Source organism: Coregonus clupeaformis, unplaced genomic scaffold, assembly GCF_020615455.1.
Source record: "Coregonus clupeaformis isolate EN_2021a unplaced genomic scaffold, ASM2061545v1 scaf0143, whole genome shotgun sequence".
Lineage (NCBI taxonomy): Eukaryota > Metazoa > Chordata > Actinopteri > Salmoniformes > Salmonidae > Coregonus > Coregonus clupeaformis.
The window spans coordinates 400,668-544,846 of record NW_025533598.1 but is presented as its reverse complement, the minus strand read 5'-3'; the positions used below and the strand labels follow the sequence as shown (position 1 = coordinate 544,846).

General features: G+C 45.8%; 2 protein-coding genes across 2 annotated transcripts in view; both read left to right on the top strand.

Annotated features, from left to right (window-relative positions):
- Positions 1-43,691: 43,691 nt before the first annotated feature.
- On the top strand, positions 43,692-106,418 carry tmem135 (transmembrane protein 135). The gene is made up of 14 exons (XM_045213706.1): positions 43,692-43,902; positions 68,110-68,237; positions 68,545-68,637; positions 81,481-81,514; positions 82,379-82,444; positions 87,578-87,666; positions 88,288-88,455; positions 88,999-89,068; positions 101,780-101,947; positions 103,031-103,094; positions 104,623-104,699; positions 104,812-104,910; positions 105,522-105,589; positions 106,018-106,418. Exons 1-14 carry the CDS (start codon positions 43,765-43,767, stop codon positions 106,148-106,150), a joined length of 1,395 nt encoding a protein of 464 aa, XP_045069641.1. The 5' UTR covers positions 43,692-43,764; the 3' UTR covers positions 106,151-106,418.
- A 32,673-nt stretch (positions 106,419-139,091) lies between these two features.
- Positions 139,092-144,179, top strand: part of LOC121541374 (metabotropic glutamate receptor 5) — a gene marked incomplete at its 5' end in the record, with an annotated part of 126,997 nt that continues 121,909 nt past the window's right edge. Inside the window, 3 exons of the mRNA XM_041850354.2 lie at positions 139,092-139,289; positions 139,886-140,019; positions 140,740-141,013. Coding sequence (XP_041706288.2) covers positions 139,092-139,289; positions 139,886-140,019; positions 140,740-141,013 — 606 coding nt within the window. The remainder of the gene's footprint in view (positions 139,290-139,885; positions 140,020-140,739; positions 141,014-144,179) is intronic.

The following is a 144,179-nucleotide window of genomic DNA, read 5'->3' as shown; positions in this document are numbered from 1 at the left end:
TTTAGATGAGGTCATATTGATTAACGATGTTGAGGTCATATTGATTAATGATGTTGAGGTCATATTGATTAATGATGAGGTCAAATTGATTAATGATGTTGAGGTCATATTGATTAATGATGTTGAGGTCATATTGATTAATGATGATGAGGTCATTGTCACGGTTTCGGCCGAGGCTGCCTCTCTCCCTTGTTCGGGCAGGCTTCGGCGTTCGTTGTCTCCGGAATACTAGCTGCCACCGTTGTATGTTTCATGTTCGTTTGCTTTTGTCTGAGTGTTGTCACACCTGTTTTCATTTAGTGTCATTAGTGTCCTATTTAGTTCCCGTTGTGTTTGTCAGGTGTTGTGTATTATTGATTGTGTCAGACGTGTTTTCGCTCGGTTGAGCTTCTCTCCACTGCGCTGGAGTTTACGCACCTGTTTGTGCGCTGTTTTGTTGCTTTTTCGCCTTCGTGCGTATTTCGCCTTCGGGCAAGTGTTGTCCGTTTGCCGTGTTTCGGCTTAATACAAGTCTGTTGGATTATCCGTCTGCGTCCTGCGTTTGATTCCGCCACTGCACCTACAGCACGCCTTGACAGTCATATTGATTAATGATGAGGTCATATTGATTAATGATGTTGAGGACATATTGATTAATGATGAGGTCATACAATGAGCACTGTCAAATACTGCACTCACTTGCCATTACAATGAGCACTGTAAATGAGTGAATCTGTGTCGTGTGTAATGAAAACCTGCCATCCACACTGGAGCATTTCGCTGCACCCACTATAAGATCTGCTAAACAGTATGAAACAGTATGTAAGTGGCTCTGGATAAGAGCGTCTGCTAAATGACTTCTATTGGAAGATGTAGTACCCTATGAGACTGCACAGGTGCTTCAAAAACTACAAAGGAAGGGGTACCTTTACCCTCTCAGAACTAAACTTCAAGATTAGCACATGGAAGTATGGTCCACTTGATAAACTGGACAGACAGCTTGAAAATAAATTCTGCTAGGACATGTGGTTTGTTAAGACTTCTTCCCTTGATGATAGATGAAGTAATCCCAGATGAAGATCCACACTGGAGATCACTTCTAGAGACATCGTTGAGATGTCTTTTGCCTATAAGCTGACAGAGGGCCATGTTGGCCTGCTACAAATGAAAAGACAAGACCATATTTCAATAATAATGTCCTTTCAATAATTGTTTCTGGACAAAATAATCAAGCCAAAGCAACACTTTCTCCTACATTACCCACAGTACCTAAGGCTTTTGGGGCCACTGCGGCCACGTTGGTGCATGCGTTTTGAGACTAAACACCTTTACTTATTTTGCTCAATGCGTGTTGTGAACAACTTCATAAACCCATGACAGACTCTATCTATGAGACATCAATACCATCAAGCTTACAAGCAATCGACCTCTGGGTTTTTGAAAAGATGAAATCCATTACCCATGCTGTTGATATAAGCTTTATCTCGGGATGATATTGGTAAGTTATCCAAGATGGCGAAGTAGTGCAGTCCTGTTTCTGTCGTGTGTCTGTAAATAGCCTGTAAATACCCTGTTTTTTTGTATTTTTCGTACATATTTCCCTATCAGACTTTTCATCCTTCTACAAAATATACTTTCCTGCAACCCGCCTCACTCAATGTGGAACGGATTCTATTATTGACTTACCTTTTATCTAGAATCTAGAATCTCCAGTTGAAACTAGCTAGCCAGCTAACTAGCTACTTTCTATTAGCCACAGCTAGCGGTGTTTCACCCAGATCATTGGATTTTTTCCGCGGGATTAATTTTAATCACTGGACATTGATCACCGGATATTCGGCCAGTCTGCACAGTGCGTTATCGACCCAGAACATATCAGTTTTTCTGCCGGAATCACTGATTCACTGGACCTTTAACTCCGGATTCATCGCTACCAGCTGGCTACAACAACAACAAAACGGACGCTGTGGTCTGGCTAATCATCCCGAGCTAGGCCCATCTCCCGGCTATCTACCTCTCTATCAACCGGACGGGACCACCTAGTGTTGACACGGAGCCCCGCCGATCCTACACGACTGGTCTGCCGGCGAAATCGTCTGATGTGGTTACGAGCGTTAACCACGAAGATTCCATCCATCTGCTAGCCCTGGCCCGTTAGCACACGTTATCCGTGGCCTCTTACTCACTAAACTGAACTAGCTACTGAACTAGCTACTTGCTATTAGCCACAGCTAGCGGTGTTGCACCCAGAATATTGGATTTTTTTCCGCGGGATTAATTTTTTAATCACTGGACATTGATCACCGGATATTCGGCCAGTCTGCACAGCTGCGTTATCGACCCAGAACATATCAGTTTTTCCGCCGGAATCACTGAATTCACTGGACCTTTAACTCCGGATTCATCGCTACCAGCTGGCTACAACAAAACGGACGTAGCACACGCTAGCCGTGGCCTCTTACTCACTAGCGCTTCACCACCGGACCTTATGATAACTCAGCTATACAGCTGATATCTGCTGGACTGTTCCTTTTTACGGTACTACATCCTGTTTATGTTTAGCCTCAGCCCAAACATGGTTAGTTTATTGTTGTTTCGGTTATTTCTAATTGTACTATATCACTGTAGACCCCCCAGCCTAGCTAAACCTGCCTTAGTTAGCTCCTTTGTCCCTCCGCCCATACACTCAGAGACCGACTCAATTGATGCCTCTAGAGATACTATCTCTTTCATTGTTACCCAACGCTTAGGTTTTCCTCCACTTTACTCATATCCTTCCATATCCTTGTCTGTACATAATGCCCTGAATCTTTTCTATAACACCCGGAAATCTGCCCCCCTTTATTCTATGTACCCAACGCACTAGAAGACCAGTTCTTAAAGCCTTTAGCCGTATCCTTATTCTAGTCCTCCTCTGTTCCTCTGGTGATGTAGAGGCTAACCCAGGGCCTGTAGCCCCCAGTATCACTCCTACTCCCCAGGAGCTATCATTTGATGACTTCTGTAATCGCAAAAGTCTTGGTTTCTTGCACATAAATATCAGAAGTCTACTTCCTAAGTTTGAGTTATTCACTGCGTTAGCACACTCTGCCAACCCTGATGTTCTAGCAGTGTCTGAATCCTGGCTCAGGAAGGCCACAAAAATTCTGAAATTTCCATCCCCAACTATAACATTTTCCGTCTAGATAGAACTGCCAAAGGGGGTGGAGTTGCAATCTACTGTAGAGATAGCCTGCAGAGCTCTATCATACTATCCAGGTCTGTGCCCAAACAGTTTGAGCTTCTACTTCTAAAAATCCACCTTTCCAGAAATAAGTCTCTCACTGTTGCCGCTTGCTCCAGACCCCCTCAGCCCCCCAGCTGTGCCCTGGACACCATATGTGAATTGATTGCCCCCATTTATCCTCTGAGTTTGTACTGCTTGGTGACCTAAATTGGGATATGCTTAATACCCCAGCCATCCTACAATCCAAGCAAGATGCCCTCAACCTCACGCAAATTATCAACGAACCTACCAGGTACAACCCTAAATCCTTAAACATGGGTACCCTCATAGATATCATCCTGACTAACATACCCTCTAAATACACCTCAGCTGTCTTCAACCAGGATCTCAGCGATCACTGCCTTATTGCCTGCGTCCGTAGCGGGTCTGCGGTCAAACGACCACCCCTCATCACTGTCAAACGCTCCCTAAAACACTTTAGCGAGGAGGCCTTCCTAATTGACCTGGCCCAGGTATCCTGGATGGATATAGATCTCATTCTGTCAGTAGAGGATGCCTGGTTGTTCCTTAAAAGTAATTTCCTCTCAATCTTAAATAAACATGCCCCATTCAAAAATACAGAACTAAGAACCGATATAGCCCCTGGTTCTCCTCAGACTTGACTGCCCTTGACCAGCACAAAAACATCCTGTGGCGTACAGCATTAGCATCAAATAGCCCCCGCGATATGCAACTTTTCAGGGAAGTTAGGAACCAATATACACAAGCAGTCAGGAAAGCAAAGGCTAACTTTTTCAAACAGAAATTTGCATCCTGTAGCACTAACTCCAAAAAGTTTTGGGACACTGTAAAGTCCATGGAGAATAAGAGCACTTCCTCCCAGCTGCCCACTGCACTGAGGCTAGGAAACACTATCACCACCGATAAATCTACAATAATCGAGAATTTCAACAAGCATTTTGCTACAGCTGGCCATGCTTTCCATCTGGCTACCACTAACCCGGCCACCAACTCTGCACCCTCTGCTGCAACTTGCCCATGCCCCCCCGCTTCTCCTTCACACAAATTCAGACAGCTGATGTTTTGAAAGCGCTGCAAAATCTGGACCCCTACAAATCAGCTGGGCTAGACAATCTGGACCCTTTCTTTCTAAAACTAGCCGCCGAAATTGTCGCAACCCCTATTACTAGTCTGTTCAACCTCTCTTTCATAACGTCTGAGATCCCCAGAGATTGGAAAGCTGCCGCGGTCATCCCCCCTCTTCAAAGGGGGTGACACTCTAGATCCAAACTGCTACAGACCTATATCCATCCTGCCCTGCCTTTCGAAAGTATTCGAAAGCCAAGTTAACAAACAGATCACCGACCATTTCGAATACCACCGTACCTTCTCCGCTATGCAATCCGGTTTCCGAGCTGGTCACGGGTGCACTTCAGCCACGCTCAAGGTCCTAAACGATATTATAACCACGATTGATAATAGACAGTACTGTGCAGCCGTCTTCATCGACCTGGCCAAGGCTTTCGACTCTGTCAACCACCGCATTCTTATTGGCAGACTAAATAGCCTTGGTTTCTCAAATGACTGCCTCGCCTGGTTCACCAACTACTTCTCAGATAGAGTTCAGTGTGTCAAATCGGAGGGCCTGTTGTCTGGACCTATGGCAGTCTCTATGGGGGTGCCACAGGGTTCAATTCTTGGGCCGACACTTTTCTCCGTGTATATCAATGATGTCGCTCTTGCTGCTGGTGACTCTCAGATCCACCTCTACGCAGACGACACCATTTTGTATACATCTGGCCCTTCATTGGACACTGTGTTAACAAACCTCCAAACGAGCTTCAATGCCATACAACAATCCTTCAGTAGCCTTCAACTGCTCTTAAACACTAGTAAAACTAAATGCATGCTTTTCAATCGAACGCTGCTAGCACCCGCCCACCCGACTAGAATCACCACTCTCGACGGGTCTGACCTAGAGTATGTGGACAACTACAAATATCTAGGTGTCTGGTTAGACTGTAAACTCAACTTCCAGACTCACATAAAGAATCTCCAATCCAAAGTTAAATCTAGAATCGGCTTCCCTATTTCGCAACAAAGCCTCCTTCACTCATGCTGCCAAACATGCCCTCGTAAAACTGACTATCCTACCGATCCTTGACTTCGGCGATGTCATTTACAAAATAGCCTCCAACACTCTACTCAGCAAATTGGATGTAGTCTATCACAGTGCCATCCGTTTTGTCTCCAAAGCCCCATACACTACCCACCACTGTGACCTGTACGCTCTTGTTGGCTGGTCCTCACTACATGTTCGTCGTCAAACCCACTGGCTCCAGGCCATCTATAAATCACTGCTAGGCAAATCCCTGCCTTATCTTAGCTCATTGGTCACCATAGCAGCACCCACCCGTAGTCTGCGCTCCAGCAGGTATATCTCACTGGTCATTCCCAAAGCCAACACCTCCTTTGGCCGCCATTCCTTCCAGTTCTCTGCTGCCAATGACTGGAACGAATTGCAAAAATCTCTGAAGCTGGAGACTCTTATCTCCCTCAATAACTTTAAGCATCAGTTGTCAGAGCACCTTACCGATCACTGCACCTGTACACAGCCCATCTGAAATTAGCCCACCCAACTACCTCATCCCTATATTGTTATTTATTTTGCTCTTTTGCACCCCAGTATCTATATTTGCACATCATCTCTTGCACATCTAGCATTCCAGTGTTAATACTATTGTAATTATTCTGCACTATGGCCTATTTATTGCCTTACCTCCATAACTTGCTACATTTGCACACACTGTATATATATTTTCTGTTGTATTTCTGACTTTATGTTTTTTTTACCCCATATGTAACTCTGTGTTGTTTTTATTGCACTACTTTGCTTTATCTTGGCCAGGTCGCAGTTGTAAATGAGAACCTGTTCTCAACTGGCTTACCTGGTTAAATAAAGGTGAAATAAAAAAATAAAAAAAATAAAAAAAGTTCCTGCTGTCCGGTGGACTGTCTGACACAGCCCCTTCACATCAATGCACATTTCAGAAAGTTGGTGGCACCACTTATCAACAGAAGATGTACTAGGTATGTGGTGCTAGGAATGCATCATGGATCCTGTTCGGCTGAATTGATAACATCTTCTTACAAAACATCAGTGGTGTAAAGTACTTAAGTAAAAATACTTTTAAAGTACTACTTAAGTAGTTTTTTTTGGGGTATCTGTACTTTACTTTACTATTTATATTTTTGAAAACTTTTACTTTTACTTCACTACATTCCTAAAGAAAATAATGTACTTTTTACTCCATACACCTAAAAGTACTCGTTACATTTAGAATGCTCAAGCAGGACAGAATTCTGGCACCTATCAATATAACGCGTTGTCATGCCTACTGCCTCTGATCTGGCGGACTCACGAAACACAAATGCTGTGTTTGTAAATGATGTCTGAGTGTTGGAGTGTGCCCCTGTCTGTCCGTAATTAAAAATAATACGAAAATCGTGCCGTCTGGTTTGCTTACTATAAGGAATTGGATGTATAGTATTTACTTTTTACTTTGAGAATTGAGTACTTTTTCTACCACTGTACTTAAGTACATTTTAAACCAGATACTTTTAGACTTTTACTCAAGTAGTATTTTACTGGGTAACTTTCACTTTTACTTGAGTCATTTTCTGTTAAGGTATCTTTACTTTTACCCAAGTATGACAATTGAGTACTTTTTTCCACCACTGTCATTATAGTGGGCCTGAGGGAGGGCCTGGCTTGCTGACATTTGGTAGATGTGTTTCATAACACTCGTTTGCTACAACAAGTGGCAACTTTGTTTCAAAGTTTCATCACAGAACGCCCAGTCTTTAGTCAACACAACATTCTAAACCTAGCTAGTTTTATCTCTGATCTAGGTCAGGGACGGTCAGCTCCGGTCCTCGGGGGGCTTGATTGGTGACACAATTTTTGCCCCAGCTAACACATGACTCCAATAATCAACGAATCATGGTCTTCAGTGTAGAATGCAATTAGTTTAATCAGGTGTGATAGTTAGGGCTGGGGGAAAAAAGTGTGACACCAATCAGGACTGGAGTAGGCCAATCCTGATCTAAGTCTACATTCCCGAGTGGCGCAGTGGTCTAAGGCAGTAGCTGTGCCACTAGAGATCCTGGTTAGAATCCAGGCTCTGTCGTAGCCGGCCGTGACCGGGAGACCCATGGGGCGGCGCACAATTGGTCCAGGGTAGGGGAGGGAATGGCCGGCAGGGATGTTGGTAGAGCAGGGTTGTGGGTTTGTTTCCCACGGGGGGCCAGTATGAAAAAAAAAATATATATATATATAATAATAATGTAAGCACTCACTAACTGTAAGTCGCTCTGGATAAGAGCGTCTGCTAAATGACTAATATGTACATCTGTGCTGGAGTCCTTCCAGAATCACATAGTAATGCATGTGGTTTGCTCTGTTGTCAGACTTGGTGGTTCCCTGGAAGTGTGAAAACCTACAGAGTACTGAGAATTGTTGTTGAAAGAGGTGGGCCTACAACCAAACATATTAATAATTTAAATAAGGGACGTTTGTGTGGGCAACAATACACTTCTGTGAGAAACAATCCTTTTTTGAATTTTTCTATTTAGCATATAGTCATCATTATTGTACTTTTGGAATGGTTTTAGAATGATTTTGTAAACTGTTCTCTTTTCCTGGATATCTATGCTCTTGATGGTTTACACTTCAAATTAGGTGGGTAGATATACAGAAAGATGGAGGGACTACCCTGGTGAAAATACAGTACAAAACAAGTCGATCCGATTACACAGAAAAGGTCAAATAGTTTTATTAGGAAGATAAAGAAGAATACAAGGTATTCTCTGTAACCTTCCTCAAGATAACAAGAGCAGAGTGAGTGTAAGGGAAATATTCACATAAAGTAGTGAACTGATATCACCCAGACCAAGGAAAAATGCACACAAAAAATAAAAACGTTCAAAGATATGACCAAATTGAGTATTGTTCCTAATTGGGATCCAAATTGTAGTCATGGAAAGTATTAACCTGCTAGGCTGAGAAAAAAAACAATTAATTCAGATCAGACAGTCACTGGAGGAAAAAAGGAATCAAGTCTCAACTCCCTTCCATACCCACAGTACTGCCAGGAATCGGAGTTGACCCCTACACTAAGTCTGAATTTGTCCTGCTAGGTGACCTAAACTGGGACTTGTTTATACCACCTGACCAAGACTTAAAAACAATGTGACTCCCTAAATCTCTCTCAGATTATTACCAATCCCACAAGGTATGACTCCAAACACCCAGAAAAGGCTACTCTCCTTGATGTTATCCTCACAAATAATCCTGATAGGTATCAGTCTGGTGTTTTCTGTAATGACCTTAGTGATCACTGTTTTACGGCCTGTGTTCGTAATGGCTGCCGAAGATGCTTTGACCTTCTTTTTTTATATTTTCAGTGGTGTTGTTAACAAACACGCCCCCGTAAAAAAAATGAGAATTAAAAACAGGTTCAGCCCCTGGTTCGACCGTGATCTGGCAGAGTTACTCCACCTCAAGAATTCCATTTGGCGAAAGGCTCGGCACACGCTTACTCAGGCTGACTGGCTCTCGTTCAGGCAAATGAGAAATAAGTGCACTCAGACTATATATATTTTTTTGGGGGGGTAGATCAGCTTTAATATTGCAGATAGATTGTAACTTCCATCAATGTAATTGTCTGCATCACTTCCAATCCCCCACATGTTTGGGGGTGTTTTTCTGCTAAGGGGACAGGACAACTTCACCGCATCAAAGGGACGATGGACGGGGCCATGTACCGTCAAATCTTGGGTGAGAAACCTCCTTCCCTCAGCCAGGGCATTGAAAATGGGTCGTGGATGGGTATTCCAGCATGACAATGACCCAAAACACACGGCCAAGGCAACAAAGGAGTGGCTCAAGAAGAAGCACATTAAGGTCCTGGAGTGGCCTAGCCAGTCTCCAGATCTCAACCCCATAGAAAATCTTTGGAGGGAGTTGAAAGTCCGTGTTGCCCAGCGACAGCCCCAAAACATCACTGCTCTAGAGGAGATCTGCATGGAGGAATGGGCCAAAATACCAGCAACAGTGTGTGAAAACCTTGTGAAGACTTACAGAAAACGTTTGACCTGTGTCATTGCCAACAAAGGGTATATAACAAAGTATTGAGAAACTTTTGTTATTGACCAAATACTTATTTTCCACCATAATTTGCAAATAAATTCATTAAAAATCCTACAATGTGATTTTCTGGAGAAAAAAATTCTCATTTTGTCTGTCATAGTTGACGTGTACCTATGATGAAAATTACAGGCCTCTCTCATATTTTTAAGTGGGAGAACAGCACAATTGGTGGCTGACTAAATACTTTTTTTCCCCACTGTATGTGCTTTCTTGAGCAGGGGAACCTTGTGGGCGCTGCAGGATTTCAGTCCTTCACGGCGTAGTGTGTTACCAATTGTTTTCTTGGTGACTATGGTCCCAGCTGCCTTGAGATCATTGACAAGATCCTCCCGTGTAGTTCTGGGCTGATTCCTCACCGTTCTCATGATCATTGCAACTCCACAAGGTGAGATCTTGCATGGAGCCCCAGGCCGAGGGAGATTGACAGTTATGTCGTGTTTCTTCCATTTGCGAATAATCGCACCAACTGTTGTCACCTTCTCACCAAGCTGCTTGGCGATGGTCTTGTAGCCCATTCCAGCCTTGTATAGGTCAGTGGGCAAACATACAAAATCCGCAGGGGATCAAATACTTTTTTCCCTCACTGTATATATATACATACATATCCTTTAAAAATATATATATTTCCCTTTATTACTTTCCAACCCCACCACCCCTTCCCTAATTGGAGTAAACTAGTGAACAACAATGCTTAAGCCTCTACTTCCAGTTTATACTTACTATATACATTTTATGGACACAGTCAATAATGATATTTTGTTTGTTTTTACTCCTGAACTTCCTCCGATCATTTTCATGATGTCCATCCGGTTTGCTTCTATATGCCATATCTTTCTAACTGTGCTCTTTCACAAAAGCTCCCAACCTATAACCTATATACTTATTATGGACACAGTATGCTTTACATTAGTTATTTTGTTGTTGTTAGTTGTTGTTAGTTGTTATTAGTCCCATCCTTCAGCTCCATTCAACACCTCCCATCTATCTCTTAACACCATCCATATTGGATTTCTATTTGCCATATATTTTTCAACTGTACTGTGATGTTTTACAAGAGTTCTGAACCTTTCTATTCTCATTGTTTCTACAGTTTGTGAATTGAAAATAAACATTTTTGCTAAAAGTATTATTATATTATTGATCGATTGACTATGACTTTTCAGATCACCCAGTAGTGCTATCTGCAGGGTTAGCTCCAGGTAAATATTGCATGTATATTAACCAGTTTCATTAAATTCTTTTTGGTAGCATTCCTATGTTGAAGATTAAAAAATAATTTTGTGCATTTTTCCCCATATTCCATCCAGTTTGCTTTATTTTTATACTATATTACACATGATCTTTCTTGAATAAGTTTCTCCATTTCTTTTTGTTTTTCCTCTAATTTATTCTGAGCCTCTATGTTACAGTTTTTATTGCTATCCATCTGTTCTGTTAGACCTTCCATTTCCTTTGTTAGTGTGGACTCTTTTGACCTAAATTGCTTTTGTTTTCGTGATGAGTGCTGATTTGCATGGCCTCTAAAGGCACATTTAAACGTGTCCCATACAATAAGGGGATTCGCTGTACCTATGTTATGTCGGAAAAAAATCAGTTATAAATTCCTCTGTCATAGTTAAAAACAAGTTATCATCCAATAGGCTTTGATTAAATGTCCAATATCCTCGCCCACGTGGAAATTCAGTAAGAGTAATGTATATGCTAATTAAATGATGGTCCGACCACATTCTGTTCCTTTTCAACACTTTTTAAACTTTTGGTGCCAACGAAAATGACATAAGAAAGAAGTCAAGACGACTAGCTTGATTGAGTCTCCGCCATGTATATCTCACTAGATCAGGATATTTAAGCCTCCATATATATACTAGTTCTAATGTATCCATGACATTCACAATTTCCTTAAGAGCATGTGGGTGATTGTTTGTGGTGTGATTTCCTTTTCGGTCCATTGAGCTATTTAAAACAGTATTATAATCTCCCACCATAATAATAGAGTCTTGAATTGCTTGCAGGGTTGATAATTTATTATATATATATTGTCAAAGAAGTGTGGATCATCATTATTTGGTCCGTAAAGGGTAATGAGCCATATCTGTTTATAGTCCAATAACACATTTAAAATAAGCCATCTACATAAATATGGCTCATTAACCCCTTTTGAGTTTCTTAGCCCATGGTAGAAGTATATTTGCCCCCCCACCCCCCCCCCCCACCACCCCATTCCTTTTCCCACGCAAATTCATCTAGAATTGTTGAATGGGTTTCCTGTAAACGGACTGGCTCTTGTTCAGGCAAATTAGAAATAAGTGCACTCAGGCTATCCGGAAGGCCAAAATTAGTTACTTTAAGGAGCAGTTCTCTCTCTGTGGGTCTAACCCCAGAAGTTCTGGGACCCTCACTGTCCCGTAATGTTGATGATGTGGTTGTTACTGACAAGGAGCACATGGCTGAGCCACCATTTCATTAAGTCAGGATTCCTATTTGACTCAGCCACGCCTCCTTGCCCGTCCAACATTTCCTCATCTCCCAGCCCTTCTAATGCGACTAGCCCCTCCCTCTTTTTCCCCTGCCCCACAACAAAGTTTCTCCCTGCAGGCGGTCACTGAGTCTGAGGTGTTAAAGGAGATCCTTAAACTTGACCCCCAAAAAACATCTGGGTCAGATGGTTTAGACCAGGGGTGTCAAACTCATTTTAGCTCAGGGGCCACATGGAGGAAAATCTATTCCCAAGTGGGCCGGACCGGAAAAATCATGGTATATATAACTTAAAAACAACAACTTCAGATTGTTTTCTTTGTTTTAATACGATCAACATACAACATAAAGCTGGAGCCTGAGGACAGTGTGTCCAAAATAGTACAAGCACAACATCACTATTTATCATAAAACACGTCAAGTTTATTTGAAAATTCTAAAGAAAAAGAACACACAAACACACAATGCCTCAGTGATTAACAGAACTGTTTCACAGATCACAGAACTATATCAGGGTGTCATTTCTCAGGCAGAAATGTAGATAAAAATAATGAAATCCTGTTCCCCAAACAAGTGCAAGAACCACAGAGTCAAGAATAGGTTAAATATACAAATAAAATAAAATCAATTAAAAACAATAGCACATCAACATAAAAACATATAAACATAAATCTGAAAGCGTTGCTCAAACTCCCGTAACAGTCCAGTTATTTTATCTTTGAACCGCTTCATGTCTGCCACATGTTGGGTCGCGCACACATTTTTCAGACAGGGGAAGTGAGCTGCATCACCACCGGCAAGTTGCGTCTCCCACAATGACAGCTTCAACTTGAAAGAACGTATGCTGTCATAATACTGCGTGGCAACTTTGTTGCGCCCTTGCAGCTGTTTGTTCAAGTTATTCAGGTGCTCTGTAACATCCACCATAAATGCAAGGTCCGGCATCCATTCTGCGGAATGAAATTCTAACACTGGTTTGCCCTTTTCTTCCATGAACTGTTCAATTTCTTCTCGTAAATCAAATCTTTAATGACTTGCAACACAAAGCCTCCTGGTGCAAAATACAGTGAAAAGTCAAAAAATCACGTCCTCCATTTGCAGATTGCACTTTCTCTCTGAACTTTGTCACAACGCCTGCTTTTTTCCCGATCATTGAGGGCGCACCATCTGTAGCCAGGCTGACAGCGCGGGACCAGTCCACTCCGACCCTGTCCAGCGCGCCGACGAGTGCGGTAAACATATCAGCTGCTGTCGTTGTATCTGTCATCGGCACCAACTCCACGAACTCCTCGGTGACGGTCAATGTGTCATCAACTCCGCGGATGAAAAAATGGCCAGTTGTGCAACATCTGTAATGTCCGTGCTTTCATCAATTGCAACCGAAACGCAATAAATGACTTTACTTTTGCTTCAACTGGCTGTCCAAATCCACTGAAAGATTGGAAATCCTGTCTGCAACTGTGTTTCTTGTCAGGCTGATATTTGCAAAAGCCTGCCGCTTTTCAGGGCACACAATCTCCGCTGCCTTCATCATGCATGTTTTTACAAATTCACCCTCACTAAATGGTTTTGAAGCCACTGCAATTTCATTAGCAATGAGGTAGCTAGCTTTCACTGCAGCGTCACTGATGTCTCGGCTGTGAGTAAACACAGACTGCTGTTTCTTCAGACCCGCCAACAGTTCATTTACCTTCTCTCATCTCCGCTGTCCTTGAAAGTTGTCATATTTGTCGGCATGAAGACTCACATAGTGGCGACGAAGGTTATATTCTTTCAGCACTGCAACATGCTCTGAACACACCAAACATACAGCTTTCCCATTCAATTCCGTGATTAAATAGGATGACCATTTTCTTGGAACACTCTGCACTCTGCGTCCACTTTTCTCTTTTTTGACAGAGACATATTGGGGCAATGAGGGTGCCAAAGCACATAATGTTAAAAGTAGAAGCCGTAATAAATATTGCGGGCAAAACAAAGTAGCTCATTGGCTGCACGTGCTTGACCTACTTGCTCTGCCCCGGTATAAACAGTTTGCTTGCTTAACACAATTGCTATTGCGCCATCCAGTGGACGCAATTGGAACAGCAGTTTATTTTATTGAAAAATTGCAGCGCATTTTTATACTTTTTATTTTTTTTATTTTTTTTATTTTTTATTTTTTTTTCAAAAAATCATCTCGCGGGCCGGATTAAACACGTTTGACACCCCTGGTTTAGACCCTTTCTTCTTTAAGGTTGCAGCCCCTATCATCACCAAGCCTGTCTCTGACCTTTTTAACCTGTCTCTCCTCTCTGGGGAGGTTCCCATTGCTTGGAAGGCAGCCACGGTGCGTCCTTTATTTAAAGGGGGAGATCAAGCTGATCCTAACTGTTATAGGCCCATTTCTATTTTGCCCTGTTTATCAAAAGTGTTGGAAAAACTTGTCAAAAGTGTCTCTGTTATGCAATCTGGTTTCCGCTCAGATTATGGATGTGTCACTGTAACTTTAAAGGTCCTAAATGATGTCACTGCTGGCCCCTCCCCGGATTTTGTGTTAAACGCTCTACCACAAAGCTTTCTTAGTGTCCAACAAGTACTTGGGAGTATGCTAGAGGGTACGCTGTCCTTCTCTCAGCACATATCCAAGCTGCAGGCTGAGGTTAAATCTAGACTTGGTTTCCTCTATCGTAATCACTCCTCTTTCACCCCAGCTGCCAAACTAACCCTGATTCAGATGACCATCCTACCCATGCTAGATTACAGAGATGTAATTTATAGATCGGCAGGTAAGGGTGCTCTCGAGCGGCTAGATGTTCTTTACCATTCGGCCATCAGATTTGCCACCAATGGTCCTTATAGGACACATCACTGCACTCTATACTCCTCTGTAAACTGGTCATCTCTGTATACCCGTCACAACACCCACCTGCTTATTTCTAAAACCCTCTTAGGCCTCACTCCCCCCTATCTGAGATACCTACTGCAGCCCTCATCCTCCACATACAACACCCGTTCTGCCAGTCACATTCTGTTAAAGGTCCCCAAAACACACACATCCCTGGGTCGCTCCTCTTTCCAGTTCTCTGCAGCTAGCGACTGGAACGAGCTGCAAAAAACACTCCAACTGGACAGTTTTATCTCCATGTCTTCATTCAAAGACTCAATCATGGTCACTCTTACTGCCAGTTGTGGCTGCTTCGCATGATGTATTGTTGTCTCTACCTTCTTGCCCTTTGTGCTGTTGTCTGTTGCCCAATAATGTTGGTACCATGTTTTGTGCTGCTAACATGTTGTGTTGCTACCATGTTGTGTTGCTACCATGTTGTGTTGCTACCATGTGTCAACGATGTAGTGATGGTGTGGTGGGGAATCAGGCGCAGAAGCAGAGGTACAGTCCAACAAGACTTTACTATGCAAAATAATCCACAAGCGGCAGGAGGCCAAACAGACGCGCACAGGCGTCAACACACGATCGCACGAAAACACAGTGCGCAAAACTCTCCTAAACCAGAGGAGGACACTACTAATACTGGCGTACTGGAAAAATAACACAGCTACGCAACCATCTGACAAGCGACAATTACACACAACACTATACACACAAACAGGGAACTAAATAGGGTGCATAATGAGACCTAACACAAAACAGGTGTGGCTAACAGACAAAACTAATCAAACAGGAAACACAGAACATAGAACGGTGGCAGCTAGAATTCGGAGCCGACGAACGCCGAAGCCTGCCCGAACAAGGGAGAGAGGCAGCCTCGGCGAAACCGTGACAGTACCCCCTTGACGCGCGGCTCCAGACGCGCGCCGACCTCCGGCCTTGGGGACGACCCGGGAGGCCGCGGCGCAGGGCGCGTCGGATACCCCCGATGGAATTCCGTCGAGGAGCGACGGGTCCAAAATGTCTCTCCTCGGCACCCAGCACCGCTCCTCCGGACCGTACCCCTCCCACTCCACTAGATACTGAAGACCCCCCTCCGACGTCTAGAATCCAAGATGGATCTCACGGTGTGCGCCGGTGCCCCTCGATGTCCAACGGGGCGGAGGGGTCTCCAAGATCTCATGTTCTTGGAGTGGGCCCGCTACCACCGGCCTGAGAAGGGACACATGGAACGAGGGATTAATACACTTATACTCCACTGGTAACTGTAATCTATAACATACCTCGTTCAACCTTCTCAGGACTTTAAATGGCCCTACAAACCGCCGACCCAGTTTCCGACAGGGCAGGCGGAGGGGCAGGTTTCTGGTAGAGAGCCAGACGCGATCTCCAGGTGCGTACACAGGCCCCTCACTGCGGTGTAGGTCGGCGCTCGTCTTCTGTCGACGTATGGCACGCTGCAGATGGACGTGTGCAGCGTTCCACGTCTCCTCCGAGCGCCGCACCCACTCATCCACAGCGGGGCCTCGATCTGGCTCTCATGCCATGGTGCCAGAACCGGCTGGTACCCTAAAACACACTGAAAAGGGGTTAGTTGGGTGGAGGAGTGGCGGAGAGAGTTCTGTGCCATCTCGGCCCAGGGCACATATCTCGCCCACTCCCCCGGCCGGTCCCGGCAGTATGTTCTGAGAAACCTGCCCACATCCTGGTTTACGCGTTCCACCTGCCCATTACTCTCCGGGTGGTAACCCGAGGTGAGGCTCACCGAGACCCCCAACCGCTCCATAAAAGCTCTCCAGACTCTGGAGGTGAATTGGGGACCCCGGTCAGCCACAATGTCCTCGGGCACCCCGTAGTGCCGGAACGCATGAGTGAATAGTGCTTCGGCGGTCTGTAGGGCAGTAGGAAGACCCGGCATGGGGAGCAAACGACAGGCCTTAGAGAACCGGTCCACAACGACCAGGAGTGTAGTATTCCCTTGAGAGAGGGGAAGGTCAGTTATAAAATCCACCGAGAGGTGGGACCATGGTCGTTGTGGAACGGGCAGGGCAGTAACTTACCCCTAGGCAGATGTCTAGGCGCCTTACACTGGGCGCACACCGAGCAGGAGGAAACATAAACCCTCACATCCCTGGCCAACGTGGGCCACCAATATTTGGCACTAAGACAGTGCACTGTCCGGCCGATACCCGGATGTCCAGAGGAGGGTGACGTGTGAGCCCAATAGATCAATCGATCCCGACACTCGAGCGGAACATACTTCCGACCCTCCGGGCATTGTGGTGGACTAGGGTCGGTGCGTAATGCCCGCTCGAGCTCAGAATCGAGCTCCCACACCACCGGTGCCACTAGACACGACTCCGGCAGTATGGGAGTGGGCTCCACGGACCTCTCCTCCCCGTCATACCGCCGAGACAGCGCATCTGCCTTACCGTTTTGTGACCCAGGGATGTAGGTGATCTTAAAAGAGAAGCGGGTCAAAAACATACTCCATCTAGCCTGTCGAGGGTTCAGCCTCCTCGCTGCCCGGATGTACTCCAGGTTACGGTGGTCCGTCAAAATGAGGAAAGGGTGTTGAGCCCCCCTCAAGCCAGTGCCTCCACACCTTAAGGGCCTGTACCACAGCTAACAGCTCCCTGTCCCCCTACGTCATAATTTCGCTCCGCCGGGCTGAGCTTCTTGGAATAGAAGGCACAGGGGCGGAGTTTCGGTGGCACGCCTGACCGTTGTGAAAGCACGGCGCCAATACCGGCCTCAGACGCGTCCACCTCTACCTGAAATGGTAAAGAGGGATCCGGATGCGCCAGCACCGGAGCCGAGGTGAACAGGTCCTTCAGCTTCTCAAACGCCCTGTCCGCCTCGACTGACCACTGCAGACGCACCGGGCCCCCCTTTAAGAGAGACGTGATGGGAGCTGCCACTTGCCCAAAACCCCGGATAAACCTCCGGTAGTAATTCGCAAACCCCAAAAACTGCTGCACCTCTTTCACAGTGGTTGGTGTTTGCCAATTACCTGCGGCTGACACTCGGTCTACCTCCATCTTCACCCCTGACGCAGACAACTGATACCCCAAAAAGGAAATCGACTCCTGGAAAAACAGACACTTCTCTGCCTTCACATACAGGTCGTGCTCCACCAGCCTCCGCAACACCCTGCGCACCAGGGCCACATGCTCGACACGGGTAGGTGAGTACACGAGAATGTCATCTATGTACACCACGACTCCCTGTCCCTGCATGTCCCTGAAGATCTCATCCACGAATGATTGGAAAACTGACGGAGCATTCATCAACCCGTATGGCATGACTAGATACTCGTAATGGCCCGAGGTGGTACTAAAGGCTGTTTTCCATTCATCATCCTTCCTGATGCGCACCAAGTTGTACGCGCTCCTGAGATCTAATTTCGTGAAGAAACGCGCCCCATGCAACGACTCAGTCATGGTCGCAATCAGCGGGGAGTGGATAACTATACTTCACCGTAATCTGATTGAGACCACGGTAATCGATGCACGGACGCAAACCACCATCCTTCTTCTTCACGAAAAAGAAACTCGAGGACGCGGGGGAAGTGGACGGCCGTATGTATCCTTGTCTCAGTGATTCGTCTATGTAAACCTCCATAGCTTTCTTCTCCTCCTGAGACAGAGGATACACATGACTCCGTGGGAGCGCAGCTCCTGCCTGAAGGTCTATCGCACAATCCCCCTGCCTATGGGGTGGCAACCGCGTCGCCCTCGCCTTACTAAACGCAATAGCCAAATCCCCATACTCAGGTGGAATGTGCAATGCGGGCACCTGGTTTGGACTCTCCACCGAGGTAGCCCCTATGGAAACGCCAAACATCTACCCACACACTGAGCAGACCACTCCATCAGAGCCCTCTCCTGCCACGAAATAACGGGGTTATGGGTACTTAACCAGGGCATGCCCAGCACCACCGGATACGCAGGAGAGTCAATCAGAAACAGTTGAATTATCTCCTGATGACTCCCCTGCGCACACATCCTAAGTGGCGCCGTGACCTCCCTGATTAAGCCCGTACCCAACGGACGACTATCTAGGGCGTGAACGGGAAAAGGAACATCAACAGGGAGAAGGGGAAACCCTAACTCTAAACAAAACTTCTTATCAATAAAATTCCCAGCCGCGCCTGAATCTACCAGCGCCTTATACTGGGAATGAGGTGCCACCTGCGGAAAACGCACAGGCATACAAAAATGGGCAACAGTGAGCTCTGGGTGAGTGGGGCGCCTACTCACCTGGAGGGAATCCCCAGTGCGGGACCTGTCGTCATCTCCCCGAGGAGGCCATCCCCAGCACCTAGCCGCGGTGTGTCCTCCCCCGACCACAGTTGGTGCAGTGGATGGACCCCCTCACCTGCCGACTCCTCCTACCTCTAGCGCCAGCGCCCCGAGCTCCATAGGACACGGCTCGGATGCGCTGGAGGGTGAAATGGACGGACCCCCCTCAGGACGTCCGCGGGAGGCCAACAGGTTATCTTACCTGATTGACATGTCGACCAGCTGGTCGAAAGAGAGACTGGTGTCCCTACAGGCCAGCTCCCTACGGACGTCCTCTCTTAGGCTACATCGATATATATCTACGAGGGCCCGCTCATTCCACCCTGCATCAGCCGCTAGAGTCACGGAATTCAAGCGCGAATTCCTGAGCACTCCTCCTCCCCTGCCGGAGGAAGACCAGACGCTCCCCCGCCGCTTTCCCCTCCGGGGGATGGTCGAACACCGCCCTAAAGCGGCGGGAGAACTCGTCGTAGGTGATACTCGCGGCGTCGATCTTCCTCCACTCCGCGTTGGCCCATTCCAACGCCTTCCCGGACAGGCAGGATCAGGGCAGACACGCTCTCATGCCCCGAGGGTGCCGGGTGTACGGTGGCCAGGTACAACTCCACCTGGAGGAGGAATCCCTGACACCCAGCCGCGGTTCCGTCGTAGGCCCTCGGGAGAGCGAGTCGGATCCCTCGGTGTTCTGGCGCTGGAATGGGCAGGCTGGCCGATGGTGCTGGCTGGGCTGGCGGTGAGGAAGGGTGTTGGAGGTGCGCCCCAGCCTCGGAGCGTGGTGATTACCTCCTGCAGGGCGGTTCCCATCTGGAGGATCTGTTCCTGTTGCTCCCGAACCTGGACCTCCAGTCTCGTCGGCGCTGCTTCGGCTCCCGCTGATTCCATGTTAAAGGTGTGTAATTCTGTCAACGATGTAGTGATGGTGTGGTGGGGAATCAGGCGCAGAAGCAGAGGTACAGTCCAACAAGACTTTACTATGCAAAATAATCCACAAGCGGCAGGAGGCCAAACAGACGCGCACAGGCGTCAACACACGATCGCACGAAAACACAGTGCGCAAAACTCTCCTAAACCAGAGGAGGACACTACTAATACTGGCGTACTGGAAAAATAACACAGCTACGCAACCATCTGACAAGCGACAATTACACACAACACTATACACACAAACAGGGAACTAAATAGGGTGCATAATGAGACCTAACACAAAACAGGTGTGGCTAACAGACAAAACTAATCAAACAGGAAACACAGAACATAGAACGGTGGCAGCTAGAATTCCGGAGACGACGAACGCCGAAGCCTGCCCGAACAAGGGAGAGAGGCAGCCTCGGCCGAAACCGTGACACCATGTTGTTGTCATGTGGTGTTGCTACCATGTTGTGTTGCTACCATGTTGTTGTCATGTGGTGTTGCTACCATGTTGTGTTGCTACCATGTTGTGTTGCTACCATGTTGTTGTCATGTGGTGTTGCTACCATGTTGTTGCCATGTTGTGCTGCTACCATGTTGTGTTGCTGCCATCGCGTGATGTGTTGTTGTCTCTACCTTCTTTCCCTACGGACCTGTAGGAGGTTGATAATGAAATGGTGTAATTTTTTTATTATATAATGGTGGATGTTTAAGATGTAATGGGAGTAATGAGATAGGTTGGAGTATGATTAGAATTTAGTGGAATAAGAAAGGTTCATGTTTATAAATGAATGTTTCAAAAGTTGATAAAGTTGATAAAGTGAATGGTAGTGTACTAAGCGTGCTAGCTTGACTTCCGGGTTTGGCCGGTGTAGGCCGTCATTGTAAATAAGAATTTGTTCTTAACTGACTTGCCTAGTTAAATAACGGTTAAATAAAGGTTAAATAAAGGTTAAATAAAGGTTAAATAAAGGTTAAATAAAGGTTAAATAAAAATAAATACAAAAATAAAAACTTGGACAGAGCAGCCAGTTCAAAGCAACCAGGGCAGAGCAACCAGGGCAGAGCAGCCAGCGCAGAGCAGCCAGAACAGAGCAGCCAGGGCAGAGCAGCCAGGGCAGAGCAGCCAGGGCAGAGCGGCCAGGGCAGAGCAGCCAGGGCAGAGCAGCCAGGGCAGAGCAGCCAGGGCAGAGCAGCCAGAACAGAGCAGCCAGTTCAAAACAGCCAGGACAGAGCAACCAGGGCAGAGCGGCCAGGGCAGAGCAGCCAGTGCAGAGCAGCCAGGGCAGAGCAGCCAGGCAGGAGGCAGATGTCCTGTTGAAGCACACGTCCTTCCGAGACGAGGAAAAAGTGGGGGCTAGTAGGTGCTGAAAAAACACCTTTTGAGAGATGGCCACATTAGGTGTCAACCACTGACTGTGTCATTGAGATAGGTGTTAGCCACAATGAGTTAGCAGAAAAGAAGATTGATGGTATGAAAGATCCTGCTCCTCTGTAGCTCAGCTGGTAGAGCACGGCGCTTGTAGTGGGTAGTGGGTAGCCAAGGTAGTGGGTTCAATCCCCGGGACCACCCATACACAAAAAATGTATGCATGCATTACTGTAAGTCGCTTTGGATAAAAGCGTCTGCTAAATGGCATATTTTTTTTATTTTTTTATTTCACCTTTATTTAACCAGGTAAGCCAGTTGAGAACAGGTTCTCATTTACAACTGCGACCTGGCCAAGATAAAGCAAAGTAGTGCAATAAAAAACAACACAGAGTTACATATGGGGTAAAAAACATAAAGTCAGAAATACAACAGAAAAAATATATACAGTGTGTGCAAATGTAGCAAGTTATGGAGGTAAGGCAATAAATAGGCTATAGTGCAGAATAATTACAATAGTATTAACACTGGAATGCTAGATGTGCAAGAGATGATGTGCAAATAGAGATACTGGGGTGCAAAAGAGCAAAATAAATAACAATATAGGGATGAGGTAGTTGGGTGGGCTAATTTCAGATGGGCTGTGTACAGGTGCAGTGATCGGTAAGGTGCTCTGACAACTGATGCTTAAAGTTAGTGAGGGAGATAAGAGTCTTCAGCTTCAGAGATTTTTGCAGTTCGTTCCAGTCATTGGCAGCAGAGAACTGGAAGGAATGGCGGCCAAAGGAGGTGTTGGCTTTGGGAATGACCAGTGAGATATACCTGCTGGAGCGCAGACTACGGGTGGGTGCTGCTATGGTGACCAATGAGCTAAGATAAGGCGGGGATTTGCCTAGCAGTGATTTATAGATGGCCTGGAGCCAGTGGGTTTGACGACGAACATGTAGTGAGGACCAGCCAACAAGAGCGTACAGGTCACAGTGGTGGGTAGTGTATGGGGCTTTGGAGACAAAACGGATGGCACTGTGATAGACTACATCCAATTTGCTGAGTAGAGTGTTGGAGGCTATTTTGTAAATGACATCGCCGAAGTCAAGGATCGGTAGGATAGTCAGTTTTACGAGGGCATGTTTGGCAGCATGAGTGAAGGAGGCTTTGTTGCGAAATAGGAAGCCGATTCTAGATTTAACTTTGGATTGGAGATTCTTTATGTGAGTCTGGAAGTTGAGTTTACAGTCTAACCAGACACCTAGGTATTTGTAGTTGTCCACATACTCTAGGTCAGACCCGTCGAGAGTGGTGATTCTAGTCGGGTGGGCGGGTGCCAGCAGCGTTCGATTGAAAAGCATGCATTTAGTTTTACTAGTGTCTAAGAGCAGTTGGAGGCTACTGAAGGATTGTTGTATGGCATTGAAGCTCGTTTGGAGGTTTGTTAACACAGTGTCCAATGAAGGGCCAGATGTATACAAAATGGTGTCGTCTGCGTAGAGGTGGATCTGAGAGTCACCAGCAGCAAGAGCGACATCATTGATATACACAGAGAAAAGTGTCGGCCCAAGAATTGAACCCTGTGGCACCCCCATAGAGACTGCCATAGGTCCAGACAACAGGCCCTCCGATTTGACACACTGAACTCTATCTGAGAAGTAGTTGGTGAACCAGGCGAGGCAGTCATTTGAGAAACCAAGGCTATTTAGTCTGCCAATAAGAATGCGGTGGTTGACAGAGTCGAAAGCCTTGGCCAGGTCGATGAAGACGGCTGCACAGTACTGTCTATTATCAATCGCGGTTATAATATCGTTTAGGACCTTGAGCGTGGCTGAAGTGCACCCATGACCAGCTCGAAACCGGATTGCATAGCGGAGAAGGTACGGTGGTATTCGAAATGGTCGATGATCTGTTTGTTAACTTGGCTTTCGAATACTTTCGAAAGGCAGGGCAGGATGGATATAGGTCTGTAGCAATTTGGATCTAGAGTGTCACCCCCTTTGAAGAGGGGGATGACCGCGGCAGCTTTCCAATCTCTGGGGATCTCAGACGTTATGAAAGAGAGGTTGAACAGACTAGTAATAGGGGTAGCGACAATTTCGCGGCTAGTTTTAGAAAGAAAGGGTCCAGATTGTCTAGCCCAGCTGATTTGTAGGGGTCCAGATTTTGCAGCGCTTTCAAAACATCAGCTGTCTGAATTTGTGTGAAGGAGAAGTGGGGGGGCATGGGCAAGTTGCAGCAGAGGGTGCAGAGTTGGTGGCCGGGTTAGTGGTAGCCAGATGGAAAGCATGGCCAGCTGTAGCAAAATGCTTGTTGAAATTCTCGATTATTGTAGATTTATCGGTGGTGATAGTGTTTCCTAGCCTCAGTGCAGTGGGCAGCTGGGAGGAAGTGCTCTTATTCTCCATGGACTTTACAGTGTCCCAAAACTTTTTGGAGTTAGTGCTACAGGATGCAAATTTCTGTTTGAAAAAGTTAGCCTTTGCTTTCCTGACTGCTTGTGTATATTGGTTCCTAACTTCCCTGAAAAGTTGCATATCGCGGGGGCTATTTGATGCTAATGCTGTACGCCACAGGATGTTTTTGTGCTGGTCAAGGGTAGTCAAGTCTGAGGAGAACCAGGGGCTATATCGGTTCTTAGTTCTGTATTTTTTGAATGGGGCATGTTTATTTAAGATTGAGAGGAAATTACTTTTAAGGAACAACCAGGCATCCTCTACTGACGGAATGAGATCTATATCCATCCAGGATACCTGGGCCAGGTCAATTAGGAAGGCCTCCTCGCTAAAGTGTTTTAGGGAGCGTTTGACAGTGATGAGGGGTGGTCGTTTGACCGCGGACCCGTTACGGACGCAGGCAAAAAGGCAGTGATCGCTGAGATCCTGGTTGAAGACAGCTGAGGTGTATTTAGAGGGTATGTTAGTCAGGATGATATCTATGAGGGTACCCATGTTTACGGATTTAGGGTTGTACCTGGTAGGTTCGTTGATAATTTGCGTGAGGTTGAGGGCATCTAGCTTGGATTGTAGGGGCACGGTGCATATTATTAAAGAGGCACGGTTTTTGGATATGGGACGACTCTCTTTGAGCTAGAAGCTAGAAGAACCTGTCGCCTGCTGGAAGAAGATTTTGCTGTAGCTTTTTAGCTTAAAATATATTTTAATTTTAATTTTTATTATACTTCTCCTTATATTTTTGTAACAGTATTTTTATTGGAATTTCACAATTTTCTCCCTAAGAGATACAATAACAAAGATAAAATAAGAATAACAAAGAAAAAAACTATATATATACACATACACACATACATACAGCCGCTTGCGAAACTATTCACCCCCCTTGGCATTTTTCCTATTTTGTTGCCTTACAACCTGGAATTAAAATCGATTTTGGGGGGGTTTGTATCATTTGATTTACACAACATGCCTACACTTTGAAGATACAAAATATTTGTTATTGTGAAAACAAACAAGAAATAAAAACTTAACTATTCACCCCCCAAAGTCAATACTTTGTAGAGCCACCTTTTGCAGCAATTACAGCTGCAAGTCTCTTGGAGTATGTCTCTATAAGCTTTGCACATCTAGCCACTGGGATTTTTGCCCATTCTTCAAGGCAAAACTGCTCCAGCTCCTTCAAGTTGGATGGGTTCCGCTGGTGTACAGCAATCTTTAAGTCATATCACAGATTCTCAATTGGATTGAGGTCTGGGCTTTGACTAGGCCATTCCAAGACATTTAAATGTTTCCCCTTAAATCACTCAAGTGTTGCTTTAGCACTATGCTTAGGGTCTTTGTCCTGCTGGAAGGTTAACCTCCATCCCAGTCTCAAATCTCTGGAAGACTGAAACAGGTTTCCCTCAAGAATTTCCCTGTATTTAGCGCCATCCATCATTCCCCACAGTTTCCCTGTCCCTGCCGATGAAAAACATCCCCACAGCATGGTGGTGGCAGCATCATGCTTCACTGTGGGGATGGTGTTCTCGGGGTGATGAAAGGTGTTGGGTTTGCGCCAGACATAGCGTTTTCCTTGATGGCCAAAAAGCTCAATTTTAGTCTCATCTGACCAGAGTACCTTCTTCCATATGTTTGGGGAGTCTCCCACATGCCTTTTGGAGAACACCAAACGTGTTTGCTTATTTATTTTTTTAAGCAATGGCTTTTTTCTGGCCACTCTTCCATAAAGCCCAGCTCTGTGGAGTGTACGGCTTAAAGTGGTCCTATAGACAGATACTCCAATCTCCGCTGTGGAGCTTTGCAGCTCCTTCAGGGTTATCTTTGGTCTCTTTGTTGCCTCTGATTAATGCCTTCCTTGCCTGGTCCGTGAGTTTTGGTGGGCGGAACTCTCTTGGCAGGTTTGTTGTGGTGCCATATTCTTTCCATTTTTTAAATAATGGATTTAATAATAATAATAATGGTGCTCCGTGGGATGTTCAAAGTTTCGGATATTTTTTTATAACCCAACCATGATCTGTACTTCTCCACAACTTTGTCCCTGACCTGTTTGGAGACCTCCTTGGTCTTCATGGTGCCTCTTGCTTGGTGGTGCCCCTTGCTTAGTGGTGTTGCAGACTCTGGGTCCTTCCAGAACAGGTGTATATATACTGAGATCATGTGACAGATCATGTGACACTTAGATTGCACACAGGTGGACATTATTTAACTAATTATGTAACTTATGCATGCACCACTTTTCCATTAATTATTATTTAGAATTTTTTGAAACAAGTTATTTTTTTCATTTCACTTCACCAATTTGGACTATTTTGTGTATGTCCATTACATGAAATCCAAATAAAAAATCCATTTAAATTACAGGTTGTAATTCAACAAAATAGGAAAAACGCCAAGGGGGATGAATACTTTTGCAAGGCACTGTACACATACACATTAAACGAACATACAGACAGAAATTAAACAGAAAAAGCTGTTTAAATAAAGGAATTAGGTCCAGCACATGGAACGTACAGTGGAATCCTGAGACAAGGAAAAAAACACCATTCTAAGAAAATCATTGCAGCATAATAGCTGATAAATCAGGTTCTAGGTCATTTAAATCAGGTTCCCACACTTTAAATAAGGTTCTAGGTCATTTAAATCAGGTTCCCACACTTTGTAGAACTGATCTGTTTTAGAATGTAATGTACAAGTCAGATATTCCAATGGAACCCATTCAAATAGTATCTTTATGCCAATCTTTAACAGAAGGGACCTGGTCATTAATCCACTGTGAGAGGATGTTTTTCCTCTCTGTGAAGGTAAGGGTGTTGTAAAGCCTTCTCTTACCCACAGAAGTAACATGTCTACTAGGGAGACCTAACAGCAAAGAAACCGGGTCCAATTCTAGGTCGACCCCCTAGGATTTATTCAATTTCTTGAAGAACATTAGACCAGTATCTTTGTGATTTGGAACATGACCATAAACAATGTGTTATGGTGCCTGTATCAGTTATACACTGAGGAGGAGGAGGAGGAGGAGGAGGAGGAGGAGGAGGGACTAAAAGCATGTCTGTGATTTGGGGATATATATGCATTCTGTGTATTATTCTTAATTGGATTGCTCTAGTACGATTACAGATAGATATTTTTTACATATCTCCAAACGTCCTCCCACATCTCCTCGTCAATAGCAACAGACAATTCTTTCTCCCACACTCGCTTCACCCTCTGTGTGTCAACAGTAGAAAAGAAACTTAAAGCATCATAAAACAAACTTAGAGACATTTTCCTTTGTGAGAGAAAAAGCATTCTTTCAATGACAGACACATCAGGGTTGCCAATCAAAGGTGGTGCTGTTCAAAATATAATGTCTTACTTGTAGAAAGCGGAAAAAGTCCTGCTTTGGGAGTCTATATTTCTCAACCATCTGCTCAAATGACAATAAAATCTTATCAGCGAATAAATAATTTAGTCTGCATATGCCCTTATTGAGCCACATGTTAAAGCAAGGATCCCGCAATCCTGGTCCAAAATCGGTGTTGTTAAGAATCAGGGTAAGAGCAGAGGTTAGTTTGGACCTTCCCAAAGAATGTTGAACTGACCTCCATGCTTTGAGTTAAGTGTAATGGGATTATTGCAGTGATCTTTTACAGACTTGAAACTTCTGAAAAATAAAAGATCCTGCAAGGGGTATTTTGAAAAAGAAGTCTCAACGTCTAACCAAATAGATGAGTCATCATTTGTGATCCAGTCAGAAATATAACATAAGTGATAAAACCACTGATAAAACCTAATATTGGGAAGATCCAAGCTGCCCATAGAACCTGGCCATCTTAAGTCTTGGCTTGTGTTTACTCCATATGAAGGAACTTAACCACCCATTTAAATATTGTATTACCTTATTGGAAAGTAAGACTGGGATCATTTGGGTTGGGTAAAGTAGTCTAGGTAAAATATTCATTTTCAAGAGGGATATTCTACCCAATCATGATATCGGAAGAGAATTCCAGCGCTCCAGATCCTGTCTTATTGTATCAAACAAGGGAACAAAATTGGCTTTGTAAATTTGCTGGAATTTAGGAGTTAGGAATATACCCAGATACGTAAAACCTGAGGGAGACCATTTAAAAGGAAAGGGGGGAGAGGTGACTTCCAAGTGGCATAGCCTCTGATTTAGTTACATTCATCTTGTACACTGAGAATTCACTGAATAATTCAATAATATTAACAAGAGATGTAATTGAAGTCTCGGGGCTAGAGATTTATATCAGAACATCATCAGCATACAAACTTATTTTATGATGAACGTCACCAATGAGCAGACCCTGTACAGCAGGCGTTACTCTGATGGCCTCGGCCAGCGGTTCCATAGCGAGTGCAAATAGGAGAGGGGACAAAGGACAGCCCTGTCTGGTACCTCTGTGTGTGGAGAAGCTATTTGACATTAGCCCATTAGTAAGGACAGCAGCCTGAGGGTCATCATATAAAACCTTAACCCATTTTATAATGTTGTCCCCTAGACCAAAGAATAGGTAGGACCCCTCCAGGTCAAATGATTTCTCAGCATCTAAGGAGAGCACAAGACCATCCACAGCATCCCTCCAGGTCAAATGCTTTCTCAGCATGTAGGGAGAGCACAAGACCATCCACAGCATCCCTCCAGGTCAAATGCTCTCTCAGCATGTAGGGAGAGCACAAGACCATCCACAGCACTTCCTTGGTAGGCTTGAATAACATTAAGAAGCCGCCTGACGTTGTTACATGACTTACGGCCCTTAATGAAGCCAGTTTGGTCCCCTTTCACACACAGTGGCAATGAGTCCTCTAGTCGTGTGGCTAGGATTTTAGAAAGCAATTTTCCATCCACATTCAGAAGGGCAATGGGTCTGTACGAGCAACAAGACTCTGGGCATTTTCCCTTTTTGAGAATAAGTGATATGTTGGCTTCCCTCAGCGTTTTGAGGGAGGCGGTCATTTGGAAATGAGTGGTTAAACACATCAAGCGATGGCTCAAGGATCAGGCCATGGGACTCCTTATAGAACTCACTACAAGAGTCCTGGGGCCATTTTATAGACTCTTCATTGGTAATCAGGGCGTTAAGGAGAGACCTCTGTTCTTCTGGAATAGTCGGGAGCTCAATCTTCGAAAATAAGTCCTCCATTAGTTTGGGAGCTCAATCTTAGAAAACAAGTCCTACATTAGTTTGGGAGCTCAATCTTAGAAAACAAGTCCTCCATTAGTTTGGGTGCATCATTTGTCAGTTCTGAGGCATAAAGATTTGCATGACATTTCTTAAATGACTCATTTATCCATTTATTTTCATATAAATTGTTACCATCAGAATCAGTAATAGTAGCAATTGACTGGGAGTCGGCTCTCTTTTTATCTAGGTACGCCAAATCTTTTCCTGATTTATCGCCATGTTCATAAAGCTTTTGCCTGACAAATCTCATTTTCTTTTGAGCGTCCAATGTTAGGAGAGAGTCCAACGTTGGAGGGATGAAAGGTTCTCCAGACATCATCATCCCCAGGACTACATCCCCCAGATCATCATCCCCAGGACTACATCCCCCAGATCATCATCTCCAGGACTACATCCCCCAGATCAACATCCCCAGGACTACATACCCCAGATCATCATCCCCAGGACTACATACCCCAGATCATCATCCCCAGGACTACATACCCCCAGATCATCATCCCCAGGACTACATACCCCAGATCATCATCCCCAGGACTACATACCCCCAGATCATCATCCCCAGGACTACATACCCCAGATCATCATCCCCAGGACTACATCCCCCAGATCATCATCCCCAGGACTACATACCCCAGATCATCATCCCCAGGACTACATACCCCAGATCAACATCCCCAGGACTACATACCCCAGATCATCATCCCCAGGACTACATACCCCAGATCATCATCCCTAGGACTACATACCCCAGATCATCATCCCCAGGACTACATACCCCAGATCATCATCCCCAGGACTACATACCCCAGATCATCATCCCCAGGACTACATACCCCAGATCATCATCCCCATGACTACATACCCCAGATCAACATCCCCAGGACTACATACCCCAGATCATCATCCCCAGGACTACATACCCCAGATCATCATCCCCAGGACTACATACCCCAGATAATCATCCCCATGACTACATACCCCAGATCAACATCCCCAGGACTACATACCCCAGATCATCATCCCCAGGACTACATACCCCAGATCATCATCCCCAGGACTACATACCCCAGATCATCATCCCCAGGACTACATACCCCAGATCATCATCCCCAGGACTACATACCCCAGATCATCATCCCCAGGACTACATACCCCAGATCATCATCCCCAGGACTACATACCCCAGATCATCACAAATAGCTTTAAGCGACCTAGCTTGAGGAGAGGGTGAAGCTATGCCACTGGGAAACTTGTCAATAAGGGGGTTCAACAAACAATTAAAAATCTCCTCCAAACACTGCAGTGTCTGAGTTTAATTCTGAGAAGTCTAGAAATACCTTAGTGAGGAAATCAGGGAGGTGGGCAAGGGGAAAGTAAATATTAATTATGGAAATGTTCTGCCCTTGTAAAGTACCTTTAATTATAACAAAACAACCAAATGTATCTTTCACACAATTCAACACCTTGAGTGGTAGGTTCTTTTTCACAAGAATTGCCACACCTCTCCTTCTGGATGTAAATTATGAGAAAAGCTCTTGACCAAACCCTCCTTGTTGCAATTTCAGATGCTCCTTATCATCAAATGAGTTTCTTGCAACAGAGCAATATCAATGTTTTCTATTTTCAAAAAAAAAGATAGTACCTTTTTCCTTTTAATGGGGTTGTGGCTCCCTCTAACGTTCCACGTACATAAACACAGTCTGTTACCTGCCATTGCACCAACCAATATGCAGACTGAATCCTAAAGATAGGGTGGTACCTTTTCCCCATGTGTTGAACTCTCCCCATTCTCACCGAGCGTAAACTAACTATATGAACCCTGAACCCGAACTATACTACATCCGAAAAAGAAACGTGTAAAGATCCAAAAGGGGGTTTTCACGCTAGCCAACGTGCAAGGGATTTCAACTCTCCAATGTAGACTCATAACCACTCTATAGCCTCATCCTTTATATATATGAAAATGAAAATCAAGAAGATTGAGGCTCTTCCACCTAAAACCAAGCCTAGGCACCAATATAGATTCACACAGATGTCAGTCTGAGCTCTGGTGGGGCAGTTACTTTAGCAAGAAAAATAATAAAAATAAAAATATTACTGAACAAGAGCACTTGAGAACTCACATCACTGCTTCATGATCAGATTTGAATAAAAAAAAGTCATCCAATGCTGCAAAAGCGCAGCGTAAAGTTATTTACCCGAGAGAGTCAATAAACGCAGCAGGGTGTGTAAAGTTTCTTAGGCAATCCGTTGACCATAATCTTCAATGTGGCCGGGTACAGCAGTGCGTAGTCCATCTTCATTCTCTTGAGTCGAACCTTCACCTCATCAAACGCCTTGCGTCTTCGTACAACCGCCGTGGAGTAATCGTTGAAGAATGAGACCCTTGGACCTTGACGTTGAATACTGCATACATGATGCGCTGCTAGTTAATATAATATAATATAATATGCCATTTAGCAGACGCTTTTATCCAAAGCAACTTACAGTCATGTGTGCATACATTTTTACGTATGGGTGGTCCCGGGGATCGAACCCACTACCCTGGCGTTACAAGCGCCATGCTCTACCAATTGAGCTACAGAGGACTTCACAGTTGGTGAAGTTGTGGAACTTTATAACCATTGGCCGTGGGCGCTGTTTGGGACGGGGTATCGGCGCTTGAGAGCGATGGGCTCTATCCAGCTTCACACGTCCAGCCTTAGTATCCATTTGTACGTAGCCAGGAATCCATGCCTCTAAGAATTTAACTGAACGTGTCCCTTCAGTATTTTCTGGATATTGCATCTGCGTCCTCGATTATCCAAGTCATCAAAATTCTAGGAGGAATCCTTAAGGTTACCTCATTGATAGAAGTGGGTTAAAGTAGTTGTTAGAGTTTTTAGACACCGACTGAGGGGAGAGCCAGAAAACGGTTTACAAAGTTGTAAAAGGTAAGAACCCGTTTTTCTTGTTATTAAATACTGTGCTTCTCATAAAATTGTAAAAGGCAACAAAATATTGTATTGGCACCCCAATAAGGGTTTAGTTAAGGGCGCCGGAGGCATCTATCAATTTAATCCACTGGGGATTTTCGCTTATGATTGATGTGTGATATTGATATGTGATTGATTGATTGATCTGGGATTTCTTTATGTCCGTTTATGGAAATTTGAATAAACTTGCGTTATTGTTCTGAAACCCTGTGTCATCAAAGAGTCCTGCTTTATCGTTCTGAAAACCTGTGTCATCAACTAGGCAGGGAGAATGTGGCAAATGTATACATTGGGGAAAAAAGTATTTAGTCAGCCACCAATTGTGCAAGTTCTCCCACTTAAAAAGATGAGAGAGGCCTGTAATTTTCATCATCTTGCTGTCCGGTTTGTCGCCCCCTCGGGCTCGTGCAGTGGAGGAGATCTTTGTGGGCTATACTCAGCCTTGTCTCAGGGTAGTAGGTTGGTGGTCTGTTGATATCCCTCTGGTGGTGTGGGGGCTGTGCTTTGGCAAAGTGGGTGGGGTTATATCCTGCCTGGTTGGACCTGTCCGGGGGTATCGTCGGACGGGGCCACAGTGTCTCCCGACCCCCCCCCTCTGTCTCAGCCTCCAGTATCTATGCTGCAATAGTCTATGTGCCGGGGGGCTAGGGTCAGTCTGTTATATCTGGTGTTATTCTTCTGTCTTATCTGGTGTCCTGTGTGAATTTAAGTATGCTCCCTCCAATTCTCTCTCTCTCCCTCCCATCCCGGAGGACCTGAGCCCTAGGACCAGGCCTCAGGACTACCTGGCCTGATGACTCCTTGCTGTCCCCAGTCCACCTGGTTGTGCTGCTGCACCAGTTTCCACTCTTCTGCCTGCGGCTATGGAACCCTGACCTGTTCACCGGACGTGCTACCTTGTCCCAGACCTGCTGTTTTCAACTCTCTCTCTCTACCACACCTGCTATTTCAACCTCTACATGCCCGGCTATGAAAAGCCAAGTGACATTTACTCCTGATGTATTGACCTGTTGCAACCTCTACAACCACTGTGATTATTATTTGACCCTGCTAGTCATCTATGAATCTTTGAACATCTTGGAGGAAAATCTGGCCTTAATGGCCATGTACTGTTATAATCTCCACCCAGCACAGCCAGAAGAGGACTGGCCACCCCTCAGAGCCTGGTTCCTCTCTAGGTTTCTTCCTAGGTTCTTGCCTTTCTAGGGAGTTTTTCCTAGCCACCGTACTTCTACATCTGCATTGCTTGCTGTTTGGGGTTTTAGGCTGGGTTTCTGTATAGCACTTTGTGACACATGCTGATGTAAATAAAATTTGATTGATTGATGTGAAGAATACATTAACAACTAAATTGAAAAGGACGACATTAAAGAGAAGAACCGGGGAAATATTGAATGCTAAATTTTAAAAAAAATACTGTGGAAATTTGAAGGTTGAACCCTATTTCTCCCTATGAAATAGAGGGAGAAGTGTATAAGGGTTGGCCGTAAGTAAATACATTGAAATTGAAATAAAGTAAATAAATTGAGGCCTGGCTGGGAATGAGGCCTGGCTGGGAATGAGGCCTGGCTGGGAATGAGGCCTGGCTGGGAATGAGGCCTGGCTGGGAATGAGGCCTGGCTGGGAATGAGGCCTGGCGGAATACGATGTACAGAAAAGAGGGAGAGAGAAAATTAAATTAAATTTTAAATATGTACATAAAGGATAAAGGAGTAGCCGAAGATTTCCAGTTTGGGGAGATGAATGGATGATATGAAAACCAAGGGATTATATAATAGAGCATGTTGAAGCTCACCAATCGGGGACCAGGAGATGGGATAGGGTTGGCAAAGGGGGAGGTTTGTTTAATGGTGGTCGGGTGTGAATCGTGGGCAAGGGACCCCTTGGGAAGGAGAATTGTACCTATTGAGTGTATAGAGGAATTCCTTGTTGAGTTGCATAAAGAGACAGGTCACATGGGAGCCAATGTGATGAACCAGATATAGGATAAAGATACAGGAATAGTGACTAAAGTTCTAGATAAGGACACAGTTGAGGTGAATGGTCAGATAGCCAGTGTTGGTCAGTTGAAGAAAATAGTACGATAGATAAAGGCTATCTTTGTGAAAAGTGCAGAAGGCTTGAGATGGTTTCTATGTAAAAAAGGTTTGAAGCTGAGTTTGAAGCAAGGAGGAGGGGCTTAGTTTCCGATTATTCATGATGATGGGAAGTTAGATTAGTTAGATCCCAGTGTATTCTCTGCAGTTGCGGGACCTTAATCCCAAAATACAGAGGGTCAATGAAAATGTATCCCTAAGCAAGTAGGTAAGAACAGCGCCGGAGAAGATGGCTGCCGTTTTACAGCCCTCTAACCAATTGTACTATTATGTGTGTTTTTCCGCGTTATTTGTAATTTATTTTGTACATAATGTTTCTGCCATCGTCTTTTATAACCAAAAAGAGCTTCTGGATATCAGGACAGCGATTACTCACCTCGTACTGGACGAAGATTTTTTCTTCAACGAGGCGGCCGTGAAGGATATCCTACAGACACCCAACAAGGCCCAAATCCCCGTCATTCGCGTGAGGAAGAGACAGAGATTTCGTGGACGTAGGTCGGGGTGCCTTGTAAGGATCCGACGGCGAGCGAGTAAACTGCCTCTTCCATCAATCCTATTAGCCAATATTCAATCATTTGAGAACAAATTGGACAACCTAAGATTACGGTTATCCTACCAACGGGACATTAAAAACTGTAATATCTTATGTTTCACCGAGTCGTGGCTGAACGACGACATGGACAACATAGAGCTAGCGGGCTATACGCTACATCGGCAGGATAGAACGGCTGACTCCGGTAAGACAAGGGGTGGCGGTCTGTGTATATTTGTAAACAACAGCTGGTGCACAAAATCAAATACTAAGGAAGTCTCGAGGTTTTGCTCGCCTGAGGTAGAGTATCTTATGATAAGCTGTAGACCACACTATTTACCAAGAGAGTTTTCATCTATATTTTTCATAGCTGTCTATTTACCACCACAAACCAATGCTGGCATTAAGATTGCACTGACTGAGTTGTATAAGGCCATAAATCAACAGGAAAACGCTCATCCAGATGCAGCGCTCCTAGTGGCCGGGGACTTTAATGCAGGGAAACTTAAATCCGTTCTACCTAATTTCTACCAGCATGTTAAATGTGCAACCAGAGGAAAAAAAACTCTAGACCACCTTTACTCCACACACAGAGACGCATACAAAGCTCTCCCTCGCCCTCCATTTGGCAAATCTGACCATAACTCTATCCTCCTGATTCCTGCTTATAAGCAAAAACTAAAGCAGGAAGCACCAGTGACTCGGTTAATAAAAAAGTGGTCAGATGACGCAGATGCTAAGCTACAGGACTGTTTTGCTAGCACAGACTGGAACATGTTCCGGGATTCTTCAGACAGCATTGAGGAGTACACCACATCAGTCACTGGCCTCATCAATAAGTGCATCGATGATGTCGTCCCCACAGTGACCGTACGTACATACCCCAACCAGAAGCCATGGATTACAGGAAACATCCGCACTGAGCTAAAGGGTAGAGCTGCCGCTTTCAAGGAACGGGACTCTAACCCGGACGCTTATAAGAAATCCCGCTATGCCCTCCGACGAACCATCAAACAGGCAAGAGTCAATACAGGACTAACACTGAATCGTACTACACTGGCTCTGACGCTCGTCGGATGTGGCAGGGCTTGAAAACTACTACAGACTACAAAGGGAAGCACAGCCGCGAGCTGCCCAGTGACACAAGCCTACCAGACGAGCTAAACCACTTCTATGCTCGCTTCGAGGCAAGCAACACTGAAGCATGCATGAGAGCACCAGCTGTTCCGGATGACTATGTGATCACGCTCTCCGTAGCCGATGTGAGTAAGACTTTTAAGCAGGTCGCAGGGCCAGACGGATTACCAGGACGTGTACTCCGAGCATGTGCTGACCAACTGGCAAGTGTCTTCACTGACATTTTCAACATGTCCCTGACTGAGTCTGTAATACCAACATGTTTCAAGCAGACCACCATAGTCCCCGTGCCCAAGGACTCTAAGATAACCTGCCTAAATGACTACCGACCCGTAGCACTGACGTCTGTAGCCATGAAGTGCTCTATTGCACTCCACACTGCCCTTTCCCACCTGGACAAGAGGAACACCTAAGTGAGAATGCTATTCATTGACTACAGCTCAGCATTCAACACCATAGTGCCCTCTAAGCTCATCACTAAGCTAAGGATCCTGGGACTAAACACCTCCCTCTGCAACTGGATCCTGGACTTCCTGACGGGCCGCCCCAGGTGGTAAGGGTAGGTAACAACACATCTGCCACACTGATCCTCAACACGGGGGCCCCTCAGGGGTGCGTGCTCAGTCCCCTCCTGTACTCCCCTGTTCACCCATGACTGCATGGCCAGGCACGACTCCAACACCATCATTAAGTTTGCCGACGACACAACAGTGGTAGGCCTGATCACCGACAACGATGAGACAGCCTATAGGGAGGAGGTCAGAGACCTGGCCGTGTGGTGCCAGGACAACAACCTCTCCCTCAACGTGACCAAGACAAAGGAGATGATTGTGGACTACAGGAAAAAAAAGAGGACTGAGCACGCCCCCCATTCTCATCGACGGGGCTGTAGTGGAACAGGTTGAGAGCTTCAAGTTCCTTGGTGTCCACATCACTAACGAACTATCATGGTCCAAACACATCAAGACAGTCGTGAAGAGGGCACGACAAAGCCTATTCCCCCTCAGGAGACTGAAAAGATTTGGCATGGGTCCTCAGATCCTCAAAAAATTCTACAGCTGCACCATCGAGAGCATCCTGACTGGTTGCATCACCGCCTGGTATGGCAACTGCTTGGCCTCCGACCGCAAGGCACTACAGAGGGTAGTGCGTACGGCCCAGTACATCACTGGGGCCAAGCTTCCTGCCATCCAGGACCTCTATACCAGGCGGTGTCAGAGGAAGGCCCTCAAAAAGACTCCAGCCACCCTAGTCATAGACTGTTCTCTCTGCTACCGCACGGCAAGCGGTACCGGAGTGCCAAGTCTAGGTCCAAAAGACTTCTCAACAGCTTCTACCCCCAAGCCATAAGACTCCCGAACAGCTAGTCATGGCTACCCGGACTATTTGCACTGCCCCCCCACCCCATCCTTTTTTTCAGGTAATGGGGAAAACCATAATGAGGACCGGGCATGTCTCCTGGGATTAAGTAATATACACAATATACACTACCGGTCAAACATTTTAGAACACCTACTCATTCAAGGGTTTTTCTTCATTTTTTACTATTTTCTACATTGTAAAATAATAGTGAAGACTTCAAAACTATGAAATAACACATATGGAATCATGTAGTAACCAAAAAAGTGTTAAACAAATCCAAATATATTATATATTTGAGATTCTTCAAATAGCCACCCTTTGCCTTGATGACAGCTTTGCACACTCTTGTCCATGCTGAGCCATCCTCAGGAGCTCTGTCTCTCTTCAGGTCCAGGTGTCCATGCTGAGACGTCATCAGGAGCTCTGTCTCTCTTCAGGTCCAGGTGTCCATGCTGAGACGTCATCAGGAGCTCTGTCTCTCTTCAGGTCCAGGTGTCCATGCTGAGACGTCATCAGGAGCTCTGCCTCTCTTCAGGTCCAGGTGTCCATGCTGAGACGTCATCAGGAGCTCTGTCTCTCTTCAGGTCCAGGTGTCCATGCTGAGCCATCCTCAGGAGCTCTGTCTCTCTTCAGGTCCAGGTGTCCATGCTGAGACGTCATCAGGAGCTCTGTCTCTCTTCAGGTCCAGGTGTCCATGCTGAGCCATCCTCAGGAGCTCTGTCTCTCTTCAGGTCCAGGTGTCCATGCTGAGCCATCCTCAGGAGCTCTGTCTCTCTTCAGGTCCAGGTGTCCATGCTGAGCCATCCTCAGGAGCTCTGTCTCTCTTCAGGTCCAGGTGTCCATGCTGAGACGTCATCAGGAGCTCTGTCTCTCTTCAGGTCCAGGTGTCCATGCTGAGCCATCATCAGGAGCTCTGTCTCTCTTCAGGTCCAGGTGTCCATACTGAGACGTCATCAGGAGCTCTGTCTCTCTTCAGGTCCAGGTGTCCATACTGAGACATCATCAGGAGCTCTGCCTCTCTTCAGGTCCAGGTGTCCATGCTGAGCCATCCTCAGGAGCTCTGTCTCTCTTCAGGTCCAGGTGTCCATGCTGAGCCATCCTCAGGAGCTCTGCCTCTCTTCAGGTCCAGGTGTCCATGCTGAGACGTCATCAGGAGCTCTGTCTCTCTTCAGGTCCAGGTGTCCATGCTGAGCCATCCTCAGGAGCTCTGCCTCTCTTCAGGTCCAGGTGTCCATGCTGAGCCATCCTCAGGAGCTCTGCCTCTCTTCAGGTCCAGGTGTCCATGCTGAGACGTCATCAGGAGCTCTGCCTCTCTTCAGGTCCAGGTGTCCATGCTGAGCCATCCTCATGAGCTCTGCCTCTCTTCAGGTCCAGGTGTCCATGCTGAGCCATCCTCAGGAGCTCTGTCTCTCTTCAGGTCCAGGTGTCCATGCTGAGTCATCCTCAGGAGCTCTGTCTCTCTTCAGGTCCAGGTGTCCATGCTGAGACGTCATCAGGAGCTCTGTCTCTCTTCAGGTCCAGGTGTCCATGCTGAGCCATCATCAGGAGCTCTGTCTCTCTTCAGGTCCAGGTGTCCATGCTGAGCCATCCTCAGGAGCTCTGTCTCTCTTCAGGTCCAGGTGTCCATGCTGAGCCATCCTCAGGAGCTCTGCCTCTCTTCAGGTCCAGGTGTCCATACTGAGACGTCATCAGGAGCTCTGTCTCTCTTCAGGTCCAGGTGTCCATGCTGAGCCATCATCAGGAGCTCTGTCTCTCTTCAGGTCCAGGTGTCCATGCTGAGCCATCCTCAGGAGCTCTGCCTCTCTTCAGGTCCAGGTGTCCATGCTGAGACGTCATCAGGAGCTCTGTCTCTCTTCAGGTCCAGGTGTCCATGCTGAGCCATCCTCAGGAGCTCTGTCTCTCTTCAGGTCCAGGTGTCCATGCTGAGCCATCATCAGGAGCTCTGTCTCTCTTCAGGTCCAGGTGTCCATGCTGAGCCATCCTCAGGAGCTCTGCCTCTCTTCAGGTCCAGGTGTCCATGCTGAGCCATCCTCAGGAGCTCTGTCTCTCTTCAGGTCCAGGTGTCCATGCTGAGCCATCCTCAGGAGCTCTGTCTCTCTTCAGGTCCAGGTGTCCATGCTGAGACGTCATCAGGAGCTCTGTCTCTCTTCAGGTCCAGGTGTCCATGCTGAGCCATCATCAGGAGCTCTGTCTCTCTTCAGGTCCAGGTGTCCATACTGAGACGTCATCAGGAGCTCTGTCTCTCTTCAGGTCCAGGTGTCCATACTGAGACGTCATCAGGAGCTCTGCCTCTCTTCAGGTCCAGGTGTCCATGCTGAGCCATCCTCAGGAGCTCTGTCTCTCTTCAGGTCCAGGTGTCCATGCTGAGCCATCCTCAGGAGCTCTGCCTCTCTTCAGGTCCAGGTGTCCATACTGAGACGTCATCAGGAGCTCTGTCTCTCTTCAGGTCCAGGTGTCCATGCTGAGCCATCCTCAGGAGCTCTGCCTCTCTTCAGGTCCAGGTGTCCATGCTGAGCCATCCTCAGGAGCTCTGCCTCTCTTCAGGTCCAGGTGTCCATGCTGAGACGTCATCAGGAGCTCTGCCTCTCTTCAGGTCCAGGTGTCCATGCTGAGCCATCCTCATGAGCTCTGCCTCTCTTCATGTCCAGGTGTCCATGCTGAGCCATCCTCAGGAGCTCTGTCTCTCTTCAGGTCCAGGTGTCCATGCTGAGCCATCCTCAGGAGCTCTGTCTCTCTTCCGGTCCAGGTGTCCATGCTGAGACGTCATCAGGAGCTCTGTCTCTCTTCAGGTCCAGGTGTCCATGCTGAGCCATCATCAGGAGCTCTGTCTCTCTTCAGGTCCAGGTGTCCATACTGAGACGTCATCAGGAGCTCTGTCTCTCTTCAGGTCCAGGTGTCCATACTGAGACGTCATCAGGAGCTCTGCCTCTCTTCAGGTCCAGGTGTCCATGCTGAGCCATCCTCAGGAGCTCTGTCTCTCTTCAGGTCCAGGTGTCCATGCTGAGCCATCCTCAGGAGCTCTGCCTCTCTTCAGGTCCAGGTGTCCATACTGAGACGTCATCAGGAGCTCTGTCTCTCTTCAGGTCCAGGTGTCCATGCTGAGCCATCCTCAGGAGCTCTGCCTCTCTTCAGGTCCAGGTGTCCATGCTGAGCCATCCTCAGGAGCTCTGCCTCTCTTCAGGTCCAGGTGTCCATGCTGAGACGTCATCAGGAGCTCTGCCTCTCTTCAGGTCCAGGTGTCCATGCTGAGCCATCCTCATGAGCTCTGCCTCTCTTCAGGTCCAGGTGTCCATGCTGAGCCATCCTCAGGAGCTCTGTCTCTCTTCAGGTCCAGGTGTCCATGCTGAGACGTCATCAGGAGCTCTGTCTCTCTTCAGGTCCAGGTGTCCATGCTGAGCCATCATCAGGAGCTCTGTCTCTCTTCAGGTCCAGGTGTCCATACTGAGACGTCATCAGGAGCTCTGTCTCTCTTCAGGTCCAGGTGTCCATACTGAGACGTCATCAGGAGCTCTGCCTCTCTTCAGGTCCAGGTGTCCATGCTGAGCCATCCTCAGGAGCTCTGTCTCTCTTCAGGTCCAGGTGTCCATGCTGAGCCATCCTCAGGAGCTCTGCCTCTCTTCAGGTCCAGGTGTCCATACTGAGACGTCATCAGGAGCTCTGTCTCTCTTCAGGTCCAGGTGTCCATGCTGAGCCATCCTCAGGAGCTCTGCTTCTCTTCAGGTCCAGGTGTCCATGCTGAGCCATCCTCAGGAGCTCTGCCTCTCTTCAGGTCCAGGTGTCCATGCTGAGACGTCATCAGGAGCTCTGCCTCTCTTCAGGTCCAGGTGTCCATGCTGAGCCATCCTCAGGAGCTCTGCCTCTCTTCAGGTCCAGGTGTCCATACTGAGACGTCATCAGGAGCTCTGTCTCTCTTCAGGTCCAGGTGTCCATGCTGAGCCATCCTCAGGAGCTCTGCCTCTCTTCAGGTCCAGGTGTCCATGCTGAGCCATCCTCAGGAGCTCTGCCTCTCTTCAGGTCCAGGTGTCCATGCTGAGACGTCATCAGGAGCTCTGCCTCTCTTCAGGTCCAGGTGTCCATGCTGAGCCATCCTCATGAGCTCTGCCTCTCTTCAGGTCCAGGTGTCCATGCTGAGCCATCCTCAGGAGCTCTGCCTCTCTTCAGGTCCAGGTCCAGGTCTCGCCCCACTTGCCCAGCACCGACCAGAAAAGAATGAGAGTGTGTTTCCTTTCTCTGGGCCTGCAGTCTCTACAGGGAAGTTAAACTGCTTCTGTCCATCAGTGGCGTTTATGATGAGGGAGGACGATTTTTGTTTTTCATGAGCATGGCCTTATTTCTATTACAGCATGTTGGATGACCGTCATTCATATTCCATTCACCCAGTTCAATATAACAGTGATAGGTTTAGGCTACTACATGATACTTGAATTATCCCTATACCCATCATGAGGTTGCTACAACCTAGCCTATGAATGACAGTTTACAACGTAGGTGCACACAGGCCGAGAGAAAAGATTGAGATGACAGACGACAGTGACACATTCAGTACCGCCGTACAGCAACCTCATGATGGGTATAGAAAATGGTAGTATTATGTAGTAGCCTAAACCTATCGATGTTACATTGAGCAGGGTGAATGGAATATGGATAACAGTCATCCAACAAAGCTGTAATAGAAATAAGGCCGTGCTCATGTAACAGTGCTGCTTCCGTCCCTCTCATCGCCCCAACCTGGGCTCGAACCAGGGACCCTCTGCACACATCGACAACAGTCACCCTTCGAAGCACCGTTACCCGTCGCTCCACAAAAGCCGCGGCCCCCTTGCAGAGCAAAGGGAAACAACTACTTCAAGGTCTCAGAGCGAGTGACGTCACCGATTGAAACGCTACTAGCGCGCACCGCTAACTAGCTAGCCATTTCACACCGGTTACACACACTCTTGCCTGCATCTATCTTATCTAGGGTGTAATCATTAGTCCAACAGTTGCAAACTAGAGTTTCTATTAGACAAATTCAGGTATTTTGAATCCCTGTTTCGTTTGCTTCTGTTTAAGAAAAGTTTTTCAACAGAATCGGCTGAATGAATACACCACTGATCACGCATAAACACAGTTCACTTTCATAGCAGCCACATTGTATTCCTTCTCACCTCTATGCACTCTCCTCCTCTCACCTCTTCCCTTCGTTTGTGGACTTCAATGAACAACACATCAGCTGTATGTGACCAGGCGAAAAAACCTTTCCAAGCCAAACCATGTCATAACCGCTACACACAGCCTACATCATTGTCCCCATATTAGCTAAAGTAACGTCCTAGTCAACAAAGCTAATAGAACTAACTTGTTAGTAAACCCGCTACAATCATGCAGTAACGTTACAGTGTACAGTCAGTGAGCAGTTACACCGGCGGGCCCCGGTGGCAATACATTTGTAAAACCAAAAGCTTACCTTGACTTGGAAGAGTTCCAGTGTTGTGTTGGATAGTCATAGCCAGCTAGCTAACATAGCATCCCTCTGTTTGAGCCGGGTGTTTGGGTAACTATGAGTAAGTGAAACTGAAAGTAAAAAAAAAAAGACAATCTCTCTCTCTATTTCTCTCTTGCTTCTCCTTCATTTTTGAAGAAATTAACTTGTTCACCACTGTTCAACTATTGTCTTTCGCTCTCTTTGAGTCAACTACTCACCACATTTTGTGCACTGCAGTGCTAGCTAGCTGTAGCTTATGCTTTCAGTACTAGATTAATTCTCTGATCCTTTGATTGGGTGGACAACATGTCAGTTCATGCTGCAAGAGCTCTGATAGGTTGGAGTTCATCCTCCGGAAGTTGTCATAATTACTGTGTAAGTCTATGGAAGGGGGTGAGAACCATGAGCCTCCTTGGTTTTGTATTGAAGTCAATGTACCAAGAGGAGAACGGAAGCTAGCTGTCCTCCGGCTACACCATGGTGCTACCCTACAGAGTGCAGTTGAGGCTACTATAGACATTCATTGTAAAACAGCGTGTTTTAATCAATTATTTGGTGACGTGAATATATTTAGTATAGTTTTATCTAAAAAGGATAACTTTTTCAATGTTTTACAATTTTTATTTTAATGAAATTCACTGAGGAGGGTGGTCCTCCCCTTCCTCCTCTGAGGAGCCTCCACTGCTGTCCATAGACCTGCAGTCTCTAAAGGGAAGTTAAACTGCACTCTCTTTTCATAAGGGGTAAAAGGTGAAAGGCAGACCGGCTAGGTGTGATAAACATCAATAAGGAAATGTTCCACTACAAGAGAGACTGATTGGTTGTTGAACTCATAGGACACTATTCCATTAAAACATTTTTTTTTTATCCTCCTTCATTTCGCTGTCTGTAAATTTAAAAGGAGGGGAAACGGGTTTGTTTTGCTGCCAGTTTGGGGTGGGTGAATCGCCACAAGGCACATTCAGCAAGAGGGAACACACAACCACTGAACTGAACTTCCACCTCCACTGCATGCGTGTGATCGACTGTTACCCCCGCCTGGCCTGCCATGACCCTTTGCCTCGATAGCATCGGTGCCGCGCCTCTCCCCACAGTCGGGAGCGCGCCTCTCCCCACAGTCGGGAGCGCGCCTCTCCCCACAGTCGGGAGCGCGCCTCTGTACACCGCTGTCTGTTTCCTCACTGCACCGCACGGCTCGCTACCCGACGGTCCACCGTGCAACCATGGCAGCCCTGAGTAAGATACCGCACAGCTGCTATGAGATCGGGCATACGTGGAACCCCTCCTGTGTCATGTCAACCCTGGAGATCACCGCGGGGGCTCTGGAGGTCTCTTTCAAAATATATGCACCGCTTTACCTGGTGAGTAGCTAGCTCCAAATACACCGACTGGGGATCTGTCCACCCAATGCTAGCTATCCGTGTTGTGCTACAAGGGCCCAAGTTCATGGCTATGGATGGAAGCTAGCTAGCTAGCTAGTTAGCTTAATTAATCGGTCGCATGAATAGCTATGTTGCTAACTACAGTTTATGTTGCCAGTCGTTAGCAATGTGATTTATTTTGACACGTCGTGGCTACAGATTTCACATAATTGCTTTTGCATTACCATGTTAACTTCGCTATTTTGCCAGCGAATCCCAACTAGCTATATTGCAACTTGCCAGCTAGCTAACTAGCTAGCTAGTTGAGTTGAACTTTCGAGTCAGCAATGTTACGCTTTAAGCCAATTAGGTGGCAGAGAGACTTGCTGAACTTGCCCTCCCCGACATCCCTAATAGTCCAGGCAATATGTGAAAATACACACTTGTCCAGTTTGGGGCCCTGGACATTTTCAGAAAGGGAGCCGTTGCAGAAAGGGACACACTCTTTTCACGGTATTTTGCCCGGTGGGCGGTCCTATACGTAACGCTGGGAGTGGGTTTCAAAGTGCAAGGACTGTCTGATGAGTGTCCACTTTCAACCGAGAACCCTCTGCCTGGTTACCAGTCATTTTAGCTAACATTCCACTCCTGTCATTTGCCAAAGTCATTTTCCTGGTCATTTCCCATGTCTTTGGCAAATGACAGGAGTACAAGGAGTGGAATGAAATAGCTGAACAAGCAGGCTAGAACCAGGCTACTCCGCCTGGTACCTCATTCATAAATTAAGCTATGATGGGGTTATAGTTTATAGTTTACAATTGCACTTTCATATTAGTACATCATTTAGCTTTATTTACACTAACGATAGCCAGCTACCAAGTGGCTGGACAAGGTTCCCAAAAGTGAACGATGTGTAACGTCAATGCCGCTATCAAGCTAATCTACTACATTTACATAAATATTCAGACCCTTTACTCAGTACTTTGTTGAAGCACCGTGACGTATAGCGCAGTCCACCGTGACGTATAGCGCAGCCCGCCGTGACGTTTAGCGCAGCCCGCCGTGACGTTTAGCGCAGCCCGCCGTGACGTTTAGCGCAGCCTGCCGTGACGTTTAGCGCAGATCGCCGTGACGTTTAGCGCAGCCTGCCGTGACGTTTAGCGCAGATCGCCGTGACGTTTAGTGCAGCCCGCCGGACGAAATTCTGTAAAAAGTGTCCCATCGCATAAACACCTCCTGGCAACCGTGGCAGCCATTTTTCATTCTGCCATAACCAAATAATGTGTTTCGCTTCATATCTCCTCAACCAAACATGATAACACAGAAAATGTAATGTGCCCAAATGTTTTCAAGGTCAACGAATATAATGATGCATGCACAACATCAAAAACACCCCCTGGCAGAGCGAAAATGTTCAGGACTCTACAAGTGTACCAAATCTCATGCTTTTTTAAACGTGAACATATCACCTAAGATTTGACACATTGCCTGGACTATAATTAAAGTTAAACCCCAGTAGCTAGCTGGAGAATTCAGTTCTGGCTTCCGAGATTAGGACGATGATGATATTTTGCACAGAATTGCGTTAGTGGAAACCAAGTCTGTTTTCAGGGCAGGCCTGGTTGTAGCTAGATATGTTTTTTTTTAACCTTTATTTAACTAGGCAAGTCAGTTAAGAACAAATTCTTATTTACAATGACGGCCTACACCGGCCGCCCAATCACGGCCAGTTGTGATACAGCCTGGAATCGAACCAGGGGGTCTGTAGTGACGCCTCAAGCTGCGCCACTCGGGAGCCCATGTTTGAGTCGGGACAATTTTAGCTAATCCTAACCCTTTTCCTAACCTTAACCTAATTCTCCTAACCTGACACGTTAATTATCTTAACCTGCTGCCTAAGTTCTCCTAACCTGCTACGAAAAGTCACTTATTCTAGTCAAAACCGGCAGACCTGCCCTGAAAACAGTCTTGGTTTCCACTAATGCCATAAAGCATAGTTTGCTATTTACAATGTAGGTCATGTCCATGTGAAAGGACCCATGAGCTCCAACGTGTAGTTCATAGTTGCATGTCAGATTGGGTGTGAAATGAAGGCTAAGAGTCTATATTTTTGAGAAATTAAGGCATATATCCATCCTAAACATTAGGAATAAGCAAAGGCTTTGATTTCTGGTCAAACAGATGGGAAAGGTTCTTAGAAAACATCTACCAGAAAAAGTATTAAAGGGTATTAGAAATACATCAAAACACAATAAAGTTGAAGAACATTATAGTGGAGTAGAGTTCAGTACAGTAAAGAACATTATAGTGGAGTAGAGTTCAGTACAGTAAAGAACATTATAGTAGAGCACACTAGAGTTGAGTACACTATAATGTACTATACTCTACTGAAATATACTTTACTGAAATATACTCTACTGAAATATACTTTACTGAAATATACTCTACTGAAATATACTCTACTGAAATATACTCTACTGAAATATACTCTACTGAAATATACTTTACTGAAATATACTTTACTGAAATATACTCTACTGAAATATACTCTACTGAAATATACTCTACTGTACTGAGCTCAGCTGTACTGAACTCTACTGTGCTGTACTTTGATGTCCAAACTTGTGAAACATAGACGTCTATGATTGGTTCAGATTTGGTCTGGTCCGGAACAACCAAATTTGCTCTTGTTTTGTCAGAGCTCATTCAAATAATAGTCAGTGTGTAATAATACCCAAAATGCAAAGGAGGATATTACATAGTTCTACCTTTGTGTACCTATTCAGGGTACATCACCATGAAGAGAATGACATTCATATCCATTATTATAAGTTTCTGTGTAGTACAGATCAGGGAACCCATGATGAAATTCCGTTACTGCAATTCCGTTACCGGGTGTAAATCCACTTTACTTACTGTAGTTCAATAACCAAAAGTCTATGTGTCATGTCATGGCTGATACAGTTGAATCTTAATTTGGAGCATTATACTATATTTAAGAGTTTTTGGAAAACGTGGACACATAAAAAAAAAAAAACTGAAGGAGATTCTACAGAAATTCTGTTACCAAACTTTGCATCTGCACAGTTCTTCCAGTAAATGTGTTTTTGTAAAATGTTCAGTGTAAATTGTTAAAATTAGTCCTTCTGCGTAGAGTTGTATGGTTTGTTAAACTTTGAAATCAATGGTTTTTTGTTTGGCATACAATTGGGTTACCGTGGAATTGCTCTGTGCTGGATGTCCCTCTTTCTGCATCCAACAACACAGACCAGACGGTGACCAGCTGTCTAAAACAGAAATGCACTACTCCTGCTAGTACATAACACTTTCAGGAGCAAATAGGCCTCGAATTTCCATGTGGCATCGACTTGGCCATCGATGCCCCCTTGTGTGGCTGTAATGGCCCCTAAAACAAATCCATGCCTTGCGGCAGTTTTGCCCTTGGACTGAATATAATAATTATAATTCCCTTCCCCTGGCTGCCAATCGCTGTGCTCTGAAAGCACCTCTCACTCACACAGGCGTAGTTCGTCTCCAAACTGTTCTTGGATGGTTGGGAGAAGTTGCTCTCGGAGGATGTGTTGGTACAGTGAGGGGAAAAAAGTATTTGATCCCCTGCTGATTTTGTACGTTTGCCCACTGACAAAAGACATGGATCAGTCTATAATTTTAATGGTAGGTTTATTTGAACAGTGAGAGACAGAATAACAACAGAAAAAGCGTAGCGGCTCCTAGTTAGGCTAACAGACGGACACATCCTGGATGCAGCGGCTTCTGATCCAACTCCGAGGCACATATTAAAGATGTTAGAACTATCCTCATGTTAGAACTATCCTCATGTTAGAACTATCCTCATGTTAGAACTATCCTCATGTTAGAACTATCCTCATGTTAGAACTATCCTCATGTTAGAACTATCCTCATGTTAGAACTATCCTTATGTTAGAACTAGCCTCATGTTAGAACTATCCTCATGTTAGAACTATCCTCATGTTAGAACTATCCTCATGTTAGAACTATCCTCATGTTAGAACTATCCTCATGTTAGAACTATCCTCATGTTAGAACTATCCTCACGGACTTCTCGTCAGGCTGTGGGTTCGTTACTCATCTTGTTGGCTACGTCAATCTACTATCCCCCCCCCATAGTGCAAAAGTTGACCTAGTCTATTGGTCCGCTTAGTCTATTGGTCAGCTTAGTCTATTGGTCAGCTTAGTCTATTGGTCAGCTTAGTCTATTGGTCCGCTTAGTCTATTGGTCAGCTTAGTCTATTGGTCAGCTTAGTCTATTGGTCAGCTTAGTCTATTGGTCCGCTTAGTCTATTGGTCCGCTTAGTCTATTGGTCAGCTTAGTCTATTGGTCAGCTTAGTCTATTGGTCAGCTTAGTCTATTGGTCAGCTTAGTCTATTGGTCAGCTTACTCTATTGGTCAGCCTAGTCTATTGGTCAGCTTAGTCTATTGGTCAGCTTAGTCTATTGGTCAGCTTAGTCTATTGGTCAGCTTAGTCTATTGGTCAGCTTAGTCTATTGGTCAGCTTAGTCTATTGGTCAGCTTAGTCTATTGGTCAGCTTAGTCTATTGGTCAGCTTAGTCTATTGGTCCGCTTAGTCTATTGGTCCGCTTAGTCTATTGGTCAGCCTAGTCTATTGGTCAGCTTAGTCTATTGGTCAGCCTAGTCTATTGGTCAGCTTAGTCTATTGGTCAGCTTAGTCTATTGGTCCGCTTAGTCTATTGGTCCGCTTAGTCTATTGGTCAGCTTAGTCTATTGGTCAGCTTAGTCTATTGGTCAGCTTAGTCTATTGGTCAGCTTAGTCTATTGGTCAGCTTAGTCTATTGGTCAGCTTAGTCTATTGGTCAGCCTAGTCTATTGGTCAGCCTAGTCTATTGGTCAGCTTAGTCTATTGGTCCGCTTAGTCTATTGGTCAGCGGTCAGCTTAGTCTATTGGTCAGCTTAGTCTATTGGTCAGCTTAGTCTATTGGTCAGCTTAGTCTATTGGTCAGCCTAGTCTATTGGTCCGCTTAGTCTATTGGTCAGCGGTCAGCTTAGTCTATTGGTCAGCTTAGTCTATTGGTCAGCGGTCAGCTTAGTCTATTGGTCAGCTTAGTCTATTGGTCCGCTTAGTCTATTGGTCAGCTTAGTCTATTGGTCCGCTTAGTCTATTGGTCAGCTTAGTCTATTGGTCAGCTTAGTCTATTGGTCAGCTTAGTCTATTGGTCAGCCTAGTCTATTGGTCAGCGGTCAGCTTAGTCTATTGGTCAGCTTAGTCTATTGGTCAGCGGTCAGCTTAGTCTATTGGTCAGCTTAGTCTATTGGTCAGCCTAGTCTATTGGTCAGCTTAGTCTATTGGTCAGCTTAGTCTATTGGTCAGCTTAGTCTATTGGTCAGCTTAGTCTATTGGTCAGCTTAGTCTATTGGTCAGCCTAGTCTATTGGTCCGCTTAGTCTATTGGTCCGCTTAGTCTATTGGTCAGCGGTCAGCTTAGTCTATTGGTCAGCTTAGTCTATTGGTCAGCGGTCAGCTTAGTCTATTGGTCAGCTTAGTCTATTGGTCCGCTTAGTCTATTGGTCAGCTTAGTCTATTGGTCCGCTTAGTCTATTGGTCCGCTTAGTCTATTGGTCAGCTTAGTCTATTGGTCAGCTTAGTCTATTGGTCAGCCTAGTCTATTGGTCAGCCTAGTCTATTGGTCAGCTTAGTCTATTGGTCCGCTTAGTCTATTGGTCAGCTTAGTCTATTGGTCAGCCTAGTCTATTGGTCCGCTTAGTCTATTGGTCAGCTTAGTCTATTGGTCAGCGGTCAGCTTAGTCTATTGGTCAGCTTAGTCTATTGGTCAGCTTAGTCTATTGGTCAGCTTAGTCTATTGGTCAGCTTAGTCTATTGGTCAGCTTAGTCTATTGGTCAGCTTAGTCTATTGGTCAGCTTAGTCTATTGGTCAGCTTAGTCTATTGGTCAGCCTAGTCTATTGGTCAGCTTAGTCTATTGGTCCGCTTAGTCTATTGGTCAGCCTAGTCTATTGGTCAGCTTAGTCTATTGGTCAGCCTAGTCTATTGGTCCGCTTAGTCTATTGGTCCGCTTAGTCTATTGGTCAGCTTAGTCTATTGGTCCGCTTAGTCTATTGGTCAGCTTAGTCTATTGGTCAGCGGTCAGCTTAGTCTATTGGTCAGCTTAGTCTATTGGTCAGCTTAGTCTATTGGTCCGCTTAGTCTATTGGTCAGCTTAGTCTATTGGTCCGCTTAGTCTATTGGTCAGCTTAGTCTATTGGTCCGCTTAGTCTATTGGTCAGCCTAGTCTATTGGTCCGCTTAGTCTATTGGTCCGCTTAGTCTATTGGTCAGCTTAGTCTATTGGTCCGCTTAGTCTATTGGTCAGCTTAGTCTATTGGTCAGCCTAGTCTATTGGTCCGCTTAGTCTATTGGTCCGCTTAGTCTATTGGTCAGCTTAGTCTATTGGTCCGCTTAGTCTATTGGTCAGCTTAGTCTATTGGTCCGCTTAGTCTATTGGTCCGCTTAGTCTATTGGTCAGCCTAGTCTATTGGTCAGCTTAGTCTATTGGTCCGCTTAGTCTATTGGTCAGCCTAGTCTATTGGTCAGCTTAGTCTATTGGTCCGCTTAGTCTATTGGTCCGCTTAGTCTATTGGTCCGCTTAGTCTATTGGTCCGCTTAGTCTATTGGTCCGCTTAGTCTATTGGTCAGCCTAGTCTATTGGTCAGGTTAGTCTATTGGTCCGCTTAGTCTATTGGTCAGCCTAGTCTATTGGTCAGCTTAGTCTATTGGTCCGCTTAGTCTATTGGTCAGCCTAGTCTATTGGTCAGCTTAGTCTATTGGTCCGCTTAGTCTATTGGTCAGCCTAGTCTATTGGTCAGGTTAGTCTATTGGTCCGCTTAGTCTATTGGTCAGCCTAGTCTATTGGTCAGCTTAGTCTATTGGTCCGCTTAGTCTATTGGTCAGCCTAGTCTATTGGTCAGCTTAGTCTATTGGTCCGCTTAGTCTATTGGTCAGCCTAGTCTATTGGTCAGGTTAGTCTATTGGTCCGCTTAGTCTATTGGTCAGCCTAGTCTATTGGTCAGCTTAGTCTATTGGTCCGCTTAGTCTATTGGTCAGCCTAGTCTATTGGTCAGCTTAGTCTATTGGTCCGCTTAGTCTATTGGTCCGCTTAGTCTATTGGTCCGCTTAGTCTATTGGTCAGCTTAGTCTATTGGTCCGCTTAGTCTATTGGTCCGCTTAGTCTATTGGTCAGCTTAGTCTATTGGTCCGCTTAGTCTATTGGTCAGCCTAGTCTATTGGTCCGCTTAGTCTATTGGTCAGCCTAGTCTATTGGTCAGCCTAGTCTATTGGTCAGGTTAGTCTATTGGTCCGCTTAGTCTATTGGTCAGCCTAGTCTATTGGTCCGCTTAGTCTATTGGTCCGCTTAGTCTATTGGTCCGCTTAGTCTATTGGTCAGCTTAGTCTATTGGTCCGCTTAGTCTATTGGTCAGCCTAGTCTATTGGTCAGCCTAGTCTATTGGTCCGCTTAGTCTATTGGTCAGCCTAGTCTATTGGTCAGCTTAGTCTATTGGTCAGCCTAGTCTATTGGTCAGCCTAGTCTATTGGTCAGCTTAGTCTATTGGTCCGCTTAGTCTATTGGTCAGCTTAGTCTATTGGTCAGCTTAGTCTATTGGTCCGCTTAGTCTATTGGTCAGCTTAGTCTATTGGTCAGCCTAGTCTATTGGTCAGCCTAGTCTATTGGTCAGCTTAGTCTATTGGTCCGCTTAGTCTATTGGTCCGCTTAGTCTATTGGTCCGCTTAGTCTATTGGTCAGCTTAGTCTATTGGTCAGCCTAGTCTATTGGTCAGCTTAGTCTATTGGTCAGCCTAGTCTATTGGTCCGCTTAGTCTATTGGTCCGCTTAGTCTATTGGTCCGCTTAGTCTATTGGTCCGCTTAGTCTATTGGTCAGCTTAGTCTATTGGTCCGCTTAGTCTATTGGTCAGCCTAGTCTATTGGTCAGCGGTCAGCTTAGTCTATTGGTCAGCTTAGTCTATTGGTCAGCGGTCAGCTTAGTCTATTGGTCAGCTTAGTCTATTGGTCAGCTTAGTCTATTGGTCAGCCTAGTCTATTGGTCAGCTTAGTCTATTGGTCAGCTTAGTCTATTGGTCAGCTTAGTCTATTGGTCAGCTTAGTCTATTGGTCAGCCTAGTCTATTGGTCCGCTTAGTCTATTGGTCCGCTTAGTCTATTGGTCAGCGGTCAGCTTAGTCTATTGGTCAGCGGTCAGCTTAGTCTATTGGTCAGCTTAGTCTATTGGTCCGCTTAGTCTATTGGTCCGCTTAGTATATTGGTCCGCTTAGTCTATTGGTCAGCTTAGTCTATTGGTCAGCTTAGTCTATTGGTCAGCCTAGTCTATTGGTCAGCCTAGTCTATTGGTCAGCTTAGTCTATTGGTCCGCTTAGTCTATTGGTCAGCTTAGTCTATTGGTCAGCCTAGTCTATTGGTCCGCTTAGTCTATTGGTCCGCTTAGTCTATTGGTCAGCGGTCAGCTTAGTCTATTGGTCAGCGGTCAGCTTAGTCTATTGGTCAGCTTAGTCTATTGGTCCGCTTAGTCTATTGGTCCGCTTAGTATATTGGTCCGCTTAGTCTATTGGTCAGCTTAGTCTATTGGTCAGCTTAGTCTATTGGTCAGCCTAGTCTATTGGTCAGCCTAGTCTATTGGTCAGCTTAGTCTATTGGTCCGCTTAGTCTATTGGTCAGCTTAGTCTATTGGTCAGCCTAGTCTATTGGTCCGCTTAGTCTATTGGTCAGCTTAGTCTATTGGTCAGCGGTCAGCTTAGTCTATTGGTCAGCTTAGTCTATTGGTCAGCTTAGTCTATTGGTCAGCTTAGTCTATTGGTCAGCTTAGTCTATTGGTCAGCTTAGTCTATTGGTCAGCTTAGTCTATTGGTCAGCTTAGTCTATTGGTCAGCTTAGTCTATTGGTCAGCTTAGTCTATTGGTCAGCCTAGTCTATTGGTCCGCTTAGTCTATTGGTCAGCTTAGTCTATTGGTCAGCCTAGTCTATTGGTCAGCCTAGTCTATTGGTCCGCTTAGTCTATTGGTCAGCTTAGTCTATTGGTCAGCGGTCAGCTTAGTCTATTGGTCAGCTTAGTCTATTGGTCAGCTTAGTCTATTGGTCAGCTTAGTCTATTGGTCAGCTTAGTCTATTGGTCCGCTTAGTCTATTGGTCAGCCTAGTCTATTGGTCAGCTTAGTCTATTGGTCAGCCTAGTCTATTGGTCCGCTTAGTCTATTGGTCAGCTTAGTCTATTGGTCAGCTTAGTCTATTGGTCCGCTTAGTCTATTGGTCAGCTTAGTCTATTGGTCAGCGGTCAGCTTAGTCTATTGGTCAGCTTAGTCTATTGGTCAGCTTAGTCTATTGGTCCGCTTAGTCTATTGGTCAGCTTAGTCTATTGGTCCGCTTAGTCTATTGGTCAGCTTAGTCTATTGGTCCGCTTAGTCTATTGGTCAGCCTAGTCTATTGGTCCGCTTAGTCTATTGGTCCGCTTAGTCTATTGGTCCGCTTAGTCTATTGGTCAGCTTAGTCTATTGGTCCGCTTAGTCTATTGGTCAGCTTAGTCTATTGGTCAGCCTAGTCTATTGGTCCGCTTAGTCTATTGGTCAGCTTAGTCTATTGGTCAGCCTAGTCTATTGGTCCGCTTAGTCTATTGGTCCGCTTAGTCTATTGGTCAGCTTAGTCTATTGGTCCGCTTAGTCTATTGGTCAGCTTAGTGTATTGGTCCGCTTAGTCTATTGGTCCGCTTAGTCTATTGGTCAGCTTAGTCTATTGGTCCGCTTAGTCTATTGGTCCGCTTAGTCTATTGGTCCGCTTAGTCTATTGGTCCGCTTAGTCTATTGGTCCGTTTAGTCTATTGGTCAGCTTAGTCTATTGGTCCGCTTAGTCTATTGGTCCGCTTAGTCTATTGGTCCGCTTAGTCTATTGGTCCGCTTAGTCTATTGGTCCGCTTAGTCTATTGGTCCGCTTAGTCTATTGGTCCGCTTAGTCTATTGGTCCGCTTAGTCTATTGGTCCGCTTAGTCTATTGGTCCGCTTAGTCTATTGGTCAGCTTAGTCTATTGGTCCGCTTAGTCTATTGGTCAGCCTAGTCTATTGGTCCGCTTAGTCTATTGGTCAGCCTAGTCTATTGGTCAGCCTAGTCTATTGGTCCGCTTAGTCTATTGGTCCGCTTAGTCTATTGGTCCGCTTAGTCTATTGGTCAGCTTAGTCTATTGGTCCGCTTAGTCTATTGGTCAGCCTAGTCTATTGGTCAGCCTAGTCTATTGGTCCGCTTAGTCTATTGGTCAGCCTAGTCTATTGGTCAGCTTAGTCTATTGGTCAGCCTAGTCTATTGGTCAGCTTAGTCTATTGGTCAGCTTAGTCTATTGGTCAGCTTAGTCTATTGGTCCGCTTAGTCTATTGGTCCGCTTAGTCTATTGGTCAGCCTAGTCTATTGGTCAGCTTAGTCTATTGGTCCGCTTAGTCTATTGGTCCGCTTAGTCTATTGGTCCGCTTAGTCTATTGGTCAGCTTAGTCTATTGGTCAGCCTAGTCTATTGGTCAGCTTAGTCTATTGGTCAGCCTAGTCTATTGGTCCGCTTAGTCTATTGGTCCGCTTAGTCTATTGGTCCGCTTAGTCTATTGGTCCGCTTAGTCTATTGGTCCGCTTAGTCTATTGGTCAGCTTAGTCTATTGGTCCGCTTAGTCTATTGGTCCGCTTAGTCTATTGGTCAGCCTAGTCTATTGGTCAGCCTAGTCTATTGGTCAGGTTAGTCTATTGGTCCGCTTAGTCTATTGGTCAGCCTAGTCTATTGGTCAGCTTAGTCTTTTGGTCCGCTTAGTCTATTGGTCCGCTTAGTCTATTGGTCCGCTTAGTCTATTGGTCCGCTTAGTCTATTGGTCAGCCTAGTCTATTGGTCAGGTTAGTCTATTGGTCCGCTTAGTCTATTGGTCAGCCTAGTCTATTGGTCAGCTTAGTCTATTGGTCCGCTTAGTCTATTGGTCAGCCTAGTCTATTGGTCAGCTTAGTCTATTGGTCCGCTTTAGTCTATTGGTCCGCTTAGTCTATTGGTCCGCTTTAGTCTATTGGTCCGCTTTAGTCTATTGGTCCGCTTAGTCTATTGGTCCACTTAGTCTATTGGTCCGCTTAGTCTATTGGTCAGCTTAGTCTATTGGTCCGCTTAGTCTATTGGTCAGCCTAGTCTATTGGTCCGCTTAGTCTATTGGTCAGCCTAGTCTATTGGTCAGCCTAGTCTATTGGTCAGGTTAGTCTATTGGTCCGCTTAGTCTATTGGTCAGCCTAGTCTATTGGTCCGCTTAGTCTATTGGTCCGCTTAGTCTATTGGTCCGCTTAGTCTATTGGTCAGCTTAGTCTATTGGTCAGCTTAGTCTATTGGTCAGCCTAGTCTATTGGTCAGCCTAGTCTATTGGTCAGCTTAGTCTATTGGTCAGCTTAGTCTATTGGTCCGCTTAGTCTATTGGTCAGCTTAGTCTATTGGTCAGCTTAGTCTATTGGTCAGCCTAGTCTATTGGTCCGCTTAGTCTATTGGTCAGCGGTCAGCTTAGTCTATTGGTCAGCTTAGTCTATTGGTCAGCGGTCAGCTTAGTCTATTGGTCAGCTTAGTCTATTGGTCCGCTTAGTCTATTGGTCAGCTTAGTCTATTGGTCCGCTTAGTCTATTGGTCCGCTTAGTCTATTGGTCAGCTTAGTCTATTGGTCAGCTTAGTCTATTGGTCAGCGGTCAGCTTAGTCTATTGGTCAGCTTAGTCTATTGGTCAGCTTAGTCTATTGGTCAGCTTAGTCTATTGGTCAGCTTAGTCTATTGGTCAGCTTAGTCTATTGGTCAGCCTAGTCTATTGGTCAGCCTAGTCTATTGGTCAGCTTAGTCTATTGGTCCGCTTAGTCTATTGGTCAGCTTAGTCTATTGGTCAGCCTAGTCTATTGGTCCGCTTAGTCTATTGGTCAGCTTAGTCTATTGGTCAGCGGTCAGCTTAGTCTATTGGTCAGCTTAGTCTATTGGTCAGCTTAGTCTATTGGTCCGCTTAGTCTATTGGTCAGCTTAGTCTATTGGTCCTCTTAGTCTATTGGTCAGCTTAGTCTATTGGTCCGCTTAGTCTATTGGTCAGCTTAGTCTATTGGTCAGCCTAGTCTATTGGTCCGCTTAGTCTATTGGTCAGCTTAGTCTATTGGTCAGCGGTCAGCTTAGTCTATTGGTCAGCTTAGTCTATTGGTCAGCTTAGTCTATTGGTCCGCTTAGTCTATTGGTCAGCTTAGTCTATTGGTCCGCTTAGTCTATTGGTCAGCTTAGTCTATTGGTCAGCCTAGTCTATTGGTCCGCTTAGTCTATTGGTCAGCTTAGTCTATTGGTCAGCGGTCAGCTTAGTCTATTGGTCAGGTTAGTCTATTGGTCAGGTTAGTCTATTGGTCCGCTTAGTCTATTGGTCAGCCTAGTCTATTGGTCCGCTTAGTCTATTGGTCCGCTTAGTCTATTGGTCAGCTTAGTCTATTGGTCAGCTTAGTCTATTGGTCAGCTTAGTCTATTGGTCAGCTTAGTCTATTGGTCAGCTTAGTCTATTGGTCAGCCTAGTCTATTGGTCAGCTTAGTCTATTGGTCCGCTTAGTCTATTGGTCCGCTTAGTCTATTGGTCAGCTTAGTCTATTGGTCAGCCTAGTCTATTGGTCCGCTTAGTCTATTGGTCAGCTTAGTCTATTGGTCAGCTTAGTCTATTGGTCAGCTTAGTCTATTGGTCCGCTTAGTCTATTGGTCAGCCTAGTCTATTGGTCAGCGGTCAGCTTAGTCTATTGGTCAGCTTAGTCTATTGGTCCGCTTAGTCTATTGGTCCGCTTAGTCTATTGGTCCGCTTAGTCTATTGGTCAGCTTAGTCTATTGGTCAGCTTAGTCTATTGGTCAGCTTAGTCTATTGGTCCGCTTAGTCTATTGGTCCGCTTAGTCTATTGGTCAGCTTAGTCTATTGGTCAGCTTAGTCTATTGGTCAGCTTAGTCTATTGGTCCGCTTAGTCTATTGGTCCGCCTAGTCTATTGGTCCGCCTAGTCTATTGGTCCGCTTAGTCTATTGGTCAGCTTGTCCTCCTGTGCGAGAAATAAATATTCCAAATATACTCCGGGACAGTAGTGGGACGCAATAGATCCCAGATGAATACAACCACTGTACATCAAAACAACTTTTAAAAGCAATGAGGCAACAGATAAGAGTTTAATAACATTTAAAAATGTCCTTATTTCTTCACATTATAAGCACAGCAATGAGCACACGGCAGTAGGCTATAAGTGTGAATGTTCCAAAATGCAATTAGCAGTTCTCAACAGTGCACTGCAGACTATCAGCTACACTTTGACATGACAGACTGTAGCCAATACCATAGACTATCACCTACACTGACATGACAGACTGTAGCCAATACCATAGACTATCACCTACACTGACATGACAGACTGTAGCCAATACCATAGACTATCACCTACACTTTGACATGACAGACTGTAGCCAATACCATAGACTATCACCTAGACTGACATGACAGACTGTAGCCAATACCATAGACTATCACCTAGACTGACATGACAGACTGTAGCCAATACCATAGACTATCACCTACACTTTGACATGACAGACTGTAGTCAATACCATAGACTATCACCTACACTTTGACATGACAGACTGTAGCCAATACCATAGACTATCACCTACACTTTGACATGACAGACTGTAGCCAATACCATAGACTATCACCTAGACTGACATGACAGACTGTAGCCAATATCATAGACTATCACCTAGACTGACATGACAGACTGTAGTCAATACCATAGACTATCACCTACACTTTGACATGACAGACTGTAGCCAATACCATAGACTATCACCTACACTTTGACATGACAGACTGTAGCCAATACCATAGACTATCACCTACACTTTGACATGACAGACTGTAGTCAATACCATAGACTATCACCTACACTTTGACATGACAGACTGTAGCCAATACCATAGACTATCACCTACACTTTGACATGACAGACTGTAGTCAATACCATAGACTATCACCTACACTTTGACATGACAGACTGTAGTCAATACCATAGACTATCACCTACACTTTGACATGACAGACTGTAGTCAATACCATAGACTATCACCTAGACTGACATGACAGACTGTAGCCAATACCATAGACTATCACCTAGACTGACATGACAGACTGTAGCCAATACCATAGACTATCACCTACACTTTGACATGACAGACTGTAGCCAATACCATAGACTATCACCTAGACTGACATGACAGACTGTAGCCAATACCATAGACTATCACCTACACTTTGACATGACAGACTGTAGTCAATACCATAGACTATCACCTACACTTTGACATGACAGACTGTAGTCAATACCATAGACTATCACCTACACTTTGACATGACAGACTGTAGCCAATACCATAGACTATCACCTACACTTTGACATGACAGACTGTAGCCAATACCATAGACTATCACCTAGACTGACATGACAGACTGTAGCCAATACCATAGACTATCACCTAGACTGACATGACAGACTGTAGCCAATACCATAGACTATCACCTACACTTTGACATGACAGACTGTAGTCAATACCATAGACTATCACCTAGACTGACATGACAGACTGTAGTCAATACCATAGACTATCACCTACACTTTGACATGACAGACTGGAGCCAATACCATAGACTATCACCTACACTTTGACATGACAGACTGTAGTCAATACCATAGACTATCACCTACACTTTGACATGACAGACTGTAGTCAATACCATAGACTATCACCTACACTTTGACATGACAGACTGTAGCCAATACCATAGACTATCACCTACACTTTGACATGACAGACTGTAGTCAATACCATAGACTATCACCTAGACTGACATGACAGACTGTAGCCAATACCATAGACTATCACCTACACTTTGACGTGACAGACTGTAGCCAATACCATAGACTATCACCTAGACTGACATGACAGACTGTAGCCAATACCATAGACTATCACCTACACTTTGACATGACAGACTGTAGTCAATACCATAGACTATCACCTAGACTGACATGAGACTGTAGTCAATACCATAGACTATCACCTAGACTTTGACATGACAGACTGTAGTCAATACCATAGACTATCACCTAGACTTTGACATGACAGACTGTAGTCAATACCATAGACTATCACCTAGACTTTGACATGACAGACTGTAGCCAATACCATAGACTATCACCTACACTTTGACATGACAGACTGTAGCCAATACCATAGACTATAACCTACACTTTGACATGACAGACTGTAGTCAATACCATAGACTATCACCTAGACTGACATGACAGACTGTAGTCAATACCATAGACTATCACCTACACTTTGACATGACAGACTGTAGTCAATACCATAGACTATCACCTAGACTGACATGACAGACTGTAGTCAATACCATAGACTATCACCTACACTTTGACATGACAGACTGTAGCCAATACCATAGACTATCACCTACACTTTGACATGACAGACTGTAGCCAATACCATAGACTATCACCTAGACTGACATGACAGACTGTAGCCAATACCATAGACTATCACCTACACTTTGACATGACAGACTCTAGTCAATACCATAGACTATCACCTAGACTGACATGACAGACTGTAGTCAATACCATAGACTATCACCTACACTTTGACATGACAGACTGTAGCCAATACCATAGACTATCACCTACACTTTGACATGACAGACTGTAGCCAATACCATAGACTATCACCTAGACTGACATGACAGACTGTAGTCAATACCATAGACTATCACCTAGACTGACATGACAGACTGTAGTCAATACCATAGACTATCACCTACACTTTGACATGACAGACTGTAGTCAATACCATAGACTATCACCTACACTTTGACATGACAGACTGTAGCCAATACCATAGACTATCACCTAGACTGACATGACAGACTGTAGTCAATACCATAGACTATCACCTACACTTTGACATGACAGACTGTAGCCAATACCATAGACTATCACCTAGACTGACATGACAGACTGTAGTCAATACCATAGACTATCACCTACACTTTGACATGACAGACTGTAGCCAATACCATAGACTATCACCTACACTTTGACATGACAGACTGTAGTCAATACCATAGACTATCACCTAGACTGACATGACAGACTTTAGCCAATACCATAGACTATCACCTACACTTTGACATGACAGACTGTAGTCAATACCATAGACTATCACCTACACTTTGACATGACAGACTGTAGCCAATACCATAGACTATCACCTAGACTGACATGACAGACTGTAGCCAATACCATAGACTATCACCTAGACTGACATGACAGACTGTAGCCAATACCATAGACTATCACCTACACTTTGACATGACAGACTGTAGTCAATACCATAGACTATCACCTACACTTTGACATGACAGACTGTAGCCAATACCATAGACTATCACCTACACTTTGACATGACAGACTCTAGCCAATACCATAGACTATCACCTACACTTTGACATGACAGACTGTAGCCAATACCATAGACTATCACCTAGACTTTGACATGACAGACTGTAGCCAATACCATAGACTATCACCTACACTTTGACATGACAGACTGTAGCCAATACCATAGACTATCACCTACACTTTGACATGACAGACTGTAGCCAATACCATAGACTATACCTACACTTTGACATGACAGACTGTAGCCAATACCATAGACTATCACCTACACTTTGACATGACAGACTGTAGCCAATACCATAGACTATCACCTACACTTTGACATGACAGACTGTAGTCAATACCATAGACTATCACCTACACTTTGACATGACAGACTGTAGTCAATACCATAGACTATCACCTAGACTTTGACATGACAGACTGTAGTCAATACCATAGACTATCACCTACACTTTGACATGACAGACTGTAGCCAATACCATAGACTATCACCTACACTTTGACATGACAGACTGTAGCCAATACCATAGACTATCACCTACACTTTGACATGACAGACTGTTGCCAATACCATAGACTATCACCTACACTTTGACATGACAGACTGTAGTCAATACCATAGACTATCACCTAGACTGACATGACAGACTGTAGCCAATACCATAGACTATCACCTACACTTTGACGTGACAGACTGTAGTCAATACCATAGACTATCACCTACACTGACATGACAGACTGTAGCCAATACCATAGACTATCACCTACACTTTGACATGACAGACTGTAGTCAATACCATAGACTATCACCTAGACTGACATGACAGACTGTAGCCAATACCATAGACTATCACCTACACTTTGACATGACAGACTGTAGCCAATACCATAGACTATCACCTACACTTTGACATGACAGACTGTAGTCAATACCATAGACTATCACCTAGACTGACATGACAGACTGTAGCCAATACCATAGACTATCACCTACACTTTGACGTGACAGACTGTAGTCAATACCATAGACTATCACCTACACTGACATGACAGACTGTAGCCAATACCATAGACTATCACCTACACTTTGACATGACAGACTGTAGTCAATACCATAGACTATCACCTAGACTGACATGACAGACTGTAGCCAATACCATAGACTATCACCTACACTTTGACATGACAGACTGTAGTCAATACCATAGACTATCACCTACACTGACATGACAGACTGTAGCCAATACCATAGACTATCACCTACACTTTGACATGACAGACTGTAGCCAATACCATAGACTATCACCTACACTTTGACATGACAGACTGTAGTCAATACCATAGACTATCACCTAGACTGACATGGCAGACTGTAGCCAATACCATAGACTATCACCTACACTTTGACATGACAGACTGTAGTCAATACCATAGACTATCACCTACACTTTGACATGACAGACTGTAGCCAATACCATAGACTATCACCTACACTTTGACATGACAGACTGTAGCCAATACCATAGACTATCACCTAGACTGACATGACAGACTGTAGTCAATACCATAGACTATCACCTAGACTGACATGACAGACTGTAGTCAATACCATAGACTACCACCTACACTTTGACATGTAGGCTAATTATTTATGTACATTTACAAACACTTGTGTTTTTCTTAAGAGAATAGCCACAGTGTTTTGGTTAATGGCCTTGGTGCTCTGGCAGATGGCACCTCTTGAAGGCCAAATGGCCTTGACCCTAAAATCATGAAATTCCAGGCCTGGTAGCAAGTACCCTACAGTAGCAAGTACAGTCGTGGTCAAACGTTTTGAGAATGACACAAGTATTGGTCTTCACAAAGTTTGCTGCTTTAGTGTTTTTAGATATTTTTGTCAGATGTTACAAGCATTCCAAACGTGTCAAAGGCTTTTATTGACAATTACATGAAGTTTATGCAAAGAGTCAATATTTGCAGTGTTGACCCTTCTTTTTCAAGACCTCTGCAATCCGCCCTGGCATGCTGTCAATTAACTTCTGGGCCACATCCTGACTGATGGCAGCCCATTCTTGCATAATCAATGCTTGGAGTTTGTCAGAATTTGTGGGTTTTTGTTTGTCCAGCCACCTCTTGAGGATTGACCACAAGTTCTCAATGGGATTAAGGTCTGGGGAGTTTCCTGGCCATGGACCCAAAATGTCGATGTTTTGTTCCCCGAGCCACTTAGTTATCACTTTTGGCTTATGGCAAGGTGCTCCATCATGCTGGAAAAGGCATTGTTCGTCACCAAACTGTTCTTGGATGGTTGGGAGAAGTTGCTCTCGGAGGATGTGTTGGTACCATTCTTTATTCATGGCTGTGTTCTTAGGCGAAATTACAGTAGCAAGTACACTACAGTAGAAAGTACACTATGGTACACTACAGTAGCAAGTACACTACAGTAAATAATAATAATAATAATATGCCATTTAGCAGACGCTTTTATCCAAAGCGACTTACAGTCGTGCGTGCATACATTTTTGTGTATGGGTGGCACGGGGATCGAACCCACTACCTTGGCGTTACAAGCGCCGTGCTCTACCAGCTGAGCTACAGAGGACCACAGAAAGTAGACTACAGTACACTACAGAAGAAAGTACACTATGGTACACTACAGTAGCAAGTACACTATGGTACACTACAGAAGAAAGTACACTATGGTACACTACAGAAGAAAGTACACTACGGTACACTACAGTAGCAAGTACACTGGTAGAAAGTACACTATGGTACACTACAGTTGAAAGTACACTACAGTAGCAAGTACACTATGGTACACTATAGTAGAAAGTACACTACAGTAGAAAGTACACTACAGTACACTACAGTAGAAAGTACACTACAGTACACTACAGTAGAAAGTACACTACAGTAGAAAGTACACTACAGTACACTACAGTAGAAAGTACACTACAGTACACTACAGTAGAAAGTACACTACAGTAGAAAGTACACTACAGTACACTACAGTAGAAAGTACACTACAGTACACTACAGTAGAAAGTACACTACAGTAGAAAGTACACTACAGTACACTACAGTAGAAAGTACACTACAGTACACTACAGTAGAAAGTACACTACAGTACACTACAGTAGAAAGTACAATATGGTACACTACAGTAGCAAGTACACTACAGTAGCAAGTACACTACAGTACACTACAGTAGAAAGTACACTACAGTACACTACAGTAGAAAGTACACTACAGTACACTACAGTAGAAAGTACACTACAGTAGAAAGTACACTACAGTAGAAAGTACACTACAGTACACTACAGTAGAAAGTACACTACAGTAGAAAGTACACTACAGTACACTACAGTAGAAAGTACACTACAGTAGAAAGTACACTACAGTAGAAAGTACACTACAGTACACTACAGTAGAAAGTACACTACAGTAGAAAGTACACTACAGTACACTACAGTAGAAAGTACACTACAGTAGAAAGTACACTACAGTAGAAAGTACACTACAGTACACTACAGTAGAAAGTACACTACAGTACACTACAGTAGAAAGTACACTACAGTACACTACAGTAGAAAGTACACTACAGTAGAAAGTACACTACAGTACACTACAGTAGAAAGTACACTACAGTACACTACAGTAGAAAGTACACTACAGTACACTACAGTAGAAAGTACAATATGGTACACTACAGTAGCAAGTACACTACAGTAGCAAGTACACTACAGTACACTACAGTAGAAAGTACACTACAGTACACTACAGTAGAAAGTACACTACAGTACACTACAGTAGAAAGTACACTACAGTAGAAAGTACACTACAGTAAGTACACTACAGTAGAAAGTACACTACAGTAGAAAGTACACTACAGTACACTACAGTAGAAAGTACACTACAGTAGAAAGTACACTACAGTAGCAAGTACACTACAGTACACTACAGTAGAACGTACACTACAGTACACTACAGTAGAAAGTACACTACAGTACACTACAGTAGAAAGTACACTACAGTAGAAAGTACACTACAGTACACTACAGTAGAAAGTACACTACAGTAGAAAGTACACTACAGTAGCAAGTACACTACAGTAGCAAGTACACTACAGTACACTACAGTAGAAAGTACACTACAGTACACTACAGTAGAAAGTACACTACAGTACACTACAGTAGAAAGTACACTACAGTAGAAAGTACACTACAGTAGAAAGTACACTACAGTACACTACAGTAGAAAGTACACTACAGTAGAAAGTACACTACAGTACACTACAGTAGAAAGTACACTACAGTAGAAAGTACACTACAGTAGAAAGTACACTACAGTACACTACAGTAGAAAGTACAGTACACTACAGTACTGTATACTACACCACAGGAGCAAGTACACTACAGTACACTACAGTACACTACAGTACAGTATACTACACCACAGGAGAAAGTACACTACAGTTAACTAAGAGGCTTATACTACTAGACACCAGCTGTCATTCAGCCTGTCTGTCTGTCTGTCTGTCTGTCTGTCTGTCTGTCTGTCTGTCTGTCTGTCTGTCTGTCTGTCGTCTCTGCCTCCTCTATCTGTTCTCCCATTCTCTCTAGGAGGCCATCTCTTCCTTGCCCCTCTATCTGTTCTCCCAGTTCTCTCTAGGAGGCCATCTCTTCCTTGCCCCTCTATCTGTTCTCCCGTTCTCTCTAGGAGGCCATCTCTTCCTTGCCCCTCTATCTGTTCTCCCATTCTCTCTAGGAGGCCATCTCTTCCTTGCCCCTCTATCTGTTCTCCCATTCTCTCTAGGAGGCCATCTCTTCCTTGCCCCTCTATCTGTTCTCCCATTCTCTCTAGGAGGCCATCTCTTCCTTGCCCCTCTATCTGTTCTCCCATTCTCTCTAGGAGGCCATCTCTTCCTTGCCCCTCTATCTGTTCTCCCATTCTCTCTAGGAGGCCATCTCTTCCTTGCCCCTCTACCTGTTCTCCCATTCTCTCTAGGAGGCCATCTCTTCCTTGCCCCTCTATCTGTTCTCCCATTCTCTCTAGGAGGCCATCTCTTCCTTGCCCCTCTATCTGTTCTCCCATTCTCTCTAGGAGGCCATCTCTTCCTTGCCCCTCTATCTGTTCTCCCATTCTCTCTAGGAGGCCATCTCTTCCTTGCCCTCTATCTGTTCTCCCATTCTCTCTAGGAGGCCATCTCTTCCTTGCCCCTCTACCTGTTCTCCCATTCTCTCTAGGAGGCCATCTCTTCCTTGCCCCTCTATCTGTTCTCCCATTCTCTCTAGGAGGCCATCTCTTCCTTGCCCCTCTATCTGTTCTCCCATTCTCTCTAGGAGGCCATCTCTTCCTTGCCCCTCTATCTGTTCTCCCATTCTCTCTAGGAGGCCATCTCTTCCTTGCCCCTCTATCTGTTCTCCCATTCTTTCTAGGAGGCCATCTCTTCCTTGCCCCTCTATCTGTTCTCCCATTCTCTCTAGGAGGCCATCTCTTCCTTGCCCCTCTACCTGTTCTCCCGTTCTCTCTAGGAGGCCATCTCTTCCTTGCCCCTCTATCTGTTCTCCCATTCTCTCTAGGAGGCCATCTCTTCCTTGCTCCTCTCTGTTCTCCCATTCTCTCTAGGAGGCCATCTCTTCCTTGCCCCTCTACCTGTTCTCCCATTCTCTCTAGGAGGCCATCTCTTCCTTGCCCCTCTATCTGTTCTCCCATTCTCTCTAGGAGGCCATCTCTTCCTTGCCCCTCTATCTGTTCTCCCATTCTCTCTAGGAGGCCATCTCTTCCTTGCCCCCTCTATCTGTTCTCCCATTCTCTCTAGGAGGCCATCTCTTCCTTGCCCCTCTATCTGTTCTCCCATTCTCTCTAGGAGGCCATCTCTTCCTTGCCCCTCTACCTGTTCTCCCATTCTCTCTAGGAGGCCATCTCTTCCTTGCCCCTCTATCTGTTCTCCCATTCTCTCTAGGAGGCCATCTCTTCCTTGCCCCTCTATCTGTTCTCCCATTCTCTCTAGGAGGCCATCTCTTCCTTGCCCCTCTATCTGTTCTCCCATTCTCTCTAGGAGGCCATCTCTTCCTTGCCCCTCTATCTGTTCTCCCATTCTTTCTAGGAGGCCATCTCTTCCTTGCCCCTCTATCTGTTCTCCCATTCTCTCTAGGAGGCCATCTCTTCCTTGCCCCTCTACCTGTTCTCCCGTTCTCTCTAGGAGGCCATCTCTTCCTTGCCCCTCTATCTGTTCTCCCATTCTCTCTAGGAGGCCATCTCTTCCTTGCTCCTATCTGTTCTCCCATTCTCTCTAGGAGGCCATCTCTTCCTTGCCCCTCTATCTGTTCTCCCATTCTCTCTAGGAGGCCATCTCTTCCTTGCCCCTCTATCTGTTCTCCCATTTTCTCTAGGAGGCCATCTCTTCCTTGCCCCTCTACCTGTTCTCCCATTCTCTCTAGGAGGCCATCTCTTCCTTGCCCCTCTATCTGTTCTCCCATTCTCTCTAGGAGGCCATCTCTTCCTTGCTCCTCTATCTGTTCTGCCATTCTCTCTAGGAGGCCATCTCTTCCTTGCCCCTCTATCTGTTCTCCCATTCTCTCTAGGAGGCCATCTCTTCCTTGGCCCTCTATCTGTTCTCCCATTCTCTCTAGGAGGCCATCTCTTCCTTGCCCCTCTATCTGTTCTCCCATTCTCTCTAGGAGGCCATCTCTTCCTTGGCCCTCTATCTGTTCTCCCATTCTCTCTAGGAGGCCATCTCTTCCTTGCCCCTCTATCTGTTCTCCCATTCTCTCTAGGAGGCCATCTCTTCCTTGCCCCTCTACCTGTTCTCCCATTCTCTCTAGGAGGCCATCTCTTCCTTGCCCCTCTATCTGTTCTCCCATTCTCTCTAGGAGGCCATCTCTTCCTTGCCCCTCTATCTGTTCTCCCATTCTCTCTAGGAGGCCATCTCTTCCTTTGCCCTCTATCTGTTCTCCCATTCTCTCTAGGAGGCCATCTCTTCCTTGCCCCTCTATCTGTTCTCCCATTCTTTCTAGGAGGCCATCTCTTCCTTGCCCCTCTATCTGTTCTCCCATTCTCTCTAGGAGGCCATCTCTTCCCTTGCCCCTCTACCTGTTCTCCCGTTCTCTCTAGGAGGCCATCTCTTCCTTGCCCCTCTATCTGTTCTCCCATTCTCTCTAGGAGGCCATCTCTTCCTTGCTCCTCTCTGTTCTCCCATTCTCTCTAGGAGGCCATCTCTTCCTTTGCCCCTCTATCTGTTCTCCCATTCTCTCTAGGAGGCCATCTCTTCCTTGCCCCTCTATCTGTTCTCCCATTCTCTCTAGGAGGCCATCTCTTCCTTGCCCCTCTACCTGTTCTCCCATTCTCTCTAGGAGGCCATCTCTTCCTTGCCCCTCTATCTGTTCTCCCATTCTCTCTAGGAGGCCATCTCTTCCTTGCCCCTCTATCTGTCCCTCTCTCCTGTTTAGTGTGTGACATTGTAATTATCTGTGGGTCAAGTGTTTTGTCTCAGATGAATGATACTGTGTTCTGACCATGGACAGTAAGGTTAGTTTAGACTGCTCCTACGATTGTTTGCATTTGTGTTACTTTATGTTCACTTCTAGAGCTTATCGTGTGTGTGTGTGTGTGTGTGTGTGTGTGTCTGGCTGTGTGTAGATAGCAGCCATCTTGCGGAGGAGGAAGAAGGAGTATTATCTGAAAAGACTCCTCCCTGAGATCCTCCAGTCTACCTCCTTCCTTACTGCTAATGGAGGACTCTACATTGCCTTCTTCTGCATCCTCAGGTAACACACACACACACACACGCACGCACACACACACACACACACACACACACACACACACACACACACACACACACACACACACACACACACACACACACACACACACACACACACACACACACACACACACACACACTCTCTGACCTTGAGTGGCCTGACCTGATGGCCCATCAGCCAATCAGAAGGCTGGGAACAGTCTCTCCTCTATCCCGGTGGGGTGAAGTCCATAGCGACTAGGTGATACCAGGCAGGGTCAGATAAGAGTCGAGATAAACATTGTTATGTTGTTTGGTGTGTGTGTTAGGAGACTGCTGGGTGGCTTCACCTCCTGGTCTGCTGGGTTCGGAGCAGCTCTACCTGCCTCTTACATCTCTATCCTCATGGAACGCAAGAGCAGGTAACCTCTCTCTCCTCTTTTCTCCTCTCCTCTCCCCTCGTTTCTCCTCTCCTCTCCCCTCTTTTCTCCTCTCCTCTCCCCTCTTTTCTCCTCTCCTCTCCCCTCGTTTCTCCTACCCCTCCCCTCGTTTCTCTTCCCCCTCCCCTCGTTTCTCTTCCCCCTCCCCTCGTTTCTCCTCCCCCTCCCCTCGTTTCTCCTCCCCTCTCCCCTCTTTTCTCCTCCCCTCTCCCCTCGTTTCTCCTCCCCCTCCCCTCGTTTCTCCTCCCCTCCTCGTTTCTCCTCCCCCTCCCTCGTTTCTCCTCCCCCCTCCCCCTCGTTTCTCTTCCCCTCCCCCTTCCCCTCGTTTCTCTTCCCCCTCCCTCGTTTCTCTCTCCCCTCCCTCGTTTCTCCTCCTCCCCTCGTTTCTCCTCCCCCTCCCCTCCCTCGTTTCTCTTCCCCCTCCTCTTTTCTCCTCCTCTCCCCTCTTTTCTCCTCCCCTCTCCTCGTTTCTCCTCCCCTCGTTTCTCCTCCCCCTCCCCTCGTTTCTCTTCCCCCTCCCCTCGTTTCTCTTCCCCCTCCACTCGTTTCTCCTCTCCTCTCCCCTCTTTTCTCCTCCCCTCTCCCTCTCCCTGTTCTCCTCCTCTCCCGTCTCCTCCCCCTCCCCTCGTTTCTCCTCCCCCTCCTCTCGTTTCTCTTCCCCCTCCACTCGTTTCTCCTACCCTCTCCTCTCCCTCTTTTCTCTCTCTTCTCTCCCCCTCTTTTCTCCTCCCTCGCCTCTCCCCCGTTTCTCCTCTCCTTGCTGCTCTTTTCTCCTCCCCTCTTTTCTCCTCACCTCTCCTCTCCCCCCGTTTCTCCTCTCCCCTATTTCCTCCTCCCTTCCCCTCTCCCCTCGTTTCTCCTCCCCTCTCCCCTCGTTTCTCCTCCCTCTCCCCTCGTTTCTCCTCCCTCTCCCCCTCATTTCTCCTCCTCGTTTCTCCTCCCCCCTCCCTCGTTTCTCTTCCCCCTCCACTCATTTCTCCTACCCTCTCCTCTCCCCTCTTTTCTCCTCTCCTCTCCCCTCTTTTCTCCTCCCCTCTCCTCTCCCCCGTTTCTCCTCTCCTCGCCGCTCTTTTCTCCTCCCCTCTCCCCTATTTCCTCCTCCTCCTCCCTGTTTCTCTTCTTCTCTTTCTCCTCCCTCTCTCTCTCCCCTCTTTTCTCCTCTCCCCTCTTTTCTCCCTCCTCTTCCTCTTTTTTTCCTCCCTCTCCCCTCTTTTCCCTCCTCTCTTCTTTTTCCTCTCCTCTCCCCTCTTTCTCCTCCTCCTCCTCTTCTTTTCCCCCTCTTTCCCACTTTCTCTCTCCTCATCTTTCTTTCCTTCTTTTTTCCTCTCTTCCCCTCTTCTTTTCCTCTCTTTTTTTCTCTCTCTCTTTTTCTCTCTTTTTTCACCTCCTCTCTTTCATCTCTCTCCTCTCCCTCGTTTCTCCCTCCCTCTCCCCTCTTCTCCTCTCCTCGTTTCTCCTCTCCTGTTTTCTCCTCTCGTTTCTCCTCTCCCTCGTTTTCTTTTCCTCTCCCCTCTTTTCTCCTCTCCTCTCCCCTCGTTTCCCCTCCCTCTCCCCTCTTCTCCTCCTCCCTCTCCTCTCTTTTCTCCCCTCTTTTTCTCCTCCTCTTCCTCTCCTCTTTTCTCCTCTCCCTTGTTTCTCTTCTCCTCTCCCCTCTTTTCTCCTCCCTTCTCCCCAAGGTTTCTCCTCCCCCTCCCCTCGTTTCTCCTTCCCCTCCTGTTTCTCCTTCCCCCCTCCCCTCGTTTCTCCCCTCGTTTCTCCCCCCTCCCCTCCCCCACTCCCCTCTTCTTCTCCTACCCTCTCCTCTCCCTCTTTTTCTCCTCTCCCCTCGTTTCTCCTCTCCCTCTTTTCTCCTCTCCTCTCCCCTCTTTTCTCCTCTCCTCTTTTCTCCTCCCCTCTCCCCTCTTTTCTCCTCTCCTCCCCCTCTCCTCTCTCCTCTTTCCCCCTCTCCTCTTTTCTCCTCTCCTCTCCCCTCTTTTCTCCTCCCCTCTCCCCTCTTTTCTCCTCCCCTTTCCCCTCTTTTCTCCTCCCCTCTCCCCTCTTTTCTCCTCCCTCTCCCTCTCTTTTCTCCTCTCCCCTCTTTCTCCGTCTCCCTCTTTTCTCCTATCCTCTCCTCTTTTTCTCCTCCCCTCTCCCTCTCTTTCTCCTCTCCTCTCCCTCTTTTCCTCCTCCTCTTTCTCCTCTCCCTCTTTTCTCCTCTCCCTCTTTTCTCCTCTCCCTCTTTCTCTCCCTCTCCCCTCGTTTCTCCTCCTCTCCCCCTCATTTCTCCTCTCCTTTTCTCCTCCTTCTCCCCTCTTTCTCCTCCTCTCCCTCTTTTCTCTTCCCTCTCTCTCCCTCTTTTCTCCTCCTTCTCCCCTCGTTTCTCCTCCCTCGTTTCTCCTCCCTCCTCGTTTTCTCCTACCCTCCCCTCATTTCTCCTCCCCTCCCTCGTTTCTCCTTCCCCCTCCCTCGTTTCTCCTTCCCCCTCCTCTCGTTTCTCCTTCCCCCTCCCCTCGTTTCTCCCCCTCCCCTCTTTTCTCCTCCCCTCTCCTCTCCCCTCTTTTCTCCTACCCTCTTTTCTCCTCTCCCCTCTGTTCTCCTCCCCTCTCCCCTCTTTTCTCCTCCCTTCCCCTCTCCTCTCCCCTCGTTTCTCCTCCCCTCTCCACTCTCCTCGTTTCTCCTCCCTTCTCCCCTCTTTTCTCCTCCCCTCTTTTCTCCTCTCTCCTCGTTTCTCCTCTCCCCTCTTTTCTCCTCCCCTCTCCCCTCTTTTCTCCTCCCCTCTCCCCTCTTTTCTCCTCCCCTCTCCTCTCCCCTCCTCTCCCCTCGATTCTCCTCTCCCCTCTTTTCTCCTCCCCTCACCCCTCGTTTCTCCTCCCTTCTCCCCTCTTTTCTCCTCCCTTCTCCCCTCTTTTCTCCTCCCCTCTCCTCTCCCTCTCTTTTCTCCTCCCCTCTCCTCTCTTTTCTCCTCCCCTCTCCCCTCTTTTCTCCTTCCCTCTTCCTCTCCCCTCTTTTCTCCTCTCCCCTCGTTTCTCCTCTCCTCTCCCCTCTTTTCTCCTCTCCTCTCCCCTCGTTTCTCCTCTCCTCCCCCTCTCCTCTCTCCTCTTTCCCCCTCCTCCCTCCCCCTTTTTTCTCCTCCCCTCTCCTCCCCCTATTTTCTCCTCCCCTCTCCTCTCTTTTCTCCTCCCCTTCTCCCCTCTTTTCTCCCTCCCTCTCCTTCTCCCTCTTTTCTCCTCTCCCTCGTTTTCCTCTCCTGTTTCTCCTCTCCCTCTTTTCTCCATCTCCTCGTTTCTCCTCTCCCCTCTTTCTCCTCTCCCTCGTTTCTCCTCTCCCCTCTTTTCTCCTCACCTCTCCTCTCTTTTCTCCTCCCCTCTCCCCTCTTTTCTCCTTCCCTCTTCCTCTCCCCTCTTTTCTCCTCCCTTCTCCCCTCGTTTCTCCTCCCCTCGTTTCTCCTCCCCCTTCCCTCATTTCTCCTCCCCCTCCCCTCGTTTCTCCTCCCCTCCCCTCGTTTCTCCTTCCCTCCCCTCGTTTCTCCTTCCCCTCCTCTCTTTTCTCTCTCCCTTCTCCCCTCTTTCTCTCCTCCCCTCTCCTCTCCCCTCGTTTCTCCTCCCCTCTCCTCTCTTTTCTCCTCCCCTCTCCTCTCTTTTCTCCTCCCCTCTCCCCTCTTTCTCCTTCCCTCTTCCTCTCCCCTCTTTTCTCCTCTCCCCTTGTTTCTCTTCTCCTCTCCCCTCTTTTCTCCTTCCTTCTCCCCTCGTTTCTCCTCCCCTGTTTCTCCCTCCCCCTCCTCGTTTCTCCTCCCCCTCCTCGTTTCTCCTTCCTCCTCTCCCTCCTTTCTCCCCCCTCCCCTCTTTTCTCCTCCCCTCTCCTCTCCCCTTTTTTCTCCTCTCCTCTCCCCTCTTTTCTCCTCCCCTCTCCCTCTCTTTTCTCCTCCCCTTTCCCCTCTTTTCTCCTCTCCCCTCATTTCTCCTCCCCTCTCCTCTTTCCCCCCTCCTCTTTTCTCCTCCTCCTCTCCCTCTTTTCTCTCTCACTCTCCCCTCTTTTCTCCTCCCTCTTTTCTCACTCCCCCTCGTTTCTCCTCCCTCTCCTTGTTTCTCCTCCCCTCTCACTTCGTTTCTCCTCCCCTCTCCCCTCGTTTCTCCTCTCCTCTCCCCTCGTTTCTCCCCTCGTTTCTCCTCCCTTCTCCCCTCTTTTCTCCTCCCCTCTCCCCTCGTTTCTCCTCCTCTCTTTTCTCCTCCCCTCTCCCCTCTTTTCTCCTTCCCTCTTCCTCTCACCTCTTTTTCTCCTCTCCCCTCTTTTCTCCTCCCTTCTCCCCTCGTTTCTCCTCCCCTCGTTTCTCCTCCCCCTCCCTCGTTTCTCCTCCCCCCTCCCCTCGTTTCTCCTCCCCTCCCCCTCCCTCGTTTCTCCTCCCCCCTCCCTGTTTCTCTTCCCCCTCCCCTCGTTTCTCCTCCCCCTCCTCGTTTCTCCTACCCTCCTCGTTTCTCCTCCCCTCCCCCTCCCCTCCCTCGTTTTTCCACTCCCTGTTTCTCCTACCCTCTTTTCTCCTCTCCCCTCTGTTCTCCTCCCCTCTCCTCTCTTTCTCCTCCTCCCCTCTCCTCTCCCTCTTTTCTCCTCTCCCCTCATTTCTCCTCCCCCTCTCCTCTTTCCCCCTCTCCTTTTCCCTCTCCTCTCCTCTTTTCTCCTCCCTCTCTCCCTCTTTTCTCCTCCCCTCTCCCTCTTTTCTCCTCCCCTCTTTTCCTCCTCCCTCTTTTCTCCTCCCCCTCGTTTCTCCTCCCTCTCCCTCTCGTTTCTCCTCCCCTCTCCCCTCGATTTCTCCTCTCCTCTCTCGTTTCTCCTCTTTCTCCTCCCTTCTCCCCTCTTTTCTCCTCCCCTCTCCCTGTTTTCTCCTCCCCTCTCCCTCTTTTCTCCTCCCTCCTCTCTCTTTCTCCTCCCTCTCCCTCTCTTTCTCCTTCCCTCTTCCTCTCCCCCTCTTTTCTCCTCTCCCCTTGTTTCTCTTCTCCTCTCCCCTCTTTCTCTCCTTCCCTTCTCCCTCGTTTCTCCTCCTCGTTTCTCCTCCCCCCTCCCTGTTTCTCCTCCCCTCGTTTCTCCTTCCTCTCTCCTCGTTTCTCCCCCCTCCCTCTTTTCTCCTCCCCTCTCCTCTCCCTCTTTTCTCCTCTCCCTCTCTTTCTCCTCCCCCTCTCCCCTCTTTTCTCCTCCCCTTTCCTCTCTTTCTCCTCTCCCCTCATTTCTCCTCCCCCTCTCCTCTTTCCCCCTCTCCTCTTTTCTCCTCTCCTCTCCCCTCTTTTCTCCTCCCCTCTCCCCTCTTTTCTCCTCCCCTCTCCTCTCCCTCGTTTCTCCTCCTCTCTCCTCTCTTTTTCTCCTCCCTTCTCCCTCGTTCTTCTCCTCCTCGTTTCTCCTCCCCCTTCCCTCATTTCTCCTCTCCTCCCCCCTCCCCTCGTTTCTCCTCCCCCTCCCCTCGTTTCTCCTTCCCCTCCCCTCGTTTCTCCTTCCCCTCCCCTCTTTTCTCCTCCCTTCTCCCCTCTTTTTCTCCTCCCCTCTCCTCTCCCCTCGTTTCTCCTCCCCTCTCCCCTCTTTTCTCCTCCCCTCTCCTCTCTTTTCTCCTCCCCCTCTCCTCTTTTCTCCTTCCCTCTTCCTCTCCCTCTTTTCTCCTCTCCCCTTGTTTCTCTTCTCCTCTCCCTCTTTTTCTCCTTCCTTCTCCCTCGTTTCTCCTCCCCTCGTTTCTCCTCCCCCTCCCTCGTTTCTCCTCCCCCTCCTCGTTTCTCTTCTCCTGTTTCTCCCCCCTCCCTCTTTTCTCCTCCCCTCTCCCCCCCTCTTTTCTCCTCTCCTCTCCTCTCTTTCTCCTCCCTCTCCCCTCTTTCTCCCTCCCTCTCCCTCTCTTTCTCCTCCTTTCTCTTTTCTCCTCTCCCCTCATTTCTCCTCCCCCTCTCCTCTTTCCCTCTCCTCTTTTCTCCTCTCCTCTCCCTCTTTCTCCTCCCCTCTCCCTCTTTTCCTCCTCCCTCTCTTTCTCCTCCCCTCGTTTCTCCTCCCCTCTCCACCTCGTTTCTCCTCCCTCTCCTCCCTCGTTTCTCCTCTCTCTCTCCTCTTTCTCCCCTCGTTTCTCCTCCCTTCTCCCCTCTTTTCTCCTCCTCTCTTTTCTCCTCCCCTCTTTTCTCCTTCCCTCTTCCTCTCCCCTCTTTTCTCCTCTCCCCCTCTTTTCTCCTCCCTTCTCCCTCGTTTCTCCTCCCCTCGTTTCTCCTCCCTCCCTCCTCGTTTCTCCTCCCCCTCGTTTCTCCTCCCTCCCCCCTCCTCGTTTCTCCTCCCCCCTCCCTCGTTTCTCTTCCCCCTCCCTTCGTTTCTCCTCCCCCCTCCCTGTTTCTCCTACCCCCTCCCCTCGTTTCTCCTCCTCCCCCCTCCCCCTCCCTCGTTTCTCCTCCCCCTCCTCGTTTCTCCTACCCTCTTTTCTCCTCTCCCCTCTGTTCTCCTCCCCTCTCCCCTCTTTTCTCCTCCCTCCCCTCTCCTCTCCCCTCTTTCTCCTCTCCCCTCATTTCTCCTCCCCCTCTCCTCTTTCCCCCTCTCCTCTTTTCTCCTCTCCTCTCCCCTCTTTTCTCCTCCCCTCTCCCCTCTTTTCTCCTCCCCTCTTTTCTCCTCCCCTCTTTTCTCCTCCCCTCTTTTCTCCTCCCCCCTCGTTTCTCCTCCCCTCTCACCTCGTTTCTCCTCCCCTCTCCCCTCGTTTCTCCTCTCCTCTCCCCTCGTTTCTCCCCTCGTTTCTCCTCCCTTCTCCCCTCTTTTCTCCTCCCCTCTCCCCTCGTTTCTCCTCCCCTCTCCCCTCTTTTCTCCTCCCCTCTCCTCTCTTTTCTCCTCCCCTCTCCCCTCTTTTCTCCTTCCTTCTCCCCTCGTTTCTCCTCCCCTCGTTTCTCCTCCCCCTCCCCTCGTTTCTCCTCCCCTCCTCGTTTCTCCTTCCTCTCTCCCTCGTTTCTCCTCCCCTCTCCCTCTTTTCTCCTCCCTCTCCTCTCTTTTCTCCTCCCCTCTCCCCTCTTTTCTCCTTCCCTCTTCCTCTCCCCTCTTTTCTCCTCTCCCCTTGTTTCTCTTCTCCTCTCCCCTCTTTTCTCCTTCCTTCTCCCCTCGTTTCTCCTCCCCTCGTTTCTCCTCCCCCCTCCCCTCGTTTCTCCTCCCCCCTCCCCTCGTTTCTCCTTCCTCTCTCCCCTCGTTTCTCCCCCCTTCCCCTCTTTTCTCCTCCCTCTCCTCTCCCCTTGTTTCTCTTCTCCTCTCCCCTCTTTTCTCCTTCCTTCTCCCTCGTTTCTCCTCCCTCGTTTCTCCTCCCCCTCCCCTCGTTTCTCCTCCCCTCCCCTCGTTTCTCCTTCCTCTCTCCCTGTTTCTCCCCCTCTCCCCTCTTTTCTCCTCCCCTCTCCTCTCCCCTCTTTCTCCTCCCCTCTCCCCTCTTTTCTCCTCCCCTCTCCCCTCTTTTCTCCTCCCCCTTTCCCCTCTTTTCTCCTCTCCCCTCTTTTCTCCTCCCCCTCTCCTCTTTCCCCCTCTCCTCTTTTCTCCTCCCCTCTCCCCTCTTTTCTCCTCTCCTCTCCCCTCTTTTCTCCTCCCCCTCTCCCCTCTTTTCTCCTCCCCCTCTTTTCTCACTCCCCTCTTTTCTCCTCCCTCTTTTCTCCTCCCCCCTCGTTTCTCCTCCCCTCTCACCTCGTTTCTCCTCCCTCTCCCTCGTTTCTCCTCTCTCCTCTCCCTCGTTTCTCCCCTCGTTTCTCCTCCCCCTCCCTCGTTTCTCTTCCCCCTCCTCGTTTCTCCTCCCCTCCCCTTGTTTCTTACCGCTCCCCTCGTTTCTCCTTCCCTCCCCCTCCCCCCTCCTCGTTTCTCCTCCTCTCCTCGTTTCTCCTACCCTCTTTTCTCCTCTCCCTCTGTTCTCCTCCCTCTCCCCTCTTTTCTCCTCCCCTCCCCTCTCCTCTCCCTCTTTTCTCATCTCTCGTTTCTCCTCCCCTCTCCCTGTTTCTCCTCCCCTCTCCCTTTTCTCCTCCCCTCTCCCCTCATTTCTTCCTCTCCTCTCCTCTTTCTCTCTCTTCTCCTCTCCTCTCCTCGTTTCTCCTCCCCTCTCCCCCTCTTTTCTCCTCTCCTCTCCTCTCCTCTCCCTCTCCTCTCCCTCTCCTCTCCTCTCCTCTCCTCTCTCTCCTCTCCTCTCCTCTTCCCCACCCTCTCCTCTCCTCATCCATCCTCTTCTCTCCCCTCTCCCCTCTTTTGTCCTTCCTCTCTCCTCTCCCCTCTTTTCTCCTCCCTTCTCCCTCGTTTCTCCTCCCCCTCTCGTTTCTCCTCCCCCTCCCTCGTTTCTCCTACCCCTCCCTCATTTCTCCTCCCTCCCCTCCCTGTTTCTCCTTCCCCCTCCTCTTTTCCCCCCTTTCTCCCCTCTTTTCTCTACCCTCTTTTCTCCTCTCCCCTCTGTTTCTCCTCCCCTCTCCCTCTTTTATCCTCCTCTCCTCTCCCTCGTTTCTCCTCTCTCCTCTCCCCTCTTTTCTCCTCCACTCTCCTCTCCCCTCGTTTCTCCTCTCTCCTCTCCCCTCTTTTCTCCTCCCCTCTCCCCTCGTTTCTCCTCCCTTCTCCCCTCTTTTCTCCTCCCCTCTTTTCTCCTCTCTCCTCGTTTCTCCACTCCCCTCTTTTCTCCTCCCCTCTTTTCTCCTCCCCTCTCCCCTCTTTTCTCCTCCCCTCTCCCCTCTTTTCTCCTCTCCCCTCGATTCTCCTCTCCCCTCTTTTCTCCTCCCCTCACCCCTCGTTTCTCCTCCCTTCTCCCCTCTTTTCTCCTCCCCTCTCCCCTCTTTTCTCCTCCCCTCTCCTCTCCCCTCGTTTCTCCTCCCCTCTCCTCTCTTTTCTCCTCCCCACTCCCCTCTTTTCTCCTCCCCTCTTTTCTCCTCCCCTCTCCTCTCTTTTCTCCTCCCCTCTCCTCTCTTTTCTCCTCCCCTCTCCCCTCTTTTCTCCTTCCCTCTTCCTCTCCCCTCTTTTCTCCTCTCCCCTTGTTTCTCTTCTCCTCTCCCCTCTTTTCTCCTCCCTTCTCCCCTCGTTTCTCCTCCCCTCGTTTCTCCTCCCCCTCCTTCGTTTCTCCTCCCCCCTCCTCGTTTCTCCTTCCTCTCTCCCCTCGTTTCTCCCCCCCTCCCCTCTTTCTCTCCTCCCTCTCCTCTCCTTTTTTTCTCCTCTCCTCTCCCTCTTTTCTCCTCCCCCTCTCCCCTCTTTTCTCCTCCCTCTCTTTCTCCTCTCCCTCATTTCTCCTCCCCCTCTCCTCTTTCCCCCTCTCCTCTTTTCTCCTCTCCTCTCCCCTCTTTTCTCCTCCCCTCTCCCCTCTTTTCTCCTCCCTCTTTTCTCCTCCCCCTCGTTTCTCCTCCCCTCTCACCTCGTTTTTCCTCCCCTCTCCCCTCGTTTCTCCTCTCCTCTCCCCTCGTTTCTCCCCTCTTTTCTCTTCCCCTCTCCCCTCCCTCTCTCCCCTCTTTTCTCCTCCCCTCTCCCTCGTTTCTCCTCCCCTCTCCTCTCTTTTCTCCTCCCCTCTCCCCTCTTTTCTCCTTCCCTCTTCCTCTCCCCTCTTTTCTCCTCTCCCCTCTTTTCTCCTCCCTTCTCCCCTCGTTTCTCCTCCCCTCGTTTCTCCTCCCCTCTCCCCTCGTTTCTCCTCTCCTCCCCCCTCCCCTCGTTTCTCCTCCCCCTCTCCTCTCCCTCGTTTCTCCTCCCTCCCCCTCCCTCGTTTCTCCTCCCCCTCCCTCGTTTCTCCCTACCCTCTTTTCTCCTCTCCCCTCTGTTCTCCTCCCCTCTCCCCTCTTTTCTCCTCCCCTCTCCTCTCCCCTCTTTTCTCCTCTCCCCTCGATTCTCCTCTCCCCTCTTTTCTCCTCCCCTCACCCCTCGTTTCTCCTCCCTTCTCCCTCTTTTCCTCCTCCCCTCTCCCTCTTTTCTCCTCCCTCTCTCCTCTCCTCGTTTCTCCTCCCCTCTCCTCTCTTCTTCTCCTCCCCTCTCCTCTTTTCTCCCTCCCCTCTTTTCTCCTCCCTCTCTCTCTCTTCTCTCCTCCCTCTCCTCTCTTTCTCCTCCTCCCCTCTCCCCTCTTTTCTCCTTCCCTCTTCCTCTCCCTCTTTTCTCCTCTCCTTGTTTTCTCTTCTCCTCTCCCCTCTTTCTCCTCCTTCTCCCCTCTTTCTCCTCCCTCGTTTCTCCTCCCCCTCCTCGTTTCTCCTCCCCCCTCCCCTCTTTCTCCTTCCTCTCTCCCTCGATTTCTCCCCTCCCCTCTTTTCTCCTCCCTCTCCTCTCCTTTTTCTCCTCTCCTCTCCCTCTCTTTCTCCTCCCCTCTCCCTCTTTTCTCCTCCCCCCTCTTTTCTCCTCTCCCCTCATTTCTCCTCCCCTCTCCTCTTTCCCCCTCTCCTCTTTTCTCCTCTCCTCTCCCTCTCTTTCTCCTCCCCCTCTCCCTCTCTTTCTCCTCCCCTCTTTTCTCCTCCCCCTTCGTTTCTCCTCCCCTCTCACCCCTCGTTTTTCCTCCCTCTCCCCCTCGTTTTCTCCTCTCCTCTCCCTCGTTTCTCCTCTCTTTCTCTTCCCCTCTCCCTCCCTTCTCCCCTCTTTTCTCCTCCCCTCTCCCCTCGTTTCTCCTCCCCTCTCCTCTCTTTTCTCCTCCCCTCTCCCCTCTTTTCTCCTTCCCTCTTCCTCTCCCCTCTTTTCTCCTCTCCCCTCTTTTCTCCTCCCTTCTCCCCTCGTTTCTCCTCCCCTCGTTTCTCCTCCCCTCTCCCCTCGTTTCTCCTCTCCTCCCCTCTCCTCGTTTCTCCTCCCCTCTCCTCTCCCCTCGTTTCTCCTCCCCTCCCCCCTCCCCTCGTTTCTCCTCCCCCTCCCCCTCGTTTCTCCTACCCTCTTTTTCTCCTCTCCCTCTGTTCTCCTCCCTCTCCCTCTTTTCTCCTCCCTCTCCTCTCCCTCTTTTTCTCCTCCCCCCTCTCCTCTTTTCTCCTCCTCGTTTCTCCTCTCCTCCCCCTCTCCTCTCTCCTCTTTCCCCCTCTCCTCTTTTCTCCTCTCCTCTCCCCTCGTTTCCCCTCTTTTTTCTTCCCCTCTCCCTCCTTCTCCCCTCTTTTCTCCTCCCCCTCTCCCTCTCTTTCTCCTCCCTCTCCTCTCTTTTCTCCTCCCCTCTCCCCTCTTTTCTCCTTCCCTCCTTCCTCTTCCCTCTTTTCTCCTCTCCCCTTGTTTCTCTTCTCCTCTCCCCTCGTTTCTCCTTCCTTCTCCCCTCGTTTCTCCTCCCCCTCCCCTCGAGTTTCTCCTTCCCCCTCCCTCGTTTCTCCTTCCCCCTCCCTCGTTTCTCCCCCCCCTCCCTCTTTCTCCCCCCTCCCTCTCCTCTCCCCCTCTTTTCTCCCTCTTTTCTCCTCCCTCTCCTCTCCCTCTTTTCTCCTCTCCCCTCGTTTCTCCCCTCTTTCCTCCTCTCCTCTCTCCTATTTTCTCCTCCCCTCTCCCCTCGTTTCTCCTCTCCTCCCCCTCTCCTCTCTCCTCTTTCCCCCTCTCCTCTTTTCTCCTCTCCTCTCCCCTCTTTTCTCCTCCCCTCTTTTCTCCTCCCCTCTCCTCTCCCCTCTTTTCTCCTCTCCCCTCGTTTCTCCTCTCTTCTCCCCTCTTTTCTCCTCTCCTCTCCCCTCTTTTCTCCTCCCTCTCCCCTCGTTTCTCCTCCCTTCTCCCCTCTTTTCTCCTCCCCTCTCCTCTCCCCTCTTTTCTCCTCTCCCCTCTTTTCTCCTCTCCTCTCCCCTCTTTTCTCCTCTCCTCTCCCCTCGTTTCTCCTCTCCTCTCCCCTCTTTTCTCCTCTCCTCTCGTTTCTCCTCTCCTCTCCCCTCTTTTCTCCTCTCCTCTCCCCTCGTTTCTCCTCTCCTCCCCCTCTCCTCTCTCCTCTTTCCCCTCTCCTCCCCCCTTTTTTCTCCTCCCTCTCCTCCCCTCTCCTCTCTTTTCTCCTCCCTTCTCCCCTCTTTTCTCCCCTCTCCTCTCCCCTCGTTTCTCCTCTCCCCTCATTTCTCCTCTCCCCTCGTTTCTCCTCTCCCCTCTTTTCTCCTCTCCCCTCGTTTCTCCTCTCCCCTCTTTTCTCCTCTCCCCTCGTTTCTCCTCTCCCCTCTTTTCTCCTCCCCCTCTCCCCTCTTTTCTCCTCCCCTCTCCTCTCCCCTCGTTTCTCTCCCCTCTCCCCTCTTTTCTCCTCCCCTCTCCTCTCTTTTTCTCCTCCCCTCTCCCTCTTTTCTCCTTCCCTCTTCCTCTCCCCTCTTTTCTCCTCCTTCTCCTCGTTTCTCCTCCTGTTTCTCCTCCCCCTCCCCCTCATTTCTCCTCTCCTCCCCCTCCCCTCGTTTCTCCTCCCCTCCCTCGTTTCTCCTTCCCCTCCCCTCGTTTCTCCTTCCCTCCCTCGTTTCTCCTTCCCCTCCCCTCGTTTCTCCTTCCCTCCCCTCGTTTCTCCCCCCTCCCTCGTTTCTCCCCCCACTCCCCTCTTTTCTCCTACCCTCTCCCCTCTTTTCTCCTACCCTCTTTTCTCCTCTCCCCTCTTTTCTCCTCTCCTCTTTTCTCCTCTCCCCTCTTTTCTCCTCTCCCCTCTTTTCTCCTCTCCTCTCTTTTATCCTCCCCTCTCCTCTTTTCTCCTCTTCTCTTTTCTCCTCTCCTCTCCTCTTTTCTCCTCCCTCTCCTCTCCCCTCTTTTCTCCTCTCCCCTCTTTTCTCCTCTTGTCTCCTCCCCTCTCCCCTCTTTTCTCCTCTCCTCTCCCCTCTTTTCTCCTCTCCTCTCTTTTCTCCTCTCCCCTCTTTTCTCCTCTCCCCTCTTTTCTCCTCTCCTCTTGTCTCCTCTCCTCTCTCCTCCTCTCTCCTCCCCTGTTTTCTGTCTTCTCTACTCAGGTTTAATCAGCTTTTTAAAATGTCTTTCCTATAGGAGAGGTCTGCTGACGATCTACATGGCCAACCTGGTAAGAGACTCTCTACCTGTTACTACCATGTTGTTACTCTGAGATCATATGATGCGAATGTAGCCAGACGGGCAGACAGACGGGCAGACAGACGGGCAGACGGACGGACAGACAGATGGACAGACAGATGGACGGACAGACGGATGGACGGACAGACGGATGGACATGCAGATGGACAGACAGACGGGCGACCATGCAGATGGACAGACAGACGGGCGACCAGACAGACAGACGGGCGACCAGACAGACAGACGGGCGACCAGACAGACGGGCGACCAGACAGACAGACAGACAGACGGGCGACCAGACAGACAGACGGGCGACCAGACAGACAGACAGACGGGCGACCAGACAGACAGACAGACAGACGGGCGACCAGACAGACAGACAGACAGACGGGCGACCAGACAGACAGACAGACAGACGGCGACCAGACAGACAGACAGACAGGACGGGCGACCAGACAGACAGACGACAGGCAGGCTGACCAGACAGACAGACAGACGGGCGACTAGACAGACAGACAGACAGACAGACAGACGGGCGACCAGACAGACAGACAGACAGACAGACGGGCGACCAGACAGACAGACAGACAGACAGACGGGCGACCAGACAGACAGACAGACAGACAGACGGGCGACCAGACAGACGGGCGACCAGACAGACGGGCGACCAGACAGACGGGCGACCAGACAGACGGGCGACCAGACAGACAGACAGACAGACAGACAGACAGACAGACAGACAGACGGGCGACCAGACAGACAGACAGACGACCAGACAGACAGACGGGCGACCAGACAGACAGACAGACGGACAGACATGTGAATAACCATTGTTTGTGTGTGTTTGGTTTCCTAGGCGACAGAGACCTTGTTCCGTATGGCCGTCACACGAGGCATCGTCAACCCCCTCAAACACGGGGAGGTAGGATGATTGGGGGGATGGAGGGGGGAGGGATGGAGTTTGAGGTTGGAAAGTATGAGGGATGTGTTATTCATTTAATATAATCTCACCCTCCTCTCTCTCTCTGTCTCTCACCCTCCTCTCTCTCTCTGTGTCTCTGTCTCTCACCCTCCTCTCTCTCTCTGTGTCTCTGTCTCTCACCCTCCTCTGTGTCTCTGTCTCTCACCCTCCTCTCTCTCTCTGTGTCTCTGTCTCTCACCCTCCTCTCTGTCTCTGTCTCTGTCTCTCACCCTCCTCTCTCTCTCTCTGTCTCTCTCTCACCCTCCTCTCTCTCTCTGTGTCTCACCCTCCTCTCTCTCTCTGTGTCTCTGTGTCTCACCCTCCTCTCTCTCTCTGTGTCTCTGTCTCTCACCCTCCTCTCTCTCTCTGTGTCTCACCCTCCTCTCTCTCTCTGTGTCTCTGTCTCTCACCCTCCTCTCTCTCTCTGTGTCTCACCCTCCTCTCTCTCTCTGTGTCTCTGTCTCTCCCCCTCCTCTCTCTCCTCTGTGTCTCGTCTCTCACCCTCCTCTCTCTCTCTGTCTCTCTCTCACCCTCCTCTCTCTTTGTCTCTTCTCTCACCCTCCTCTCTCTCTCTCTGTGTCTCTCTCTCTCGCCCTCCTCTCTCTCTCTGTCTCTCGGCCCTCCTCTCTCTCTCTCTGTCTCTTCTCTCACCCCTCCTCTCTCTCTGTGTCTCTGTCTCTCACCCTCCTCTCTGTGTCTCTGTCTCTCATCCTCCTCTCTCTCTCTGTCTCTGTCTCTCACCCTCCTCTCTGTGTCTCTGTCTCTCACCCTCCTCTCTGTGTCTCTGTCTCTCACCCTCCTCTCTCTCTCTGTGTCTGTCTCTCACCCTCCTCTCTCTCTCTGTGTCTCTGTCTCTCACCCTCCTCTCTCTCTCTCTCTGTCTCTCACCCTCCTCTCTCTCTCTGTCTCTGTCTCTCACCCTCCTCTCTGTCTCTGTCTCTCACCCTCCTCTCTCTCTCTCTGTCTCTGTCTCTCACCCTCCTCTCTCTCTCTGTCTCTCACCCTCCTCTCTCTCTGTGTCTCCGTCTCTCACCCTCCTCTCTCTCTCTGTGTCTCCGTCTCTCACCCTCCTCTCTCTCTCTGTCTCTGTCTCTCACCCTCCTCTCTCTGTCTCTGTCTCTCACCCTCCTCTCTCTCTCTCTGTCTCTGTCTCTCACCCTCCTCTCTCTCTCTGTGTCTCTGTCTCTCACCCTCCTCTCTCTCTCTGTCTCTCACCCTCCTCTCTCTCTCTCTGTCTCTGTCTCTCACCCTCCTCTCTCTCTGTGTCTCTGTCTCTCACCCTCCTCTCTCTCTCTGTCTCTCACCCTCCTCTCTCTCTCTGTCTCTCACCCTCCTCTCTCTCTCTCTCTCTCACCCTCCTCTCTCTCTCTGTCTCTGTCTCTCACCCTCCTCTCTCTCTCTGTCTCTGTCTCTCACCCTCCTCTCTCTCTCTGTCTCTGTCTCTCACCCTCCTCTCTCTCTCTCTGTCTGTCTCTCACCCTCCTCTCTCTCTCTGTGTCTCTGTCTCTCATCCTCCTCTCTCTCTCTGTCTCTGTCTCTCACCCTCCTCTCTGTCTCTGTCTCTGTCTCTCACCCTCCTCTCTCTCTCTCTGTCTCTGTCTCTCATCCTCCTCTCTGTCTCTGTCTCTCACCCTCCTCTCTGTCTCTGTCTCTCACCCTCCTCTCTCTCTCTGTGTCTCTGTCTCTCACCCTCCTCTCTGTGTCTCTGTCTCTCACCCTCCTCTCTGTGTCTCTGTCTCTCACCCTCCTCTCTCTCTCTGTGTCTCTGTCTCTCACCCTCCTCTCTCTCTCTGTGTCTCTGTCTCTCTCACCTCCTCTCTCTCTCTCTGTCTCTCACCCTCCTCTCTCTCTCTGTCTCTCACCCTCCTCTCTCTCTCTCTGTCTCTGTCTCTCACCCTCCTCTCTCTCTCTGTCTCTCACCCTCCTCTCTCTCTCTCTGTCTCTCACCCTCCTCTCTCTCTCTGTCTCTGTCTCTCACCCTCCTCTCTCTCTCTCTGTCTCTGTCTCTCACCCTCCTCTCTCTCTCTGTCTCTGTCTCTCACCTCCTCTCTCTCTCTCTGTCTCTGTCTCTCACCCTCCTCTCTCTCTCTGTGTCTCTGTCTCTCACCCTCCTCTCTCTCTCTGTCTCTCACCCTCCTCTCTGTGTTTCTGTCTCTCACCCTCCTCTCTGTGTCTCTGTCTCTCACCCTCCTCTCTCTCTCTTTGTCTCTGTCTCTCACCCTCCTCTCTCTCTCTGTGTCTCTGTCTCTCACCCTCCTCTCTCTCTCTCTCTCTCTCTCACCCCCCTCTCTCTCTCTGTCTCTGTCTCTCACCCCTCTCTCTCTCTCTGTCTCTGTCTCTCACCCTCCCTCTCTCTCTCTCTCTCTCTGTCTCTGTCTCTCTCCCCTCCTCTCTCTCTCTCTCTGTCTCTGTCTCTCACCCTCCTCTCTCTCTCTGTGTCTCTGTCTCTCACCCTCCTCTCTCTCTCTGCCTGTCTCTGTCTCTCACCCTCCTCTCTCTCTGTGTCTCCGTCTCTCACCCTCCTCTCTCTCTCTGTGTCTCCGTCTCTCACCCTCCTCTCTCTCTCTCTGTGTCTGTCTCTCACCCCTCCTCTCTCTCTCTCTGTCTCTGTCTCTCCCTCCTCTCTCTCTGTGTCTCTGTCTCTCACCCTCCTCTCTCTCTCTGTGTCTCACCCTCCTCTCTCTCTCTGTCTCTGTCTCTCACCCTCCTCTCTCTCTCTCTGTCTCTCACCCTCCTCTCTCTCTCTCTGTCTCTGTCTCTCACCCTCCTCTCTCTCTCTGTCTCTGTCTCTCACCCTCCTCTCTCTCTCTCTGTCTCTGTCTCTCACCCTCCTCTCTCTCTCTCTCTCTCTGTCTCTCACCCTCCTCTCTCTCTGTCTCTGTCTCTCTCCCTCCTCTCTCTCTCTGTCTCTGTCTCTCACCCTCCTCTCTCTCTCTCTCTCTCTGTCTCTGTCTCTCACCCTCCTCTCTCTCTCTCTCTCTCTGTCTCTGTCTCTCACCCTCCTCTCTCTCTCTGTGTCTCTGTCTCTCACCCTCCTCTCTCTCTCTGTGTCTCTGTGTCTCACCCTCCTCTCTCTCTCTGTGTCTCTGTCTCTCACCCTCCTCTCTCTCTCTGTGTCTCCGTCTCTCACCCTCCTCTCTCTCTCTGTGTCTCTATCTCTCTCACCCTCCCTCTCTCTCTCTGTGTCTGTCTCTCACCCTCCTCTCTCTCTCTGTGTCTCTGTCTCTCACCCTCCTCTCTCTCTCTGTGTCTCTGTCTCTCACCCTCCTCTCTCTCTCTGTCTCTCACCCTCCTCTCTCTCTGTGTCTCTGTCTCTCATCCTCCTCTCTCTCTCTCTGTCTCTGTCTCTCACCCTCCTCTCTCTCTGTGTCTCTGTCTCTCACCCTCCTCTCTGTGTCTCTGTCTCTCACCCTCCTCTCTCTCTCTGTGTCTCTGTCTCTCACCCTCCTCTCTCTCTCTGTGTCTCTGTCTCTCACCCTCCTCTCTCTCTGTGTCTCCGTCTCTCACCCTCCTCTCTCTCTCTGTGTCTCTGTCTCTCACCCTCCTCTCTCTCTCTGTGTCTCTGTCTCTCACCCTCCTCTCTCTCTCTGTCTCTGTCTCTCACCCTCCTCTCTCTCTCTGTGTCTCTGTCTCTCACCTCCTCTCTCTCTCGTGTCTCTGTCTCTCACCCTCCTCTCTCTCTGTTCTCCGTCTCTCCCTCCTCTCTCTCTCTCTCTGTGTCTCGTCTCTCACCCTCCCTCTCTCTCTCTGTCTCTGTCTCTCACCCTCCTCTCTCTCTCTGTGTCTCTGTCTCTCACCCTCCTCTCTCTCTCTGTGTCTCTGTCTCTCACCCTCCTCTCTCTCTCTTTCTCTCCCCCTCCTCTCTCTCTGTGTCTCTGTCTCTCATCCTCCTCTCTCTCTCTCTGTCTCTCTCTCACCCTCCTCTCTCTCTCTGTGTCTCTGTCTCTCACCCTCCTCTCTCTCTCTGTGTCTCTGTCTCTCACCCTCCTCTCTCTCTCTGTCTCTCTCTCACCCTCCTCTCTCTCTGTGTCTCTGTCTCTCACCCTCCTCTCTCTCTCTTTCTCTTTACCCTCCTCTCTCTCTGTGTCTCTGTCTCTCATCCTCCTCTCTCTCTCTCTCTGTCTCTCTCTCACCCTCCTCTCTCTCTCTGTGTCTCTGTCTCTCCCTCCTCTCTCTCTGTCTCTGTCTCTCACCCCTCCTCTCTCTCTCTGTGTCTCTCTCTCACCCTCCTCTCTCTCTGTGTCTCTGTCTCTCACCCTCCTCTCTCTCTGTGTCTCTGTCTCTCACCCTCCTCTCTCTCTCTGTGTCTCTCTCTCACCCTCCTCTCTCTCTCTGTGTCTCTGTCTCTCATCCTCCTCTCTCTCTCTGTCTCTGTCTCTCACCCTCCTCTCTCTCTCTGTGTCTCTGTCTCTCACCCTCCTCTCTCTCTGTGTCTCCGTCTCTCACCCTCCTCTCTCTCTCTGTGTCTCCGTCTCTCACCCTCCTCTCTCTCTCTGTCTCTGTCTCTCACCCTCCTCTCTCTCTCTCTGTCTCTGTCTCTCACCCTCCTCTCTCTCTCTGTGTCTCTGTCTCTCACCCTCCTCTCTCTCTCTGTCTCTCACCCTCCTCTCTCTCTCTGTCTCTCACCCTCCTCTCTCTCTCTGTGTCTCTGTCTCTCACCCTCCTCTCTCTCTGTGTTTCCGTCTCTCACCCTCCTCTCTCTCTCTGTGTCTCCGTCTCTCCCCCTCCTCTCTCTCTCTGTCTCTGTCTCTCACCCTCCTCTCTCTCTCTCTGTCTCTGTCTCTCACCCTCCTCTCTCTCTCTGTGTCTCTGTCTCTCACCCTCCTCTCTCTCTCCGTCTCTCACCCTCCTCTCTCTCTCTGTCTCTGTCTCTCACCCTCCTCTCTCTCTCTCTGTCTCTGTCTCTCACCCTCCTCTCTCTCTGTGTCTCTGTCTCTCACCCTCCTCTCTCTCTCTGTGTCTCTCTCTCACCCTCCTCTCTCTCTCTGTGTCTCTTTCTCTCACCCTCCTCTCTCTCTCTGTCTCTCACCCTCCTCTCTCTCTCTGTGTCTCTGTCTCTCACCCTCCTCTCTCTCTCTGTGTCTCTGTCTCCAGGTTCTGCTGTTCTGTTTCACAGCATCTCTCTACATGTTCTTCTTCAGGAGTAAAGATGGACTTAAAGGATTCTCTTTCTCAGCTCTCAAGTAAGGGTTCTATATGAAACTCCAAACATATGGCGGTGCGTGTTTGGATAGCACTTCGCTCTAAAGACAGTATTTTAGCTGGCTCAGTCAAAGTGGCTATCGGAGATTCTAATTAGCCCCTACACCTTCGATAATATTCACTCCCTCAGCTTTGGGACGCTTCTGAATATGGCGGAGGCCGAGGGGAAGGTGAAGGGACTGGTTTGGGATTTAGCAAGTGTTTAGTGTTAAATACACGTTACGGAACTTTGGCGAATTCGTCAGTATTTTTTAAACCTCCCACTTTGGGTTGGATGTATTAATGTGTAGTTCATACATGCATAAACTATGAGCAGAATTACTGTCTAACCTCAATTAGCCACGAAATCCCTGGTTTGAAAGGGACTGTTTACTGGAAGCTGTGCAGCGCCATTTTCCCTATTCATGGTATCTACACACACGGTGGTGTACTGCAAGCTTGGGTCACGTGGGCCAGCCCCCTAGCAATACGAGTTCCAGCCAATGAGCTTCAGCCCCTCGCCAATTTGAGTGACAGCTAGCGAGAGGCACACACTGTCCTGACCGTTATTGACCATTATAGCTAGAGGTTAGGTTCATCTCTGTCCTGATGTTCCTCCCCAGGTTCATCGTTGGGAAGGAGGAGATTCCAACGCACTCCGTTCTGTCTGAGCACAACTATCCACAACCTCCGGAGACACCTGTCACCACGGAGTCACAGGGGTCAACAGGAAGCCCCGCATCAGGCAGGAAGTCCCTCATCGCCCTCACCAGGAGACTGCTAGAATCTATGTGAGGACACACACACACAGCAACGTTTACAAACACACACACACACACACACAGGTTGTAGTCTCCCGAGTGGCGCAGTGGTCTAAGGCACTGTATGGCAGTGCTAGCTGTGCCACTAGAGATCCTAGAGATCACTAGAGATCCTGGTTCGTATCCAGGCTCTGTCGTAGCCGGCCGCGACCGGGAGACCCATGGGGCGGCGCACAATTGGCCCTGCGTCGTCCAGGGTAGGGGAGGGGAGGGAATGGCCGGCAGGGAGGTAGCTCAGTTGGTAGAGCACGGCGTTTGCAATGCCAGGGTTGTGGGTTCGATTCCCACGGGGGGCCAGTATGAAATAAATAAATAAAATAATGCTAAATGACGTAAAATGTAAAAAATGTTAAAAATTTAAAATGTTGTAGTGACCGTGTTGTTTGAGGACACACACACACAGCAACGTTTACAAACACACACACACACACACACACACACACACACAGCAACATTTACAAACACACACACACACACACACAGAGTTGTAGTGACCGTGTTGTTTGTCTCCAGATGCAAGCATGGGCCCAGACACAGATGCTGTAAACACTACCAGGACAACTGCATAGCCTACTGTGTCAAGGTGAGATACCTACCAGCTGCTGTGAGGAAGTAAGTACCTCTGAAAATTATGTTTTTTTGGACAGATGGATATTTGATCTTCATTTCAACACGATTGACAGATAAAGGTAACCTAATTTAACAAATAACACTGAAAAATTACACAGAAACGCCAGTTGGTACACAGTTGCAGTTCTTGACACAAACCGGTGCACCTGGCACCTACTACCATACCCCGTTCAAAGTGACTTAAATCTTTTGTCTTGCCCATTCACCCTCTGAATGGCACACATACACAATCCATGTCTTAGTTGTCTCAAGGCTTAAAAATCCTTCTTTAACCTGTCTCCTCCCCTTCATCAAATCACATTTTATTTGTCACATACACGTGTTTAGCAGATGTTATTTCAGGTGTAGCGAAATGCTTGTGCTTCTAGCTCCGACAGTGCAGTAATATCTAACAAGTAGTATCTAACAATTTCACAACATATACCCAATACACACAAAAATTCTAGTAAGTAATGGAATTTAAGAATATATACATATATGGAAAAGCAGTGACAGAGCGGCATGGACTAAGATACAGTAGAATATTATAGAATAGAATGCAGTATATACATATGAGATGAGTAGTGCAAGATATGGAAACATTATTAAAGTGACTAGTGTTCCATTTCTTAAAGTGGCCAGTGATTTCAATAGGCAGCAGCATCCTCTAATGTGCTAGTGATGGCTATTTAACAGTCTGATGGCCTTGAGATGGAAGCTGTTTTTCATTCTCTCGGTCCCAGCTTTGATGCACCTGTACTGACCTCGCCTTCTGGATGATAGCGGGGTGAACAGGCAGTGGCTCGGGTGGTTGATGTCCTTGATGATCTTTTTGGCCTTCCTGTGACATCGGGTGCTGTATGTGTCTTGGAGGGCGGGTAGTTTGCCTCCGGTAATGCGTTCGGCAGACTGCACCACCCTCTGGAGAGCCCTGCGGTTGCGGGCGGTGCAGTTGCCGTACCAGGCGGTGATACAGCCCGACAGGATTCTCTCAATTGTGCATCTGTAAAAGTTTGTGAGGGTTTTAGGTGCCAAGCCAAGGAACTTGAAGCTTTCCACCTTCTCCACTGCGGTGCCGTCGATGTGGATAGGGGAGTACACCCTCTGCTGTTTCCTGAAGTCCACGATCATCTCCTTTGTTTTGTTGACGTTGAGTGAGAGGTTATTTTCCAGGCACCACACTCCCAGAGCCCTCACCTCCTCCCTGTAGGCGGTCTCGTCATTGTTGGTAATCAAGCCTACTACTGTTGTGTCGTCTGCAAACTTGATGATTGAGTTGGAGGCATGCGTGGCCACGCAGTCATGGGTGAACAGGGAGTACAGGAGGGGGCTGAGCACGCACCCTTGTGGGGCCCCAGTGTTTAGGATCAGCGAAGTGGAGGTGTTGTTTCCTACCTTCACCACCTGGGGGCGGCCCGTCAGGAAGTCCAGGACCCAGTTGCACAGGGCGGGGTTCAGACCCAGGGCCTCGAGCTTAATGATGAGCTTGGAGGGTACTATGGTGTTGAATGCTGAGCTATAGTCAATGAACAGCATTCTTACATACAGTTGAAGTCGGAAGTTTGCATACACTTAGGTTGGAGTCATTAAAAATTGTTTTTCAACCACTCCACAAATTTCCTGTTAACAAACTATAGTTTTGGCAAGTCGGTTAGAACATCTACTTTGTGCATGACACAAGTAATTTTTCCAACAATGGTTTACAGACAGATTATTTCACTTATAATTCAGTGGGTCAGAAGTTTACATACACTAAGTTGACTGTGCCTTTAAACAGCTTGGAAAATTCCAGAAAATGATGTCATGGTTTTAGAAGCTTCTGATAGGCTAATTGACATAATTTGAGTCAATTGGAGGTGTACCTGTGGATGTATTTCAAGGCCTACCTTCAAACTCAGTGCCTCATTGCATGACATCATGGGAAAATCAAAAGAAATCAGCCAAGACCTCAGAAAAACAATTGTAGTCCTCCACAAGTCTGGTTCATCCTTGGGAGCAATTTCCAAATGCCTGAAGGTACCACGTTCATCTGTACAAACAATAGTACGCAAGTATAAACACCATGGGACCACGCAGCCGTCATACCGCTCAGGAAGGAGACGTGTTCTGTCTCCTAGAGATGAACGTACTTTGGTGCAAAAAGTGCGAATCAATCCCAGAAAAACAGCAAAGGACCTTGTGAAGATTCTGGGGGAACCAGGTACAAAAGTATCTATATCCACAGTAAAACGAGTCCTGTATCGACATAACCTGAAAGGCCGCTCAGCAAGGAAGAAGCCACTGCTCCAAAACCGCCATAAAAAAGCCAGACTACGGTTTGCAACTGCACATGGGGACAAAGATCGTACTTTTTGGAGAAATGTCATGTGGTCTGATGAAACACAAATATTAATGTTTGGCCATAATGACCATCGTTATGTTTGGAGGAAAAAGGGGGTTTCTTGCAAACCGAAGAACACCATCCCAACCGTGAAGCACGGGGTGGCAGCATCATGCTGTGGGGGTGCTTTGCTGCAGGAGGGACTGGTGCACTTCACAAAATAGATGGCATCATGAGGAAGGAAAATTATGTGGATATATTGAAGCAACATCTCAAGACATCAGTCAGGAAGTTAAAGCTTGGTCGCAAATGGGTCTTCCAAATGGATAATGACCCCAAGCATACTTCCAAAGTTGTGGCAAAATGGCTTAAGGACAACAAAGTCAAGGTATTGGAGTGGCCATCACAAAGCCCTGACCTCAATCCTATAGAAAATGTGTGGGCAGAACTGAAAAAGCGTATGCGAGCAAGGAGGCATACAAACCTGACTCAGTTACACCAGCTCTGTCAGGAGGAATGGGCCAAAATTCACCCAACTTATGGTGGAAAGCTTGTGGAAGGCTACCCGAAACGTTTGACCCAAGTTAAACAATTTAAAGGCAATGCTACCAAATACTAATTGAGTGTATGTAAACTTCTGACCCACTGGGAATGTGATGAAATAAATAAAAGCTGAAATAAATCATTCTCTCTACTATTATTCTGACATTTCACATTCTTAAAACAAAGTGGTGATCCTAACTGACCTAAGACAGGGAATTTATACTAGGATTAAATGTCAGGAATTGTGAAAAACTGAGTTTAAATATATTTGGCTAAGGTGCTAAACTTCCGACTTCAACTGTAGGTATTCCTCTTGTCCAGATGGGATAGGGCAGTGTGCAGTGTGATGGCGATTGCATCGTCTGTGGATCTATTGGGGCGGTATGCAAATTGAAGTGGGTCTAGGGTGACTGGTTAGGTAGAGTTGATATGATCCTTGACTAGTCTCTCAAAGCACTTCATGATGACAGAGGTGAGTGCTACGGGGCGATAGTCATTTAGTTCAGTTACCTTTGCTCTCTTGGGTACAGGAACAGTGGTGGCCATCTTGAAGCATGTGGGAACAGCAGACTGGGACAGGGAGAGATTGAATATGTCCGTAAACACACCAGCCAGCTGGTCTGCGCATGCTCTGAGGACGCGGCTAGGGATGCCGTCTGGGCAGGCAGCCTTGCGGGGGTTAACATGCTTAAATGTCTTACTCACGTCGGCCATGGAGAAGGAGAGGCCACAGTCCTTGGTAGTGGGCCTCGTCAGTGGCACTGTGTTATCCTCAAAGCGGCGAAGAAGGTGTTTAGCTTGTCTGGAAGCGAGACGTCGGTGACGGCGACGTGGCTGGTTTTCCTTTTGGTGTCCGTGATTGTCTGTAGACCCTGCCACATACGTCTCGTCTCTGAGCCGTTGAATTGCGACACCACTTTGTCTCTATACTGATGTTTTGCCAGTTTAATTGCCCTGCGGAGTGAGTAGCTACACTGTTTGTATTCTGCCATATTCCCAGTCACCTTGCCATGGTTGAATGCGGTGGTTCTCGCTTTTAGATTTGTGCGAATGCTGCCGTCTATCCACGGTTTCTGGTTAGAGTAGGTTTTAATAGTCACAGTTGGCACAACATCACCTATACACATCCTGATAAACTCAGTCACCGTTTCAGTGTATTCGTCAAAATTATTTTCGCAAGCTACCTGGAACATATCCCAGTCCGCGTGATTGATCAAAACAATCTTGAAGTGTGGATTCTGATTGGTCAGACCAGCGTTGAATAGTCCTTAGCACGGGTACTTCCTGTTTGAGTTTCTGCCTATAGGAAGGGAGGAGCAAAATGGAGTCGTGGTCAGATTTGCCGAAAGGAGGGCGGGGGAGGGCCTTATAACCATCCCGGAAGTCCGAATAGCAATGGTCAAGGATTTTGGTAGCGCGAGTACAACAGTCGATATGGTGATAGAACTTCGGCAGCCTAGTCCTGAAATTTGCCTTGTTAAAATCCCCGGCTACAATAAATGCAGCCTCAGGATACACTCCCGAGTGGCGCAGTGGTCTAAGGCACTGCATCGCAGTGCTAGCTGTGCCACTAGAGATCCTGGTTCGAATCCAGGCTCTGTCGTAGCCGGCCGTGACCGGGAGACCCATGGGGCGGCGCACAATTGGCCCAGCGTCGTCCAGGGTAGGGGAGGGAATGGCTGGCAGGGATGTTGGTAGAGCATGGTGTTTGCAACGCCAGGGTTGTGGGTTCGATTCCCGCGGGGGGCCAGTATGAAAAATAAATACAAATATGTATGTACTCACTAACTGTAAGTCGCTCTGGATAAGAGCGTCTGCTAAATGACTAAAATGTAAATGGTTTCCAGTTTGCATAAGGTCCAGTGAAGTTCTTTGAGGGCCGTCGTGGTATCGGTAAAAGTGATTTGAAGTGGATTTAACATGTGACATCAACAAGGGATCATAGCTTTCACCTGGTCAGTCAGTCATGTAAAATGGCAGGTGTTCTTAATTATTTGTATACTACCACCACTATAGCCTACTGTGTCAAGGTAAGATACCTACAGTGCCTTCAGAAAGTATTCACACCCCTTCACTTTTTCCACATTTTGTTGTGTTACAGCCTGAATTTAAAGTGGATTAAATTGAGATTTTTGTCACTGGCTTGCAGACAATACCCCATAATGTCAAAGTAGAATAATGTTTTTAGAATTTTTTTTTAATGAATAAAAATGAAAACCTGAAATGTCTTGAGTCCTAAAGTATTCAACCACTTTAGTTATGGAAAGGCTGAATAAATTAAGGAGTAAAAATGTAAGTCACATAATAAGTTGCATGGACTCACTATATAAAAGTGTTTAGCATGATATTTGAATGACTACCTCATCTCTGTAACCCACACATACAATTATCTGTAAGGTCCCTCAGTCGAGCAGTGAATTTCAAACACTGATTAAACCACAAAGACCAGGGAGGTTTTCCAATGCCTCGTAAAGAAGGGCACCTTATTGGTAGATGTGTCCTTCCTAACTCAGTTGCCAGAGAGGAAGGAAACCGCTCAGGGATTTCACCATGAGGACAAACAGTTACAGAGTTTAATGGCTGTGATAGGAGAAAACTGAGGATGAATCAACAACATTGTAGTTACTCCACAATACTAACCTAATTGACAGAGTGAAAAGAAGGAAGCCTGTACAGAAGAAAAAAAAAATCGAAAACATAAATCCTGTTTGCCACAAGGCACTAAAGTAATACTGCGAAAAATGTGGCAAAGAAATTAACTTTTTGTCCTGAATACAAAGTGTTATGTTTGGGGACAATCCAACACAACACATTACTGAGTACCACTCTCCATATTTACAAGCATGGTGGTGGCTACATCATGTTATGGGTATGCTTGTCATCGGCAAGGACTAGGGAGTTTTTTTTGGGGGGGGTAAAAAATAAACGGTGGTGGCTGCATGATGTTACGGTATGCTTGTAATCATTAAGAAATGGGGAGTTTTTCAGGATAAAAAATAAACGGAATGGAGCTAAGCACAGGCAAAATCCTAGAGGAAAACCTGGTTCAGTCTGCTTTCCACCAGACACTGGGAGACAAATTCTCCTTTCAGCAGGACAATAATGTCAAAATAACGCCAAATATAGACTGGAGTTGCTTACCAAGAAGACAGTGAATGTTCCTGAGTGGCCTAGTTACAGTTTTGACTTAAATCGGCTTGAAAATCTATGGCAAGACCTGAAAATGGCTGTCTAGCAATGATCAACAACCAACTTGACAGAGCTTGAAGAATTAAAAAAGAATAATGTGCAAATATTGCACAATCCAGGTGTGCAAAGCTCTTAGAGACTTACCCAGAAAGACTCACAGCTGTAATCGCTGCCAAAGGTGATTCTAACATGTATTGACTCTTTTGTGAATACTTATGTAAATGAGATATTTCTGTATTTAATTTTCAATAAATTAGCAAAAATGTTCCATTTTTGTTATTATGGGGTATTTTGAATTCACGCTGTAACACAACAACGTGGTATAAGTCAAGGGGTGTAAATACTTTCTGAAGGCACTGTATATATACTGTATACTACTACTGCTACTACTACTGCTACTACTACTACTACTACTACTACTACTACTACTACTACCACTACTACCACTACCACTACTACTACTACTGCTACTACTACTACTACTACTACTACTCAAATCAAATCAAATTGTATTGGTCACATGCGCCGAATACAACAGGTGCAGACATTACAGTGAAATGCTTACTTACAGCCCTTAACCAACAGTGCATTTATTTAAAACAAAAAAGTAAGAATAAAACAACAACAAAAAGTGTTGAGAAAAAAGAGCAGAAGTAAAATAAAGTGACAGTAGGGAGGCTATATATACAGGGGGTGTACGTTTGCAGAGTCAATGTGCGGGGGCACCGGCTAGTTGAGGTAGTTGAGGTAATATGTACATGTGGGTAGAGTTAAAGTGACTATGCATAAATACTTAACAGAGTAGCAGCAGCGTAAAAGGATGGGGTGGGGGGCAGTGCAAATAGTCCGGGTAGCCATGATTAGCTGTTCAGAGTCTTATGGCTTGGGGGTAGAAGCTGTTGAGAAGTCTTTTGGACCTAGACTTGGCACTCGGGTACCGCTTGCCGTCGTGGTAGCAGAGAGAACAGTCTATGACTGCTACCACTACTACTGCTACCACTACTACTGCTACCACTACTACTACCACTACTACTACCACTACTACTACCACTACTACTGCTACTACTACTACTACTACTACTACTACTACTACTACTACTACTACTACTACTACTACTGCTGCACATACTCTCCACTACTGCTACTGCTACTCCACTACTACTCCACCTGCTCTCCTGCTACTACTACTACTACTACTACTGCTGCTACTACTACTAACTACTCTGCTCCACTACTCTGCTACCTCCCCACTGCTCCCACTGCTCTGCTGCTGCTGCTACTGCTGCACTTGCTGCTGCACTGCTTATGCTATACTGCTGCTCGCTGCTCTACTGCACGACCACTCTTTTGCCTACTACTACTACTACTGCTACTGCTACTGCCACAACGCTGCTGCTGCTAGCCGCGCCTCTCTGCATCGCACTGCTGCTGCTGCCACTGCTGCTACGCTGCTTCTGCCACTGCTCCACACTGCTGCTGCTGCTACTTACTTACTGCCAACATTTCATCGCTGCTCTTGACCACTGCTACTACTACTACTACTGCTACCACTCACAATACTGCACTACTACTACTACACTACTACTACCTTTAACTAAGTACTGCCACTACCTACTACCCACTCTACTCACTCACTCTCTCTACCGCTTCTATTCACTGCTACTGCTACCTACTTAACTGCCACACCACTACCGCTGCTGCTACTACTACCACTGACTCTTACTACCACTGCTACTCTGCCACTACTACTACCACTACTACTACTGCTACCACTACCACTGCTACCTCCACCACTACTACTACTACTACTACTACTACACTACTTTTACTACTGCTACTGCTAACATACCACTCACTACTGCACACACTGCTACTCTGCTACTGCCACTACTACTACTGCTACTGCTACTGCCTACTACTGCTACTACTGCTACCACTACTACTGCTACTTCTGCCACTGCTACTACTACTACTTACTACTGCTACCACTACTCACTGCTACCACTACTACTCACTACTATTGCTATCTCTGCTGCTACACTACTACTACTACTACTGCTACTCTGACTACTACTACTACTACTACCACTACTACTGCCACTACTACTGCTGCCACTACTGCTGCCACCGCTGCTACTACTACATTGCTACTGCTACTACTACTGCTACTACTGCTACTGCTACCACTACTACTGCTACCACTACTACTGCTACCACTACTACTGCTACCACTACTACTGCTACCACTACTACTGCTACCACTACTACTGCTACCACTACTACTGCTACTGCTGCCACTACTACTGCTACCACTACTACTGCTCTACTCTTACGCTACCACTGCTGCTGCCACTACTGCTACCACTACTCTGCTACCACTACTACTACTACCACTACACTACTGCTACCACTACTACTGCTACCACTACTGCCACTGCTACTGCTACTGCTACCACTACTACTGCTGCACTACTACTGCTACCACTACTACATCTACTACTACCACTACTGCTGCTACCACTACCTGCTACTACTACACCACTACTACTGCTACCACTCTGCACTACTACTGCTACCACTACTACTGCTACCACTACTACTGCTACCACTACTACTGCTACCACTACTACTACTGCTACTACTGCTACCACTACTACTGCTACCACTACTACAGCCTACTGTGTCAAGGTTACATGCTGACCATGCCGCTCGCGCGTGTATGTTGATTTTATGGCCGTTTAGCTAGCTAGCTAGCTTGCTGTTGCTAGCTAATTTGTCCTGGGATATAAACATTGGGTTGTTATTTTACCTGAAATGCACAAGGTCCTCTACTCCGACAATTAATCCACAGATAAAAGGGTAAACAATTCAAGTAATCTCTCCTCCTTCAGGCTTCTTCTTCTTCTTTGGACTTTATATGGCGGTTGGCAACCAACTTTAAGGTGCATTACCACCACCTACTGGACTGGAGTGTGGACCTCAGTTCATCTTTCAATCACCCACGTGGCTAGATGCGCCTAAAAACCAATGAGGAGATGGGAGAGGCGTGACTTGCAGCGCGTGAGCAGTTTGGATGCAATGATGGAATAACATGTATGTGTCAATTTATTAGACATGGGCTGTTACGGTGACCGTATTACCGCCACACCGGCAGTCACGAGTCATGACGGCAGTCAAATTCCACGTGACCGTTTAGTCACGGTAATTAGGCTTCTCCAAGCTCTGATGCTGCTGCTGGTCATTAGTAGCCTACCAAACTAGCTAACTGCCTGGTACTCAGCACTCTATTGTCCCTCTAATCACTCTGACATCAATGCAAATGTAATCGGAAATCGAATCAAACACTTCATGAGAGCTCGTGTTGCTCAAACAGAGTGATGGCCTCTATTAAAAAGAGGAGGATCCCATCAGCTTTCTATAGGCTAGGCCTACTATATTTATTTCTCAACTTTCCTAATATTAAGCACATTGCTTCTCTTTACAACAGGAGTATAGCCTACCTGGCTGGCATGAAAATGAACCACGGGAAAAGCGTCCTCCATTTGCTATTTAAGTGCATAGATGACATGTATTTCTTTACCCTGCCCCTGTTTCGAGACAGGTGCATGATAATGGTCCATTCTAAATCAAAAAACTTATTTCACACATATATTATTTAGTATATGTAAAGACAAGATTAAATCAAGAATAGTCTGATGGGTGACAATATTAGCCTATCACTTGTGAATTATATATTATCACTTGTGAATGATGCCCAGCATAAGGCAAGAAACAGCGCATGCTTTTCTTTTGCGACTTTTTTCTAATCATAGTCCCACACCTCATGTAGCCTAGCCCATAGGCCTATATGTTCTGATAAGGTTTGTATCGCAACTAAAGTGGCCAAATAACTTCTTAAAATGAAGCACATTAATCCGCTTTACAACTGGTGTAGAGCCTAACTGGCATACATTTAACATTTTAGTCATTTAGCAGACACTCTTATCCAGAGCGACTTACAGTCAGTGAGTGCATACATATTTCATACTGGCCCCACGTGGGAATCGAACCCACAACCCTGGCGTTGCAAACGCCACGCTCTACCAACTGAGCTACACAGGGCCTAACCCTAAAATCCACTATAAACTATACCCATCCACTATAAACTATACCCATCCACTATAAACGATACCCATCCACTATAAACTATACCCATCCACTATAAACGATACCCATCCACTATAAACGATACCCATCCACTATAAACGATACCCATCCACTATAAACGATGCCCATCCACTATAAACTATACCCATCCACTATAAACGATACCCATCCACTATAAACTATACCCATCCACTATAAACGATACCCATCCACTATAAACGATACCCATCCACTATAAACTATACCCATCCACTATAAACGATACCCATCCACTATAAACGATACCCATCCACTATAAACGATACCCATCCACTATAACCACACCCGATACCCATCCACTATAAACGATACCCATCCACTATAAACGATACCCATCCACTATAAACGATACCCATCCACTATAAACGATACCCATCCACTATAAACGATACCCATCCACTATAACGATACCCATCCACTATAAACGATACCCATCCACTATAACGATGCCCATCCACTATAAGCGATGCCCATCCACTATAAACGATACCCATCCACTATAAACGATACCCATCCACTATAAACGATACCCATCCACTATAAACGATACCCATCCACTATAAACGATACCCATCCACTATAAAACGATACCCATCCACTATAAACGATACCCATCCACTATAAAGCGATACCCATCCACTATAAACGATACCCATCCACTATAAACGATACCCATCCACTATAAACGATACCCATCCACTATAAACGATACCCATCCACTATAAACGATACCCATCCACTATAAATGATACCCATCCACTATAAACGATACCCATCCACTATAAACGATACCCATCCACTATAAACGATACCCATCCACTATAAACGATACCCATCCACTATAAACGATACCCATCCACTATAAACAAAAAAAAAAATTAAAAAAAATAAACGATACCCATCCACTATAAACGATACCCATCCACTATAAACTATACCCATCCACTATAGATCAGTATCTAGATCTCATAGCTCTATGATATTTTACATTTACATTTACATTTTAGTCATTTAGCAGACGCTCTTATCCAGAGCGACTTACAGTTAGTGAATACAATATATATATATATATATATATATTTGTTTGTAATACTGGCCCCCCGTGGGAATCGAACCCACAACCCTGGCGTTGCAAACGCCATGCTCTATCAACTGAGCTACATCCCTGCCGGCCATTCCCTCCCCTACCCTGGACAACGCTGGGCCAATTGTGCGCCGCCCATGGGTCTCCCGGTCGCGGCCGGCTGCGACAGAGCCTGGATTAGAACCAGCATGTTGAAGAACATAGATCAGTATCTAGATCTCATAGCTCTATGATATCATGAACTCAGACCTGACTGATCTATTGTTATCTAATATATTTTTTGTGTATATTTATATATATATATATAATTTTTATTTTTTATATACCTACAATCCAATGTAATGTTTTTTAAATTTGAAACAGAAAACCATGTGATCAACTTGATCCTCTTTTAAATGTTTTATTGTTTGACCCTAATTCTAGTGTATTATCTTGAGGGTATGTGTATTCTGACTTCACAAAATGGATTTCCATGTAAATGGTCAATAAAGTATATCGTCAAAGAAGATCGGCAGACGCTGCTTCTCCAGTAGAAATCCCCGATCACCGCTCGCAGGCCGTGTCATGTCGACGTTGGCTAGCTAAGCAGAAACACGTCATCGGGTCTAATGTTCAACTACTGAAGACATTGGCTCCAGTCTAGGTTGTGCCTTTTTAGATTTTGAGAAAATGAACAACTAAGGAAGAATGTTTCACTTCTCTCATTGACTTCTCTAACCCCGGCCTGGTCGGCCTGGTCTGCCTGGTCGGCCTGGTCGGCCTGGTCTGCCTGGTCTGCCTGGTCGGCCTGGTCTGCCTGGTCGGCCTGGTCTGCCTGGTCGGCCTGGTCTGCCTGGTCTGCCTGGTCGGCCTGGTCTGCCTGGTCGGCCTGGTCTGCTTGGTCTGCCTGGTCTGCCTGGTCGGCCTGGTCGGCCTGGTCTGCCTGGTCGGCCTGGTCGGCCTGGTCTGCCTGGTCTGCTTGGTCTGCCTGGTCGGCCTGGTCTGCCTGGTCGGCCTGGTCTGCTTCACAAGCGTTCCCAGAAGTCTGGCAATGTTGCGTCTCCGGGTTTAGAAACTGTGATATCGTATTGTAGTAACGTGGTTTCTAGGGCTTCATGTTCAGTGTGGGCTACCTGATCCAGTGTTGTCTGAAGGTTATAACACGTTATAGTAATGGTCTATTCATGTTGTCTCCAGGGCTTCATCCGCATGTTCAGTGTGGGCTACCTGATCCAGTGTTGTCTGAAGGTTATAACACGTTATAGTAATGGTCTATTCATGTTGTCTCCAGGGCTTCATCCGCATGTTCAGTGTGGGCTACCTGATCCAGTGTTGTCTGAAGGTTATAACACGTTATAGTAATGGTCTATTCATGTTGTCTCCAGGGCTTCATCCGCATGTTCAGTGTGGGCTACCTGATCCAGTGTTGTCTGAAGGTTCCGTCAGCGTTCCGCCAGGTCTTTACGAAACCCTCCCGCCTCCCTTCTCTCTTCTACAACAAAGAGAACTTCCAGCTAGGGGCCTTCCTAGGGTCCTTCGTCTCCATATACAAGGTAAACACTATATATATATATATATCCAGTGTTGGGATTAGTTACTTAAAAATGTCATTGCATATTACTAGTTACTTCTTTCAACAGGAACTAATTACTTATTACTGCCTGGGAAAAGTCATTAGTTACACTACTAGTTAGAGGTTCACAGTTTATTACTGCCTGGGTAAGTCGTTAGTTACACTACTAGTTAGGGGTTCACAGTTTATTACTGCCTGGGTAAGTCGTTAGTTACACTACTAGTTAGGGGTTCACAGTTTATTACTGCCTGGGTAAGTCGTTAGTTACACTACTAGTTAGGGGTTCACAGTTTATTACTGCCTGGGTAAGTCGTTAGTTACACAACAGATTGTTAACACTGTTCTAATTTGGCACAACAGAAACTAGAGGCCATGAGTTACTTGGTCAGACAAAATGGCACCCATTGGCCTATAGGTGGCGCTGTTATAAGCAGTCTCACTTAAACCCTCGTATCCACCACCCCCGTTTGACCTGGAGACTTGACTTTGTATGTACGCGTCTTTCCTCATGCTGAACAAATCTGCCTCAAGGACCCATAAGGTCTGCCAGGATCGGTTGTCCTCCATCTTGGACATGCTTGAAAATATGAAGAGTGGTACTCAGTGATATGTTGTTTGATTTGGCCCAAACATAACGCTTTGTATTCAGGGCATAAAGTTAATTTATTTTCCCAATTGTGTGCTGTTTTACTTTAGTGCCTTGTTGCAAACAGGATGCATGTTTTGGAATATTTTTATTCTGTACAGGCTTTCTTTTCACTCTGTCATTTAGGTTAGTATTGTGGAGTAACTACAATGTTGTTGATCCATCCTCAGTTTTCTCCTATTCACAGCCATTAAACTCTGTAACTGTTTTAAAGTCACCATTGGCCTCATGGTGAAATCCCTGAGCAGTTTCCTTCCTCTCTGGCAACTGAGTTATGAAGGACGGCTGTAACATCTTACCCCCAACACTGTATATATCCCTTTCTTCTTCTCTATCATTCCTAGGGTCCTTTGTCTCAATATACAAGGTACATATATTCTCTTTCTCTCTGATATGAACTACACTCTCTCTCCCCAGGGGACCAGCTGCTTGCTGCGTTGGGTGCGTAACGTTGACGACGAGCTCCACGCCCTCATAGCTGGTAGGTCAGAGACTTTCCAGTGTCCTATCGGCTAGCTGGAAGTCTTACCACTGTCCAATCAGCTAGTCATTGGTTACAGAGTCCAGCAATGCATTCAATTCCGTTTTTGTCCCATTGAATCCCCTCTCTCTCTCTCTTCTCTCTCTCTCTCTCTTTCTCTCTCCTCTCTCCCTCCTCCATCTCTCTCTCTCTCTCTCTCCTCCATCTCTCTCTCTCTCTCGCTCTCTCTCTCTCTCTCTCTCTCTCTCCTCCATCTCTCTCTCTCTCTCTCTCTCTCTCTCTCTCTCTCTCTCTCTCTCTCTCTCTCTCTCTCTCTCTCTCTCTCTCTCTCTCTCTCTCTCTCTCTGTGTCTCTCCCTCCTCCATCTCTCTCTCCTCTCTCCCTCTTTCTCTCTCCCTCCTCCATCTCTCGGCCTCTCCCTCCTCCATCTCTCTATCCTCTCCTCTCTCTCCCTCTTTCTCTCTCCTCTCCTCTCTCCCTCCTCTGTTTCTCTCTCTCCTCTGTCTCTCTCTCTCCTCGCTCTCCTCCGTCTCTCTCTCTCCCTCTCCTCCATCTCTCTCTCTCTCCCTCTCCTCCATCTCTCTCTCTCCCTCTCCTCCCTCCTTCTCTCTCTCTCCCTCTCCTCCACCTCTCTCTCTCTCTCCCTCTCCTCCATCTCTCTCTCTCTCCCTCTCCTCTCTCTCTCCTCTCCTCTCTCTCCCTCTTTCTCTCTCCCTCCTCCATCTCTCTATCCTCTCCTCTCTCTCCCTCCTTCTCTCTCTCTCTCCCTCTCCTCCATCCCTCTCTCTCTCCCTCTCCTCCATCTCTCTCTCTCTCCCTCTCCTCCATCTCTCTCTCTCTCTCTCTCCTCCATCTCTCTCTCTCTCTCTCTCCTCCATCTCTCTCTCTCTCCCTCTCCTCCATCTCTCTCTCTCTCCCTCTCCTCCATGTCTCTCTCTCTCCCTCTCCTCCATGTCTCTCTCTCTCCCTCTCCTCCATCTCTCTCCCTCTCCTCCATGTCTCTCTCTCTCCCTCTCCTCCATTTCTCTCTCTCTCCCTCTCCTCCATTTCTCTCTCTCTCCCTCTCCTCCATCTCTCTCTCCCTCTCCTCCATTTCTCTCTCTCTCCCTCTCCTCCATCTCTCTCTCTCCCTCTCCTCCATTTCTCTCTCTCTCCCTCTCCTCCATCTCTCTCTCTCTCTCCCTCTCCTCCATCTCTCTCTCTCCCCTCTCCTCTGTCTCTCTCTCTCCTCGCTCTCCTCCGTCTCTCTCTCTCCTCGCTCTCCTCCATCTCTCCCTCTCCTCCACCTCTCCCTCTCCTCCACCTCTCTCTCTCTCCCTCTCCTCTGTCTCTCTCTCCTCGCTCTCCTCCATTTCTCTCTCTCTCCCTCTCCTCCACCTCTCTCTCTCTCCCTATCCTCCATCCCTCTCTCTCTCTCCCTCTCCTCCATCCCTCTCTCTCTCTCCCTCTCCTCCATCTCTCTCCATCTCTCCCTCTCCTCCATCTCTCTCCATCTCTCCCTCTCCTCCATCTCTCTCTCTCTCCCTAGGGTTCCTGGCTGGCATGTCCATGTTCTTCTACAAAAGCACAACAATCTCCATGTACCTGTTCTCCAAGCTAGTGGAGGTGAGGCTGTGTCCCATTTCACCTGTAGTATTGTAGGAAGTTATACTACTGCCTCGGATGTCTGTCAGATGAAAACCACGTATCTTTATTGTACCACTGTGTCCCTCTCCAGACGATGTACTTTAAAGGCATTGAGACGGGCCGCCTCCCCTACTTCTCCCAGGCTGACACCATTATCTACGCCATATCTACCGCAATCTGCTTCCAGGCTGTAAGACACACACACACACACACATACACATACACACACACACACACTGCTCAGTGCTGACGCAATCCTCCTTTCTTTCTCTCTCTCTCTCTCTCTCTCTCTCTCTCTCTCTGTCTCTCTGTCTCTCTCTCTCTCTCTTCTCTGTCTCTCTCTCTTTCTCTGTCTCTCTCTCTCTCTCTCTCTCTCTCTCTCTCTCTCTCTCTCTCTCTCTCTCTCTCTCTCTCTCTCTCTCTCTCTCTCTCTCTCTCTCTCTCTCTCTCTCTCTCTGTGTCTCTCTCTCTCTCTCTGTCTCTCTCTCTCTCTCTCTCTCTCTCTCTCTGTCTCTCTCTCTCTCTCTCTGTCTCTCTCTCTCTGTCTCTCTCTCTCTCTCTGTCTCTCTCTCTCTCTCTCTCTCTCTCTCTGTCTCTCTCTCTCTGTCTCTCTCTCTCTCTCTGTCTCTCTCTCTCTCTCTGTCTCTCTCTGTCTCTCTCTCTTTCTCTGTCTCTCTCTCTCTCTCTCTCTCTGTCTCTCTCTCTCTCTGTCTCTCTCTCGCTCTCTCTTCTCTCTCTCTCTCTCTCTCTCTCTCTCTCTCTCTCTCTCTCTCTCTCTCTCTCTCTCTCTTTCTGTCTTAGGCGGTGATGGAGGTGCAGAATCTCAGACCCTCCTACTGGAAGTTTCTCCTCAGGCTCACCAAGGGCAGGTGTGTCTACTCGTTAGTTAGGAACAAAACACCGAGCGGGTTTAACTTCTAAAGGGAAACAGACATCATTATGTTGTCATCCATTTATTTATTTTCCAAGCTATAGCAATATCTGTTTGTCTGTGTGTCTCAGACCTGGGTTCAAATACTATTTCAAATACTTTCACATACATTCGATATATATTTTATTTGAAAAGACAAGAAATTGAATATTTTAATGTATTTGGAAATACACATTTAAATACCAGATACTAAAATACACATATTTGAACCCAGGTCTGGTGTGTGTGTGTGTGTGTGTGTGTGTGTGTGTGTGTGTGTGTGTGTGTGTGTGTGTGTGTGTGTGTGTGTGTGTGTGTGTGTGTGTGTGTGTGTGTGTGTGTGTGTGTGTGTGTTGGTGACTAAAATCCCTCTCTCTCCCTCTACAGGTTTGCTTTTATGAACAGGGGGGTGCTGGATGTGTTTGGGACCCAGGCCTCCAGAGACTTCCAAGGCGTCATGCCCAGACTGGACACCCACCATACCACCCTGACCCCTGGACAGGACATCACTCTGGGTTGACCCCACACTGTTAAGAGGGCAGGGGGTCAGCCAGGGGGGGGAGAAGTCTCCTCTGGTTCTCTGACATGCGTCCCAAATGGTATCCTGTTCCCTATAGAGGGCACTACTTTTGACCAGGGCCCGTAGGATAGTGCACTATATAGGGAACACACTGGCTCTCTGTAAGGACCTGTGTCTGTGTGAAGACTCTGCATACGGCATTCTTAAGGCTGTCGTACTCGTAGAGGGCAGATGATATTGTAATGTGGTGAGGAGGGAGGGAGGGAGGGAGGGAGAAGGGAGGGAGGGAGGGAGAAGGGGGGGCCCAGGACCGGGTTTGGGAAACTGCCCTAGCCAGTAGGCATCTGGAGATCTGAGTTGATTTTTTAATATGAGCAATATGGCTTAAACCTATCCAATCCTCTCAGATCTGCACTAGTGAATAAGGGGCTAGGGGTTGATTTTGTGGTAACTGAGTTAAGGTGCAGGTGGGAGGGGGGAGGTGCTGGACAGGGCTGATGCATCCTGGGAGGTGGAGTTTTCTAGCCGTTGCCTTGGTAATGGAGGAGGAGCTCTAACCGTGCTGAGAGGAACACAATGAATTAGCATTTGTGGATCCACAGGGTGTTCTGTTGTGGAAAACAACCTTGTGGGGTTCCACTGTCCCAAATCTGGCTAGCCTACTACTTACTAAAACGGTACGCTGTGTACTAATCATACTACATACTATTTAGCAGTCACTAAACTTAGTCTGAGTCGAGGCCCAAGTCCCTGTGCTGGAGTCCGACTCACCAATGTTCGAGTCACGAGTCACTAATGGCTGAAGTCCGAGTCACCAATGTTCGAGTCACGAGTCCCTAATGGCTGAAGTCCGAGTCACCAGTGCTCGAGTCACGAGTCCCTAATGGCTGAAGTCCCGAGTCACCAATATTCGAGTCACGAGTCCCTAATGGCTGAAGTCCGAGTCACCAGTGCTCGAGTCCCTAATGGCTGAAGTCCGAGTCACCAGTGCTCGAGTCCCTATGGCTGAAGTCCGAGTCACCAGTGCTCGAGTCCCTATGGCTGAAGTCCGAGTCACCAGTGCTCGAGTCCCCTAATGGCTGAAGTCCGAGTCACCAGTGCTCGAGTCCCTAATGGCTGAAGTCCGAGTCACCAGTGCTCGAGTCCCTATGGCTGAAGTCCGAGTCACCAGTGCTCGAGTCCCTATGGCTGAAGTCCGAGTCACCAGTGCTCGAGTCCCTAATGGCTGAAGTCCGAGTCACCAGTGCTCGAGTCCCTAATGGCTGAAGTCCGAGTCACCAGTGCTCGAGTCCCTAATGGCTGAAGTCCGAGTCACCAGTGCTCGAGTCCCTATGGCTGAAGTCCGAGTCACCAGTGCTCGAGTCCCTAATGGCTGAAGTCCGAGTCACCAGTGCTCGAGTCCCTAATGGCTGAAGTCCGAGTCACCAGTGCTCGAGTCCTGGTCCGAGTGCTCGAGTCTAAGTCACTGGGTCCACATTAACTCCATATAACGTAATTGACCCAGTCAGATACAGTGTAGTGGACAGAGCGATTTAGTCAATACATCGTTTGCTATCGTTTTCCTTTCTTTTTGTGCCACCCAGTGTTTACTAGGTAATGGTACCATGTTAGCTCGCTAGCTAGTGAGGAAACATGACTGAACAAGGTGGAGTGTAGCCTAAAGAAATGGTTAACCGTCTGGTCTTCAAGTGGCTTTGTTTTAGATTATGATGCTAGAAGGACAGATGTAGCGCTGGTAATATGGTCATATCTTTGGAATGGTAAGGGCTAGAATCAAGCCGTTTTCTCTGAGGAAAAGAGAGAGACTTGCCATTGCTATTGGATCCAGTGCGGCAAGTGGGAGGGTTTGACGAGATGACAAATTCAAGACCGTTGGGTATCTTAACTAGAAGGCTGGTGGGTGACTGGTCAGCTACGGGAAAGCAAGACCGTTGGGTATCTTAACTAGAAGGCTGGTGGGTGACTGGTCAGCTACGGGAAAGCAAGACCGTTGGGTATCTTAACTAGAAGGCTGGTGGGTGACTGGTCAGCTACGGGAAAGCAAGACCGTTGGGTATCTTAACTAGAAGGCTGGTGGGTGACTGGTCAGCTACGGGAAAGCAAGACCGTTGTGAATAATCAGAGGCGGAGCCTGTCTGCCCACACTGCAGCTAACCGGCTGGTGTAGGCTGGGTGTCCCCGGGAACAGAACTACACTGCTCATCTAGTGCTGCTCAGACGCCTGACGGATCTTACGATGTCTGGTTAGCTACCATCGGTTGTTGCCTCTCCTTAGAACCATCTCAGTGCTAGTGTCATGAGAAGGTGAGTCCTGGACTCGAAAACTACGACACTGCTATTTAAAACGTGGTGTTTAGTAAAAAACGAATGCAGTAAGCAACAAATATCAGCATGCTAGTCTCGTCCTACTGGGAATGAGTCATCCTCGTGCAGTTGCGTTGATTCCCGCCATTTGTTCATCACAGCCCGTCCCCCCAGCTGATTATCAACTGTTGTCAGATGCATGTGGGTCTGGAAAGACGACTCTCTTCCTCAATAATGTGCAGCGAATTCTACTAGATGAAATGCGAAATGAGTATGACTTCCTGGTGTTTAAAGTATTCAACATTTTTTAAATTTCACCTACTATATAAAAAAATTAACTAATCGCATACCCAAAAGGCCTGCTATTTAGAACACAAGTACGGCCATCGGAGACGGCCACTCAATGGCAACACACCTCAGTTCAGCAGCACAGTAACTCCTGATCTCTCCACCAGGGGGCAGGCTTGATTCAGTTCTCAATTCGACTTTCCACTTAGTAATTTATTGATGTCAATTGGAGGCCAAGTGAAAGTTCTACTTGAGTGGAAGTTCAGATTAATCCTCTACTAAATTGAAAACTCCTTTTATAAAACATTGGACATATTCAATCGACTTCTTTAATTGACTGAGTTAAAACTGTCAGGTCCCAATCCTTTTCCCTCCCTCCCTCTCTCCACCCCCCTCCCTCCACCCTCCCTCCACCCTCCCTCCCTCCACCCTCTCTCCACCCTCCCTCCTTCCCTTCCTCCACTCTCTCTCCCTCCCTCCCTCCACCCTCCCTCCTTCCCTTCCTCCACTCTCCCTCCCTCCCTCCCTCCCTCCCTCCCTCCTCCCTCCCTCCCTCCTCCTCACCCCTCCCCCCTCCCTCCCTCACCCTCCCCCTCCCTCCCTCCCTCTCTCACCCTCCCCTCCCTCCCTCCCTCTCTCACCCTCCCCTCCCTCCCTCCCTTCCCTCCCCTCTCTCTCTGTCTCTCCAGGTTGAGAGAAACTGATTGTGAAAAGCATAATGTAACAGAAATCACCATAGAAACGTAGCAGAGATCTTTTAAATATAGCAATATACAGACTAAAATGTATGATACTTGACTATTATCTCAAAATATATAAATAAATACCTTTATGACATAAATACCTGTATGACAATGTTTGTAATTTATGTATAAACGAATTTAGCAACATGTTCAGTATTTTGTTGAATTTTCCAGAAGGTTTAATGACTTTCTATTGGTTGATGTTTCCAGAAGGTGTAATGACTTTCTATTGGTTGATGTTTCCAGAAGGTGTAATGACTTTCTATTGGTTGATGTTTCCAGAAGGTGTAATGACTTTCTATTGGTTGATGTTTCCAGAAGGTGTAATGACTTTCTATTGGTTGATGTTTCCAGAAGGTGTAATGACTTTCTATTGGTTGATGTTTCCAGAAGGTGTAATGACTTTCTATTGGTTGATGTTTCCAGAAGGTGTAATGACTTTCTATTAAAATATTTTGTAGAATCCTGTTGTACGCTGTCTGTTATTTTGGGACTGGACAAAGAAACCATGAGACTAACTCACCACTGAACAAACCATACAGTGAGGGAAAAAAGTATTTGATCCCCTGCTGATTTTGTACGTTTGCCCACTGACAAAGAAATGATCAGTCTATAATTTTAATGGTAGGTTTATTTGAATAGTGAGAGACAGAATAACAAAAAAATCCAGAATAACACATGTCAAAAATGTTATAAATTGATTTGCATTTTAATGAGGGAAATAAGTATTTGACCCCCTCTCAATCAGAAAGATTTCTGGCTCCCAGGTGTCTTTTATACAGGTAACGAGCTGAGATTAGGAGCACACTCTCAAAGGGAGTGCTCCTAATCTCAGTTTGTTACCTGTATAAAGACACCTGTCCACAGAAGCAATCAATCAATCAGATTCCAAACTCTCCACCATGGCCAAGACCAAAGAGCTCTCCTAGGATGTCAGGGACAAGATTGTAGACCTACACAAGGCTGGAATGGGCTACAAGACCATCGCCAAGCAGCTTGGTGAGAAGGTGACAACAGTTGGTGCGATTATTCGCAAATGGAAGAAACACAAAATAACTGTCAATCTCTCTCGGCCTGGGGCTCCATGCAAGATCTCACCTCGTGGAGTTGCAATGATCATGAGAACGGTGAGGAATCAGCCCAGAACTACACGGGAGGATCTTGTCAATGATCTCAAGGCAGCTGGGACCATTGTCACCAAGAAAACAATTGGTAACACACTACGCCGTGAAGGACTGAAATCCTGCAGCGCCCACAAGGTCCCCCTGCTCAAGAAAGCACATATACAGGCCCGTCTGAAGTTTGCCAATGAACATCTGAATGATTCAGAGGAGAACTGGGTGAAAGTGTTGTGGTAAGATGAGACCAAAATCGAGCTCTTTGGCATCAACTCAACTCGCCGTGTTTGGAGGAGGAGGAATGCTGCCTATAACCTCAAGAACACCATCCCCACCGTCAAACATGGAGGTGGAAACATTATGCTTTGGGGGTGTTTTTCTGCTAAGGGGACAGGACAACTTCATCGCATCAAAGGGACGATGGACGGGGCCATGTACCGTCAAATCTTGGGTGAGAACCTCCTTCCCTCAGCCAGGGCATTGAAAATGGGTCGTGGATGGGTATTCCAGCATGACAATGACCCAAAACACACGGCCAAGGCAACAAAGGAGTGGCTCAAGAAGAAGCATTAAGGTCCTGGAGTGGCCTAGCCAGTCTCCAGACCTTAATCCCATAGAAAATCTGTGGAGGGAGCTGAAGGTTCGAGTTGCCAAACGTCAGCCTCGAAACCTTAATGACTTGGAGAAAATCTACAAAGAGGAGTGGGACAAAATCCCTCCTGAGATGTGTGCAAACCTGGTGGCCAACTACAAGAAACGTCTGACCTCTGTGATTGCCAACAAGGGTTTTGCCACCAAGTACTAAGTCATGTTTTGCAGAGGGATCAAATACTTATTTCCCTCATTAAAATGCAAATCAATTGATAACATTTTTGACATGTGTTTTTCTGTTGTTATTCTGTCTCTCACTGTTCAAATAAACCTACCATTAAAATTATAGACTGATCATGTCTTTGTCAGTGGGCAAAAGTACAAAATCAGCAGGGGATCAAATACTTTTTTCCCTCACTGTAAATAACATTCTATTGGTAGCAAAGTTTTGATATCTGCTGTGTGAAAAGCTGTGTGATTATTGAACATTCTCTGGTAGCGTAAGTTTGCATAAGCCTTTAAGGTAGTGATAATGTTACAGGATGTGGGTTTAAGGTAGTGATAATGTCACAGGATGTGGGTTTAAGGTAGTGATAATGTTACAGGATGTGGGTTTAAGGTAGTGATAATGTCACATGATGTGGGTTTAAGGTAGTGATAATGTTACAGGATGTGGGTTGAAGGTAGTGATAATGTCACAGGATGTGGGTTTAAGGTAGTGATAATGTTACAGGATGTGGGTTTAAGGTAGTGATAATGTTACAGGATGTGGGTTTAAGGTAGTGATAATGTTACAGGATGTGGGTTTAAGGTAGTGATAATGTTACAGGATGTGGGTTGAAGGTAGTGATAATGTTACAGGATGTGGGTTGAAGGTAGTGATAATGTCACAGGATGTGGGTTTAAGGTAGTGATAATGTCACAGGATGTGGGTTTAAGGTAGTGATAATGTTACAGTATGTGGGTTTAAGGTAGTGATAATGTCACATGATGTGGGTTTAAGGTAGTGATAATGTTACAGGATGTGGGTTTAAGGTAGTGATAATGTTACAGGATGTGGGTTTAAGGTAGTGATAATGTCACAGGATGTGGGTTTAAGGTAGTGATAATGTTACAGGATGTGGGTTTAAGGTAGTGATAATGTTACAGGATGTGGGTTTAAGGTAGTGATAATGTCACAGGATGTGGGTTTAAGGTAGTGATAATGTTACAGGATGTGGGTTTAAGGTAGTGATAATGTTACAGGATGTGGGTTGAAGGTAGTGATAATGTCACAGGATGTGGGTTTAAGGTAGTGATAATGTTACAGGGTGTGGGTTTAAGGTAGTGATAATGTTACAGGGTGTGGGTTTAAGGTAGTGATAATGTTACAGGATGTGGGTTTAAGGTAGTGATAATGTTACAGGATGTGGGTTGAAGGTAGTGATAATGTCACAGGATGTGGGTTTAAGGTAGTGATAATGTCACAGGATGTGGGTTGAAGGTAGTGATAATGTTACAGGATGTGGGTTTAAGGTAGTGATAATGTCACAGGATGTGGGTTTAAGGTAGTGATAATGTTACAGGATGTGGGTTTAAGGTAGTGATAATGTCACAGGATGTGGGTTTAAGGTAGTGATAATGTCACAGGATGTGGGTTTAAGGTAGTGATAATGTCACAGGATGTGGGTTTAAGGTAGTGATAATGTTACAGGATGTGGGTTTAAGGTAGTGATAATGTCACAGGATGTGGGTTTAAGGTAGTGATAATGTTACAGGATGTGTGTTTAAGGTAGTGATAATGTTACAGGATGTGGGTTTAAGGTAGTGATAATGTCACATGGTGTGGGTTTAAGGTAGTGATAATGTTACAGGATGTGGGTTTAAGGTAGTGATAATGTCACAGGATGTGGGTTTGAGGTAGTGATAATGTCACAGGATGTGGGTTTAAGGTAGTGATAATGTCACAGGATGTGGGTTTAAGGTAGTGATAATGTTACAGGATGTGGGTTTAAGGTAGTGATAATGTTACAGGATGGGGGTTTAAGGTAGTGATAATGTCACAGTATGTGGGTTTAAGGTAGTGATAATGTTACAGGATGTGGGTTTAAGGTAGTGATAATGTCACAGGATGTGGGTTTAAGGTACTGATAATGTTACATGATGTGGGTTTAAGGTAGTGATAATGTTACAGGATGTGGGTTTAATGTAGTGATAATGTTACAGGGGGTGGGTTTAAGGTAGTGATAATTTCACAGGATGTGGGTTTAAGGTAGTGATAATGTTACAGGATGTGGGTTTAAGGTAGTGATAATGTCACAGGATGTGGGTTGAAGGTAGTGATAATGTTACAGGATGTGGGTTTAAGGTAGTGATAATGTCACAGGATGTGGGTTTAAGGTAGTGATAATGTTACATGATGTGGGTTTAAGGTAGTGATAATGTCACAGGATGTGGGTTTAATGTAGTGATAATGTTACAGGATGTGGGTTTAAGGTAGTGATAATGTTACAGGATGTGGGTTTAATGTAGTGATAATGTTACAGGGTGTGGGTTTAAGGTAGTGATAATTTCACAGGATGTGGGTTTAAGGTAGTGATAATGTTACAGGATGTGGGTTTAAGGTAGTGATAATGTCACAGGATGTGGGGTTGAAGGTAGTGGATAATGTTACAGGATGTGGGTTTAAGGTAGTGATAATGTCACAGGATGTGGGTTTAAGGTAGTGATAATGTTACAGGATGTGGGTTTAAGGTAGTGATAATGTCACAGGATGTGGGTTTAAGGTAGTGATAATGTCACAGGATGTGGGTTTAAGGTAGTGATAATGTCACAGGATGTGGGTTTAAGGTAGTGCTAATGTTACAGGATGTGGGTTTAAGGTAGTGATAATGTTACAGGATGGGGGTTTAAGGTAGTGATAATGTCACAGTATGTGGGTTTAAGGTAGTGATAATGTTACAGGATGTGGGTTTAAGGTAGTGATAATGTCAGAGGATGTGGGTTTAAGGTACTGATAATGTTACATGATGTGGGTTTAAGGTAGTGATAATGTTACAGGATGTGGGTTTAATGTAGTGATAATGTTACAGGGGGTGGGTTTAAGGTAGTGACAATTTCACAGGATGTGGGTTTAAGGTAGTGATAATGTTACAGGATGTGGGTTTAAGGTAGTGATAATGTCACAGGATGTGGGTTGAAGGTAGTGATAATGTTACAGGATGTGGGTTTAAGGTAGTGATAATGTCACAGGATGTGGGTTTAAGGTAGTGATAATGTTACATGATGTGGGTTTAAGGTAGTGATAATGTTACAGGATGTGGGTTTAATGTAGTGATAATGTTACAGGGTGTGGGTTTAAGGTAGTGATAATTTCACAGGATGTGGGTTTAAGGTAGTGATAATGTTACAGGATGTGGGTTTAAGGTAGTGATAATGTCACAGGATGTGGGTTGAAGGTAGTGATAATGTTACAGGATGTGGGTTTAAGGTAGTGATAATGTCACAGGATGTGGGTTTAAGGTAGTGATAATGTTACAGGATGTGGGTTTAAGGTAGTGATAATGTCACAGGATGTGGGTTTAAGGTAGTGATAATGTTACAGGATGTGGGTTTAAGGTAGTGATAATGTTACAGGATGTGGGTTAAAGGTAGTGATAATGTCACATGGTGTGGGTTTAAGGTAGTGATAATGTTACAGGATGTGGGTTTAAGGTGGTGATAATGTCACAGGATGTGGGTTTAAGGTAGTGATAATGTCACAGGATGTGGGTTTAAGGTAGTGATAATGTCACAGGATGTGGGTTTAAGGTAGTGATAATGTTACAGGATGTGGGTTTAAGGTAGTGATAATGTTACAGGATGTGGGTTTAAGGTAGTGATAATGTTACAGGATGTGGGTTTAAGGTAGTGATAATGTTACAGGATGTGGGTTTAATGTAGTGATAATGTTACAGGATGTGGGTTTAAGGTAGTGATAATGTTACAGGATGTGGGTTGAAGGTAGTGATAATGTTACAGGATGTGGGTTTAAGGTAGTGATAATGTTACAGGATGTGGGTTTAAGGTAGTGATAATGTCACAGGATGTGGGTTTAAGGTAGTGATAATGTTACAGGATGTGGGTTTAAGGTAGTGATAATGTTACAGGATGTGGGTTTAAGGTTATGATAATGTTACAGGATGTGGGTTTAAGGTAGTGATAATGTTACAGGATGTGGGTTGAAGGTAGTTATAATGTTACAGGATGTGGGTTTAAGGTAGTGATAATGTTACAGGATGTGGGTTTAAGGTAGTGATAATGTTACAGGATGTGGGTTTAATGTAGTGATAATGTTACAGGATGTGGGTTGAAGGTAGTGATAATGTTACAGGATGTGGGTTTAAGGTAGTGATAATGTTACAGGATGTGGGTTTAAGGTAGTGATAATGTTACAGGATGTGGGTTTAAGGTAGTGATAATGTTACATGATGTGGGTTTAAGGTAGTGATAATGTTACAGGATGTGGGTTGAAGGTAATGATAATATTACAGGATGTGGGTTTAACGTAGTGATAATGTTACAGGATGTGGGTTTAAGGTAGTGATAATGTTACAGGATTTGGGTTTAAGGTAGTGATAATGTTACAGGATGGGGGGTTTAAGGTAGTGATAATGTCACAGGATGTGGGTTTAAGGTAGTGATAATGTTACAGGATGTGGGTTTAAGGTAGTGATAATGTTACAGGATGTGGGTTTAAGGTAGTGATAATGTTACAGGATGTGGGTTGAAGGTAATGATAATGTTACAGGATGTGGGTTTAACGTAGTGATAATGTTACAGGATGTGGGTTTAACGTAGTGATAATGTTACAGGATGTGGGTTTAAGGTAGTGATAATGTTACAGGATGGGGGTTTAAGGTAGTGATAATGTCACAGGATGTGGGTTTAAGGTAGTGATAATGTTACAGGATGTGGGTTTAAGGTAGTGATAATGTCACAGGATGTGGGTTGAAGGTAGTGATAATGTTACAGGATGTGGGTTTAAGGTAGTGATAATGTCACAGGATGTGGGTTTAAGGTAGTGATAATGTTACAGGATGTGGGTTTAAGGTAGCGATAATGTTACAGGATGTGGGTTTAAGGTTATGATAATGTTACAGGATGTGGGTTTAAGGTAGTGATAATGTTACAGGATGTGGGTTGAAGGTAGTTATAATGTTACATGATGTGGGTTTAAGGTAGTGATAATGTTACAGGATGTGGGTTTAAGGTAGTGATAATGTTACAGGATGTGGGTTTAATGTAGTGATAATGTTACAGGATGTGGGTTGAAGGTAGTGATAATGTTACAGGATGTGGGTTTAAGGTAGTGATAATGTTACAGGATGTGGGTTTAAGGTAGTGATAATGTTACAGGATGTGGGTTTAAGGTAGTGATAATGTTACATGATGTGGGTTTAAGGTAGTGATAATGTTACAGGATGTGGGTTGAAGGTAATGATAATATTACAGGATGTGGGTTTAACGTAGTGATAATGTTACAGGATGTGGGTTTAAGGTAGTGATAATGTTACAGGATGTGGGTTTAAGGTAGTGATAATGTTACAGGATGTGGGGTTTAAGGTAGTGATAATGTTACATGATGTGGGTTTAAGGTAGTGATAATGTTACAGGATGTGGGTTGAAGGTAATGATAATATTACAGGATGTGGGTTTAACGTAGTGATAATGTTACAGGATGTGGGTTTAAGATAGTGATAATGTTACAGGATTTGGGTTCAAGGTAGTGATAATGTTACAGGATGGGGGTTTAAGGTAGTGATAATGTCACAGGATGTGGGTTTAAGGTAGTGATAATGTTACAGGATGTGGGTTTAAGGTAGTGATAATGTTACAGGATGTGGGTTTAAGGTAGTGATAATGTTACAGGATGTGGGTTGAAGGTAATGATAATGTTACAGGATGTGGGTTTAACGTAGTGATAATGTTACAGGATGTGGGTTTAACGTAGTGATAATGTTACAGGATGTGGGTTTAAGGTAGTGATAATGTTACAGGATGGGGGTTTAAGGTAGTGATAATGTCACAGGATGTGGGTTTAAGGTAGTGATAATGTTACAGGATGTGGGTTTAAGGTAGTGATAATGTCACAGGATGTGGGTTGAAGGTAGTGATAATGTTACAGGATGTGGGTTTAAGGTAGTGATAATGTTACAGGATGTGGGTTGAAGGTAGTTATAATGTTACAGGATGTGGGTTTAAGGTAGTGATAATGTTACAGGATGTGGGTTTAAGGTAGTGATAATGTTACAGGATGTGGGTTTAATGTAGTGATAATGTTACAGGATGTGGGTTGAAGGTAGTGATAATGTTACAGGATGTGGGTTTAAGGTAGTGATAATGTTACAGGATGTGGGTTTAAGGTAGTGATAATGTTACAGGATGTGGGTTTAAGGTAGTGATAATGTTACATGATGTGGGTTTAAGGTAGTGATAATGTTACAGGATGTGGGTTGAAGGTAATGATAATATTACAGGATGTGGGTTTAACGTAGTGATAATGTTACAGGATGTGGGTTTAAGGTAGTGATAATGTTACAGGATTTGGGTTTAAGGTAGTGATAATGTTACAGGATGGGGGTTTAAGGTAGTGATAATGTCACAGGATGTGGGTTTAAGGTAGTGATAATGTTACAGGATGTGGGTTTAAGGTAGTGATAATGTTACAGGATGTGGGTTTAAGGTAGTGATAATGTTACAGGATGTGGGTTGAAGGTAATGATAATGTTACAGGATGTGGGTTTAACGTAGTGATAATGTTACAGGATGTGGGTTTAACGTAGTGATAATGTTACAGGATGTGGGTTTAAGGTAGTGATAATGTTACAGGATGGGGGTTTAAGGTAGTGATAATGTCACAGGATGTGGGTTTAAGGTAGTGATAATGTTACAGGATGTGGGTTTAAGGTAGTGATAATGTCACAGGATGTGGGTTGAAGGTAGTGATAATGTTACAGGATGTGGGTTTAAGGTAGTGATAATGTCACAGGATGTGGGTTTAAGGTAGTGATAATGTTACAGGATGTGGGTTTAAGGTAGCGATAATGTTACAGGATGTGGGTTTAAGGTTATGATAATGTTACAGGATGTGGGTTTAAGGTAGTGATAATGTTACAGGATGTGGGTTGAAGGTAGTTATAATGTTACAGGATGTGGGTTTAAGGTAGTGATAATGTTACAGGATGTGGGTTTAAGGTAGTGATAATGTTACAGGATGTGGGTTTAATGTAGTGATAATGTTACAGGATGTGGGTTGAAGGTAGTGATAATGTTACAGGATGTGGGTTTAAGGTAGTGATAATGTTACAGGATGTGGGTTTAAGGTAGTGATAATGTCACAGGATGTGGGTTTAAGGTAGTGATAATGTTACATGATGTGGGTTTAAGGTAGTGATAATGTTACAGGATGTGGGTTGAAGGTAATGATAATATTACAGGATGTGGGTTTAACGTAGTGATAATGTTACAGGATGTGGGTTTAAGGTAGTGATAATGTTACAGGATGTGGGTTTAAGGTAGTGATAATGTTACAGGATGTGGGTTTAAGGTAGTGATAATGTTACATGATGTGGGTTTAAGGTAGTGATAATGTTACAGGATGTGGGTTGAAGGTAATGATAATATTACAGGATGTGGGTTTAACGTAGTGATAATGTTACAGGATGTGGGTTTAAGGTAGTGATAATGTTACAGGATTTGGGTTTAAGGTAGTGATAATGTTACAGGATGGGGGTTTAAGGTAGTGATAATGTCACAGGATGTGGGTTTAAGGTAGTGATAATGTTACAGGATGTGGGTTTAAGGTAGTGATAATGTTACAGGATGTGGGTTTAAGGTAGTGATAATGTCACAGGATGTGGGTTGAAGGTAATGATAATGTTACAGGATGTGGGTTTAACGTAGTGATAATGTTACAGGATGTGGGTTTAACGTAGTGATAATGTTACAGGATGTGGGTTTAAGGTAGTGATAATGTTACAGGATGGGGGTTTAAGGTAGTGATAATGTCACAGGATGTGGGTTTAAGGTAGTGATAATGTTACAGGATGTGGGTTTAAGGTAGTGATAATGTCACAGGATGTGGGTTGAAGGTAGTGATAATGTTACAGGATGTGGGTTTAAGGTAGTGATAATGTCACAGGATGTGGGTTTAAGGTAGTGATAATGTTACAGGATGTGGGTTTAAGGTAGCGATAATGTTACAGGATGTGGGTTTAAGGTTATGATAATGTTACAGGATGTGGGTTTAAGGTAGTGATAATGTTACAGGACGTGGGTTGAAGGTAGTTATAATGTTACAGGATGTGGGTTTAAGGTAGTGATAATGTTACAGGATGTGGGTTTAAGGTAGTGATAATGTTACAGGATGTGGGTTTAATGTAGTGATAATGTTACAGGATGTGGGTTCGAAGGTAGTGATAATGTTACAGGATGTGGGTTTAAGGTAGTGATAATGTTACAGGATGTGGGTTTAAGGTAGTGATAATGTTACAGGATGTGGGTTTAAGGTAGTGATAATGTTACATGATGTGGGTTTAAGGTAGTGATAATGTTACAGGATGTGGGTTGAAGGTAATGATAATATTACAGGATGTGGGTTTAACGTAGTGATAATGTTACAGGATGTGGGTTTAAGGTAGCGATAATGTTACAGGATGTGGGTTTAAGGTAGTGATAATGTTACAGGATGTGGGTTTAAGGTAGTGATAATGTTACATGATGTGGGTTTAAGGTAGTGATAATGTTACAGGATTTGGGTTTAAGGTAGTGATAATGTTACAGGATGGGGGTTTAAGGTAGTGATAATGTCACAGGATGTGGGTTTAATGTAGTGATAATGTTACAGGATGTGGGTTTAAGGTAGTGATAATGTTACAGGATGTGGGTTTAAGGTAGTGATAATGTTACAGGATGTGGGTTGAAGGTAATGATAATGTTACAGGATGTGGGTTTAACGTAGTGATAATGTTACAGGATGTGGGTTTAACGTAGTGATAATGTTACAGGATGTGGGTTTAAGGTAGTGATAATGTTACAGGATGGGGGTTTAAGGTAGTGATAATGTCACAGGATGTGGGTTTAAGGTAGTGATAATGTTACAGGATGTGGGTTTAAGGTAGTGATAATGTCACAGGATGTGGGTTTAAGGTAGTGATAATGTTACATGATGTGGGTTTAAGGTAGTGATAATGTTACAGGATGTGGGTTTAATGTAGTGATAATGTTACAGGATGTGGGTTTAAGGTAGTGATAATGTCACAGGATGTGGGTTGAAGGTAGTGATAATGTTACATGATGTGGGTTTAAGGTAGTGATAATGTTACAGGATGTGGGTTTAAGGTAGTGATAATGTTACAGGATGTGGGTTTAAGGTAGTGATAATGTTACAGGATGTGGGTTTAAGGTAGTGATAATGTCACAGGATGTGGGTTTAAGGTAGTGATAATGTTACAGGATGTGGGTTGAAGGTAGTGATAATGTTACAGGATGTGGGTTTAAGGTAGTGATAATGTCACAGGATGTGGGTTTAAGGTAGTGATAATGTCACAGGATGTGGGTTTAAGGTAGTGATAATGTTACAGGATGTGGGTTTAAGGTTATGATAATGTTACAGGATGTGGGTTTAAGGTAGTGATAATGTTACAGGATGTGGGTTGAAGGTAGTTATAATGTTACAGGATGTGGGTTTAAGGTAGTGATAATGTTACAGGATGTGGGTTTAAGGTAGTGATAATGTTACAGGATGTGGGTTTAATGTAGTGATAATGTTACAGGATGTGGGTTGAAGGTAGTGATAATGTTACAGGATGTGGGTTTAAGGTAGTGATAATGTTACAGGATGTGGGTTTAAGGTAGTGATAATGTTACAGGATGTGGGTTGAAGGTAGTGATAATGTCACAGGATGTGGGTTTAATGTAGTGATAATGTCACAGGATGTGGGTTTAATGTAGTGATAATGTTACAGGATGTGGGTTTAAGGTAGTGATAATGTTACAGGATGTGGGTTGAAGGTAGTGATAATGTTACAGGATGTGGGTTTAAGGTAGTGATAATGTTACAGGATGTGGGTTTAAGGTAGTGATAATGTTACAGGATGTGGGTTTAAGGTAGTGATAATTTTACAGGATGTGGGTTTAAGGTAGTGATAATGTTACAGGATGTGGGTATAAGGTAGTGATAATGTTACAGGATGTGGGTTTAAGGTGGTGATAATGTTACAGGATGTGGGTTTAATGTAGTGATAATGTCACAGGATGTGGGTTTAAGGTAGTGATAATGTTACAGGATGTGGGTTTAAGGTAGTGATAATGTTACAGGATGTGGGTTTAAGGTAGTGATAATGTCACATGGTGTGGGTTTAAGGTAGTGATAATGTTACAGGATGTGGGTTTAAGGTAGTGATAATGTCACAGGATGTGGGTTTAAGGTAGTGATAATGTCACAGGATGTGGGTTTAAGGTAGTGATAATGTCACAGGATGTGGGTTTAAGGTAGTGATAATGTCACAGGATGTGGGTTTAAGGTAGTGATAATGTCACAGGATGTGGGTTTAAGGTAGTGATAATGTTACATGATGTGGGTTTAAGGTAGTGATAATGTTACAGGATGTGGGTTTAATGTAGTGATAATGTTACAGGATGTGGGTTTAAGGTAGTGATAATGTCACAGGATGTGGGTTGAAGGTAGTGATAATGTTACAGGATGTGGGTTTAAGGTAGTGATAATGTTACAGGATGTGGGGTTAAGGTAGTGATAATGTTACAGGATGTGGGTTTAAGGTAGTGATAATGTTACAGGATGTGGGTTTAAGGTAGTGATAATGTCACAGGATGTGGGTTTAAGGTAGTGATAATGTTACAGGATGTGGGTTTAAGGTAGTGATAATGTTACAGGATGTGGGTTTAAGGTAGTGATAATGTCACAGGATGTGGGTTTAAGGTAGTGATAATGTCACAGGATGTGGGTTTAAGGTAGTGATAATGTTACAGGATGTGGGTTTAAGGTTATGATAATGTTACAGGATGTGGGTTTAAGGTAGTGATAATGTTACAGGATGTGGGTTGAAGGTAGTTATAATGTTACAGGATGTGGGTTTAAGGTAGTGATAATGTTACAGGATGTGGGTTTAAGGTAGTGATAATGTTACAGGATGTGGGTTTAATGTAGTGATAATGTTACAGGATGTGGGTTGAAGGTAGTGATAATGTTACAGGATGTGGGTTTAAGGTAGTGATAATGTTACCGGATGTGGGTTTAAGGTAGTGATAATGTTACAGGATGTGGGTTGAAGGTAGTGATAATGTCACAGGATGTGGGTTTAATGTAGTGATAATGTCACAGGATGTGGGTTTAATGTAGTGATAATGTTACAGGATGTGGGTTTAAGGTAGTGATAATGTTACAGTATGTGGGTTGAAGGTAGTGATAATGTTACAGGATGTGGGTTTAAGGTAGTGATAATGTTACAGGATGTGGGTTTAAGGTAGTGATAATGTTACAGGATGTGGGTTTAAGTTAGTGATAATTTTACAGGATGTGGGTTTAAGGTAGTGATAATGTTACAGGATGTGGGTATAAGGTAGTGATAATGTTACAGGATGTGGGTTTAAGGTGGTGATAATGTTACAGGATGTGGGTTTAATGTAGCGATAATGTCACAGGATGTGGGTTTAAGGTAGTGATAATGTTACAGGATGTGGGTTTAAGGTAGTGATAATGTTACAGGATGTGGGTATCATTGTGTTTTACAGAAGTGTTTTCCACTCTACCTTTTAGTATGTTTTATGCTTACCTGAGACAGAGGAGGGAGGGGAGATAGTGGAATATAGGGGGAAACGGGGAGACAGTGGAATATAGTGGGAAACGGGGAGACAGTTGAAGATGGGGGAAACGGGGAGATAGTGGAATATAGTGGGAAACGGGGAGACAGTGGAAGATGGGGGAAACGGGGAGATAGTGGGAAACGGAGACATAGTGGAATATAGGGGGAAACGGGGAGTTAGTGGAATATAGGGGGAAACGGGGAGATAGTGGAATATAGGGGGAAACGGGAGATAGTGGGAAACGGGGAGATAGTGGAAGATGGGGGAAATTGTGGAAGATAAGGGGTAGATAGTGGAAGTTAGAGGGTAGACAGGGGGGAGATAGTGGAAGATATGGGGGAGATAGGGATTGAACTCCGGTCCAGACCTGTGCATAAAATATATGTTTTTTGTGGTTTATTTGAAAATATCAACAAATACACTAAAAGGCAACACTTTTCTTTGATATTCAAATACATGTCTCAGAAAAACAAATAATATTTCAAAGTATTTTGAATACCTCTCAGAAAACCTAATAATGTTTTAAGGTATTTTAATAGATGCAAGTTATTATTTTGAAAACAAAAAATATATATATTTGATGGCTGCCAAATATTTGATGAAGAATCAAAAACTACAACAGTTGAATCAGTCGAAATATATGATCATGAGCCCATGGTCTGGAGGGCTCTCGGATATTAATCTTAATACAGCCGATAGATTGAATTAAATACATGAGAGACATGGAAGCTTCAAAATGGCTGACACATATATGTTCATAATGAGTGAGACGTAACACTTCATCCAGTTCTTATACAGTATGCTGTGAGTGGGTAACCTACTAAAGGAGTCCGTTGAAGTGATTGTTTGACAATCAGATGAAAACATCATGACTGGTTGTGTGTTTATGCCACAGTAAAAGGTCATACATTTTAAAAGTTAAATGACAAAATATTTATGACTAGGCCTACAGAGATGCTATTGAATTAATAGGGATTCTAAATATAAATCTATGATTAGGCAGCCGTCTGGAGCGGCAGTTTGACGAGGGCTAAACAGGTCATAACACGCACCCAGTGGAATGAGGGCTGTTGAGGTGAGCGCTGATGCCATCCCATGATAAGCAGAGCCCACTTTGCCAAAGGCAGGGTCGCAAAACGATTTATCTTGTCCATTCCCAGCTCGCCTCTCCAGTGTGCTGTTGGAAAGACGCAGCGCTGCGGTGCGCCACCAATGCTCCATCAAATTCATTTAAGATACACAAAAACAAAAATGAACAAAAATACACTATAATATACAAAAGTATGTGGACACCCCTTCAAATTAGGGGATTCAGCTATTTCAGCCACACCCGTTGATGACAGGTGTATATAATCGAGCTCACAGCCATGCAATCTCCATAGACAAACATTGGCAGTAGAATGGCCTAACTGAAGATCTCAGTGACTTTCAACGTGGCACCGTCATAGGATGCCACCTTTCCAACAAGTGAGTTCATCAACTTTCTGCCCTGCCTTACACAGGAAGCGGCACAGGTCCTAATCCAGGCACTTGTCATCTCCCGTCTGGATTACTGCAACTTGCTGTTGGCTGGGCTCCCTGCCTGTGCCATTAAACCCCTACAACTCATCCAGAATGCCGCAGCCCGTCTGGTGTTCAACCTTCCCAAGTTCTCTCACATCACCCCGCTCCTCCGCACACTCCACTGGCTTCCAGTTGAAGCTCGCATCTGCTACAAGACCATGGTGCTTGCCTACGGAGCTGTGAGGGGAACGGCACCTCCGGACCTTCAGGCTCTGATCAGTCCCTACACCCAAACGAGGGCATTGCGTTCCTCCACATCTGGCCTGCTGGCTCCCCTTCCTCTGCGGAAGCACAGTTCCCGCTCAGCCCAGTCAAAACTGTTCGCTGCTCTGGCACCCCAATGGTGGAACAAGCTCCCTCACAACGCCAGGACAGCGGAGTCACTCACCACCTTCCGGAGACACTTGAAACCCCACCTCTTTAAGGAATACCTGGGATAGGATAAAGTAATCCTTCTACCCCCCTTACCCCACCAAAAAAATTAAATAACATATTGTAAAGTGGTTATCCCACTGGCTATAAGGTGAATGCACCAATTTGTAAGTCGCTCTGGATAAGAGCGTCTGCTAAATGACGTAAATGTAAATGTCTAGAGCTGCCCCAGTCAGCTGTAAGTGCTGTTATTGTGAAGTGGAAACATCTAGGAGCAACAACGGCTCAGCTGCGAAGTGGTAGGCCACACAAGCTCACAGAACGGGACCGCTGAGTGCTGAAGTGCGTAGCGCGTAAAAATCGTCTGTCCTCGGTTGCAACACTCACTACAGAGTTCTAAACTGCCTCTGGAAGCAACGTCAGCACAATAACTGTACGTCGGGTGCTTCATGAAATGGGTTTCCATGGCCAAGCAGCCGCACACAAGCCTAAGACCACCATGCGCAATGTCAAGCGTCGGCTGGAGTGGTGTAAAGCTCTCCGCGATTGGACAATGGAAACACGTTCTCTGGAGTGATTAATCACACTTCACCATCTGGCAGTCCGACAGACTAATCTGGGTTTGGCGGATGCCAGGAGAACGCAACCTGTCCCAATGCATAGTGCCAACTGTAAAGTTTGGTAGAGGAGGAATAATGGTCTGGGGCTGTTTTTCATGATGCATATGGGGATGTATTGATTAACCTCCATTAAATTCTGAAGCTGATGCATATGGGGATGTATTGATTAACCTCCTTTACATTCTGAAGCTGAGCTGCGGCCTTCAATATTCGAGGTGACTAAAAATGGACATTGCTATTAGTTGAGCTTTTCACTTTCTGAAAAGAGAAGATGTTTCAACCTAGGAAGCTTTTAGGGAAGCACTTCTGTTGTTGGGTTAAGCAACGGACGAGTAGCCAGCAGTTGAAGATGACATTTTTCTGCATTGGTCGAGCCGCCTCTGTCTGGGTGGATAGATAACTTTTGAAAGTGCCATGCTTAGATTCTTACCGATGTGTAATATTAAATTATTTGCAAACAGCAACCGTTTCGTTGCAAACAAGACACTCTGGTTTGGAGACACGCCTATTTTCTCTGCCCTTTCCTCCCTGAAACTTATATTTTCATTACACACCTTTCTTTTCAGACTGTTTCAGAGCGACATTTTCTCTTGATTGTAAGCTGTTTTCACAAAGAAATATAACAAATCTAATGTAATAGAGACAGTGGTGATTTTATCAGTGTAATCAGATTGAAAATGTTAGGCTGTTATTGACACTGAACTGATTAAATTGTATAGCCTACTAAGCAGGTGTGTTTAATTTGTAGCATATGAATTGGGCCGCTATTATGTTCTGTTCTGATGACTATTAGCTGAGAAAAAAACGGTCCTAAGTCCAAACCTATTGCAGACCCCTGCTGTATTCTACTCTAGTTTAGCTGGGAGGGAACATATAACAGGAATGAAACGGACATTCACATTATTACATTTTACATTTGAGTCATTTAGCAGACGCTCTTATCCAGAGCGACTTACAGTTACGTGAGTGCATACATTTTCCATAGGATTTCAACTATGGAAAAGTTGTCTAAAATCAACTATCTAAACAGATAGATAGAAACTGAACTCCTAGTCCTGCCCATTTCCTCTCTCCAGTGGGCCCAGACAGAAACGTTTTCACGTTGTGATGTAGTATTTACCAGAAGATGGCGCTGAAGCTGAACGTGAAACAGAGCCACAGATAGTCTATGATATAGATCTCCTAGATCTACTGGCCTAGGTTGATGCAGTGGTCAGTAAGATACATTACCCTCTATTCAAAATTGTTCATAAATTTGCTTTCCAAATAGGCTGTGTGTGTGTGTGTGTGTGTGTGTGTGTGTGTGTGTGTGTGTGTGTGTGTGTGTGTGTGTGTGTGTGTGTGTGTGTGTGTGTGTGTGTGTGTGTGTGTGTGTGTGTGTGTGTGTGTGTGTGTGTGTGTGTGTGTGTGTGTGTGTGTGTGTGTGTGTGTGTGTGAGTGACAGAGAGAGAGAGAGGTTTTGATATGGAAGTTGGTTAGTGAGAGTGATATCCCAACTGTGTGGTGTGAACATTCCCTCCGCAAGACAAAGAGCCACCGGCTGCTGAAGGCGGGAAAGAACAAGTGAGCATGAGCCCTTTTTTCTCTGGCGTTGCCATGGCAAAAAAGTGGATTAATCGTGATTCGTGATGATCTGTTCATGCCGCATTCATCTCTGGGAATATAATAATTTATATTTTCTCCAAATATCAAATATTTTAAAAGCCCACAGTGTTTTTGAGGTAAGAAGAACCCTATTTTATATGAAACATATCGGCTGGTAGAACCATAGAAGTTCTACTACTTAACTTATATGTAGCTAGTCATGGGTGAAAAACAAAGCTATAGGCCTAACAACTGCTTTTAGTGGCAAATAGTCTAGCCTGCTGCTGTTGGTTAGGTTTGATTATTAGCCTACCTTACATATGTCTCCACATCAACAAGGGCATAAAACGAATTCCATGCGGGGCCAAACAGTTCACACAGGAAAATGCGTGGGTTGTTTAATGGTAGGTTGTTTAATGGTAGGTTGTTTAATGGTAGGTTGTTTAATGGTAGGCATGGTTGTTTAATGGTAGGTTGTTTAATGGAAGGCACAGTTGTTTAATTGTAGGTTGTTTAATGGTAGGCATGGTTGTTTAATGGTAGGTTGTTTAATGGAAGGCACGGTTGTTTAATGGTAGGTTGTTTAATGGTAGGCACGGTTGTTTAATGGTAGGTTGTTTAATGGTAGGCACGGTTGTTTAATGGTAGGCACGGTTGTTTAATGGTAGGCACGGTTGTTTAATGGTAAGTTGTTTAATGGTAGGTTGTTTAATGGTAGGTTGTTTAATGGTAGGCATGGTTGTTTAATGGTAGGTTGTTTAATGGAAGGCACGGTTGTTTAATTGTAGGTTGTTTAATGGTAGGCATGGTTGTTTAATGGTAGGTTGTTTAATGGAAGGCACGGTTGTTTAATGGTAGGTTGTTTAATGGTAGGCACGGTTGTTTAATGGTAGGTTGTTTAATGGTAGGCACGGTTGTTTAATGGTAGGCACGGTTGTTTAATGGTAGGCACGGTTGTTTAATGGTAAGTTGTTTAATGGTAGGTTGTTTAATGGTAGGCACGGTTGTTTAATGGTAGGCACGGTTGTTTAATGGTAGGTTGTTTAATGGTAGGCACGGTTGTTTAATGGTAAGTTGTTTAATGGTAGGTTGTTTAATGGTAGGTTGTTTAATGGTAGGCACGGTTGTTTAATGGTAGGTTGTTTAATGGTGGGTTGTTTAATGGTGGGTTGTTTAATGGTAGGTTGTTTAATGGTAGGTTGTTTAATGGTAGGCACGGTTGTTTAATGGTAGGTTGTTTAATGGTAGGTTGTTTAATGGTAGGCACGTCAAACGTTCAGCCTGCTGCACAGACCTTATTGATGCTCTGGTCTAGAGGACTAAATGGGGTTTAGGAGCATTTTTTAACTCTCTCCATGGTTAAAGTAGGAAGAAATAGATGTCATTGTAAAAATCGGTGAGTTAATGCTTAATTTACTATCATCCTAAATCAAAATATTACATAATTTTTTACTATTTTAGTTATTTTATATTACACTAATTTAATTTATGGTGGACAGAATGTGTTGCTAAATTTCACAAAGTAAAGTTTTCACCACACTGATCACAGGAAATATACATCCTTTTTTCCTAAGATTGGTGGTGATAGTATAAAAGTGTATAGTCATCACAATTAACATGAAATCAATTGCTTAAAACAGATATCTTTGGTTTAGTACCAGGGGATTTTGTCATATGACCTGTCGGGTGTCAGAACTAACCCTGCAGGAATGTTCCAGACCAGGATGCTCCTCCCACAAACGTCTCTGGCCTTGATACATGGATTTGAGGGTCAAACTATCGCTCAAATGAAACCCTACCCATGTATCTATTTAGACATCGATGTGGAAGGATAATTCGCCAAAGTTAACCAGTAGGAAAAGTGTTGTATTTCCATCTTCGTATTGGCTGTCTGCCGTAAACATTTCCCCACAGAGATATGAGTTGATCAATAGCTAGGTGCTGCAGAGATGGTTGTCCTTCTGGAAGGTTCTCCCATCTCCACAGAGGAACTCTGGAGCGCTGTTAGAGTGACCATCGGGTTCTTGGTCACCTCCCTGACCAAGGCCCTTCTCCCCCAATTGCTCAGTTTGGCCGGGCGGCCAGCTCTTGGAAGAGTCTTGGTGGTTCCAAACTTCTTCCATTTAAGAATGATGGAGGCCACTGTGTTCTTGGGGACCTTCAATGCTGCAGAAATTTTTTGGTACCCTTCCCCAGATCTGTGCCTCGACACAATCCTGTTTCGGAGCTCTACAGACAATTCCTTCGACCTCACGGCTTGGTTTTTGCTCTGACATGCACTGTCAACTGTGGGACCTTATATAGACAGGTGTGTGCCTTCCCAAATCATGTCCAATCAATTTAATTTACCACAGGTGGACTCCAATCAAGTTGTAGAGAGATCTCAAGGATGATCAATGGAAACAGGATGCACCTGAGCTCAATTTCGAGTCTCATAGCAAAGGGTCTGAATACTTATGCAAATAAGGCATTTCTGTTTTTTGTTTTTAATAAATTAGCAAAAATTTGCTAAAACCTGTTTTCGCTTTGTCATTATGGGGTATTGTGTGTAGATTGCTGAGGAAAATGTTTTCTTTAATCCATTTTAGAATAAGGCTGTAACGTAACAAAATGTGGAAAAAGTCAAGGGGTCTGAAAACTTTCCGAAGGCACTGTATATCTACACTACATTACGACCGAAAGTATGTGGACACCTGCTTGTCGAACATCTGATTCCAGATTCATGGGCATTAATATGGAGTTGGTCCCCCTTTGCTGCTATACCAGCCTCTGTGCCGGCCAGTCAAGTTCTTCCACACCGATCTCAACAAAAAATGTCTGTACGGATCTCGCTTTGTGCACGGGGGCATTGTAATGCTGAAACAGGAAAGGGCCTTCTCCAAACTGTTGCCACAAAGTTGGAAGCACAGAATTTTCTAGAATGTTAAGATTTCCCTTCACTGGAACTAAGGGGCCTAGCCCGAACCATGAAAAACAGCCCCAGACCATTATTCCTCCTCCACCAAACTTTACAGTTGGCTTTATGCATTTGGGGCAGGTAGCGTTCTCCTGGCATCCGCCAAACCCAGATTTGTCCGTCGGACTACCAGATGGTGAAGCGTGATTCATCACTCCAGATTCCATTGGCGGCGAGCTTTACACCACTCCAGCTGACGCTTGGCATTGCGCATGGTGATTTTAGGCTTGTGTGCGGCTGCTCAGCCATGGAAACCCATTTCATGAAGCTCCCGACAAACAGTTATTGTGCTGACGTTGCTTCCAGGAGGCAGTTTGCAACTCGGTAGTGAGTGTTGCAACTGAGGACAGACGATTTGTTACGCATTGCGCACTTCAGCACTCGGCGGTCCCGTTCTGTGAGCTTGTGTGGCCTACCACTTCGCAGCTGAGCCGTTGTTGCTCCTAGACGTTTCCACTTCACAATAACAGCACTTACAGTTGACTGGGGCAGCTCTAGCAGGGCAGAAATTTGACGAACTGACTTGTTGGAAAATTACCATCCTATGACGGTGCCACGTTGAAAGTCACTGAGCTCTTCAGTCAGGCCATTCTACTGCCAATGTTTGTCTATGGAGATTGCATGGCTGTGTGCTCGATTTTATACACCTGTCAGCAATGGGTGTGGCTGAAATAGACAAATCCACTTATTTGAAGGGGTGTCCACATACTTTTGTATATATATATATAGTGTATTGTCGTGACGTGACTTACTTTAATGTATGACTGTTATTTATCAAATCACCTAACTATGTTTAATTGTCACTCGATTAAATTAATCATGTAACAATTAACTCATTAGGAATTTGGTGCACCACGGAAGAAGTTGTTTAACGAGTTACCATCTCCCGAATTAAACTCTTAGAAGATACTGTATATGTTATATATCGATAACAGTCATCAAATAACTACCTCTTATCAGTCTCATTCTGAACGTCGCATAATCCTTGAACCTGCAACCTTATGGATGAATCAGCAATGCACAAATCGGCTTAATTATTTATTTACTAACTAACTAAATAATAGCACAATACAAACACACATAGGTTATTGATTACTAACGTAATACAATGAAAACAGGTCCCTAGTGGACTGGACTAACAATAGCATGAATGCTTGGGTAGAAGGAGGGTCATAGTGGAAGGGAGAGACAGAGATTCAAACTATCGTAGTTACTTTGGAGACTACGCTCACAGTAATCATAATACTTATGCACCCTAATAAATCGCTCATTCGGATTAGAAATGTAACATGTATTTACGTGTTGCTGTCCTCGATAGTCGAGTTGATGATGTAGGACTCTGGTTTGCCCAACAGAGATCTCAATGTCCTTGGTAGAGTTTCTGGTCGTAGCGGTGGTTAGAATGGATACTTCAGATGTACCAGCGGTTGTCTGAGAGGGATTGTCCTCTCCTCTCTCGTGTCTTTTTAGTGAAAGTTCTCTAGACGACTATACATGCCAGCTGCAGACTGAGATGATAAGGTCTAGTACACTGTCTTCTTCACCTCGTGTAGAGGTTGAGAGTTTGAGTTTCTCCATTTCAAACGTGTGGACTAACGTCTCACGTTTTCTGGTCTTTCTGGTCTGACCATTTTGTAACGTGTAGCTTCAGCTTCACTCTTCTTGGTCTTGTAGAGCGTCAACCCATTTTAAGCCGTGGGGCTTACTGATCTGGTAGAAATTCAACCATTTGCAACGTTTAGCTCACGCTTCACGTCTGCTTGGTGTTTAAATGTTTTTCGGGGTAAAAAGGGCGTTCCATCATGTTCGTGCTCATCTGGGCGTGGCCACTGACTGTGAACAAATCACTATGGAAAACAATAATCTCACCTAGAATGATAAAATCACATTGTTATCTTCACAAAAGTATTATTATAATTAATCATTCGTTTTATACAACAATTAGATGCAAACCTCATAACTGGGAAGTGTACCCCCCAGAGATACAGTTTTGTTGTTCCACCGTCTTTAATGACATCACAACATAGAAACGAATTTGACATGATTGTTCTTTAAGTCCCCACCGACCATTTCCCACATTCTTTTAAGTAGGAATATTGTTTCATTATCCACTTTTGGATGTTGGAATCTTGGCGGGAAGACTTCCTTTGTTAACAAAGGGGTCCTTTCTCCCAATACGTCACGGCAAGGAAGAGAAAGTCTGCGCTGTATTTACGACCGGTCATAAAACGCCCCCAGGAAAGGAGGTGTTCAAACCTTTGCCTAGCCGGCATGTTTGATCCTCAGCCCATGAGTGCAAGTCATGACAGTATTTACACCCTTGAATCAATACAAGTTCAAATCACTTTTGGCAGTGATTACAGCTGTGCATCTCTAAGAGTTTGCACACCTGGATTGTACAATATTTGCACATTATTATTAAAAAAATTATTCAAGCTCTGTCAAGTACTTGGTAAGCAACTCCAGCGTATACAGTATTTGGCCTTGTGTTTCAGTTTTTTTGTCCTACTGAAAGGTGAATTTGTCTACCACTGTGTGTTGTGTTATTTTGAGGGGACAGCAAATGTACACTGTTATACAAGCTGTCCACTCACTACTTTACATTGTAGCAAAGTGTCATTTCTTCAGTGTTGTCACATGAAAATATATAATTAAATATTTACAAAAATGTGAGGGGTGAGATACTGTATATCCTGTTGTATCTCTTGACGATGTCCACCATGGCCCTGGCCTGCTGTGCATCTGACGGCACCACCCTCATAAAGTACTTATACAGACTCTAGAAAAGAAACACACACAGCAATTGGCCAGTGTTACCTAGTGTTGATTTTTCAGTATAACATTTCTAGTGTTGATTCAGAAGTTAAATTCACTTTGAAGAGTGAGAGTTAACACACAAAGCGTTCAGTGCCTAAAATTCAGAGTGTAACTGCGTAAGCACTAAGCACAGTGTTAATTTAACGCTGAGAAGTGTGGCCTCCTATACACACCAGACCAGTGTTATATTTAACACTGTCAGTGTTGATTCAACACGGGAGAATAAGCTGTGCAGTGCTCAAAAAGTACTGATACAGACTCTAGAACACAGTACTCATAAAGTGATGATACGGACTCTAGAATAGAAACACTGTACTCATAAAGTACTGATACAGACAAACACATAACTCAAAGTACTGATAAAGACTCTAGAACACATTACTCATAAAGTATTGATACACTCTAGAAAACAGTACTCTTAATGTACTGATACAGACTCTAGAACAGAAACATAGTACTCCTAAAGTACTAATACAGACTATATAATCCAGTACTTATTAAGTACTGATACAGACTACAACAGAAACAATACTCATAAAGTACTGATAAAGACTCTATAACAGAAACACAGTACGCATAACATTCTGATACAGACTCTAGAACACAGTACTCATAAAGTACTGAAACAGACTCTCTAACACAGTACTCATAAAGTACTGACAGACTCTAGACCACAATGCTCATAAAGTACTGATTCAGACTGTATATCACAATACTCATGAAGTACTGATACAGACTCTATAACAGAAACACAGTACTCAAAGAACTGATACAGACTTTATAACAGAAACACAGTGATGATACGTGATGATACGGACTCTAGAATAGAAACACAGTACTCAAAGTACTGATAAAGACTCTAGAACACATTACTCATAAAGTATTGATACACTCTAGAAAACAGTACTCTTAATGTACTGATACAGACTCTAGAACAGAAACATAGTACTCCTAAAGTACTAATACAGACTATATAATCCAGTACTTATTAAGTACTGATACAGACTACAACAGAAACAATACTCATAAAGTACTGATAAAGACTCTATAACAGAAACACAGTACGCATAACATTCTGATACAGACTCTAGAACACAGTACTCATAAAGTACTGAAACAGACTCTCTAACACAGTACTCATAAAGTACTGACAGACTCTAGACCACAATGCTCATAAAGTACTGATACAGACTCTATAACAGAAACACAGTACTCAAAGAACTGAGACAGACTCTTTAACAGAAAGACAATAATCATAAAGTACTGATAGACTCTATAACAGAAACACAGTACTCATACTTTTTTTTTGGTAACCTTTATTTAACTAAGCAAGTCAGTTAAGAACACATTCTTATTTACAATGACGGCCTACCAAAAGGCAAAAGGCCTCCTGCGGGGACGGGGGCTGGGATTACAAATTAAATAAAAATACAGGACAAAACACACATCATGACAAGAGAGACCTAAGACAACAACACAGCAGAAACACATGATAACAGCATGGTAGCAACACCACATGGTAGCAACACCACATGACAACAACATGGTAGCAGCACAACATGTTAGCAACACAAAACATGGTACCAACATTATTGGGCACAGACAACAGCACAAAGGGCAAGAAGGTAGAGACAACAATACATCAGGCGAAGCAGCCACAACTGGCAGTAAGAGTGTCCATGATTGAGTCTTTGTATGAAGAGATGGAGATAAAACTGTCCAGTTTGAGTGTTTTTTGCAGCTCGTTCCAGTCGCTAGCTGCAGAGAACTGAAAAGAGGAGCGACCCAGGGATGTGTGTGTTTTGGGGACCTTTAACAGAATGTGACTGGCAGAACGGGTGTTGTATGTGGAGGATGAGGGCTGCAGTAGGTATCTCAGATAGGGGGGACTGAGGCCTAAGAGGGTTTTATAAATAAGCATCAACCAGTGGGTCTTGTGACGGGTATACAGAGATGACCAGTTTACAGAGGAGTATAGAGTGCAGTAATGTGTCCTATAAGGAGCATTGGGGGCAAATCTGATGGCCGAATGGTAAAGAACATCTAGCCGCTCGAGAGCACCCTTACCTGCCGATCTATAAATTACATCTCTGTAATCTAGCATGGGTAGGATGGTCATCTGAATCAGGGTTAGTTTAGCCTACACACACCCACTGGTAAAGATGTTCAGCAGACAGGCAGACACTGGAATATGTTTCTGAGCGACAGAGGGAGGGTTTGGGCATAGGCGTTTTTTTGTGGGACTGAAAAATACATCCGGAATGTAAAATAACTTTATTATCCGGTTCCCATACTTTTAAAATAATATGATTTTTGTTCCGGAATAGTATAGATCACTTTCGTTCCCGTTTCTGATTGTTCCTCAAACATTTTTGTTAGCTTATGATTTCATGTACCTTAATAAAAAAATCACATGTTTCCATCACATTTTCAACTCTACTGATAGTTTTGTCACAAGAACTGTTGCGTTAAATAGCAAACGTGCCTACTCAGGTCTTGGGAACCTGCGCTCTAGCCAGCAGCTGGCAGATACAGCGCAGGTGGGCTGTGCTGGGAGACTAGTCTACACGATCAGATGTCATCAGAATAAGACCCTCAATATTTATTGGAAAGGAGCATCAAGCTCATCACCGTGCACTTTCACCACCCTGTGAAGTTCATCATAATGTGTAGCCTAATAAAACTGCATGCTTTCCCGAGTCCTATCATCGTGTGACTCCAAGTTTACTCCGATGTGATGATTATTATATCAATATTTGCGCATAAAGGCGTTTCCACCGCCATTTCTCGCATAGTTCATTTTACAGACACAAAACGATCCCACCATGTCAAAAGAACAAATTATCTGTCTGCATTTATAAAATTGTACCGAAAACATCCTGTTTCCATCACAGCTCTCTTGCTTTAAAAAAAATAAATACGGTGTGACTTTACTCGCATAAAAACTGTGGATGGAACCGTGGTTATTGGCTGCTACATGTTCTCCTCTATCGACAGATATATGTGGTATACCCAAGTTCTTTGAGGTTCGTTTTTTTTTTAGAATTGCGCAAATGGTTCCATTGGTTTCCATACAATGGCAATGTGTAGCGTTCATGTATTGGTCTTCAACATATCACAACTTATTTCAGCATATTGATTATGAATTTGGACGTTTAAAACCGGTGGCCATGACAACAGGAAACAGCAACAGTATAATTTTCAATGTGTGTTTTAGGAATATAAATGGTAATTTTAACAGGATTTTTCAACAGGATTCTACTTAATCAGGTAAAAAAAAAAAACGACTGAATGAACCCAAAAACTTGACTATGATTTATTGATTTTGATCATATTAGTGAAGTCGTGAAATTGAGTTTGTCCTGGCGATGAACAGGTTCCGTTCTGTTAACTGGTCTGTCATTAAGGAGGAGCAGTAGGACAGTCAGCCGATACTCTGCCAATACAGCTGCTTGATGGAATATCTGTCCTTCCAATGAAAGGGAATATTGAGCACGAAGAGATTGAACGCAGAGGAGGTAAAGTAATCCACATTACTCTAAGATATATACGCTTATTAGAGGACATGCTTTCATAGATATCCTGAGATTCAGTTATTTATGATCAATATATTGATCATAAATGAAAATAGTATTTTCAGCACGAGATTCCTGTTTGGAGCATCTTGCACATGAACGCACGCATTCTGCATTCCTTTAGCTTTTGAATGAATCTTAAGCTATATTGGTCTATCGGAGTGTCAGTGTCAGTGTCCAGCTGTTAAATAAGCTTGTACATCATTATTGATATAGTTGTGGCTCAGTGACAATCACATTAATTTCATTTCCGGACCATGGACAGCAATAAAACACTGTGTAAAAACACAGCGGTAAAAATGTCAGTCAACCAGTAGATCTACATGACATTTACATTTTAGTCAGTAAGCAGACGTTCTTATCCAGAGTGATTTATATTTTAGTCAGTAAGCAGACGTTCTTATCCAGAGTGATTTATATTTTAGTCAGTAAGCAGACGTTCTTATCCAGAGTGATTTATATTTTAGTCAGTAAGCAGACGTTCTTATCCAGAGTGATTTATATTTTAGTCAGTAAGCAGACGTTCTTATCCAGAGTGATTTACATTTTAGTCAGTAAGCAGACGTTCTTATCCAGAGTGATTTATATTTTAGTCAGTAAGCAGACGTTCTTATCCAGAGTGATTTACATTTTAGTCAGTAAGCAGACGTTCTTATCCAGAGTGATTTATATTTTAGTCAGTAAGCAGACGTTCTTATCCAGAGTGATTTATATTTTAGTCAGTAAGCAGACGTTCTTATCCAGAGTGATTTATATTTTAGTCAGTAAGCAGACGTTCTTATCCAGAGTGATTTATATTTTAGTCAGTAAGCAGACGTTCTTATCCAGAGTGATTTATATTTTAGTCAGTAAGCAGACGTTCTTATCCAGAGTGATTTATATTTTAGTCAGTAAGCAGACGTTCTTATCCAGAGTGATTTATATTTTAGTCAGTAAGCAGACGTTCTTATCCAGAGTGATTTATATTTTAGTCAGTAAGCAGACGTTCTTATCCAGAGTGATTTTCAATAGCGCGTGCATAAATGTTCATACTTTTTTGCTCTGGTACCCCGTGGGAATCGAACTCACAACCCTTGTGTTGCAACCAAGAAGAGCTACCAACTGAGCCACACGGTACCCTAACTATCATTATGAATCTGTATAGGGTCTGTTTTACAAACAATAGAGTAGTTGTTCAACTCTTACCCTATAGGACAGGGGTGTTCAACTCTTACCCTATGGGAGCAGGGGTATTCAACTCTTACCCTATAGGACAGGGGTATTCAACTCTTATCCTATGGGAGCAGGGGTATTCAACTCTTATCCTATGGGAGCAGGGGTATTCAACTCTTATCCTATGGGAGCAGGGGTATTCAACTCTTACCCTATAGGACAGGTGTATTCAACTCTTACCCTATAGGACAGGGGTATTCAACTCTTACCCTATAGGACAGGGGTATTCAACTCTTACCCTATAGGACAGGGGTGTTCAACTCTTACCCTATAGGAGCAGGGGTATTCAACTCTTACCCTATAGGAGCAGGGGTATTCAACTCTTACCCTATAGAACAGGGGTATTCAACTCTTACCCTATAGGACAGGTGTATTCAACTCTTACCCTATAGAACAGGGGTATTCAACTCTTACCCTATAGGACAGGTGTATTCAACTCTTATCCTATAGGACAGGGGTATTCAACTCTTATCCTATAGGACAGGGGTATTCAACTCTTACCCTATAGGAGCAGGGGTATTCAACTCTTACCCTATAGGAGCAGGGGTATTCAACTCTTATCCTATAGGACAGGGGTATTCAACTCTTACCCTATAGGAGCAGGGGTATTCAACTCTTATCCTATGGGAGCAGGGGTATTCAACTCTTACAATACGAGGTCCGGAGCCTGCTGGTTTTCTGTTCTACCTGATAATTAATATCACCCACCTGGTGTCCCAGGGCTAAATCAGTCACTGATTAGAGTGGAATAATTAAAAAATGAAGTGGAACTTTGAGGTCCATAGTTGACTATGAGGGACATATAGGTTCTACTCTAACATTCTGCCATCTCCTTCTAAGGTCAAGACACGAGGAAACACTGAGGAGCAGTACAGTGTAACCCTGGTCCCATGCTGAAACCAACGATCCAGATCATTCCAGATCATTCCAGATCCCTGAGCGGAGTTAGGAGTCTTCTGAGAACTCTTCCTGGATCTCTGTAACCTTACTCCTGGGATGAAGAGGTTGCCCTAAGCAACAGAGAGCTCACACAAGCACAGGCAGGTTCTGGATGGAGTGAGACGGCCCTATTTCAACGTACAGCTATCTGAGAACCAAAGCACGACTCTGGCAGTGACATCACCACCATCATGCTCCAACCAACTGAAGCACATTCCTGAAGATTGAGTGGATGGAGGGAGGAGAGGGGAGGAGACAGAGATTGGAGGGAGGAGAGGGGAGGAGACAGAGGATGGAGGGAGGAGAGGGGAGGAGACAGAGATTGGAGGGAGGAGAGGGGAGGAGACAGAGGATGGAGGGAGGAGAGGGGAGGAGACAGAGGATGGAGGGAGGAGAGGGGAGGAGACAGAGGGTGAGAGGAGGTGGTGGAGGGGTGTGCTTGTGGCTGTTCCTAGCGTGTGTGTCGCTGGGGGATGACCTGGGCTGGGTGACCCCTGGAGTTCATGTTGTGGTCAAGGCTCAGGCCAATGAAAGGAGAGTCCTGGCTCACATTCCTGGTGACATCATCATAGGAGCGCTGTTCTCTGTTCACCACCAACCTCCTGCAGATAAGGTACACTGTGTGTGTTGGAGTGTGTGTCTGTGTTTGTGTGTGTGTGACGGTGTGTGTATGTGATGGTGTGTGTGTGTGATGGTGTGTGTGTGTGATGGTGTGTGTGTGTGACGGAGTGTGTGTGTGATGGTGTGTGTGTGTGAAGGTGTGTGTGTGTGATGGTGTGTGTGTGTGATGGTGTGTGTGTGTGACGGTGTGTGTGTGTGATGGTGTGTGTGTGTGACGGTGTGTGTGTGTGACGGTGTGTGTGTGTGATGGTGTGTGTGTGTGACGGTGTGTGTGTGTGATGGTGTGTGTGTGTGACGGTGTGTGTGTGTGATGGTGTGTGTGTGTGACGGTGTGTGTGTGTGATGCTGTGTGTGACGGTGTGTGTGTGTGTGACGGTGTGAGTAAGGAACGGTGAGAGAGTTGTGTGGTATCCAACATGTGTGTGTTGGATTGTGTATGTGTGTGACGGTGTGTCGTGTGTGTGTCTGTGTGTATGTGTATGTCTGACGGACTGTGTGTGTGACGGTGTGTGTGTGACTTAGTGTGTGTGTGTGTGTCTGACGGACTGTGTGTGTGTGTGTGTGTGTGTGTGTGTATGTATTCCATAGGTCCATGAGCGTAAGTGTGGAGAGGTCAGAGAGCAGTATGGTATCCAACGTGTGGAGGCTATGATGCACACTCTGGACCTGATCAACTCTGACCCTCACCTCCTCCCCAACATCACCCTGGGCTGTGAGATCAGGTACGGACTCTTTGGGTAGGGGTGTGGGTGTGTGTGTGTGTGTGTGGGTGTGTGTGTGTGTGTATGGTGTGTATGGTGTGTGTGTGTTAGATTCAGCTTCATAATGGTTGTACTCCACAGGGACTCATGCTGACAATATCACTAACCTTGTGTGTGTGTGTGTGTGTGTGTCTGTGTGTGTGTGTCTGTTTGTGTCTGTGTGTGTGTGTGTCTGTTTGTGTCTGTGTGTGTGTGTGTGTGTGTCTGTGTGTGTGTGTGTGTGTCTGTTTGTGTGTGTGTGTGTGTGTGTGTCTGTCTGTGTGTGTGTGTGTGTGTGTGTGTGTGTGTGTGTGTGTGTTTGTGTGTGTGTGTCTGTCTGTGTGTGTGTGTCTGTTTGTGTGTGTGTGTGTCTGTCTGTCTGTCTGTCTGTCTGTCTGTCTGTCTGTGTGTGTGTGTGTGTGTGTGTGTGTGTGTGTGTGTGTGTGTGTGTGTGTCTGTCTGTCTGTCTGTCTGTCTGTCTGTCTGTCTGTCTGTCTGTCTGTCTGTCTGTCTGTCTGTCTGTCTGTCTGTCTGTCTGTCTGTCTGTCTGTCTGTGTGTGTGTGTGTGTGTGTGTGTGTGTGTGTGTGTGTGTGTTTTGTGTCTGTGTGTGTTTGTGTCTGTGTGTGTGTGTGTGTGTGTGTGTGTGTGTGTTTGTGTCTGTGTGTGTGTGTGCCGGCCTCTGTGTGTATCCCCCCTTACAGGGACTCTTGCTGGCACAGTGCAGTGGCTTTAGAACAGAGCATAGAGTTTATCAGAGACACACTGGTCTCCAACGAGGAGGAGGAGAGTCTGAGCCTGGGGAAATGTCTGGGGGAAGACGGAATAGAGGTGACCCCTGTCAGGGGGAAGAAACCCATTGTAGGACTGATAGGGCCAGGGTCCAGCTCTGTGGCCATCCAGGTGCAGAACCTGCTACAGCTGTTCAACATACCACAGATCGCCTACTCTGCTACCAGCATGGACCTCAGCGACAAGGTAGGGCAGAGATATACTTTACACTCACACTCTCCTATAGTCTGTTTCAGTACTTTATGAGTACTGCGTTTCTGTTCTAGAGTCTGTATCAGTACTTTATGAGTACTGTGTTTCTGTTCTAGAGTCTGTTTCAGTACTTTATGAGTATTGTTTCTCTTTTAGTCTATCAGTAATTTATGAGTACTGTGTTTCTGTTCTAGTCTGTATCAGTACTTTATGAGTACTGTGTTTCTGTTCTAGAGTCTGTTTCAGTGATTTATGAGTACTGTGTTTCTGTTCTAGGGTCTGTTTCAGTAATTTATGAGTACTGCGTTTCTGTTTTAGAGTCTGTATCAGTACTTTATGAGTATTGTTTCTCTTTTAGTCTATCAGTAATTTATGAGTACTGTGTTTCTGTTCTAGTCTGTATCAGTACTTTATGAGTACTGTGTTTCTGTTCTAGTCTGTTTCAGTACTTTATGAGTACTGTGTTTCTGTTCTAGAGTCTGTTTCAGTACTTTATGAGTACTGTGTTTCTGTTCTAGAGTCTGTTTCAGTACTTTATGAGTACTGTGTTTCTGTTCTAGTCTGTATCAGTACTTTATGAGTACTGTGTTTCTGTTCTAGAGTCTGTTTCAGTGATTTATGAGTACTGTGTTTCTGTTCTAGGGTCTATTTCAGTACTTTATGAGTACTGCGTTTCTGTTTTAGAGTCTGTATCAGTACTTTATGAGTATTGTTTCTCTTTTAGTCTATCAGTAATTTATGAGTACTGTGTTTCTGTTCTAGTCTGTATCAGTACTTTATGAGTACTGTGTTTCTGTTCTAGTCTGTTTCAGTACTTTATGAGTACTGTGTTTCTGTTCTAGAGTCTGTTTCAGTACTTTATGAGTATTGTTTCTCTTTTAGTCTATCAGTAATTTATGAGTACTGTGTTTCTGTTCTAGTCTGTATCAGTACTTTATGAGTACTGTGTTTCTGTTCTAGAGTCTGTTTCAGTGATTTATGAGTACTGTGTTTCTGTTCTAGGGTCTGTTTCAGTAATTTATGAGTACTGCGTTTCTGTTTTAGAGTCTGTATCAGTACTTTATGAGTATTGTTTCTCTTTTAGTCTATCAGTAATTTATGAGTACTGTGTTTCTGTTCTAGTCTGTATCAGTACTTTATGAGTACTGTGTTTCTGTTCTAGTCTGTTTCAGTACTTTATGAGTACTGTGTTTCTGTTCTAGAGTCTGTTTCAGTACTTTATGAGTACTGTGTTTCTGTTCTAGAGTCTGTTTCAGTACTTTATGAGTACTGTGTTTCTGTTCTAGTCTGTATCAGTACTTTATGAGTACTGTGTTTCTGTTCTAGAGTCTGTTTCAGTGATTTATGAGTACTGTGTTTCTGTTCTAGGGTCTATTTCAGTACTTTATGAGTACTGCGTTTCTGTTTTAGAGTCTGTATCAGTACTTTATGAGTATTGTTTCTCTTTTAGTCTATCAGTAATTTATGAGTACTGTGTTTCTGTTCTAGTCTGTATCAGTACTTTATGAGTACTGTGTTTCTGTTCTAGTCTGTTTCAGTACTTTATGAGTACTGTGTTTCTGTTCTAGAGTCTGTTTCAGTACTTTATGAGTACTGTGTTTCTGTTCTAGAGTCTGTTTCAGTACTTTATGAGTACTGTGTTTCTGTTCTAGTCTGTATCAGTACTTTATGAGTACTGTGTTTCTGTTCTAGAGTCTGTTTCAGTGATTTATGAGTACTGCGTTTCTGTTCTAGTCTGTATCAGTACTTTATGAGTGTTGTTCCTCTTAATACTCTATCAGTACTTTAGGAGGACTGTGTTTCTATTCAAAAGTCTATCAGTACTTTATGAGTACTATGTTTCTGTTCTAGATGTCTGTATCAGTACTTTATGAGTGTTGTGTTTCTATTCTAGAGTCTGTATCAGTACTTTATGAGTATTGTTTCTCTTTTAGTCTATCAGTAATTTATGAGTACTGTGTTTCTGTTCTAGTCTGTATCAGTACTTTATGAGTACTGTGTTTCTGTTCTAGTCTGTTTCAGTACTTTATGAGTACTGTGTTTCTGTTCTAGAGTCTGTTTCAGTACTTTATGAGTATTGTTTCTCTTTTAGTCTATCAGTAATTTATGAGTACTGTGTTTCTGTTCTAGTCTGTATCAGTACTTTATGAGTACTGTGTTTCTGTTCTAGAGTCTGTTTCAGTGATTTATGAGTACTGTGTTTCTGTTCTAGGGTCTGTTTCAGTAATTTATGAGTACTGCGTTTCTGTTTTAGAGTCTGTATCAGTACTTTATGAGTATTGTTTCTCTTTTAGTCTATCAGTAATTTATGAGTACTGTGTTTCTGTTCTAGTCTGTATCAGTACTTTATGAGTACTGTGTTTCTGTTCTAGTCTGTTTCAGTACTTTATGAGTACTGTGTTTCTGTTCTAGAGTCTGTTTCAGTACTTTATGAGTACTGTGTTTCTGTTCTAGAGTCTGTTTCAGTACTTTATGAGTACTGTGTTTCTGTTCTAGTCTGTATCAGTACTTTATGAGTACTGTGTTTCTGTTCTAGAGTCTGTTTCAGTGATTTATGAGTACTGTGTTTCTGTTCTAGGGTCTATTTCAGTACTTTATGAGTACTGCGTTTCTGTTTTAGAGTCTGTATCAGTACTTTATGAGTATTGTTTCTCTTTTAGTCTATCAGTAATTTATGAGTACTGTGTTTCTGTTCTAGTCTGTATCAGTACTTTATGAGTACTGTGTTTCTGTTCTAGTCTGTTTCAGTACTTTATGAGTACTGTGTTTCTGTTCTAGAGTCTGTTTCAGTACTTTATGAGTACTGTGTTTCTGTTCTAGAGTCTGTTTCAGTACTTTATGAGTACTGTGTTTCTGTTCTAGTCTGTATCAGTACTTTATGAGTACTGTGTTTCTGTTCTAGAGTCTGTTTCAGTGATTTATGAGTACTGCGTTTCTGTTCTAGTCTGTATCAGTACTTTATGAGTGTTGTTCCTCTTAATACTCTATCAGTACTTTAGGAGGACTGTGTTTCTATTCAAAAGTCTATCAGTACTTTATGAGTACTATGTTTCTGTTCTAGATGTCTGTATCAGTACTTTATGAGTGTTGTGTTTCTATTCTAGAGTCTGTATCAGTGCTTTATGAGTACCGTTTCTCTATTCTAGAGTCTGTATCGAAA

Coding starts and splice junctions, on each gene's coding strand:
- tmem135 (XM_045213706.1), top strand. CDS start 43,765: ATGGCAGCCCTGAGTAAGATACCGCACAGCTGCTATGAGATCGGGCAT. Junction 68,638..81,480: donor CTCATGGAACGCAAGAGCAG/GTAACCTCTCTC, acceptor TCTTTCCTATAG/GAGAGGTCTGCTGACGATCT. Junction 105,590..106,017: donor CTCAGGCTCACCAAGGGCAG/GTGTGTCTACTC, acceptor CTCCCTCTACAG/GTTTGCTTTTATGAACAGGG.